The sequence below is a fragment of the Natrix helvetica genome, assembly GCF_964273705.1.
Source record: "Natrix helvetica genome assembly, chromosome: 4".
In the NCBI taxonomy this organism is placed as follows: Eukaryota; Metazoa; Chordata; class Lepidosauria; order Squamata; family Natricidae; genus Natrix; species Natrix helvetica.
This window is the reverse complement of record NC_138550.1, coordinates 27,544,273-27,651,223: the sequence shown is the minus strand read 5'-3', so window position 1 is coordinate 27,651,223 and position 106,951 is coordinate 27,544,273. Positions and strand designations below refer to the sequence as shown.

Genomic DNA, 106,951 nt, shown 5'->3' with positions numbered 1-106,951 from the left:
TCCTTTCAGGTTAAGAATGCTTATGTCAAGAGCATTCCTCATTCATTTATCCATCAGATTTATATTCTCATCCTTTATATTCTAATTAACCTTTTGTGTCAAGTTTTCCTGGCATGCTGCCTTCACTAGTTTTGAACATAAACATTAGCAATTTTGTTTTTATGCTCTCTCTGAATTTGTCTAGTTTTCTCCAAAACTTTTTAAAACTGCAGTGTCAGGAAGTGAATAGATTCCTTGAAGTGGGTTTTACAAAATGAAGGGGTGTACTGTTACTTCCTCTAAATTTGGAGACAATACTTTTGTTGATAGAGCTTAAAGCTGCAATTGCCTCTTTAGGAGCCAAATTTCACTGCTGACTCATATTAGTTTGCAATCAATCACTATTGTTTGCAGTGAGATCTGTGGCATTCAGCACTTTCTAATGACAAAAGCTATGTCGTGTTGCTTCAGTGCAAGCTTTGCCCTTTTCATGCATATGTATGATGTCATGTGTGTATAAAAGGAGTGGAGCTTATGCCACATTGGCAAAAGAGTGATTTAATTATTCCCTCCCCTCTTTGATCTCACCTCTTGCCAATTACTAAGCCAGGTATATCTTATTTGAATTGTTTCCTAAATAAAACAAAATTTGCATTTCTCCCTGTTAAATTTCATGTCATGGAAACCCAAATCTTGTGGCACACTAGATTGTATGGTTCCTTATTTCAGTTTGATGAATATTACTAATGAGTAGGATTTTGGGGTTAGCTGTGTAAAAGTAATCATGTAATCCAGTTCACGCTTAACCAATGTTGTGGGACATTTTTCAATTTTTTTGCAGAGATCGGGATCTAATATATTGACAGCATTTCCTCAACAAATTAAAGAAATTACCAATCAAAAAGCAAGGTTTGCCTAGCAAACTTATTCATGACAAATCTATGCTGAGATATAGTATATAATATATTGTTTTGTAGGCAGTTATGAACTAATCTGTTTATGATTGGCTCTGGAACAGTGGTGGGTTTCAAAATTTTTTAGAACCTCTTCTGTAGGTGTGGCCTGCTTTGTGGGAGTGGCTTGCCAGCCATGTGACTGGATGGGAGTGGCTTGCCAGCCATGTGAATGAGTGGGAGTGGCTTGGCAGTCATGTGACTGGGTGGGCATGGCCAACTTGTAAAATGTGAAACTCACTTAACAACGCTCTTGCTTAGCAACCAAAATATTGGCTCAGAAACTCGGGCATTTGAAGCACGCAAGTCTTAAAGCTGTCAAGTTACAAGACCCTTGCACCCCTAACCCTTTAGAAAAAAAACCAGGGGTGTTCAAACTTGACAGCTTTAAGACTTGTGGATTTCAACTCACAGAATTCCTCCTCCAGTCATGTTGGCTCAGGAACTCTGGAATTAAAGTGTGCAAGTCTTAAAGCTGTCAAGTTACAAGACCCTTGCACCCCTAACCCTTTAGAAAAAAAATCCAGGGGTGTTCAAACTTGACAGCTTGAAGACTTTAAGGTTTAGATAGACTCTTGGAGGCAGGTGGGGCGATTGGTGAGCCAGCCAATCAGTGAGCGGTGGGCAGGGCAAGCGTGGTGCAGACAGGCAGGGTTGGGAACTGGAACAGGTTCTAAACGCCATGGTAGATTTGTGGAACCTCTTCTATAGAAGAGGTTAGAACTGGCAGGAACCCACCCCTGCTCTAGAACCTTCCTGAGTATTAGTTGTAAACTAAGTGGTTTACAGTGCCTCGGATTCCCCTTTTTGAAAATAGTGACATTTGTCTTCCTGTGGTCTGGGACTTCATCTTTTTGTCTGGGATTTCTAGAAAAGAAGACCAGACCAGATGAGAGGCTACTTTTTCCAGTGTCTACAGATGAAATTAACATGGGCCTAGAGCTTTAACACAATGAAAGTAAATGGATATTCTCTGACCATGTTTAATATCAGCTGCTTCATACTAGTTTTCACAGTTTCCTGATAGAATATACATATTTTCTTATAGAAGGCATATCTTTTCTTTGTTATTCTTTGTATTTTTTTACCATTATTGAGCACCTGGTGTAGTTTTCATTTTAGTTGCCATTTATTTTGAGAGCCAGGAAACCACAGAGTAGTCTGGCTGCCAGCAGTTTAGTTCACACTGTCACACTACCCAGTGTGAAACTAATGAGGAGCTGAATTGGTTTCACATCCCTTCACATTTGTATTTTATTATGTTTTACTAATCTAAGTGAAATATTAATATACGTTGCTAGACCATGTATGATATACCATATGCTAAATAAATAAACCTGGTGTAGAGGTTCTTTTCAAGTTATTTTGAATATATCTAACAACCACTGTTCCCTCTAAGGTGCGCGCCTGTGCGGCCGCGCACGTCCCTGGAATACACCGGGCAGTAGTTTCTAAGTGCCGCGCAGCATCGCATATTTGCTGGACACGGACTACAGAGTGGCTAGGGAATCACAATCAAAACACCCTCCAGGCTCCCGCTAAACCTTTCCTACCCAGTACATTGCCACCTGATTTAAGGATTCTCCCTAATCATTGTGGTTTAAGGTTTCAAAACAAGCGCCCCTTTCTCCTTTTTCTTTTCGATCCACAATTATTAGGGAGAATCCTGAAGTCGGGCGGGGCCAAGAAGCGAGGAGGGACAAAAAGAGACGGAGGCTTTTTCTCCCTCCTCGCTTCTCGGCCCCGCCCAATTTCAGGATTCTCCCTAATCATTGTGGGTCAAAAAGAAAAAAGAGAAAGGGGCCCTTAAAGGTTCAAAACAGTAGAGCAAATGCTTCAGAGGCAACAGTTTTCACGGGGAAGTAGAACAGAGAGCCCTGGAGTTTCGCTGCCCACCCGGTCGGACCTCGCTTTCCGTGCATGATCGGTTAATTTGCTACTGCCCGGCTCCCCGGTTAGATTTTTGCTGGAGGGGAAACTCCTTGGCCTCCATCTCGTTTTCTCCCTCCTCGCTTCTCAATGGGCCTAGAGCAATGGGGGAGCAAGGCCCAGCACCAGGCTTTGGGCTAACAGAGGGGTCTGCAAAGTTGGCTGTTTTAAGACTGGTAGACTTCAACTCTCAGAATTCTGGAAGTTGAAGTCCACCAGTCTTAAAAGAGCCAACTTTGCAGACCCCTGGGCTAACATGATTGATGCCCTCGGAGTCAGAAAGAGGCGAGAGAGCCCGGTCACATGACATGACATCACGCTTTGTGACCACATTGCTGAGTAATAAAAATTCCAGTCCCACATTGTAATAAAGGAGTACCTATATTTGATAACTCATTGAGACTTTCAAAGTCATTGAGAATATTTTTGCTTTTAATCTAATTAAACTTATCTGTCAGTTTAAAATAGTGACTTCCATAGTTAAATCATTTGGAGCATACTAAAATCACTACTTTATAAACAAAAGGAAGGTGTTTTTTTCCTCTTATTTGTTATGGTAGAGCCATTTTAACAATCTATGTTTGCAAGTAGTATGGAGTTTAGAAATTTTTTAGAATTAAAACCTTAACTACAATATAAATACTTTAAAGTCATCCACACAGTTCACTGGGTTGTAGGAGGAGTAAGATTTGAAAAAAGTGTGGCTAAAATATTTTTCACTTCATTTTTTTAGAGTTTTGGATAATGCAATTTTCTATTCTGTTTAGCTATTCATTATTAGAATGTACTTTTTCCAATAGCAAGCAACTTCTGTGTGAGCAATCATGAAAAAAATAAGATTTTATAAGTCAAATTATTTTTTCATATTAAAAATAATAAAATTTAATGTTTTGCAATTAGTTTTGCAGTAGTAGTAGGTTACTGAAACCACCTGTATAGAGAGGAACAAATTTCCACAAATGTTGAAACAATCAGCAAGCATTGTTGAACATGCAGGCAATAAATCATTGAGTTTACAAATTAATGATGGAAGAAAACTGTTACACTTTATGTATGGGGATTTTAATAATTTTACTCATTTAAAATAGCAAATTGCACACAATACATTCACAGAAGCATACAGTGTATAGACAACTTTTGCAATTGAATGTGAAGTCATTAAAATGAAGTATATCAAGTGAAATTCATTAAAAGGGAGTATATCAAACATTTACTATTTTAATATTACTGGTATTAAGTGTCATTTATATATTCATTTCAAAGCTCTTTTTTATTTAATCCAAAATGAATTTGAAAAGATAATTGTAATAACCCTATAGGTACATCATCAGTCAGTGCTGATGTCGAAACGTAAAGCTGGAGTAAACATTGTTACCGTAAACACTATACAAGTATTTTAATATTGCAGACTTACAGTTATAAGTGATACTGATGTATAACACTTTTAATTAAACATGTATCTTGAATACATATAACTTTGAGTTTCAAATAACACTGATTTCGTTGTTGTCTTGGGTGACATCTGAAAAAAATTCAGGTGCTCAGGCATGAAAATGTGCCGCTCAAACACTATACTTTTCCGCCCACACTGAAAAAAATTAGAGGGAACATTGCTAACAACATCCTTTTTATTCATAACATTGTTCATCAACCTCAACCAATTGTGCGTTTTAGGTTTTTTGCAACAGTTTTATAGTTCCAGGCTTCCTATGTAGTACTATATTCCCTTCTCAGTTACCTACACTTCTTATCAACTTCTTATGTTTATTACTGATTATTTTCAGAATGTCTTTTGCTATCAAAATCACTAAGGTGGTTTCTCCCCCCCCCCCCCCCAAGTTATACTGACTGGGTAAGGTCTTAGTTCCAATGTATATAAAATTAATGCAATTCTAACTGCTTAAGAGTAAAAATAGTAAGCTGTGTGTTTCTGTGTAAGATAGAGGCAGTACTGTTTGTTGAGGTTTTTCAAACTAGCTGTAGCAAGTACTGCCTTTTATCCTACATGTTTAAAAATCCTTACTTTATTAAAGCTCCTGCCTCAGTATAGTTTTTGCAATTTTTGTTGAATAAAAACAAATAGTGACTTGATCTATCTGCAGATAAAACATGTTGATGGGAGGAAGAATTCCAACAAAATTCCAAATAAAAACTTCGATATGTAAATACATGCTTTAAAGGGCATTAAATTAAAGTACCTTTCCTTTAAAAATAAAAAGCAACATGTAGCAGTTTGCTACCACCTTGTGGTTTATCCATGCATTTTGCTGATACTGTCAAATCAAGAAGAATTGGATCTTCCCTTTCTCCTTTCATAAAATTGTTATATGTCACTTTTGTACATACATTATATTAAATCATATTCAAAGAATAACACTTTTAATTTTTAATCTGAATTCAGAAAATTGCGATCTATTACAAAGTCTGCTCAGCACTGTTAATAGCATTTCTTATTAAATAAACAACAAACATACAAAAAATATTAAAATTGTAGAAACTTCAGATAGTATTTTTAATTAACTCTCTCTAAACAGCATCAGCATATTTCCCCCCCAAAAAATATGAGTCCCCATTTTACCCACCTCGGAAGGATAGTAGGTTGAGTCAACATTGAGTTGGTGAGGATCAAACTGCTGGCAGTCACCAAAGTTAGTCTGCAACATTGCATTCTAACCACTATGCCACCCTGGCTCTTGAATAAACCACTGCATTCTTGCATAAAAGCAAAAGGTACACTTTGACTGCCACCACAAATATTTAGAAGTAATATGAAAAAGTTGTACATTATGCAAAATGCCTAACTTGCCAATTGTTTGAAATAAGTGTACTGCTATTGATTGTAACAAGATATGCAGCAGAAATCACTCTGGATGTACTTTTTATTTTGATTAGTTTCACAGCCAGACAGATGTTTAGATTGGATTGAGAATTCTCATCCACCCATTGAATACTTCTCAAGAATCTAGAAGATGTTGATATTTAATAGTGTTAAAGCTATCATTGCAGGATGTAGGCTGCAATGTAAAGCTGTCTTTTGCAATTGACTGATTGGTGATTTTGTCACTTTTATCCCACCATTATTACTTTATAAGTAACTCAACATGGAGAATATACCTAATATTCTTTCCTCCTCCTCCTATTTTCCTCACAGCAACCCTTGAGATGGGTGTTACTGATCCAAAGTCACCTAACTGGTTTTCATGCTTATGATAGGATTAAAATGCACAGTCTGCTGGTTTATAGACCAGCACCTTAATAGAATAGAATAGAATAGAATAGAATAGAATAGAATAGAATTGTTGCAATCATTAATTAGCCTGGTGCGTTGTGAAGGCTGATACTTCGGTTTACACAAAAGACTGACCCATATACTTCAAAGAAACACATTTCTCTCTGGCTGTCCTTGGGCAGAGAGGGAGTCTATTGCAGATAATATTTTGACATTCCTTTCTTGGCCGTAATGAAGGGGAGGTATTCATCTCTATCTCTGGCTGTGTAACTACTTTTTATAATCACGTGTAAAGTGTTGCTATGTATGAAATCATAATCTTCCCTATGATTCCATTGTTTGCCTTCTGTAACCGCCCATTTTGGTAACCAATAAAAGAGACGTGTAGGTAAAAATCTGTGCACTCCCATCACGAGAACACTGCGTGTTTCTCTTATTCGGCTGGCTTCATGGGAGGCCCTCCAGTGACTCTTACATAGAATAGAATAGAATAGAATAGAATAGAATAGAATAGAATAGGGCAGGGCAGGGCAGGGCAGGGCAGGGCAGGGCAGGATTGAATTGAATTGAATTGAAATCTTTATTGGCCAAGTGTGAATGGACACACAAGGAGTTTGTCTTTGGTGCATATGCTGTCTGTGTACATAAAAAGACAAGATACATTCATCAAGAATCATAAGATACAACATTTAATGATAATCATAGGGTACAAATAAGTAATCAGGAAACAATATCAATCGTAAGGATGCAAGCAACAAAGTTACAGTCCTGCAGTCATAAGTGGGAGGAGATGGGTGATAGGAATGATGAGAAGTTAAAGCTGCTTAATATCTAACATTAACAGGTCAGTGCTTAGTAGCAAGGATATTCATTTGGGGACTTTGTTCTAACTCAGCATAACTTTTATGAAAATGTTTTAAGAGGAATCATAGTATCACTTCAATGCAGCATATATTGATATATATTCAACATATACATTTGTAGCAGTATTATTGATATGCTCATATCATGAATAACGTAGTAAAAGAGATCATAGTATGATCTTGCTGCTAAATAATTGGTAAGAGGGTTGGTTAAATCTTACCAAACCACATGCATGATATTATAGGTCAAACACTAGGTGGTGCTAATGGATTTGAATAATGATTTCCAGTACTATTTGATATCAATTTGGAGAGAGAGTAAAACTGGAGAAGGAATTATAGTCAACAGAAGTACAAGGATCAGAAAATAAGCATTATTTAGAGACTTTAATTTTTCTTCCTAATTGAAACACTTATAGAAATATAAACATCTGGAGATTTGTGGAAGATAAATTGAGGAGGGAGAGTTCTAGTAATGTTGCTTTTTTCCCCGACACAAAATAGTTAGTGAATATTATAAAATATATACAAGAAAAAGAAAGTAGCAAAGATCCAAAAATGCATTTTCCATTAATTAAATTTTAAGCATTATCCTTGTGATTTAATAAGTGTAGTTACTTAGGCCAACTGTACCATCTTGAATAATTCTTCATTAAGTGACATTAAGCAAGGCTTCCTAGGATATACAATTGCAACCTCTGACTAGCAAACAGACATTAAGATAATGAACAGTTTGCATCAAATTATAATATTTTCATTGGTACATAGACAAAGCTTCAAAATTACCTTAAGCCAATTTTAAGGTTAGTTCATCCACAATTATGTACTAAATAGCTATTTAAACTCTTTACCTCTATTATTGTAGAAGTAATATTTCCTTTTGTTGTAAGTTTACAAGTGTAATTTTGTCATTTTATCATTCATAGTGTAATGTTTTGCAACTAATATCAGTTTAATCCAATAATATTGTTTTTAATCTATTTATCTTAGCAATTCTCCAAAGTAGAGAGAGAGGGACATGAGCATTTATAATCAAATGTTTATGCAAAATTTTCAGCTCATGGGTAAAGTTGATTAGAAGAGCTCACTTCCACAAAATGAAATTGAACAGAATTAAATATTGCATATTTAAATCACCACTGATCAAACATTAATTATTTTCTATATACCTACCTACATTTATATGCATTAACCAAAAAAAGAAAGATGTACTGTTTCTTAAACAGATTTAATTTCTTTGAACAGAGTCACCAAAACTTAGAAATGTGCAGTTTTATAAAGGACATTATGTCAGAATTAAATAGATAATGACTAGGTTCATATATCATAATCAGCTATATTCTGGTTTGTTCATTTTTGCTTAACATTTGTGTGAACCCAACCAGTTGTGTGTGAATCTAATCACTTGCTGAACTTCAGCAAATTGTGATTTAGCAGCATATATAAACATAGCCAGTGATATCCAGCATTAAAAAAATAAACTAAATAGGGACTAAACTAATTTAAAAGAATAGAAAGAAGCAATACAGAAAAGTTGTCTCTTAGACTTTTTGATCCTCTAGCATTCTTTAATAATACTTTGTACAACTTTACTGAATAGTAACTTAGAGAATTAGTGGCTACAATAGACCTCTTTCAATGCTTGCAGTCTATACATATATAAGGAATTTTCATGAAGAAACAGCAATGGCTATGAATTGGGCATATAGTAGCATAGATATATTGCATTAGGGCTACTAATTCTGGTTTGCAGTAAATCTCACTGCTACCATCTAATACACATATATTATCTATATAGTGCCCTTATGTTAACTATATTACAGTTTAGTACAGTGTGTTCATGCACTCCCCTCAATTCATCTGTAAATATCATCTCCTTTTCTTTGTGACAAGTTGTAGAGAATTCAAACATTTAGAAAACCTCATTTTTAAGAACTAGTGAAAATCATTCAAGCAAGGAGTTCAGAGGCTGAGAAAAATAGTTTAACTGGCTTTGAGTCTTTTGGCACTTTGTGAGGCTGATCTCTTTTGATTTCCAAAGAAGTTTCTAGGAAACTAGGAAAATAGAGGCAAACATTTCTTCTTTTGGACTAAATGAACAGCCTAAATCAGAAAGTGTTGCAATGATGCAATGAGCTTGAGGGGACTCACTGTAATTGAAAATAAAGCAAACATAATTATCTTTTAAAAATTGTTCTGATTAGCTCATTTACATTGATTATCTTGTTTTACAGAGGCACCTATATTGCTAATCATTGCACCTATATTGCAATGCTTAGCAGAAAATACAATACAATACAATACAATAGTAGAGTTGGAAGGGACCTTGGAGGTCTTCTAGTCCAACCCCCTGCCTAGGCAGGAAACCCTATACCGTTCCAGACAAATGGCTATCCAACATCTTCTTAAAGACTTCCAGTGTTGGGGCATTCACAACTTCTGGAGGCAAGCTGTTCCAGTGATTAATTGTTCTAACTGTCAGGAAGTTTCTCTTCAGTTCTAAGTTGCTTCTCTCCTTGATTAGTTTCCACCCATTGCTTCTTGTTCTGTCCTCAGGTGCCTTGGAGAATAGCTTGACTCCCTCTTCTTTGTGGCAACCCCTGAGATATTGGAACACTGCTATCATGTCTCCCCTAGTCCTTCTTTCTCTTAAGCTAGACATACCTAGTTCCTGCAACCGTTCTTCATATGTTTTAGTCTCCAGTCCCCTAATCATCTTTGTTGCTCTTCTCTGCACTCTTTCTAGAGTCTCCACATCTTTTTTACATCGTGGCGACCAGAACTGAATGCAGTATTCCAAGTGTGGCCTTACCAAGGCATTATAAAGTGGTATTAACACTTCACGTGATCTTGATTCTATCCCTCTGTTGATGCAGCCTAGAACTGTGTTGGCTTTTTTGGCAGCTGCTGCACACTGCTGGCTCATATTTAAATGATTGTCCACTAGAACTCCAAGATCCCTCTCACAGTTATTACTATTGAGCACGGTACCACCTATACTGTACCTGTGCATTCCGTTTTTGTTGCCTAAATGTAGAACCTTACTCTTTTCACCATTGAATTTCATTTTATTAGATAGTGCCCAATGTTCAAGTTTGTCAAGATCCTATGAGGACCTAAGTGCTTATGTGACTAACTAAACTATCCATAATATGCATTGTTCTTCTGTTTTTAAGCTACATTCAATAGGCCACCGACCTATGAGTTTTCAACAGAAACTATGCATTTATTGCTCTTTTAGCGCACGCTTTCTACAAAGAGCAAGAGCCACACAATTACACTGTTTGATTAGTAGACTAAGGAATTTAAGAAAACTTTATGGCTGAATGATTCAGCATCTCCATAGTTATAATTTGGTAACTTGAATCAAAATAGTCCATCTCAGGATAATCATCTTTGCAATGTTCATTTTATACTCTTCTGTTGATATATGAATCTCATCCCACATTCTCTTATCATGGGTAACAGTTAGGGCTAATTGAAAGAGATTGCACTGGATAAGAATTATTAGCTCTAATTAAGGACTCAGATAAAGACTAAGAAATATTTAACAGAAATAAAAAATAGTGACAGTTCTACAGTATATAGGGGGATGTTTTGATAAACTATCAACAAGCCATGTCTCAGAAAAAATAAAGTGAATACTGGATAAATTCAACAAAGATTTTTTTTTAGTATTTGGAGAAGAACTAGGCGTAGTAGACCACCTTGGCCAATGGATCTCAATGAAAGATGATACAATAAAGAAAACTGAATGGAATGTTAAATGTGGTTGGCAGACATTTGTCAAGCTAAGCATAATTTTCAAGAACAATCACTCACTGTGCCTGAAGTGAAAAGTTTTCAATCAGTGTGTGCTACCTGCTCTAACATATGCTGGTGAAATATGGACACTAACCTCACAACCGATACAAAAGCTAGGAGTGATGCAAAGAGCCATGGAAAGAAGTTACTTTCGGGTTGCCCGTAGGGCCATTTTTTGCCCTCCGAAGCCTTCAGGAGGCTTCCCTGAAGGCCCCAGAGTGTGAAAAATGGCCCAAAGTGCAAACCGGAAGTCCATTCCCGAATTTCTGGTTTGCGTGTTGGGTGGTTATTTTGCCTTCTGGAGGCTTAACTATGTTTTGAAGTGTAAGAGTCAGTGACTATGCCCAAATCAAACAAATCAAATTATTGTTTAGCCCAACATGTGAATGGAAGATACCCATTTTATACCAAACACTGTGTCAGCTAGTATATCTGTTTTAGATTCAGTGTGAATCGAGTCATTGTGTTTTGTTTATTAAAAAAATAAAAATTAAGCAATCATATCTTAGCATAAGGGACACGGTGGCTCAGTGGCTAAGACACTGAGCTTTTTGATCAGAAAGGTCGGCAGTTCGACAGTTAAAATCTCTAGTGTCACATAACGGGGTGAGCTCCCATTACTTGTCCCAGCTTCTGCCAACCTAACAGTTCGAAAGCACATAAAAAATGCAAGTAGAAAAATAGGGACCACCTTTGGTGAGAAGGTAACAGCGTTCTGTCTGCCTTCAGTGTTTAGTCATGCCGGCCACATGACCACGGAGATGTCTTCGGACAGCCCTGGCTCCTAAGCTTTGAAACGGAGATTCAAAGAGTCAGGAACTTAGAGTCAGGAACGACTAGCACATATGTGCAAGGGGAACCTTTACTTTTATCTTAGCATAAGGCATTCAATCTAGGATGGTGTATAGACTAGGACTGGGGAGGCCCAAGTCCAAGATCAGCCTTTGCCATAGAAACTCAGTACATGTTTTTGAGCCAGTCATTCAATCTCAATGCAGCCCACTTCACAGGGCTATGAAAATAAATGAAAGTATCATTCCCATGTAAATTACCTCGAGCTGCTAGAGAAAAAAATGATATAAATCCCAAGAACAGCAACAACCATGCAAACATGATTCATAAAATAATCTAAGTAAATTATATTGTGAATCTCTGTGTTAGATAAATCAAGCTACTCAATAATTGTTTTCTCTTACCTTTGCTACTGGTTCAGAACCAGGAGCATGCGCGTGGCACTTCTCTGCATGCATGTAGCACTTCTGTGCATGTGCAGAACCTTCTGCGCATGCGCAGAGCGTTCATGATGACATCTGGGCAGGTGAGCGGAGCCTCCTGTCATAGCCGCTACCGGTTCATCCGAACTGGGGGGAACTGGCGGAATATCACCTCTAAAGCTACTGAAACATTGTATTCAGAAAAGTCAAGGAAACATTCATCCAATGCTTATTGAAAATATTTGTGGTTGTGCTCTATTCATTTTTTACTTTTCGTTAATCTAACAAAATCTTTAATTTTGTGGCAGTGTGGATATATTTGTATACATTTTAGTTCACTCTTACCTCCAAGGTTTGTTGTTTCAGTTTCTTTCACATAACTTCTCTTCTTCAGTACTTTTACAAACTGGCAGGTTTACTTTAAAGTATGTGTATTCTAAATATTTAGAATGAAAGTGTTTTTAGACATTTCTCCAATGCCATTTTCAGAGACTAGCCTCACACCACTTCAGTGATTGATTACAACGTTTCCCATTTTAATTTACTTGTTTCAGTAGTAATGGGGGTACTATTTCCCCTCAAAACAGAAGTTGGAGTAAAAATTTATTAAGTTTAAGGTGAAGAATCCATCAGCAATACTTGCAGATTTAATTTAATTTAATTTTATTAAATTTATAGACCGCCCCCTCTCCCCAAAGGGACTGTCTCTGAAATAACCAAATAAGTCTTCATTTAGTACTCTGATATTATTTCAGTAGTTATTTTAATTAAATCTCCAAGTATTATATTGGTGTATACTCATATAATCCTGAATGGGGAAAATGAATAATTATGGTGCCTTTTATGAAAGAATCGGACAAAGTGACATTAGATTTCACTACTCCTATCCCAAATAGACAAAATTATAGTATCTGAAACGCTGAGTTTTCTCCTTAAAGGTCACATTTATAATAAAGAATGGGAGATTCTAGATACAATCAATTTTCCCCTAATAAGGAAATGCATAATTAGGGATTACTCTTATATGCAACGTACTTGCCAGCTGTAAAAAATTAGAGCTTAACACATTAAAAAGAATCTACTAATTGTTGGCAAAAAAGCTACATAAAATACTGTATTTTAGGAATAGACAAATTTTTTGACTATTTCTCAGTGGCAGGAGTTTTCTTTTGGGAATGACAGTAGCACCATTATTGAAAAAGTTCAAAACAATGAAAAACTCTTTGGAATTGGTGAAATTTGAGAAGTCACAAAGGTTGCAGATAATTCTAGGGTGAAAAAATGACAGATCAGTCTATATTTGTTGTAACTATATGAGTGCAAGATTATCATATTCCACCCACTAAACTATTTTTAAAGCAAAATTTCTTTCATTAAACTAATGAACTGTAGGGAGGAAATGTACATTTTTCTCTACATAGCACTATTTCAAGTGGTAACTCATGATTCTGCTCCATACTAAAAACTAGAAATCTGTCCATTTATGCCTGAGTAATTTAATAACTTAATACCATTAGTAATTCAATGCCATTATCGTAATGACTGCCATCTACCCCAGTGAGACCTGGAAATCTACAACAAGAAATTATTCATAAGATCAAATGTTCCAACAACGCTGTCTCAGAAGGATTCTTTATATCTCATATCAAGACCATGTCATAAATGGGGAAATTCTGCAAAGAAGCAATTCCTGAAAACTGTCTAAGATTGCAACAGAAAGAAGAATGTGTCCCACAGGAGTGAGAAATTGAATGACTGTAATTAATTGGATACCACCAAATGGTTGGAGAAAAAGAGGAAGACCAAAGAAAACCTGGTACCAAACATTCAGGAAGATATGAAAAACGTCAACCTTAACTGGAAGGATGCAGAAATTATAGCTATGGACTGAGAACGATGCAGTAGCTCAATATACTTGGTGCAGGATGTGATGATATGACTGAACATAATGTTATCTCTCTCTCCCCCTCCTTCCCTTCCTCTCTCCACACAACCTAAGCTATAGTTTGCTTAAATTATGAAATTAACCATTCTAGCTGAATTAAAAAATCCATCATGCCATAATTTACTAAATTTCATTTTAAATTTTAGTAGAAATTTACTAAATTTCTACTAAAACAAAACCAAATAAAGCATATTAATAGATTAATAAACTATACTTTGTGCAATGAATTTGCCAAGTTATTACACAGTTGTTATGAATTATTACAAAGCACTTAGCCATGGTTTGTCCTTTCCTTCAGACAGCAAAGCATCTTAAGCCAGCTCTAATGTTCTATGTTTTTAGAAGAATAACATTTTAAGTTAGACAATTCAAGGTGCACCTTTTCTAAGATGGCATTCTGCTTTTAGCAGTTATCTTTTTTGAAAGAAAAAGAGGTGTTAAAATAAAATAATGCATTGCTTGTTTAAATAGGTATGACCTTTCAGTCAAGTGACTGAATGTTTACTTCATTTACTAAATGTTTCCATCCCTACTTTTAATGTTTAATTTATAAATATTGAATTATTGTCTCTGAACATCTTGCTTTTTCTCAGGAGTGGTATATATGTGTATACAAACACACGTACATACAGACACACATACAGACACACTGTCCTCCTGATGTCTACCATCATCAACGACAACCACAAAATCTCTGTGAAAAACTCAGTGTTGACAAAGTCTTCCCAGAGCTTTCATCAGTGGATCTTTATTTCATAATAGCTTTTTCTGCAGCCTTTTTACATTTTGAGTTTCCTCAGTAAATTTAGTGCAGCTGGTAGGACAAAGAATTCAAGGGCTGTTAGAAAAATCTATGCAGAGACTGGGAGATTTTTTTTTTCCTGCATCATGAATAAAACTTGTGAAGCAGTATTAGTCGAGAATGCTTGATTCTCTGAAAGATGAGAATGTCATTTACCCATTTAAAAAGTTGGAGCATATTTTCCTTGGACATCAAAATGTTGGAAGAAATGTCCTTCTGGGTTCGGCTCCAAGTGGGGAAAAAGACACTGGAGACATGGAGGCTGCTTGGAAAGATGGTTTTAATGGTGGACAGGACCGCATGGCTTGAACAGAAAAGGTGATCACATGCTTCAATGTTGGTGGAGAAGAAGAGAAGGGAAAGGAAGGGCTGAAGAAGGGCTTGCAGGGATTTTTATAATCTGTTCTGCCCCACCTATCTGTTTCCTGTTCCTGTGTAAGAAATGTATTCTGATTGGTTGCCAGACTCCCATGGGCCCGTGCAAGGGCAACCCTCTAGGCTGAGTTTGAATTCAGGTTTGATTGAGTTCAGCTGCCATGTGGTCAGTTGAATAAAGGCTTATATTATCCTGCCTTCATTGTCACTGCCAGAACTCTACACCCATCCCCCTGGAGCTGAAGGGGAGAACTCTTTATTATGTAAAGTGGACTAGCTTGGTCTTCTTAATGGCCCATTGACAAAGTGGGGATGGGCCGGAAGCTGCAGGAATTTACTTTGTGTTTAAAATGTGTTTCTCCCTTTTTCACATCCAGGAAATATAATATTCTGCCTTTTCAATATTTCCTAGGATATTTCATTTTTCTGGGAGAGGGCTAGGTGATAACTTCCTACAAAAAAAATTAAAGAAAAGGTGATAATTTTAAAAAGAACATCCAATGTTCCAATGTTTGGGCTTCTGCTCAAATAGTTCAATATTGAATACCTGGTCAGTCACTAAACACTGAAGTCAAACTGATGAGTTGTTTTTCCTGGCACCCCTTATGTCTCCACTCTATATCATGACTTTTTTTTTAAAAAAAAGCAATTTCCCATGTTAAATCAGCCAAGGGCTATTCTGTTCTTTCATTTGTCTCAAGCGCCCAGAGTCACTTCAATAGTGAGATGAGTGACATATACATTTAATAAATTAATAAATAAAGCTAGCTTTGCAAGTCTTGCTCAGAGTAGCTGGGATAAAAAACTAACAAACAAAAACTGATGTGAAGTATTTTGTCCAATTTTCCCATTTATTTAGTAGGGATGAAATAGATACTATACTTTTATGTGGGAGGGGGCATATAGTTTTGTCTCCTTTGTGTTTTTCTTTTGTGCTGCACAACCTATAATGGTTTAAGGCAACATGGGCAAAATAAACAAAACCATTTCAGAAATAAATAGCAACTGAAAACAATAATGTTAATTAAACCCACAGATAGATTGATTTGAACTGAAAAGGCTGGAACTCATCCAACAATTGCTACTTTCTGCTTTCAAATGAATATATGCCAAAACCTCCCAGCATTTTGAAAAACCAGAACACCATACAAGGTGTCCTTTAATGATCCTAACAGAGGATCTTGGGATTAAGCCAAATTTTAAACTCTTAAGACTTTAACCAGGATGGGGACCATTACAAATCTTGGGGACTGGTGTTGAGTCTGCTGCATTGATACTGTATTCTACTGAGTTTCATAAGGTCTCATAACTTATTTTATTTGGTAAGTCCTATTCTGTGGATATGAATGTTTCTCAATCTAGCACATATGGCTCAGTTAATCAAGTGCCAATCTAATCCATACTTACTAAGGACTAAAGATATTTTGCACTAATAAAAGGAGTTACATCTAACTTCTATATCTATCCTTCATATAAATGAGTGGTGTTTTGGGTCCATGGTAATCTACCCCAAGAAAACACATACAGGAGTATGTTGTATGGTTACTAATACAATATGTCAGAGCATCTCACTATTAGTTCTTTATCTATCTGATAATGGACCAAATTTGATTGTGAAAGTATTGTTGTACTAGTTGTAATATTTCTCTGCAGACTTGACAATCATTCTTTGTTGTTTGTAAATTATCATTAGATTGATGCAGCTATTGTTTTTGAACCTTAGGTCAGATTTGGTCATTCACTTTGATTTTGTTAAGTTAGAATCAAGGACACTAAAAGCTTTACAATGTCATTGGCAAATAAGATAAATGGCACTGTTCTAGACAATTCAAACCACTGGGATCTGACAGATTACATTCCAGAGTTCTGAAGAAGCTGGCAGATGTGATCTCGAAACTATTGTACCATATCTTTACTGAGGACTAGAAAAATATGGTTCCCATTTTCAAAAAAAGCGGGGGAGACCAGATCTAGGAAACTACAGACAAATCAGCCTGACATCAATATCTGGGAAGATCCTGGAAAAGATAATCAAGCAACAGATCTGTGAACACCTAGAAGCAAGCAAAGTTAACACCAGAAGCCAGGAGATCTGTTTGTAAAAAACAGATCATGCCAAATAAATCTTATTTCATTCTTTCACAAATTATTGGACCAATGAAATGCAGTGGACAGTGTACTTTGATTTCAGTAAGGCATTTGACAAAGTAGACCACAACATACTTTCTGATAAGCTAAAAAAATGTGGGATAGACATCACCACCAGATGGATTTGTAACAGGCTGACAAACCACACTCAATCTGTAATCCTTAGAAACTACATGAAGGGAAATAAGCAGTGAGGTACCCCAAGTTCCATTTTAGGTCCAGTACTCTTCAACATCTTTACAAATGATTTAGATGATGTAATAGAAAGGGAACTCATCAAATTTGCAGATGATGGCAGCAATATCATCATCCCAGAAGATACCCTCAAGATCCAGATGGATCTTGACATACTTGAACACAGGTCCCTATCTAACAAAATATAGAAAATGTAATTCAATGTAGACAAAAATAAAGTTTTACAAATGTAAATAAGTAGAGATTAGGTGAAATCTGGTTCAATAGCAGCAACTGTGATAGGGATTTGGGGGTCCTAGTGGACAATCACTTAAATATGAGCCAACAGTCTGCTGCAGCAGTCATAAAAGCCAAACAGTTCTAGGCTGCATAAACAGAGGGATAGATTCAAGATCATGTGATGTGTTAATACCACTTTATAAAACATTAAATAGTAAGATCACACTAAGAATACTGCAGTTTTGGTCACCATATTATAAAAAATATGTTGAGACTTTGAAAAGAGTGCAGAAAGGAGAAACAAATATGACTAGGGGCCTGGAGACTAACATGGTTCAGAACGGTTGCAGGAATTGGGTATGTCTAGTCTATTGAAAAGAAGAACTAGGGGTGACATGATAATAGTGTTCCAATATTTGAGGGGCTGCCACAAAGAAGAGGAAGTCAACCTATTTTCCACAGTACCAGAAAGCAAATCATGAAACATTGGATGGAAACTAATCAAGGAGAGAAGCAATCTAGAACTAAGAACAATTGCCCTGATAGTGAGAACAATTAATCAGTGCAATGACTTGCCTTCAGAAGTTGTGGGTGCTTCATCTCTGGAGGCTTTTAAGAAGCCATTTGTCTTGGTATGGTATAGGGCAGTGAGGATGAACCTTTTTTTCCTTGGGTGCCACTCCAACACCCATAATGCAATGCCCCCTGCAGGACTCCATGTGCATGCGTGTATGTCCCCTCCACACCCTGTTTTTGGTCCCAGGAGGCTTCAGGGAGGATTGCTAGTACAAAAATGGGGATGGGGGTATGCCCCCCATGCATGTGTGTGAACCCCCGCCCCTCCATGCATGCCCGCATGTCTCCAAGCGGAGACCTGAAAATTAGCTGGGCAACGGCTCACATGCCTGCAGAGATGGCTCCATGTGCCACCTGTGGCACGCGTGCCATAGATTCGCCATCACGGGTATAGGGTCTCCTGCTTGAGCAGGGCGTTGGACTACTAGAAGAACTCCAAGGTCCCTTCCAACTCTGTTATTATTTTATTCTGTTAAGATAAGCAAGGGAAGCCTGGAAGAGCTACGTTTGTGACATCCTTCCCCCCCACACTATGGTGACATTTACCAGATCTCTCTAGAAGAACATTTATTTCCATTAAGATACACAAGATACATTTTGAAAGACGTCAAAGTGACTCAGGGCTTTAGAATTTACAAACACACATCAGCACAAATAGCTCACATCTACTATTGTTAAACTTTAAAAGAATGTATGAGACATACGGTATCACTATTTTGAGAAGCAACTACCGTATTCATCAATGCAGTCTGAATGAAACTCTGGTTCATTGAAGACAATCCACCTAAAAATTATGCAGGTCCCATTAAAATGAGCAAGAGTTAACAAAGATGCTGCTGTGGTTTGGTACAACTCTATTGTTTGCATATTAATATAAATTTGCTTAATTTTCCATCTTCCCGATTTGTACCATACGGTGAGCTACTAACTAATCAAACAGATCAGGTCCGTATAACTGGTACAAAACCAAACACAGTTTAATACCAGCAGGCTGGGTGAATCCTAGATTTGTAATTGATCCGAATTAGACATATTGTTCCCACAATCCAAGTGTTCTGACCATGATTTCACCTTGATTTGCCAAAGATCAAACATGTCTCTGTTCATATGCTAAGTGTGGGCTGTGCCTTTCAATAATGCTTCTACTATCTGTATAGTTTATATGTTCCGGTTTCAGGATGATGAAAAGACGGGATTCTGTGGTTGTGACCTGAAATGCTTGTGATATGTTGTGTTCTTGTCCAAAACAATTTGGCATGCTGTGTATTTGCAGCAAATGTAAATTGTGGTTAGCCTTGAAGAAAAACCAAAATCAAAGGAGAGGAGCAAAGTGTGGCCATGGTGCAGCTGATGAGAGAGGGTAGGATTTATCAGATCAAAGAAAGAATGCTCCATAACAGAAACCAACAACGAAAACAATTCTCTATAAGGAAGTGAATCAGACAATAAAGCTATGATAGATGGGAGTAATAGCCAGAAGCAAGAAACCTAGAATGTTATATCATACACTACCCAGAGTCTCTCTTTGAAGGAGATGGGCAGTTCAGAAATATGAAAAAGAAAAGTCTTCAAGCACTTGAACCTAAGACTTATCAAAAAGGGCAATGTAAAGGTTTCCCCTGTCCAGTTGTGTCCAATTCTAGGGGGTAGTGCTCATGTCAGTTTCTTAGCCAAGGAAGTCAGTGTTGTCCGAAGACACTTTTGCTGTAATGTGGCCAGCATGACTATATACTGAAGTACATAGAATGCTGTTACCTTCCTACTGAAGTGGTACCTATTAATTTACTCGCATTTACATGCTTTCAAACTGCTAGGTGGGCAGCAGCTGAGGCAAGAAACAAGTCACCCTGTTGCACAGCCTCAAGTCTTGAATCTGGGTTGTGAGTTTCCAGCTGACAAATTCAGCGTCTTTAACCGCTGAGCTATCGTGCCCCCGTAAGAGTTATCAAATCCACTATTATTTATTTCTTCTTTTTATCCATGTGTTACAGGGAACGTAAAAGGCATTATATGTATCATAATATTAATATGGATATGACACAATTACATATTACAGTATACATCAATTACATCATAGTGCAACTAAAGCAAATTACATAATTTGCATTATTTGTATGACAATGTTATCAAGGCACACCAGATGTTTTTTAAAATAATTTTATTGAAGAGCTCAATAGATTTAAAAATAGTACAAATGTTGAATTGAAGAAGAATATAACAAAGTAACAAGAGAAAAGGAAATACATGAAAAGAAATATAAATGGGGGGAAAAGATTCTAAAGCAGCTTGCAATCTTCTTGATTGCAGTGATAGATATATTTATATTTTATCCTCTTTCTCTAAGGTTACATCATTTTTTTCTTTCCATAAGCCCTTTCTAATCTTCAAACCCATAAATCGTATGTTCACTTTTCAGCAAAAAGTCCATAACAGGATTCCAGTCACAAATAAATGTAGTGATTGATCCTTCTCTAATCAAACAAGTTAATTTTGCCACGTCTGCTAATTCTGTCATTTTCACCAACCTTGTACCAGATGTTTATGCAGATTTGGATAAATAACTCTGCAAAAAACAGATACAATTGTATTCCTGAGACCCTCTGTATTTATTATATTTCTTCTCTTATCCATACTTTGATAGAAAAGGAAAAAAGCATTACAAATAAATGATTGGCTTCCAAAATGGTATTAACAGGAGATATTTGTTTTGTAGGACCATGACCTCAGTTAATTAGGTGATGTACTAGTGTCATAGTACATCATATTATATACATAGTAAATAGTATCTCACAAGTACTAGTAAAAATGTGTTTGGCCAAAGCATGGTGAGTTGTCAGGAGGACATTAAACTTCAACTTGTGGTATTTGATAGTCAAATTCTTGAAATTATTATCTTAGTTAAGGACTTGCTATTATAGAGTACATAAAAATATTGGAATAATAATTAGACAGAATTAATAGCTAATAGATTTCACCATCTTTGCCTATGTCTGCACTAAAGCTCAGAATATAATAAGAGCTTAAGTTCATAATACAGGAAGGTAAACACGATTTATTAGGTATAATAAATAGGCCTGCTAATAATGGAGGTCCAGGTAGAATAACTCCCATGATTAGAATAGAACAATCAAATCTACAGTTTGAGCTATTCAGCTGCATTTTGCTAAGAATCTATCTTCATATCCTGCTAGCTTTAACACAAAGATGCCCCACGAACTGTTTTTGGTAGCTTTGTATATTTAAGTATTCATTTTAAACTAACATACAAAAGTCTTGCTGTATGAATCATCTCTCAACTTGTTAATACTGGTGACAATGAAGACGTATATTGCCCAGTGTTCGGAACTTTGGTCATTATCACCATTTTTTACATCATTAACTATTGTAGGCTCACTTGTTCTCAACAATAAGTTATATAGATAGTTCATGTTTAGCTACTACAACTGGGAGCAGCAGCTCAGTTATTAAGAAAAGTGGTTGCTAAGTGAAACTGTGACAAACAGTTATAACCTTACTTCAAATTTCCTTTGCTTTACAGACCAGTGAAAGTCATAAATGTGAGGAAAATTTATTTTTTATCACTATCTGGATTTGGCAACATTATGTTCAGAAAGTAATGAAGGCTGGATGACATGAAAATTAAGTTTAGATAAGGACTATTTGACAATCACACTGAAGAAATGCTAATCAATGGTATTGTATGAAACCAGAATGAAATATCAAGTGGGGTGCTAACAAAATCCAACCAGACCCTGTACTTACACTATGTATTAATGATTTAGGGTAAGAGGTCAGGGCATTCTTATCAAATGGGCGAAACTGGATAAGATAGCTAATATTCTAGAAGAGCAAAGTGAAATACCAAATAATCTTTATAGGTCAGAGTAATTAACTGAAAACAGCAGTATGAAATTTAGAGATCAGTGCAAATTTACACAGATATAAGATGGATTTTACTGGAAGGCCATTTGGGTCATCTGGTTGACTGCAATTGGATGAGTCAGCAGTGAGATGCAAAAAAGGAAAATGCCACACTAATAATTGTAAATGACATAAAACAAATGGCTTTACTACTTCAATTTTCTTTGGTTGGATCCCACTTCAGGTAATGTATCTATTTTTGAACACTGCACTTCAGGAAGAATTTTAAAAACATTGGAACAGGGTTAGAAAAAGCAGCAAGGACCATCAGGCAATTAGAAATTAAGCTTCATGAAGAGTGTCTATGGAGAGAGGTACATTTAAATTTGGCAATATTGAAGGATTCAATAACAGTTTTCAGATACCTAATAGAATGTCAAACAGAAAAAAGGATTCCCTTTTATTCTAGAGCAAAGTAGTTACAATAATGGATTTAAGTTAGGCAGATTCTGAGTAGTGTAATTCCTCATATAACAACAATTTGACAGTGGAACCAATTACAGTACTTGGGGAAGATTCCTCACACTGCATATGTTCAAGCAGATGTTTGTGGAAATGCTTCCATTTGGTGGAATGATTCCTATATACACCAAATGATTCCTATGTAGAACAAGAGGCACCATTCAATGCATAAATCACCCTTCCAAATTGAATTTGCTATTTGAGGAAACATCCTAGCCTACCCACTCCTCCAGTTGGGTGACAGAAAGGATATTTAGGCTGATTTGCAGTATCCAAGCATTAGTCTCAATACACTAAATTTCCAATATACAGGTGAAACTTGAAAAATTAGAATATCGTGCAAAAGTTCATTTATTTCAGTAATGCAACTTAAAAGGTGAAACTAATATATGAGATAAGACTCATTACATGCAAAGCAAGATAGTTCAAGCTGTGATTTGCCATAATTGTGATGATTATGGCGTATAGCTCATGAAAACCTCAAATCCACCATCTCAGAAAATTAGAATATTACATGCAATCAATAAAACAAGGATTGTACATAGAACAATATCGGACCTCTGAAAGGTGGTCCAAAGTCCTCTTTTCTGGTGAGAGCAACTTTTGCATCTCATTTGGAAACCAAGGACCCAGAGTATGGTGGAAGAATGGAGAGGCCAATCAAGCACAGTAATTCCACGGTCATTGAAGCAGTTTTTGGTGCTTATGGCAAAAGTTGCTCTCATCAGAAAAGAGGACTTTGGACCAAGGAGCAACAGGACTTTGGACCACTGTGCTTCATTAAGATCAGGGTCAATGCAGCCGTCTGCCAGGAGATTTTGGAGCACTTCATGCTTCCTTCCACAGATGAGCTTTATGGGGATGCTGACTTCATTTTCCAGCTGCCTACACTGCCAAAAGCACCAAAACCTGGTTCAATGACTGTGGGATTACTGTGCTTGATTGGCCAGCAAACTCTCCTGACCTGAATCCCATAGAGAACCTATGGGGCATTGCCAAGAGAAAGATGAGAGATATGAGACCGAACAATGCAGAAGAGCTGAAGGCCGCTATTGAAGCATCCTGGTCTTCCATAACACCTCAGCAGTGCCACAGGCTGATAGCTTCCATGCCACGCCGCATTGAGGCAGTAATTGCTGCAAAAGGGGCTCAAACCAAGTACTGAGTACATATGCATGCTTATACTTTTCAGAGGTCCGATATTGTTCTATGTACAATCCTTGTTTTATTGATTGCATGTAATATTCTAATTTTCTGAGATGGTGGATTTGGGATTTTCATAAGATGTACGCCATAATCATCACAATTATAACAAATCACGGCTTGAACTATCTTGCTTTGCATGTAATGAGTCTTATCTCATATATTAGTTTCACCTTTTAAGTTGCATTACTTTTGCACGATATTCTAATTTTTCGAGTTTCACCTGTACACTCACAAAAAAAAAACCCACTTTAAAAGTTTCTGAATCCCATTTTGAAATGAGGGGGTCGAAATGGGATTCAATGGAGTCTTGAAAGGCCAAGAGTCAGAAGGGAAAAGAACGACGCGAGGATTGATGTTTTCTTAAAATTCTTGGTCTGAGCAGGAAAAACGACACTCGTCTGCCCGCCTGGACCACTATACTGCACCTGTGTCCCCTTAGAAGGTTTTCCAGGTAAAGGGTTTGACAAGTGCTCGTTGCCCAACCTCCTACAGGTCTTACTTGTTGGCTGCCTACACTGTTCATAGCCTTCGCTTAGCTTGCAGTACAGGCAATCTTATAGATTAACAGAGTTGGAAGGGACCTTGTAGGTCATCTAGTCCAACCCCCACCTCAAGCAGGAGACCCTACACCATTTCTGACAAATGGCAGTCCAATCTCTATCATCACAACATAAAGTCATTCTCCTCTCTAGTCTTTGGGGTTTTACAGATTAACAGAGTTGGAAGGGACCTTGAAGGTCATCTAGTCCAACACCCACTCACCCCCGCTCAAGCAGGAGACCCTACACCATTTCTGACAAACGGCAGTCCAATCTCTATCGTTATAAAATAAAGTCATTATCCTCTGTAGTCTTTGGGGTCAGGCAAAGAAACTCCCGTCGTCCTTATTACCCTTCCTTTGTTGCCGCCTCCGCCTCCCTGGACAGAGGGGTCTTCAGAGGTGCACAGCCGCGCGCTCCCGAGGCAGCCAGACTCCGTCAGTCAGTCAGTCAGACCGCCAAGCCACTCAGAAGGGATTCCTGGCTGAGTTCCAGGTCGGCGCACTAATACAAGCTGCTAGGCTCCCGCCTGACTGACGCCTCGCTCACTCGCTCGATCCCTGGCTGGCTGGCGGGCTGGCTGCTGCTCTCGCTCTGGCCTCTGCCGCCGAGTTCCTGCAGCCGCGTCCCTTCGCACGTTAGGAGGAGGGGGTAGTGTGAGCCACTCGCTCCAAAGAAGTTGGCGCAGTCCCGGGAAGGCGACGGCTGGGCATCCGGCGGGAAGGGCAGGCGGCTGAGGCGTTCAACCTACGGGCAGGTACCAAGCTTTTGTTTGAACTCATTTATATGCTGATTTATTTTCCTCGGGCAAGAAATGTCAGTTCCGCTCCGAGACTTTTGCCTGGTCACCGGCCGGGCTGCCTCGTTTTGCTTGGTTTTCTGGGCGGCAGCTTGGCTCGGGGTAGCCCTTTCGCAGACTTCAGTCCGTTCCCCTCGCTCCTCTCTCTGTTTACATTGCCTGCATTGCAGGCGTCAATTTCCTCGACCAACGGCTACGTGGTGCCCTGCCCTGCCCTGCCCTTCGGCGGGTAAGGCACTCTAAGCCTGAACCAGGCTCTCGAGGGGACTTTTGACAGCCGTCAGTTTCCTTTTGGCTGTTCTCATGTCCGGGTGTTTTCATTTCCCCCTTAAACAAGATCTTCGGCTACGATAGGTGTCTGTGAGCGCGCGCGCGCGCAGCTTATTTTAGGAAAAACTCTTAACGCTGGGTCGCCTGTGGCACTGTGAGAAGTCTGCATGTTTTACTTCAGAAAGAAACCAGAATGGCCTTTACTTTAGACTAGTAACCTGTGTGAAACTCCCGCTGTTAGGCGAGGCTGGCGGAATCCCCCCCAAAAACAAAAGAAAACCGGGGGGGGGGTAGGCTCCAAGCGATCGAGGCTATTCATTCATAAAAATAGAAGAATGGAGTTGACCGTGCAATGACATCTTTTTAACTTGCTCTTATTCTTAGTGGTCGACATTGTTTTCGGAATATTTCCCCTGATAAACGAGGGCTTGTCCTTCTTTCGGCGTTCTTAGAAACGCGCCACATCCATGCAGAAAGGAAGGAATGGGGAGGGGGGGGGGAAAGGATTGATATAGGAGACAAACTGACGCCAGTATTGTGGTCGGAAGGAGGGGCTCAACGCGAAACGTTTTTTATAGCTAGTTAACCGCTGTCAAGCGCTCTTCAGCCTCTATTTTGATTTCTTTCTCTGCTTTCTAAATTGAGACAGAAAGCTTAAAGGTTCATGCCGGAAAATAATTCCTTAGGCTGTTCTAGAGGTTACCTGTCTATAAAATCAAGTCGTTAGGAAGACAAATTATATTTAAAAACAAACGTCAGGAGTCTTGAGTCACCATAAATGCTGGTTACTTTTATAATAATATTAATAGGGCTAGAAGACCATTTTCAGTTTGCTGTTAAAGACTTTGAGTAGTAAGGTCCAGAATTCTTCAATTTCTGTTATAAATAACATCATCTGAACCAAAGTTTAACATCTTAGTTGTGATAATTGTTTCTAAGCCAAAGTCATGCATGGCCAGAAGGGAGATAAGGATCTGTCTGAAAAACAGAACAATATATTTTTCATTCTTAATAGAAACCACCAGAGTGTTTCCATTTCGCTTACATTTAAAATGCTTAAAATTAAGAAATGTGGGGAAAACTCAGGCATTATTCTGGTTTAAAGGGGCCATGGGCTTTGAATTGACAGTGAAAACAGTAGTGGACTGAGTGTATATTCAGGAACACTCCTACAATTGGCTCCCCAAAGTTCTGGTTAAAAGGCAGACTATATTCTACAAAACTGAAATTATGGGAGTTTGTCATTGATACCCTTGACTGGATGAAACCACAGAATTTCTTTGATTTTGGAAGACTTTAGTAATAGGTAACCTCTTAACCTCTGCAAAGTTTCAGGGTCTTTTTCCCCACATTCCTCATATGAAAGGAAGCAAAACATTTGGGCATTTCAGCAATTCTATGCTGATTCCCTTTACTAATATCTGAAACATTAAGTCTTTATTTTAAAAGAAATTACTTGAACTGTTACAGAAGTTCTATGACTAAAATCTTTTGTGAGTAGAAAAGCAATGTTTGAGTCTATAATCAGGTTGACATTTACATTCTGTAGACAAATTACATTTTCAACAAAGAGAACAAATTACAAACCTGCAATTCTCTCTCAATGAATGAATTATCTTATGGCCCAGAGACATAGGAAATAATATACAGGTTCTTGAAATGTAGCCAAGTTTGCAGTTGTCCAGGAAGGACACTGCAGATAAGAAAAATATTTTTGCTATTTTGTTACTAAGAATTACGAAAATCAGTGATTCAGAAAAGAGTTTTAGAGTAAAGGATATAGTGGAGCAATAATTTAGACAATAAGTTTTTAGAGAAGTGGAAAACGATTATAGTTCAAATAAATTATAATTTAATCTATCCAGATTCATAAATTGCTGTGGCAACTCTTAAATAATATAACGTTATATATATTCAACTTTTAAAATGGAATTGGTTTAAGTCAAATGACAGAGTGAATCAACGACAATAGTACCTATGTAAATATTGCAAAACCCTTAAGAGAATGTATCTAAAAGCAATTTTAGATGCTAGCTAATCTCATTCCTATTTAATCAAGACTTTGTATACAACCCATGTCTTGGTCATTTGGCAAGATGATATTCTGTATTACCACTGCAACACAGACTATTTCATTATAATTAAAAACCACTTCAAAGCAGCTGCAATACATCCATTCTTTGTGGTATTAAATATATTGTATGATCATAAAACTGATACTAGTTTGAGTAACATGACATTGCAGTTTGCAATGTTTCTCACAAACAAAGCATTCCAAAGGATTTTCATCTTTATAGTTGAAATCTTATCAATCTAGTGTAAAGAAAATTTCATTTCCCAATTGGGAGCAGGAGACCTTAATTCCAAAATGGATATATGACAATAGGAATTTAAACAACTCAGTGACAGGGTTAAAAAATAGAATGAAGTGATTTATGTGATTTATTCGGCTTCATGTGTGTGAACTTGCCACTGTGGTTTATGCTTGCTCATGATATGAACCAGTTTTGTTCAATATAATTTTTTTGTTCAATAAAACCATTACAATGGTACTGGCTCTCAGCTATGTGTGATCGTAACTTGCTTTTAGTCTAACCCATGGGTGTCAAATCTGTTGCGTCATACCGTCACGTAATGTATCACAAAGTTTTCTCCCTTCGCGGAGCTGGGGTGGGCATGGCCTATGTGTGACGCATCCAGCCCATGTGTCAGTTTAACACCCCTGGTCTAAGCACTTTCTACTGGAAAACCAGAGTTATGTAAATAACACATAATGAATTGGAAATATTGTGAAAATGTTACTACCTTACTACAGTGTGGTAAATTTTTAAAATCTTTACTGCCATTGGGGATAGAGTGTTATAACAAATGTGAAATAGTAATAATAAATAAATAATAATTGGACCAAAAAACAAGAAAACTGATGACTATTCACTACACATTACATCCCCATGATATTGATAGATTATACCTTCCCTTCAGAAATGGAAACAGACGTTTACTTCAGGTCAAACTGTCAAAGAAGAAAAATATGCATTGGCTATTATATAAAAGACAGCAAAGAAAAAGCATTGATGCAATTAAAAATTGGAACTTACTGAGTGTACAGGAAGCAAAATGTGTATATCAAAATAATATAATGAAAATGAAAACAGAATACTGGCAAGAAAAACATATCACGGTCATTTTTTACAAAAAAGATTGAGGGGAAAGTGGATAAAGATAAAACCTTGAAATGATTTAGAACTGGAACATTAAAACATTACAAAAAACACTGAGGACTGGCCATAAGGCCAAGTTATTCAAACTAATACAATAAAAAGCTGGAATTAAAAAATTATCAAATGATTCACAATATGGCAAAATTAGTAACCAGGGAAATGCCATGGATATAATTTAAGTCAGGCCTCTGATAAAGTAGACCACAACCTACTACTTGATAAGATAGAAAAAAATGTAGGTTAACAGCATAATCACCAGATGGATTCGTAGCTGGCTGACCAACCACACTCAACACGTAGTCTTTAATGCAATTACATCTACATGGAGGGAAGTATGCAGAGGGGTACCCCAAGGCTCTGTCTTAGGCCCATTACTCTTCAATATTTTTATCAATAGTTTAGACAAAGGTGATAGAAGGGAAAACTCATCACAAGCTATCAGGAATAGCCAACACTCCAGATAAGCTCAAGATAAAGAAGCATTTCTACAGACTTGAACAATGGGGCTTATCTAACAAAATGAAATTCAATGTTTAGAAAAGTAAGGTTCTATATAGGCAAGAAAAAACCAAATGCACAGATACAGAATAGGTGGTATCTGGCGCAATAATAGTAACTGCAAGTGGGATCTTGGGAGTCCTAGTGAACAATCACTTAAATATGAGACAACAGTGTGCTGCAGCTGCCAAAAAAGCCAACACAGTCCTAGGCTGCATTGACAGATATAATCAAGATTGCATAAAGTTTTAGTACCACTTTATAATGCCTTGGTAAGACCAAACTTGCAATATTGTATCCAATTTTGGTCACCAAGAAATAAAAAAGACCTTCAGCCTCTAGAAAGAATGCAGAAAAGAGCAAACAAGATGATGATGATGATGATGATGATGATACCCCTCTGAAGGATATTGACATAATTTTGGGGCTTGTGTGCTCTGGGAAAGAAGAGAGCTATTCCAATCATATAGAACTGATTTCAATCTGAGAACCCAGATAGTATATCTCCCATAAACAATACGGTGAGATGTAATTTACAGAAACCCTTAAAGGATCAGTCATCACCTAGGTAAACAAGGAGTATGCTAGGTATTAGAGTTCCTGGACATCTAGTGACAAATAGGCTGTAGAGCTCCGGACTGTTGACTGAGCAACCAGGGCCAGCAGCTGTAGGATTACTGGAAAAACAGTTGTTGATCTGTTGCAAGTATACAAAGATTGGAAAAAAAGATGATTTGTTACACAATTCAAGTCTGATGAAAAGAGGATATCTGAAAAAAATGTACCAGTTCTGGAAATAATAACATCCAGAATCTGAAATTACAGAACAATGGTTATCAGATCAACATTAATTTATAATATAAAATAAAATATTCGCAGAAGCAGAATTGAAGAATTGCAAAATCTACCCAAGACAAAGAAATCTGAGCCTTGCCAGAAGTAATTCAGATGTAAGAGCAAACTAGGAGGAATCAACAATCAAAGAAGCCAGCATAGTTATTGAGTGGTTTTTGTTCCTAAACCTAGAAACATCTCCTCTGCTTAGAAGAAAAATCTCTTAACTAAAACAGAAGAATTAAATAAACAATTTAGAATAGCACAAAAACAAAGAATAAGGTTGCCTGCATTGAAGCTCCTTACAAAGAATCAGCTGGCACCAGTATTAAAAGATGCCAATACTGTATTATGATTATGGTTGCTGCTATACATATTAAACTGGGAAAGTTTAATATCAATCTTTCAAGGATGCTCACTCTCCCCACTGCTCTTTGTCATTACACTAATTCATCTGCCACCAAGGCTGAACAAGTCAGGCAATGGCTATCAAATATCAGCAACAAATGCCAGGCTATCCCACTTTCTTTACATAGACTATCTCAGGGGTGTCCAAAGTTGGCAACTTTAAGACTTGTGGACTTCAACTCCCAGCTCTGCTGGCTGGGGAATTCTGGGAGTTGAAGTCCACAAGTCTTAAAGTTGCCAACTTTGGACACCCCTGGACTATCTGAACCTGTATGTAAAAACACCATCTGAAATAGAATTGCTGATCAATACTGTTAAAAGTGCCACCTTCACTCAGGAAAAAATAGTAAACACTGAAGGAATCAAGATATCTTATGGAAATAATATCAAGAGTCTGGATGGAGAAGATTACTAGAAATGCCTGGGCATCCTTCAAGCAACATCAGGTACACTGATATGAAAAAGAAAGTTAGAAATGAATATGCCACGAGAGTAAAGAAAACCTTAGAAGTCCAAATTCAGTGGAAGATACCATCTAGGCCTGTGATGGCGAACCTATGGCACCCGTGCCACAGGCGGCACGAGGAGCCATATCTGATGGCACGCAAAGCATTGACCCGTGTCACCTCCAGTGTGCATGTGCGCCTTGGCCAGCTGATTTTCGGGCTTCTGGAGGGTGGAGGGAGGCCGTTTTCAGGCTTCAGGAAAGCCTCCGGAGCCTGTGGATGACGAAAAACAGGCCCAACAGAAGTTTGGAAATGAGCCTTTTCTGGCCTCCGGAGGGCCTCTGGGCGTCCATTTCCCCAGGCTTCAGGAAAGCCATGCACCCATGCGTGCAGGGAAGCAGGTGGGGTCACACACGCATGCGCAGGTAGGCACAACAGGGGAGCATTTATGGATGTGGACACGTGTGCTTGCACTTTTGGCACCTGAGGGGAAAAAGTTTCGCCATCACTGATCTAGGCAAGTAATACCTATGCAATTCCAGTCATTAAATACATAGCTGGAATATTGCACTGGACCTAAGCAGAACTAAAAGCTTTGATAAGAAGACCAGCAAAATAATGACAATAAATCATATCCTTCATCAATGCAGCAATGTTGACAGACTACTTATGAAAGCATTGGAAGAATCATTTGAAAGACAGGGAAGAGGATGCACTGAAGTAAGCCAGGAAGATTTATTGAGTACCGGAGACCAGACTGGCCTACAAGAAAGACCAAATCAAAAACGGAAAAGAGGCATGGGAAAGCAAAGCATTACATGGTCAGTATATTTAAAAAATAAGCAAAGCAGACAATAACAAGACTAAGACTTAAGAGCAATGGTTCACTGTCTAAAAGCAAGTAAGTTAAATAAGAGACAGACAGAGCAGCTATTTCTGGCTACACAAGACCAAATGCATACAAAGGCAAAATTGAGAAGAAAGCAGCAGAAAGAAAACAGTGCCTCTGCAAGAAAGCTGAACCAGTAGACCACCTAGTTAGCTGCTGCCAGAATATCACACGACTGACAACAAATAAAGGTGTGACATTGTAGCAACTATAGTACATTGAATTATCTTCAAGAAATAATATTTGTCTACAAGCAAGAACTGGTGGAATCACAAACTAAACAAAGTAATAGAAAATGAAGACGTTAAAGTTTTCTGGGACTTTACAATTCAAATAAACAAGCACCTGCCACGTAATACCCCCAAATTCAATAATAAAGACAAAATATCTAGATAATGGATGTTGCAATTGATGGAGCCAGCAGACGAAAACTGGCAAAAATCACATAATGCAAAGGCCTGCAAATAGAAGTAGAATGACTGGCAAAAATAGCAAAGATGGTACCAATAGTAATAGCTTCCTTTGATGCAATTCCAAAACATGGGGGAAACCAGTTGAACACTATTGGCATTGACAAAGTTAGCGTGGCAGTTGCAAAAGGCAGTTTTACTTTGAACATCTTAGATTCTGTGACAGAATCTTTAATAGTGTTAAACAACAACAGATGCTTATCCCAGGTCCTTGGGAAGGACTTAATAGGTAGACAAAAATGCTAAGTCCAGTCTAAACATCAGGCTGACTGTGCAACCAAACATAATAATGGGTTGGGCTTCTTTAGACTGAAATAAATGAGTCCCAGCTTTGCTTTAAGGAAGACAATTCTTAGTCTCAATTTAGATTTCCTCATATAATTCCCTCCAGATATATTGGTCTTGAGGTCTCAGGATTACCATAAGATGTGATGGCTGAGAATGCTAGAAAATGCAACCATGCACCATTTAAAGAATGTCAACATGGAAACAAGGTCATTCTTAGAAATAAAGATGAAACCAAAGACTGGTAGTTTGTCTTGCAGCATGCCGACTCTTCATTTCATGTTATTTTAATCAAAATAATATATTAATATCTTAAAATATATAATAATATTTAAAAGTCAGAGAAGAGCCGAGAAAGGGTTCTGCAACTATTGGTTTCCACAGGCACTAGGTCAGGGGTGTCCAAACTTGGGAACTTTAAGACTTGTGGACTTCAACTCCCAGAATTCCCCATGCTGGCTGGGGAATTCTGGGAGTTGAAGTCCACAAGTCTTAAAGTTCCCAAGTTTGGACACCCCTGCACTAGGTTGTCCACCCCTTTTGTAAAGCAAAGTTGCAACATTCAAGAACAATTTTCTTTGTTAAACTTCTTTCATGTTTGCAATATTTTCTAATCACTTCTGTAACTTTAGAAAATTGCATAGAACTGTAGAAAGCAGTTGCAATTAAGAATTGGGAGTGAAACAGTTAGACAGTCATTTTATGAATCTCCTTTTCCAACTATATTTTATACTGTTCAATATTATTTGATGGGAAATTAGCCCAGTATGGTATTAATGAATAACATCAGTTCTTTTGATAGCTTCCTTCATTGGCACAATTTATTTATTAAAATGTGTGCTTCACCCAATTTCCTAGATTTTGGGCATCTAAATGCCCCCCCCCCCATGCAGATTTATGACTGTGATCAAACTTCAAGCAAAATCGTGGTTTATTTAACTATAGTTTTAATCAAGCCATTGTTGCCTGGATTGCCAAGTGATATAATCATGCATTACAAACCACGGTGGATTGCTTCCCACATTCTGATAACCCAAAATCAGTTTTATTTATTTATTGCTTAGCATAATGGTTGAACCTCTGTGGAAATCTGTTCTGGTTTGCCCTGAAGAGTGAACACTAAAAAAAGTGCATTTCTCAAATAGACAAGTTGTGTGTTTGGGGTTTTTGGACAAGGACTGTAGCTGTCTTCAGGCAAAAAAATAATAATCTGCAGGTACTATGAATTATGTATAAAGTATTTTTTCTTCCTGAGTATCTTGCAGTTTTGTTACATAACTACAGACTCCATGATCTTGGTGGGAAAATGTATGCATGGCATATACAATTTGCAGCTGTGAACAAGCTTGTGTGGCTTTCATTGTATCTCATAGGAACATAGCAGTCTACCTGATACAGAGTATTGGTCCATCTAGTCTAATTGTATACTGGTTGGCAGGTTGTTTTGTGGTTACTTGGATATGCTGATTACATGGAAATTCCTACATGCCAACTACATGTTTTGTCTTTATAGTATGCTTTCTACTCTACGTCATTCTCAAAGTATAAAGTAGCCAGCTGAAAAGATCCAGCTGAAAAGATTCTGGTCTTGAGGCACAAAGACACCAAGCTATTGAAATTTTATCTTTCTTTTTCAGTTAATGTTTCTTCTAAAAGAAAAGGAGGAGCAATCAAAATGCTGAATATGGCTTAGTGTGTGTGTGTGTGTGTGTGTGTGTGTGTGTGTGTGTGTGTGTGATTAATTAATTAATTGTGGGTTTCTCCATGACTGATTCAAATAGTAGTGTTTAGTTTTGAATATAAATAATTGTGTAATTTATTTATTTGGTCTAGGTAGTGATAAAGGTATAATGCAAGAAAACATTGTGTTCATAGCAAGCTTAAATTATTTCTAGTTATTTTGTGATTTAATCACTTTTTAAAGGATTGAATTGTATTTAAAATATTCATAACCCCTCTCCTTAAAAAGTAGTTTTTGATAGGGCAATGACCCCACCCCTTGTTTACATTGGTGTGTGAAGCTATTCACCTTTTTCTCATAATGCCATTGAGCATAGAGCAGTGGGCGGGGATGCAGACTGTCTGATGCAATGCAGTACAGAGGAAAAAAGTATATTATATATTCTGCAGACAGAAGACAGTATTTTTTAGGAGTTCCATTTGTGTCAAAGCATTTCTTCAGTATATGATAACAGTATACGATAACAGAAATTCCACCAACTGTCCAGGTCCAAAAAGGCACAGAATACGTCTCTTGCAAATAAGCCAGAATTGATGAATTATTTTTTTCATGCACATTTTTAAAAGTACCCTACAATTTTATTCCTACTTTCTACTGAAATCAATGAAGTCTATACATGTAAAACATTTCAGAGCAACACTAAAAGCCTTAATCAAGAGGACCAAGAATCAACACCATGCAGCTTTTTAGTTTACAGCATTTTCAAATGGAGAAGGTACCCCACTATGTTTCTTGGCAGAATAATGATGCTCAGGGGAGCTTTGAAAGCAGTTGGTAAATACAATATTGGAAGACCATTGTTGAAATTTTTAAAAGCTCCCTGGGAAACCAGAATTCACATGAGCTTCCTTCTAAAAAGCTTTTTGGGTACATTGGTTAAATATATTTGATTCTCCAAGAAGATGATTACTAGCAAATAAGTATTCTGATGTAGGGGTGTCAAACTGGCGGCCTGCAGGCCAGATGCGTCACAAGCAGGCCATGCCCACCCCAGCTGCTACAGGGGAAAAATGTTACAACACATCACATGATGGCAATGTGATGCCACAAGTTTAACACCCGTGATCTACAGCGTTCAGGCGTATATTTTTTCTAGGTAAAATTTGATATTTGTCTAAGAATATTTTTAAATACTTCTATTTACAATAAAAACAGCAAGGATGTATATTATCCACAAGAAGTACGTAAGAGAGGACATTGGATATTATTTTGTTCACTCACTTAAGAAATCTCTAAAATATGGAGTTTTTTCTGCTCTGACAGTATAGTTATACTAAAATTGCTTACTTTTCATCCTTACCAATTATTACACTGACAACTAGGAATGCTACATTAACTAAAACAAAAGAGGAAATTGGAGGCTCTAGGACAACATTTAACAATATGGATAACTTCTCTAACTATAGATTTCAAGTTCCAGAATTCAGGAAATAAAAATTCTGGAGATGAAATCCATACATCTGGAAATTGCCTAAGTTGCAAATCATTGCTTAGAGCTACACTTAATTCTTATATTCAGGTACCTCCAGGACCCTATTCCAATTTTTTTTTAATCATTTTGATATGGTATGTACATGAAAACTCTAGGGCAGTGGTTCTCAACCTTCCCAATGCCGCGACCCTTTAATAAAGTTCCTCATGTTATGGCGACCCCCAACCATCAAATTGATATCTCGGTTCCTAAGACCATCAAAAATATGTGTTTTCCGATGGTCTTATGTGACCCCTGTGAAAAGGTCGTTCGACCCCCAAAGGGGTCCCGACCTACAGGTTGAGAACCGCTGCTCTAGGGTAAATCTTCACATAACTAAAAAACAAACTCCATCAAATCCCCATTAATGTCCCACTAGTATCCGAAAAAAATTACTTGTGTGCATGACGTAGTACCATCAATTTGGCATCAAGACCTGCTGAAAGAGGTGGACTCCAACCTTGTCAGCACTAGGGACTGGTTCCATGGAGAAAGGTTTTTCCACAAACTGGGGGAAGGGGAGTTGCATGCTGCCTGCATCCCACTGATGGGGCTTTGCTTGTTTTTGCAGCCAGTTGCTGGCACGTAGCAGACCAGTCCCTGTACCCCGACTGGGTGTTGGGGACCCCTGCTTTAAAGGCAGCCCTTTATCAACAAAACTAATGTTGGTGTGGCTCTCTTGAAAACAAGCAAATTTATTTCCTAGATGAAAAGAATAAGTCCTTTACAATTATTTACAATTTTAACTATTTATTTTTAGGATTACATATAATAAATACAAGTGATCTAATACAATTATAATAGGAAGTAGTTGTGTGGCAAGTAAGTCCAATATTTAATAATTTTTCTCAGGTATCTGTTTTCCTTCATTACCTGGAGGAATGTGAATATACTGTATGTTTTCCTTGAAACATTTTTTCATTTTATAACACTGGTTCTTTGAAAAGAGCCAATCCTTATTTTGGTTTGGTTTTACTCTGTTTTTGTTAGCTTTTAGATATAAATAATTCTTACGCAAACCAGAACTGAAGTCAAAGAAACCAGTATTGTGAAATGAAAGAATGGGAATAATTCCATGGAGCTGGGCATCATCCTGTAAAGTTCAATTTTTAAAATTTGGTTCTCCTGGGGACCATCAGTTGAGACAGTTTTATTATTAGCATTTCTCTGTTGTCTCAACTGGAGTATAGTGTTTAAATTCAGCATTAATTTTAAATGTTCAACAAAACACACAACAAATATTTAATTGCTTGTTAATTGTGTTCCTAGGTCTCAAAACATTAAAAAAACTAAACTTCAGAATTAATTGACGTTTCCCTGAAGGGCTTCTAAGAAACACATAAAAGAGATAACAGACTGACAAGTGACCAGGTAGATTTCACTGGAGAATGAAAATCCCATTGCAGGGTACTATTACCCAGAATAAATATTCTCTCTTACTGCAACCCACTAGACTTTTCTGGTAGAACTCAGCCTTCTACCAGAATGTTTGTTTATTTGTTTTGTTTTACTGGACATATGGAGCTCTCTCTACTCTTCTATCATTGCATTTAGTCTAGAATTCCATTCCAACTCTTTTGCTTACTAGCTGGATTTCCTAACCCCTTATTTTTGCTACAGAACTTGTGCTTTTGAATGGACTGTCCTGAAGCCTATTATATTAAAATGTTGAGTTAAATGCAACAGTTTGTAGCAATGAACAAACACACTACTTTGTTACACTCGTGAAACAGCTGTAGCAGTCCATTGGCTCAATAAAGAAGAATATAATCTGCCGTTTTACCATTCTATGCATAGAAATGTAAATATATACTCTAGTGTATACCAAGGGTGTCAAACACAAGGCCCGTGGGCTGGATCTGGCCTGCAATGTAGTTGGATCTGGCCTGCGAGACTGTTCTGGAGAATGTAAGGAGCCAACCCTCGTGTCTTTGGCCCAGTCTACCCAGTGCGAAGAGGAAACATGCTAAAGTTTGGGGAGTGGCGTCAAGCTGGCCACACACACCCAGTTGAATAAATCTCCCCGGCCCTCCAACGTCAACCACAGCCCTGATGCGGCCCTCAATGAAATTGAGTTTGACACCCCTGGTGTATACTAAGACAAACATTTAAGTAATTGATGCTAAATAACTGTTCCAACTTACCCACAAATTTGACTTAAATTTAGGAATGCATCTTGCTTATACTGTATATTGGGGACTTCCTGTATTTAAAAAGACCAAAGATGAACCCATTCCGTAGTCTTACATTAATAGAAATTAACTTGGTATTAAAATGCTTCCATAAGTTTTAGATGTAAGCTATTCCTGATATTTTTATTTGTCGGTCTATTTTTTCTGTTCAGATAAGTGGCCTAAGCATTTCAGAGACAAAATGCATTGTCAATAACTTTCAAAAGAAAACTAAATGTCCATATATTTTTTTGCAAACAAGAAGGGAATATTAAGATGTATGCCAAATTCAGTTGGACCACCAACCTTAGTGGAGATGTAAGCAAACAGTGACACTCCAGATGTTGCTGAACTATAACTTCCAGAATATTTCACTGTTGGACATGATGAGGGGAACTGATAATAATTATGTATCTGAGCAATATCTGGAACGCTATTGAGCACAATAGCTCTGGGAATGTTTTTCCAATTCTGTCTGCATGGAAGATTTCTGAAGTATTTAGGGGCAGATTTAGAAAGGTGGGTAACATGGTTAAAAAGCATTTGTTATATTGGGTTGTCTCAGAATTAGAAAGCAGGCATAACTAATTTGGTTATGTTTTGAATTTCTTTGTGGTGCATGTAATAGAATTACAGAAGGATTGCCAGTGTGACCACACAGGCATTATTCCTTTTCAGTTTTTGAAATGATCTAAATTGTCATCCTTTAGAATAAATATATAATATAAGTGCCACTATTTTATCTTCTAACAGTACATAGGGTTTTAGCATGACTTCTGTCTAGACAATTCTCTCTTGAGTCTTTAGATTGATTTTGGCACTTTCAGTAACACTAAAACCGATGACATAATCTAGAAGCCTCTTTAAATATTAGTATCAAGACCCTATATTGCACAGTTGCAAATCAAATGTAAAAAAATAAAACAGTATTCAATAACGAAAAAAACTCTTCTCTGGGCCTTAACAAAGGACTGAAGATTTTTTAAAAAATATATTACATTTCATGCAGCTTCCAGACTTTATCTGTTATTAAATCCGCAATTGTGTGCACTCTTTGGCAACATATTAATCATCAAATCATCAAAGCCATTGATGGTTGCTTCTACACTTATTCTTATCTCTCCTGCTTGGTTTCATCACATATTTTGTTGTGTGTCATTATTATCTTTATAATTTGATAGCTATAGGCAAGTAGAAATTGATTGCAAGCATGTACACTGAATTCCACATAGAGAAATCAGCAGACTGACAGAGTATTGAGGAAGAACTCTCAAAATCATTTGATAGCTAAAAAATATTCAACCGCTTTATCTCTCTTCTTTTGTGACTGGTTTTTTTAAAAAATATCTCAATTGGCAAAAGACAGGTTTCTCATTTCCACAGTGGCATAAAGATTTGCATTTTTTGTTACTGAGTAACAAAAGGAATTAGATCAGTTATCAAAGGCCATTGTGAAAAATCAAGGTTTACTGAAGATAACCAATCAGTAATGCATCTTGCAAAAACCTGCCAATAATGTATACATGTTTCAGAATGCTGAATGTGTGCTTACAATTACGTATTTAGTATTAGTTCAAACATTTTTCTAATTGACATTTTCCTCATAGTCCTGAGATTTTGCAATTCCTCTTAAGAATATTTTCTGCATATTTTTATATGCATAACAATATGGTATGATACCAGAAGATTCGACAAAATCCAGAGCATGCAGCCAAACAGGTTTTTTTTAGTAATGTCTCTTTTAGTTGTCTCTCTCCTGTTCCTTGCTTTATGCAACCCAAAATAACATTTATTTGCAAATATTAAGTGGCAATTGAAAATCATAAGGTTTATTATGGAATAAGATAAGTAAATAAAAGCCCGCTTTATGAGGTACAGAAGAATTGTGATCAATTGGCAATGTTTGTAGGTGAATCTGCATACACATATTTAAGGTTGAAATTAATATCCCCTGAGTGTATAAACCTGTTTTCTATGAATGATTTACATACAGTCCGTTATATTTCTCCTAATATTCATACTGGGAAAAAAGCATTCTTTAAGTATGACATTGCTGTGAATGAGATGAATGAAAAAGCACAAAGGGGTGATGTAAGAAACTACACTTTATTTTTAAGAGTACTGTATGTGCTTGAAAAGGTACATGAGAAGGCCAGAGTTACAGATCTGGAGAGAGAAGTGAATTTCTTGACTGATGCTGGTAAGCCTCTACTTATGACCACAATTAACCCAAAGTTTATGTTGCTAAGCCAGACAGTTAAGTGAATTTTGCCCCTATTTATTTGTTTGTTTATTTATTTATTTATTTATTTATTTATTTATTTATTTATTTATTTATTTATTTACTTATTTACTTATTTACTTACTTATTTACTTACTTATTGATTTATAAGTTAATTAAACAATACCCACCTACCCACCCCCATCCCGGCGACAACACATATTCATACAAGCCATTTAATGGGCCCCATACTGCTCTGGTTTCCCCAGGCCCACTGGCAGAACCAGGTTTTCAGCACCTTCCGGATGAGTGTTAGAATGGGGACCAATCTAATCTCTGGGGAAGCAATGTTCCAGAGAGAGGGAGCCACCACAGAGAAGGCCCTTCTTCTGGGTCCCACCAAATTTATCTCTCTAGGATATGGGACCAGTGACATCTACCCACTTTAGTAGATTGGGTAGAAACTTTTACAACCTTTCTTGCCACAGTTGTTAAGGGAATCGCTACAGTTGTTAAGTTGTGAAACACTTGTTAAAATAATCTGCCTTCCCCATTGATTTTGCTTGTCAGAAGATTGCAAAAGGCAATCACATGATCTTGGGAACCTCCAACCATCATAAATATGAGTCAATTGCCAAGCACCTGAATTTTGACTATGGGGATGTTGCAATGGTTTTAAGTATGAAAACAGCCATAAGTCACTATTTTTGGTGCTGTTGTAACTTCAAATGGTAACTAAATGAACTATTGTTAAATCAATGACTACCTGTAGATTATTTATTTTTTTAGAAGTGTGTCTGGATGATTCTCAGTCATCCAGGTCATGGTTGTCCCCAAAATGCTTTTTTCTGGAGGCAACTGGACTTTCTTGTTTTTTATTTTTATTTTTTAGAATTACCCTAATTCAAGTATTACAGCAAGCTATCATTGAATTGGAAGATGTCTGGTCCAGTCAGGGCAGAAATCCAAATTAAAGCTTCTCCACAAATGACTGTCTACTTTCTATTTAATTTCACCCAGTGAAGAGAAGCCCACCACCTGGCACTATCAAACCTATTACAATAATAGGAAGGGTTTTATTTTCTTACCACTTAATTGGAATAAGTTTCCTGTAATTTGAATTCATTATTACATATCGTGCATTCTTGTATGAACAGGGAATAGATGTAATGTCCTTTTCAGCTACTTGAAGAATGTCTCAATATCCTTACACAGTCATTTTTTCCTAGGGCTAAACATACCCAGTTCATGCAATAATTCTTAATATGTCTTAATTTGTAGTCCCTTGTTCTTTTTCTGTGCACAGAACTAGACATTGTACTAAAGATGGAGTCTGATCAAAGTATAATAAAGTGGAGGGATTAATTCTGTTAAAGCAGCCCAAAATCGCATGGGTGTGTTGTTTTTATTACAACCATCTTGTACTGAAGTCCCATTTAAATCCTTTTACTCTGTCCATCTGAGGAGTTCAGTCCATTGTTCCCTTCTGCCCGTCTTTATTTTCTTTGCTCAAAGCCAAGAAACACAAAATGTAAGATGTAAAAGAGGTAACTATACAAACATAGGATTGTCGATGAGGAAGAATTGAGGGTGTTTTGTTGTTGGTTTGTGAAACACTTCCTTCAAACATGTCCAAACATGGAAAGGGATAGTTGTTTTTTTAAAAAATGCAGATGTAGAAGGGTAAAACAAAACAAAATGAACAAAAAACTTTCCAAAGACAGCAACCACAAACTGTAAAATTGTGAATCTGATTCTAATGTTAATTTTATGGATTATATTGTATACTACCCAGAGCCCCTCTCTGGGTAGTATACAATATACTACCCAGGTTGGGAGGTGGTTAAGAAATAAACAAACACAAATCTGCAATAGTTGTTGATCTGTTGAATAAAATCTTAGACTTCAAAGTGTGCGCAGATTTTTTCCAGAGATTATGGTTTGAGAGCCACCATTGAGAGATGGTTTTAGTTTCCTAGTTATGACCCAGCATAATTTCATTTATGGGAATTTGAGACCAGTAAAAGCCAGCTTCATAATAGTAGAGGATAATTGTTGTCTTATTTAGGAGTGTGATGCAGAGGTGGTATTCTACCGGTTCAGACTGGTTCACCCAAACTGATAGCGGAAATCGCCGGTGGCTCTGCCCACCTATCCTGGCTCTACGGCATCCCATTTAGGCCCTTTTTTTACCAAAAGCACATGCATGGGGAATGCTGTGCGCATGCGCTGAGATGGCGCATGTTCACTCACATTTGCAAACTGGTAGGAAAGGTAAGTGAATACTACCCCTGGTGTGATGCCTTCATTCCTGCTGTAATTTAGCTTTTCCAACAAATCAGAAAATAACCTAGCAATTGGATCCACCTTCTTAAAGAAGAGGGGAAGGGTGAAATGATTATGTATGTTATTAGAATGATGGTATTACATAAATAATGGCATTGTGTTGACCATGACAATGAAACTGCAATTCTAGTGTCCAAGTAACAAAATGTCTTGAGATGTGCAGAAGCTCTTAAAGAGCTCTGGAAAGTAACAAAAGTAACACGCACAAGGAAAACAATCACTGTTGGACTGTAAGATATTGAACATCACAACTATTCCAGAAGTGATGATTGTAGATAAAAGAAGAAGAAGAAAAATAAGGGCACATAGCAATAGAGAGGTTTTGCATGAAGTGGACAAGGTTCTGGTAAGTGTCAAGTTAGGTAGGTTATATGAATGGACTTGGAAGTTCTACTTCCCTGGTCTGCAATACAATCATGATTTTTAATGGTTATCCCAGCTCTTGTTTTCACATGCAAGGGATTGAGTCTGGATGAGTACAGCAAAAACTTAATTCTGATTGACTAGCAAGTGATTACCTGAAACTCCGCCTCCAAAGGCAGACTCACTCTTAAGGGTATACAAGCTAGATCTTTTATACCATTAGGATTTGAGGTTGCCGTAATGTCCGTCTGTTCCTCTCCCCCATTGACTGATTCATGCAAATATTCTCTATAACAGAATAACAGAATTGGAAGGGACCTTGGGAGTTTTCTAATGATAATCCAACTCCTTGCTCAAGCAGGAGATCATCTTAGTCATATAGAATATGGTGGCTGTTACTTTTTATTTTTTGACACTCCTGATAGTTTTCTAAGGTAATTTAGTTTAAACTTAAATCTATCAGCTCCCCTTATTTGATCATCAGATCATTCTACACTTCATGTTTAATACTGTTTGTTACAACCTATGTTTCTTCATAAAGCCTGAACCAGTATATAGTAGCAGCATTTTGGCATGCAACCTGTATTGCAGTAATACAATACAACACAACACAACACAATACAATACAATACAATAGCAGAGTTGGAAGGGACCTTGGAGGTCTTCTAGTCCAACCCCCTGCCTAGGCAGGAAACCCTATACCGTTTCAGACAAATGGCTACCCAACATCTTCTTAAAGACTTCCAGTGTTGGGGCATTCACAACTTCTGGAGGCAAGCTGTTCCACTGATTAATTGTTCTAACCGTCAGGAAATTTCTCCTTAGTTCTAAGTTGCTTCTCTCCTTGATTAGTTTCCACCCATTGCTTCTTGTTCTGTCCTCAGGTGCCTTGGAAAATAGTTTGACTCCCTCTTCTTTGTGGCAGCCCCTGAGATATTGGAACACTGCTATTATGTCTTCCGTAGTCCTTCTTTCTATTAAACTAGACATACCCAGTTCCTGCAACCGTTCTTCATATGTTTTAGTTTCCAGTCCCCTAATCATCTTTGTTGCTCTTCTCTGCACTCTTTCTAGAGTCTCCACATCTTTTCTACATCGTGGTGACCAAAACTGAATGCAGTATTCCAAGTGTGGCCTTACCAAAGCATTATAAAGTGGTATTAACACTTCATGTGATCTTGATTCTATCCCTCTGTTGATGCAGCCTAGAACTGTGTTGGCTTTTTTGGCAGCTGCTGCACATTGCTGGCTCATATTTAAATGGTTGTCCACTAGGACTCCAAGATCCCTTTCACAATTACTACTGTTGAGCAAGGTACCACCTATACCAGTGATGGCGAACCTATGGCACACGTGCTACAAGTGGCACGCAGAGCCATTTGTCAGGGCACGCGAGGTGCTGCCCTGACAGCTGGCCAGCGCGCGCATGCGCGCGCTGGCCAGCTGAGTTCACCCTTTTCTAAAGCCATTTTTTGCCCTCCCCAGGCTCCTATAAAGCCTCTGGAGCCTGGGGATGGCAAAAAAAGCATGTAAAAATGGGGGGGAGCGCCTGTAGTGTGCACATGCACACTGGGGGGTCATGCATTGCATTATGGGTGCGGCACACCCGCACATGACCTCCCTGCTCTCCCCCCACTTATGGCACGCGAGCCAAAAAAGGTTCTCCATCGCTGACCTATACTGTACCTGTGCATTTCGTTTTTGTTGCCTAAATGTAGAACCTTACTCTTTTTACCACTGAATTTCATTTTGTTAGATAGTGCCCAATGTTCAAGTTTGTCAAGATCCTTCTGTATCTTTAGCCTATCTTCTGGAGTGTTGGCTATTTCTGCCAGCTTGGTGTCATCTGCAAATTTGATGAGTTCCCCATTTATTCCCTCATCCAAATCATTGATGAAGATGTTGAAGAGTACTGGGCCCAAAACAGAGCCTTGGGGTACTCCACTGCATACCTCCCTCCATGTAGATTCAGTTCCATTGAGGACTACATGTTGAGTGCGGTTGGTCAGCCAGTTACGAATCCATCTGGTGGTGATGCTGTCCAACCCACATTCTTCTACTTTATGTAGTAGTAGGTTATGGTCCACCTTATCAAATGCCTTACTGAAATCCAAGTAAACTATATCGACGGCATTCCTCTGGTCCACTAATTTTGTCACTTTGTCAAAGAATGCAATAAGATTAGTCTGGCATGATCTGTTTTTGACAAACCCATGTTAGCTTTTGGCTATTACTTTGTCGGCTTCTAGGTGTTCGCTAATTCGTTGCTTGATTATCTTTTCCAGAATCTTTCCTGGTATTGAGGTCAGGCTGATAGGTCTGTAGTTTCCTGGATCTGTTTTTTCCCCTTTTTTGAAGATGGGAACCACATCAGCTCTTTTCCAGTCCTCTGGTAGTTCCCCGGTGCTCCAGGATCTCTGAAAGATATAGTTCAGTGGTTCTGAGATCTCATCTGCCAGTTCCTTCAGAACCCTGGGGTGTAATCCATCCGGTCCTGGTGATTTGAACTCGTCTAGGGTAGACAGGTGCTCACTTACCATTTTCTTCCCTATTTCAACTTGTGTTCCTAATCTGATTTTTGTGGTGCTGTTTTTGATTTGTTGTTGGTCTGTTTTATCCCTTTTTGTAAAAACATGAGTTAAATAGTTCTGCTTTCTCCCTGTTGCTTGTCACCTTCTTGCCACTTTCTCCCAGCAATGGACCAATTGTTTCCTTAACTCTTTTCTTGTTTTTAACATGTTGGAAGAAACTTTTTTTTGTTATTTTTTACTTTTGTGGCAAGCCTTTCTTCATTGTGAGCCTTAGCTTTCGTCACTTCATCTTTATATGCTTTATACTTTATATGCTTATCAAAATGGCTTATCAAAATAGCTCTTTATCTAATCAGAATACTAGCATTCCTTAAGGGTGGTTACAAATGCAAATTTAGCCTGCACACCTAACAACTGTGTATCTAATATATATGATACATCAGACATATAAATCTCTGCACAGTTTTGGATACAGATTAACTGACTGTGTGTTCTATGCATTAGTGAATCGAATTTCTTTTTATCTGTGTAATAAATAATATTCTGTATCATGGTTGTGTTTGAATTCCAAGGCATGATGAAGCAAAACTATTTATTCTTCATTCACAATAGTTTGCTAATTTTTCATTTCTGTTTGCCAAAATTTAATTCCCACTGGTGCTCTTATGTAGATGGTACACTTCATTGTAATTGCACATTGCATCCTGGATGATAAGGAGCACTTTTATAATAGAGTTAAGACCTCATTTTAATGCCAGTGACTTCTCTTAATGATCTTCAGAATTTGCGCAGCTCTAAAGCATTGTGCATTACATTTAATAGATATTTCACTTTTTATATCACATAAGAAATGCAGGTTTGGTCATTTCAAAATAAAAAAGCAAATCCACAGGGATATACCAAATTGCACTATGTTACTTTAAAAATACTACCCAAATCTTCCTTTTTTTCTGGCCATACCACCACACATTTACATTTTTATTTTTTATTTATTACCCTGGGATGCCAACTTCCTTCCAAATAGCCCATAATAATCTTAAAGAAGCAATTTTATTTTAACAGGCTTTTAAGGTATCTCTTTCCAACCTTGTAGCTCCAGGATGTGTTGGAACTGAAACTCTTCAGTATTTCCAGTTTGTACCAGTTGCCAAGCTGTAGGTTGTAGAGAACTCTGCTGTAAAGCTGGAAAAAAAAGGGACTTTTTATCTCCTTCAGTATATTTCAGAACCAAACATTTGTATCTGGGAATGTCAGATCAAAATCAGCAATGCATGGAGCTGACTTTTACATTATTAACATTTAGAATAAGAGAAGCTCCTCCAGGAAATTGATTTTGACATTTTTGAGGTTTCTAATTGTGGTTATGGTTTAGATTAGAAAGGGGCAGCATAAAATCCACCAGGCCACCACTAAGGAGATAATGATGATGATGATGCAATCAAAACAATGTATAATGTACAGAACAATAATAAAAAGGGGTTATTTAAGGCTTACATAATAAAAGAAATAAAAGGATATCTCCTAATGATTGGACTTGCAATCTAAAAAGAGCTGAAACCCCATGTTCATCCATTTTGAATATTATCCAACCTTTTAAAATATTTCTTTTCATTTTAAAATTAAGAAAGGCAATTATCTTCAATTCCAACGTAGTATATTTCTTAGTTGCTTGCATTAATGCCTATATATTACATTTGTCTTCTGTATCTCCTGTTGCAACAATACAGGCAGTCCTCAACTTGAGCCCAACATTTCTGTTGCTAAGTAAGACATTTGTTAACTGAGTTTTGCCCCATTTTATGACTTTTCTTGCCCCGGTTGTTAAGCAAATCACTGCAGTTGCTAAGCTAGTAACACAGTTGTTAAGTGAACCTAACTTCCCCACTGATTTTGCTTGTCAGAATGTTGCAAAGAGTGATCACATGACCCCAGGTCAATGCAACTGTCATAAATATGAGTCAGTTGCCAAGCGCCTGAATTTCAGCATAATCTGAATTATGCTGCAATGGGTGAAAAATGGACATAAGTCATTTTTTTCCAGTACTATTGTAACTTTGAACGGTCACTAAATGAACTGTTGTAAGTCAAGGACTACCTGTATTACTAATTTTACAGATGTCATACCTGGATCTGAAGAGTTTTTTTAAAAAAATCTAGACTTTAAAAATTGTTGAAAATGGGAAGTGGAAAGACAGTACCCTCAAACACAAACATGTGGCTGATTATCTAAGAAGTTACTTTATTTTATCAGGAAGCTTGGAGTAAAATGTTAAGTCATTGTGTTGCTTCCTTTAAAGACGAAATCTAAGAACTAACTTCTGTCTTTTTTTTTTCACTGATGCTATAATTTTTAGTTTATTTTATCAATACATGGCACATTCTGCAATCAATTTTCCCTTCATTGTTTCTGCTAATTGTGTCTTTTATCCAACAACTCATTTGCACCTTTATTATTATAGGTTAGATTCTGTATATCAGTAGAATTTGTTTGTTTCCTCTTCAAATCTTCCTGTTGAACATATTTGCAAAGCTGGAAATATATACATTTTTGCATTCCCACCCCCATCCCCTTTACCCTGGGACAAAGGACGGGAAGGTAGGTATGTGAAAATTAATTCATACGTGATCTGTTCTCTGTATAAGAACAACTGGCTCTGGGTGGTTCATGCACAATTAGAAATGAGCATGTTTGGTTTGCATGTAAACAACAAGGCTGCTTTGGTCCAGAAACCAATTGTTCTAGGCAGAAAAGTTTTTTTAGGGAACAAGAGCAGGAAAAATTAAATGCTGACGGATTTCTTCAGTAATGACAGCTGAGGAGAGCAAGGCAAGGCAAGACATAGCATTAGGAAGATTTGGAGATTTGCAGGCCCGTGCAACATACTGTTCTGGGAGCTACCAAGAACATCCAGAAATAAGTATACTTGCTATGTAAAGGAAACAATAGCAACATTGGGTATCTTTTTTTCCGAGGTAAAGTAAGAAAGAGAGCAATTTGCAGCAGCCTTCCAGGACCTACTATCCCATAATATCACTCTGATGTTCATGTGGGCTTTTATTTTGCCTGAACTGCAGATGATCTCAATTATTCCTTTCTTCCTGCTTTTTTCTTTATGTTTTTATTTTTATTTTTATTTTTTGGAAATTTCACCAGTCAACTTAATGTAGACATCCACTCCAGTGGGCTCCAATAGCCAATTTTTATTTTGCTGATGATCACATTGTGCTGGCATTCTGGAAAACATTATGCATCCTCCACAAAGTCTTCTATCTAAGGAGTGAAAAATGGCGCCCACTGCAAAAATTTGAAAATAGTATTTACAGAAAGTTCTACTAAGTTTTCTTTATTTAGTATTTCCCAGGTAAGAAATACCTCAGGAAAAAGGAATTGCTCAACTTTATTGATAAATATTTCCTAACCTTTTAAAAAAAACATGTTTTGTGATGATGCACATTTATAATTTATTGTAATTTATATAATGGACACATATGCAATCTTATATAGCAACTATGATAATACTTTGGTTTTCAACAGTATGTGATATTGCTTAGAAACTAAAGTGACAAACTGTAAAAAAAAAAGACAAACAGAAATATGACAATATTTCCCTTCTGTTGTAGAATTGTTCTCTACTTGAAGATCCTGGTATTAAATATATCCAGCAAACCCCAGGGTATGTGGAGAAAAGGCTGATTTTGAAGGAGTATCTCTTCAAGTAGTGAGATTCTTCATTAAAGAAAAAGAAGTTGAATAATTGAAATTATACCAGTATTCTCGGATTCTTATGCACTCCAGCACCCCTATAAGTTCTCTGTTCTCCTTCACCAGCCCAGCTGTAAAGAGGCTATTGGGCTGGAAGCAAGGAGATGAAGAGGAAAAGTGGGCAGAAAAAGCTGTTGACTCCTTGGTAAAGAAGCTGAAGAAAAAAAAAGGTGCCATGGAGGAACTGGAGAGGGCACTTAGCTGTCCTGGGCAGCCCAGTAAGTGTGTGACAATCCCACGCTCTTTGGATGGAAGGCTGCAAGTATCTCATCGCAAAGGTTTGCCGCATGTCATTTACTGCAGAGTGTGGCGCTGGCCTGATCTACAGTCTCACCATGAGTTAAAACCTCTGGAATGCTGCGAATTCCCATTTGGCTCAAAGCAGAAAGACGTCTGCATTAATCCTTACCATTATCGAAGAGTGGAAACCCCAGGTAAATCAATCGTCTAAATGTTTAATGAAGGATAGCACGGCATCGATTGCATATTTCACAATTATTCTATCTGCAAAAAAGGAAAGCTGCATGCAAGCTGTGATTGGACAAAGTAGTTAGATCAAAGTAGGTCAAAGAGATGCAACCATTTAGTTAGGATTACATTGGAAGATCAAGATCCTGAAAAGAAAACATAAGGAGAATTCTGATGCTACATTTATTAATCTATTGGATGGAATGGCTGAAAATAGTGTAGCAATAATAGTAATAAGTGCATATATTAATAATAAAATTAGTGGCTTTTAGATGATTTACATTTAATCAGGTCGTTTAAAAAAGAATTTTAAAATTGCAGATCATTTTTAATGATACGAATATAAGAATTTGTTCAACAAATGCAGCTTAGCCTAGTAAATTCTACCATCATATTTAATCTGATTGTTTAGTTGTGTAAATTGGTCTGTCATTAATAACTTCTATACCAGTTAAAAAACAAAACAAAACTTTCTGTGCTTTTTAAAAGCTATTATAACATGACACTCTCGACTATAAGTGAAATATCAAAACAGATGCTTTTCATTTGCTTTTAAAAAAATACTTTAATTATGGGTACCTGGCGTGTTACTTTCCGTTTGTCTTGTTCTTGTCCAAGGTGCTGAAGTTGTAAAGTTCTTTTAGCTTCTAACTTAGGACTACACTAAATGTTATTTATACAGGAAATGTATCATTGTTGCATACATTTTCATTGGAAATCACTAAGAAAGAACTCTGTATTAGATAAGAGTACTAGCTGAGCACCGTTTAGTACTTAGTCTTTGTGTGATTTCAAGTCATTCTTGGTTTCAGGTGACAAGTCTCTCGAGATTCCTTTAAGTCTTTACCTTGTGAAGAACATCTTAAACATATACTATCATTGCAGGTCAAATGTGTATCTTATAAAATACAGAGGGAAAAGAAGGAGCCTATTATACAGTTTTGCTGCAACCCCACTAGAGCAGGAAGGAGGGGAACATTTTGGGTAGCTAACAAGACAATCTGTTACCACACAGATTGTCTTTCTAGACACCCCAAAATACCTTGGCTTTAGCTTCGTAATGGTGTGGCACCATGAAGTATCTTCAGTGTATTGGTAGGTTATCTTTTAACTAACCTAGCAGTGGAATTTTGTACTTGCTGCAGTTTTTAGCCTTAAAGCTGTGCCACAAATCTCTAGACTTCAGGTTCCAAATAATTACTATTTCTGTGTACACGCTTGTGATCAAGCAGCTCAGAAAGTAACCTAAAATGGATTATATTATATAATGTGACAAATGTGCCAGATCTTGGTTTTTAACTTTAGCAAAACTATAGTTTAGAACTAAAGCACCGTATTCCAGTCTCTGTAATATCTGAAAATTCTACAGATGGGCAATGAGATATTTCTGCCTAAGACTTGGAAGAATTTTTATTTTCAAAACATCTGTTTTGGTTTTTTTGCTGTAGTGTTACCTCCAGTGTTGGTTCCCAGACACAGTGAATTCAACCCACATCTTAGCCTCCTTGCCAAATTCCGGAACACGTCTCTTCACAGTGAGCCACTGATGCCTCACAATGCAACTTACCCTGATTCTTTCCAGCAGCCTCCCTGCACCCCTTTCCCAGCATCCCCCAATATGTACTCTCAGTCACCAAGCACTATGAGCTACCCAGACTCCCCAGGAAATTCTTCTGCACCGGGAAGTCCTTATGAGATCACAGGTATGCAAAATATTATTTTTGAACTCTAGTTGATAATGCTGAATTTACAGTAACTTCTTTTTAGGAACCAAAGTTTTGAAACATTTTTTCTTATTTTTATGACCCTGTTATCCCTTAATTCAGGGTAGAGTTAAGCTGACTGAATAGAGCTGAGTGTTTACTGGTTGGACGCCCTTCCTGATGCCTATATAGAGTTGGCAATTTTCTCTTTGCACCCTGAGAGAGAAACAAAATGTTGCCACTACCTAGGATTGAACTCTAGGCAAATGTCTTCTGCAAGCATACCATATCACTCTAGAGTTTTGCAAAAAAAAAAATCAGCTTTCAAGTGTACCTCGCTTTTACAAGTTCAAACAATTTTGGTAATAATAGCTGTATTACTCTGAGATTTTGAGTTGAAGAATGGCTTACTGATTGATTGATTTTACAGTTTTTATAATTCAACCAGCTCTAAAGTCTGTGTAGAGGTTGCAACTCATTAACATTATAAAAGCAACAATAGAAAAAAGATATGAAAACAGGCAGTAATAAGAAATAATTCTAGTAAAAATTACTAAAGAGACCCAACATAGGGTAGTGGTCAAGGTCTTAAACTAGGAGCAAGGAAATATAGTTATTTTGGCCACAGAAACTCCCTGATTGACTTTGAGCCACTTACTCAGCCCAATTTATTTTACAAGATATTGTGTGTATGTGTGTGTGTGTTAGGAAAAAATAGTACTTATGCATTCCTGAGCGCCTGTTTCAAAATGTGATAAATTGAATATGTTTGTTCAGATAGTCAAGAAACACTAATATGGAGTTCCAAGTATTCTTGGAAGTTGTAACAGAGAATCTGGACTCTTTGTGGTTTATGTGTGCATAAAATGAAATCATTAGTAAGCATCTGATTTAATCCAACATAATGCGTGTAATAAGTGTTTATGCTTCAGTCTCTGAAGCCTTTTCTTTGTATTTATAGGCAGGTCATGAAATACTAAGCCCAGCATTGTTTTCTTTTTCCTAGCTGATACACCTCCTCCACCTTATAATGCCCGAGAAACATCACGAAGCCACAATGGATGTCCTGTACATGCAGTTATAGAGAGTCCATTAGTGCTGTCACTGCCCAATGGAGGTAAATCTACTAATGGAGCGCCTGAAAGTAGTAAAGACTTGTATTTTTCTCCATAGCGGGAAGGACATGGCCATATCTGATTGGTAGCCCAGGAACTATTCAGTCTTCATCCAAAGGGATCCTTAACTAAATACTTCCTCTTGGCAGACTCAACCCAGAGTAGTCTATTGATTTGATTTGAATATTGGTGGCATTGTTGAAGATTTGAATGATTTTCCTCTTGAGTTGGTGGTGGGGGGAGCAGTTGTGATGGCAAAGAGCAATTTAAGAAAGTAAAGACTAGTGATGCATGAGTTTATTTTAATTTATTTATGCAACTTTTATCCCTCCTTCAATCTATTTTACTCTTAAGAGCTTGGGACAGGTTTACTCTTTAGTTTCTTACATAGTTAAATACACTAAAGATAGGAAATAATTTGATTTGCATAGTTTTTCAGAACAACGTACGATTGTTCTGCCCTATTTTTGCATTTTTTTAATCCACTTGCATTCTTCTAATACACAAATTTTATATGTATTTTTCCTAACAATAAAACCTTTCACAAATATTTCCCCCATCTATTTTTCTTTTACACATGTTAATTGAACTATATCACAATTCACAATGCTGCAAGTATTTTGTAGTAAAACTATGTTTTGGCTTGTGTATAGATTTTGAAAATGCAAATGTGAAAAGTCTATATTAAAAATTAAATTTTATTACTTTTGTCTGGTGTACCCTACTAGACATTGTAAGGTAACATTTTTAAGCAGTTTCTATGGTTTGCACAGTAATTAGGATACATACTTAGAATGAAAACAGAGAAAATAAGTTGCTAGAGCAGTGTTTCTCCACCTGCATGGATGACTTGCTGGAGAATTCTGGGAGTTGAAGTCTACCCATCCTCAGTTTTGTCAAAGTTGAAAAGGACAGTGTTAAAGGTCTCCTGAAAAAGGTATAAAGAACTCTGTTGAATCAAGTCAAGAATAATCATCATTGGTTCTGCAGCCAGTATGCAGCTTGTTCTCCATGAATTTGTTTAGCCACTTTTTAAACTTTCTGCTCTTGAATGTTACCCAGATTTCTGTGTGCTAGAGTGCTGTTTAATTTGATAACAACGCATTCCACCGTTTAATTATGCCTTGTACAAAAAACACATCTGTCATTCATTCCCGAATATCCCAGAATTTTATTTCAAGATATGACCCAGAGTTTCTAAAGTTGTGAATGGATAAAAAGCTACCCACATTTTGCACACCATCTATCATCTTATATAACGTAATAATATTTTGCCCTTGCTTGCCTTATTTTTGAACTTAAAACTTGAGTTTTTGAACTTACCATCTTTCATTGAAGAATAAACATGCAAGGCCACAATAGTTTCATTCTTTCCTTTACCTTTACAAGTTCAGTAATGTATTTTTATTTATTTATTTATTTATTTATTTAGATTTTGGTTTGTCAAGCATGTATGAGAAAACAAGTATAAGTATGAATATAACATATAAACATATGCATATAAGCAGGTATACATATATACATAAGAAATGAGTACAAATAAATGGGAGAAGTAGGACAGGGGTGGTAGGCATGCTGGTGCACTTACGCACGCCCCCTTGCAGACCTCTTAGGAATGGGGTGAGTTCCATGGTCGATGATACTGTAGATGATACAGATTTTAGATGATGCAGAGTTTAGTCCAGTGGTGGTGAAACTTTATGTCAAAAATTCATAAATGCCTAATTTGACTGCTGGCAGTGTCTCTCACACGCACACACATCAAAGAAAAGAGAAACAATTCTATACATATTCATTTAAAATAAAGTGCACTTCTCACGCAGAAAAATGCAAATGCTGATGTCACTCAATCACTGATAGTGTGCTCATTTTGGAGAGAAATCACAATGGTCTTCTGCACTTGTTTCTTGAAAATGAGCTTTACTGTGCAAACAACTACCCTGTGCAATGGTTAGAAGACAACTCTGCAACTGCTATGTTCCTATTGTATTTTGAAAGTTTGCATCTCTTTTATGTCACTTCCAGTTACAAATATGAAGATAACATAATGTGATGGTATGGATGATAAGAATACATTTTAAGGTTTGAGTGGTGCAGCTTGTATTTATGTTTGTTAACTTTGTTTCTTTGGCAACTCAGACCGGGAAAATAAGTGTTCTTAGGTGTTGGTGAATGCTGGTGTGTCACCAAAAACATGATAATGTGTCACTGGTTCACCATCATTGGTTTAGTACAGTGTTTCCCCAAAAATAAGACAGGGTCTTATTTTCTTTTGACCCCACCCCCAAATTTTGCTTCGGCCTTATTATCGGGAAGGGGGATTATTGGTTTGGAGTTGCCAGGTGGCTGCTTTCTTGTGAGCGGGCGCCCGAAGAGCTGGGCACAGCCTCAGGTGCAAATGGCTGTGTTGCGCTGTCGCAGCAGCACAACAAAGCCGCCATGAGGTGACCACACTCATGAGCAGCCACCCAGCAATGCCCCTTTCCAGCCGGGCAGAGCGCCACTCACCAACCCAGTAATATTCCAAAGGCGCTAAGCCGCGTGGCACTCTGCCTCACTGGAAAGAGAAGTTGCGTGAGAACAGCTGCCGGCAACCCCCCGCTCCAGCTGGGCACAGCACCACCCACCAACCTAGCGGTATCCCAAAGGCATTAAGCAATATGAGTGCCTTTGCCCCCTTCCCCCCGCCTCCTGCGGCTTTGCGCCTTCGATATATCACTTGGTTGGTGAGTGGTGCTCTGCCTGGCTGGAGGGGGAGGGTTGTCCAGAGGGCTTATTATTGGAGGAGGGCGTATATTTTTGCCCACAGGAAAAATATGGCACGGTCTTATTATCAGGACATGTTGTAATTTCGGGGAAACACGGTAACACTTTTTAAATATGAATGGCATTACATTAAAATGTATTGTTAGTCGTTTTCCTAACGTTTACTATGATGAAATTCATTTCCTTTCTTCCTTTTTTTTGGAAATATCACAGTGAATTAACATTTTAATTGTGCTGTTTGTCTTTATATCTCTTGCCTGTTGTACCTACAGTACCTGCTGTATCAATATACATAAGAGTATATTTGAAGTTCGGATATGTAACCATTTCATTGTTATTGTTATGCTTCTTTCTACATTTCTGTTGCATCTTTTTCATCTGTGAAATCTTCTTCCAGACTTCCGCCCTGTTTGCTATGAGGAACCACAGCACTGGTGTTCAGTTGCATACTATGAACTTAATAACAGAGTCGGAGAGACCTTTCAGGCCTCTTCTCGAAGTATACTAATAGATGGCTTTACAGATCCTTCAAACAATAAGAACAGATTCTGCCTTGGATTGTTATCTAACGTTAATAGGAACTCTACTATAGAAAACACCAGAAGGCACATAGGAAAAGGTAAAAGCACATTTCTTCTGCAGTAATAAGAAACACTGCTTGGAAGCAATTGGATTAAGAAAATTATTGAGTTCAAAACTGTTTTTCTAAAATGTATATACTGGTAGTCCTTGACTTACAACCAGAATGGAGCCCAAACTTCATGTTGTTAAGTGAGACATTTGTTAAGTGAGTTTTCCCCCATTTTATGATCTTACTTGCCACAATTGTTAAGTGAATCACGGGAGTTAAATTAGTAAAATGGTTGTTAAGTGAATCTGAATTCCTTGTTGGCTTTGTTCATCAGAAGCTTAGAAAAGGTTATCATTAGCCAAGAAAGACTAGATGCTGCCGGCTGTTATAGAACAGCATATAAGAAGTTTAAGTTATGGGCAGAATCATTAGCAAAATTCCATGGTGGACTCTTAAACTTGACTTACAACATAGGAAGCCCTTTCAAAAATTGTTACCTGATTATAATGTTTAATACAATTAAACAGGAAGATTAATACAATACAATACAATAGTAGAGTTGGAAGGGACCTTGGAGGTCTTCTAGTCCAACCCCCTGCCTAGGCAGGAAACCCTATACCGTTTCAGACAAATGGCTATCCAACATTTTCTTAAAGACTTCCAGTGTTGGGGCATTCACAACTTCTGGAGGCAAGCTGTTCCACTGATTAAGATTAGGATATGGGTCAAGGGTGGGTTCTGGCAGGCACTACTGCCGGTTTGCTCGTGTGCGTGGCTTGTACACGCACACTTGATGCGTGCTGTGCGCGCATGCACAGTGCAATTAAAAAGGTTCTGCACATGTGCAGAACTGAAAAATAAGATGGTGCCCCCTGGAGAACTGGTTCGGGGGCATGGCAGGCCTGGGTCACTGCCGGTTCCAGCGACCCAAGCCCCCAAACCACTACCGGTTCAGCCAAACCTGTAGGAACCCACCACTGATATAGGTACATAATTATCACATTAGCTATACTTAACAATTAATGTAATTTAATTCAATTTAATCAGTTACTCATCCTGATAATCACTCTTTTCTGCACTGCCTACTTTGTAGCATAGCATCTAACATATCACCCAATTAATGCCTAAGTTTGGACTCTACTACAAACAAAAATTTAGCTCTTTAGGAAGGTCACTCTGAACAGCTAACAACTTGATAAGAGGCTTTTTTTTTGTAGTGCAAAAAAAATCACTGAAATGTTTACTGTCCTTTTGTGCTTTTACTTAGGACATCACAACGCTAGCAAAGTAAGAACAGATTTATGTTCATGGAAGAGAGGATGAGGTAGTATACGAGCAGGAAAAATAATATTATAGTCACACTTGGGGAAGGCGACAGAGAGTGAAAGTGGTCTGGTGAGCAAGAGTTTTAACTAACCAGGATTTTTATTAAGCCTAATTTTTGTATAGGGTTTCATAGATAGAAATGGGTTCCGTGTAAAAAATATGCCAAGTAGGAGTCCTTTGCCATAGAAGGAATTCCTAAAAAGGCCATCACACAGCTAAAACGCCTTTTTTAGGATTCAGTTTTAAGATTGCTCATCCTGCCAGTTTATGTATGTATGTTCTATCCATTCCATAGCAATACCATACTGTTAGCATATCATAAAAAAAATAACACATGCATTTTAAAAGAGAGTTACAAGTCTGGCTTTAACCTATGTTGAAGATTAGATTAGATTTGGCTACCTCTTTTCTCTCAAAGGTGTTCATCTTTATTATGTTGGAGGAGAGGTATATGCAGAGTGTGTGAGCGACAGCAGCATTTTTGTACAGAGCCGCAACTGTAACTATCAGCATGGTTTCCACCCAGCCACTGTCTGCAAAATCCCCAGTGGATGCAGCTTGAAGATTTTCAATAACCAACTCTTTGCTCAGCTGCTTGCCCAGTCGGTTAACCATGGCTTCGAGGTGGTGTATGAGCTAACCAAGATGTGTACCATCCGGATGAGCTTTGTTAAAGTAAGAACATTCTTTGGTTTTGATTATGAAGTTAAAAAGGTTTTATACGCCTCTTTGTTGCAAGGACATTTTAAAAGACACAATGCCTGGAATGAATTAATGGTTGGGAAATGCTAAATTTCGTATTTTCATGATACTTCATCGTACACAAGAAAGGAGTGAAAAATTATCAGAACTATTTGTAATTTGTGACACTGTTTGATCACTAGGTGTAGTCTCTTCAGTTAGGATTCATCTCATTAGGATCACTAATTTACTTATACAAAAGATAATGGGAAATCTACTTGCATTGGCCTACTGCTCTGACCTGTGTTCAGGTTTCATTAACAATTATCACCAGGTCCTTTGATTCAGAATCAGGCAAAACTGAATTTTGCCTTTCCCAAGCCTTCTTCAAGAGGTTTCTTCTAGCTCCCTCATTTATGACCATGCTTCTTTGATGACATAACAAGGGTTTGAGTATATAGGGCCTTCTAACAGACCCAATGAAATATTACAAAGTTCTTGGGGTATTTTACTAAACTAGACTCCTTTGGTACAAAAATAAGGACCATTTTCTTTTGGGCTTACATGAATGACCCATTATTTCTTCCAGATTGTGTGGAAAATTAGAAAAGCCCCCAAACTAAAATTCATATACTATTGTATGTGATTCTCAGAATCTTTGGGTCATGGGATTATCAGAACTGGAGGCGTGCTAAAATAATTTAGAAAGGCTGCTATACATTCTTTCTTGGGAGTGAAGCCTGCTAAACACAGATTTTTTTCCCCAAATAATCAAGGTTAAAATACTGCTGATGATTTCATTGTTGTCATAAATAAAAAGCAAATGCCTCCTTTGATGCTTTTTCAGCTGATAGTATTTTTGATGTATTTATTCAATTTCAGTATTTAATTCAAAAAGAGAAGTGTTTCATTCTTTCAAAAATGTACTTTAACAGAGACAATGTTAATCACACTTATTTTACATTTTCGTTATATTTGCTCTGACCTTTGGACTCAGCAAAAATGTTATATGTATCACCCAGTCGAAGTTGTGCATTTTTGTGGTAACTGAAGGTTGGTGGTGTGTGTGTGTGTTTTGTTTTTGTTTTTTTTAGGATTGGCCTGCAAAATGCAATTAGGATATCCTTTAGCAGAGGCAAATTGATTTCTGCCTACTTAGTCTGAACTCTGAAAATTCTGGAAACACCATACATTTGCATTTAATGAATAAAACATTTTATACTTTGTAACCTGAAGCTGTTTTTTTGTTAGTAAACAAAAAGGGAAGGCAAGATACCTCCCTAAGAATATATGCAATTAAACTTTGATTACATTTTTTCCAAATGGATTTGTATATAATAGGTATGTTAATGCTAATTCCTTTGCACTTGCCTTCTTAGTTTCAGCAGCATAATTTTCTGATAGAGAAAGAGCTCTATATTTCTTCTAACTAACTTTATATCTGTACTGGAAGAGAAAGAGTGAGTGCAAAATTATTTCCTTTGACTAAAGCAAATACAATCCACAATTTCAGCCTCTAGAGACAGTTGTGTTCCTAAGGCAAGGTTCAAAATCAGCAAGGTGGCAGATGAAGCACAATTTTGATACACTGCTGATCTGAGAGATCTACAACTCTTGAGTCCAGAATTTTACAAGGAGAAAATTGAACTCAATCCACTCGCCCAAACTGAACTCTTAACTAGTCCTGACAAAGACTGCTTCTGTGTTTTTTACTCTACCCCTTTCATTTCATTTGATGGGAAGAGGGACTGGGGAAGAGTGCTTTCAAAACGTTATTTAAAAGAGAAGCAACACTGACCGAAACATCCATAGGTGGGCTTTGGGCATTCTGGCACATTTTTTTAATATTAGGTGGCAAGTGGATGTGGGTAAGCTTTCTGCTTCATAGCGCAATCTTCTCTCCAGAGGTATGCCCCCGACTGACCTCACATTTCATCTAAATCCAAAAGGGAGACACAATAAGAATCCCCAATCATTTTAGGTAAGAAAAAATGCAAAGTAATGAACATTTGGGTATATGTAGAACAGCCATATTCTTCACATTAGCATTAAATTAAGCTCAGATGTTACCAAAATTCTAAAGAATCATAAGGTTTGTTAAAACTCCCAGATCATTTTTGTAGGAGTAGAAAACTTTTGGGAAGCCACAGAAACAATTAGTTTTACGCAAAAGCATGTGTAGGAACCCTTCAGGGATGCAGTCCTTCACATTTGCATGTTTCTGAAGCCCCCTTTTTTACATTGTCATGTTGAAGCATAACAGCAAAGGGAATTATCAGTTGCTGTTACTATAATTTCTACAAAATAGCCTCATGTTTGTAACTCAGAAAATGTATACCTACTATCTTTTTACTACAAGTTGGCACATGCATCGTATTTGGGGAAAACATGTTTTTTATAATTATTCTCCTGTGATGCTATTACTGAAGACAAATGGGAAAGCTTCTTCTGGATTATATTGAATAATTGGGGGTTTATCTCACGTCTTTTAGAAGGTAAACATTTGAATTGCATTACAGAGATTTATTAAGAGAAAGATAGTCACATTTTTACATTAACACTCTCATATCAGATTTGTAGCTTTCCTAACTCCCTGGAGGCCAAATCTAATGATACTACAGTACACTTACTTGGACATACACAGGTATCTGGAAACAGGACTTTTCTGCTTTAGGGTGACTTTTTCATTCTACTGTCAATAAACACAAGCTTACCCTCTTCAGTAAAGATGGATCTTTATACCTATTCCTATGCTTTAAATGGCTCTACTTTCCTATTCCTGGGTTGTTGTTTTTTTCATGTCTACTCAACTAAATGGTTGCAAAAATCATTTTAAAAGAAACATATTAATGCACTCCTTCCTTCATGAAGCAAAGGATGAGTCTTTATTCATTGTCAGAATCACACAGCAAACATTTTATCAGGCTTTTCATTATTTATTGTATTCCTAATGCTGATATGTTAGAATAGAAATGTGTATCCTTTTTGAGCAGTTAAGGTCTTTATTAAATCTTAAAATAGCATGCATAGGCCAGACTATAAAGTGTGTAGAATCAGAACAGAACAATAAGCAAGGCTATAAAACAATTTAAATTAGATTTACATTACAGAGTTGTTTGGAATTGGATGGCATCAAATGAAGGTAATAATTTGATTTTGATGCCAGTTAATTAGTCATAATAGTTTTGATTAACAAAAAAACCAAACTAGCCATATTGGTTTTGCATGGTTCCCTCAGTTTTAACCTGGAAGAATAAGTTTACACTGAATTTGATTTCTGGAAGAAGTTGGCATATCTAATTAAAATGCCACAGGGGCAATTTACATCGGTCTCTCTATCATTAATGTCACTCACACTCTTTAGATTTAGGCTTCACTTTGAACCCATCATCAAAGTTTCAAACATTGAGAGATATTACATTATATAGACTTACAGTGATAACATTATATCTTCAGAAAGTGCTATAAATGGCAGTATTAGGTGGCTTTGTATAGAAAAAGAGCTATTGTGACATCAACCTAAAATGATTGTCAAGCCTCCACCAGAGGGAGATGGAAAACCATTTAATGAACCAAGAGTTTCACAGATGTAATTCCATATTAAAGTTTGATCCATAGTTCATATTTGCTGAAGGATGCAGTATAAATTGTTGGACTAATACTAATGCTGAGATTTGTTCCAAGTCCATATATTTTTATTAGGTGTATCTTTTATTTTCCCACTTACAAATAGAAGATAAAAAGTTAAAACATCCCATCATAAATAGTATCTAGACAATATAAAATAAGATAGTAATCTGCTTTTAAAACAGCAGTAACAATCATCTCAAGTATTTGTGTACATTTTCCCACATAGCCAAGGATATGTGATATTCTCTCATATGGATTTGATTTATTCACATGTGTGAATAGAATTAAAACTCATGGTTTTTTTTTTAGTAATTAGCTATCCAAAATTGCATTATTGATCATGACTTCCAAGCATAAAAGGGTGTGTGTGTGCTTTTTTTAGGAAAGTTTGAATAAAATCCTTTTAAGTAACAATTTATTTAATCATCCCAGTGTTATAATACAGCAGTGTTTCTCAACCTTGGTGACTTTAAGTCCTGTGCTGGCTAGGGGATTCTGGGAGTTGAAGTCCACAGAACTTAAAGTCTCCAAGGTTGAGAAACACTGAAATACAGTCTCTAAAAGATGTAAAAAAAAAAAAGGTCAAACACATATGCAGCCATTCTTTATATAGAAAACGATGAATGGTAAAAATGCAGCAGAAATTTTTCTGTGTATACAGTCTTGTATTAAATCAAATGAAGGATAAAATAACCATCTCTTTGATCCTTTGCCATTTATTTGTCTCTCTTGTAGGGCTGGGGAGCAGAATACCATCGCCAGGATGTTACAAGTACTCCATGTTGGATTGAGATCCATCTTCATGGACCTTTGCAGTGGCTAGATAAGGTGCTGACCCAAATGGGTTCCCCACATAACCCAATATCCTCTGTTTCGTAAGAATCATCTCCATACACACTAGAGGGCAAATGCTGCTTCTGGCCTTGGCTTGTAGAATTCTCCCTTAAATTTCTGTATATAGTTGTAAATATGATTGTAGATATATATAACACACTATTACTGTTTTTCATGCTGTATTACATGTTTTATTAGTTAATAAGATTGCAAAAAGTGCAGTACTTTGTCATTGTGTTCTGTCCAGTAGTGAAACCATAGAAATATGCCTAGCTGCCTATTTTTTTGTATGGAATGAAACCAGTATTGCTTGCACTTTGTATATATATATCAAAATTAAATTCTGAAAATAATAATGCTGATTTCAAATGGAGCAAGTGGTAGCTCTGTTCAGAGTGGCAGTTTATTGATAACATCAAGCAGGTGCTCCTGGAAACTTAGACTATTGTGATTATGGTTCTTCGTTTTGTTCCTGACATGTGGATTTCAACATAAAATTGTATTGTTTGTAATGACAAGGGTTACGTTTTGCAAAATTGAGTAACAATTATAAGCCTGCAATTGCAACCTTCTCTAAATACCATCTCTAATCATTGGTTTGAAAAGAAAGCTGAGACTGAATGAGACTCTGCTTCGTAACATAAAAAACATTATCCAATTCCAAGAATTATTAAAATATGTTGTTCGGTGATGATGAGGCAGGGTGGGAAGAGGCAATATTAAAGCTGCTATGATTAATTTTTTTAATTCTGTTCTTTGTAATATCTAGAATGATTTCTTCGCAGTTACCAGGGCACTGTAGTCCTTCACACTTTACAACTGCAATGGAAAGGAAGAAGTATGGAATACTTTAAGTATGGAAGACATTAATACTTGCCCAGAGGTTGTATTCAGCAGGTTCTGACCAGTTCTGGAGAACCGGTAGCGGAAATTTTGAGTAGTTCAGAGAACTGAAAACTACCACCTCTGACTGCCCCCTCCCCCATCTATTCTCTGCCTCTCGAGTCCCAGCTGATTGGGAGGGAATGGAGATTTTACAGTATCCTTCCCTTGCCACGCCCACTAAGCCATGCCAGGCCCTCCAAGCCATATCCACAGAACCTGTATTAACATTTTTTTAATCCCATTGCTCATATGTTATGGTAAAAGTGGTAAGATAGTAAAAGTGGACAGTTGACCAGTGGTAATTACAATTTGCTTAATACAAAACCTGGCTCTATCTTCAGATTCATAAGTTGCCAAGCTTCAAACTCCTCAAATTCATCATTTACAGAATAAATACTGTATAGCATTTCAGTAAAAATACTACTACCCTTCCTCCCACATGTCTTAATTATTGATAAGCATAATAAACTACAGCAATTGTTATCAACAATGAACCTGAGTGGAAGGTAATTAATAGATTGTGCTAGCTTTTGCTTCAGTTTATATATTACTTATTTGATCAGTTTCTTTGTATATAATATTGAATGATTAAAAAAAATACACTGGAATAGCCAAAAAGTAGTAGTTGCTGCAAAAGTGATCAAGTTTAATACAATTAAGTTTAATAACAAAGCTGAAAATACATTAGCCAGAAGAGAAAAATCATCTGATAAAGGTTTAAATATTTAAGTCTTACAACATCTGTACAATTTTGCTTATCTGAACATTAGTTTGGTTAAGTTTCTTGCCATTGAATATACTATTACCAAATTATTTTTTAAAAATTATTCTTGCTTTGGGCTCCCCCTGTCCCAATCCGATCCTTTGATAGATAAATACCTCCCCTTCATTGTTAACATGAAGCATGTGATTTAGAAAAAAATAGGTTCGTGACATCAGATTGTACAATCAAAACACCTGAAAGAATAAGAATGAGATTTAGGTTTCTTGTTTGTTTGGATTTCTGAAGGCTGTCTTTTGAAGAATTAAAGATTTGACAGGAGATAAGTTTTTGAAAATTGATAAAGACTGTAGTTTCTGTACTATCAGAAATTGTATTATTCAGTTGCATTGTTAAAATGTATTAAATATAATTGCACAAAAGGATAGCTTCATAGCACTGCCAAAGTGGGATCCTATAATAACCTGACAGGTAAATATAATTTGTGATTTATGAACTATAATCAGTTTTATTAGATATATAAAATATTTCTTTTTGCTTACAGATAAATACAGATTTAGATGCATCTTAAAAATTAAATTAAGTCCATAATAAAATTACGAGAAAGCTACGTACCAGGGGATGTTCTAATTCACTTTGCAAGAAAAATAACAAGGGATCAGGTTGTGTATTACCATTTTAAGTACAGGTTGAAAATGTAAAATATAGATATTATTATTTTGAAGGAAATTCCAGTCAGGATTTTTGATACCCTGAAGCAGAGAAAAAATTTATTCCTTTGGGATAGATTGGAAAGGGTGACGCTTGCCTACTGATTTAGACTGAATTCCATAGAGAAAGCTAAGGATTTTTTGATCAGATATAATTCCAGATCCTTGTGGAAAGTAGGTATGGAAAAGAAGTTAGTGGTTGAGTAAGACCCCCAAAAAGTGTTCAAGCAAGACCCTAAAGTTGGCATTGAAGAAAAAGACAGAGAGAAGAAAGAAAGAAGAAGATGCGGTACAGGAATCTATTATGGTGCTTAAAGATAGAGATTAAGTCTTATCACGTGGAATATTAAGCAAATGCTCCATCTAAGTATAAACAATTATTTCACTATTTGAGGAAACTTAATTTGGATATAGTCTGTCTTCAAGAAACACATATTAAGAAACAAGACAAGAAATATTTATAAATGAACAATTAGGAGAAGAATTTATATCAGCTGATGTAAAAAAGATTAATGGAGTTGTTTTATATATAAAACCACAATTCAAACCTAAACTACTTATAGTAGATGATCATGGTAGATTTATAAGCAATGGAAATAGAAATTAATTGTGTACGGGCCAAATGATAATAGAAGCAATTTTTTTGATCATCTTAATGGATCCGTTGCTGCCTTTTTTGTTTGGAAGGGATAAAACTGATTTAGAAAAACGGGGAAAATATATTTGTCATAAGCTGCCTTTGCATCACATACTGAACCACAAACTAGCCAGTAATATTTAGTGAATAATGCAAAGCTAGCACCTGTCCAATTTAATGAATTATGTAAATACAAGAAATTTGGTTGGGTAAACTATGGGTAACTTTACCTCAGTGTTTTGTGTGAACACAGTCATAAAGTAATCAGTGAGTAATATATGTTGGGATATGCATTCATAGTAGTTCCTTTATACATTTGTGAATAATACATTTCTAAACATATCAAACAGTGGTGTTTCAAATAAAAATCTCAGTGACATCTACTGCAGTGTGATATTTTCAACCAATGTGGGACAGTAGTTTAAATTCTTATTCATGTATGATTATTATGCCTACAAGCCTGGAGTGGTAGAATATGAATTAATAAAAAGGGGAGGAGGGCAATCGCTAAAATATCAGAATACAGCCTATGTAAAAGAACTGTCCTAGGAATTTGTAAATCTAGAGCGCTCTCAGCCCTGAAACATGGGTAAATGCAACACATACTGTACAGAAAAATATTGACAGTTAAATTGTATTTGGAAAAATAATCCTGATTACTTCTTTCAGAATTTAGCTAAGACCGCCTGCATAAAAGCGACCCCTTTGGATAGATATTTCTGTGTCCAAACGTTTTTGTACAACTATTAAAATTTGTAAATTTAAAACTAGTAAATGTGTTCATAATTATGCCATACTTTGAAATAGTCTACTGGAAAATTTAAGTCATTTGGCAGAAAAACCATTTATCATCAACTAAGTTTAGGGGGGGGGGCAACATTTTTTAAAACTGCTATATGTGTTGAGAATTCAAAACACATTCACAACCTTCTGGACAACAATCTGAAAGTAGTTGAGAAGCTGTATGATATTCAAGGCTGCTTCATAGAATACCAAATGGTCTGTTATTTATTACAATATATGCAGGCCAACTATTTCCTTATTAAGAAATGTATAGGAAAAAAATTGAGATCAATTTTTATTGCTTAAAAATTGAACCTTATTAATGATTCTGAAGCTTCTTTATAAACTGTTAATTCTCAGGCTTATTTTATATCAAAGCAGCTCTCAACATGAAGGAAATATTTGGTGCATTGTGTATGGGGAAACAATCCAATACTAGAGTTAAAAGAAATCGAAACTTATAAAAAGGCAGTTATAAATAAGGTAGTTGATGCTGCAATATAGTAGAGGATCAATACTGTCAAAGATTAAGATTGACTAGTTTTATTTAAAACCAGATGAAAAGAAAGATATCTTCTCCCACTTGTCTTATTTATTGGTGTGATTTCTTTCTGACTGGTTGCAGTAGAGCTGCGTAAATTCTCCCATCCAGGGAACAATTGATCAGGAACATTAAAAAGCACATGGATCCTACAGATCTAAACCATAACCCAATAACATTAGAATTGTAGCATTAAATAAACCACATAGTTTCTGCTGCAGCTTATAAGCAAGTTACCATTGTAATTCTACTTGGATTTTTTTGAAAGTGTGCTTCAGAGCACTGAATGATCACTGCAATGCTATATTGCAGCCTTAAAAAATCTGGTTAAGATTACACTTTTTCTCTGATTTATTTAAGTCTGGATACGTGATGACTATCTATACAACTATACATAACAGCTATCTCTATCAATAGGTTGGCCTGTTGAAAGAATAGTTAGGACTGTATTTGTATGTCCAAATAAAATGTGTGTGTAAAAGTAGGGAAGACCACAGACTCTCTTAAAACACATTAAAATTTGAAAACAAAGATTTCAACCTAGATTCATAAATTGAAATTTGAAAAGTAGAATATGAGAAATTAATAGTGATTTATTTGTATCATCACCTTTGAATGGATTGAATATTATATGTCATACTTTTCCTACAAAATTTCTAAGTACCAGCATATATATGTAAACATCCAAGTATCTGATTATAGCAATCAGTGATCTGATTAATAGGTGGTTTTTTCCCACATATTTTCAAGGATCCATGTCATGCAAAACCACATCAAGGATTTTGGACATCTAGATACGTTTTTGCCTTGAGGTTGTTGCAACATGGTCTTGTAGAGGAAATTAATATCAATCCATTGCTTTGGAAGCACAGAGTACTCTGTGATTGTTTCCAATCCGATGGATCATCTGCTCCTTTGTGGGAAGATAAGAGTCTATTCGATTGATATGTCCGCAGCAACTGATGGGTCTAATAGAAATCAACAAGGAGCTTGGCATTTTTCATGGGGACTAGATGGATAGGTCAAGCATGAGAAAGGGAGGACTTGGGTTATATTGCCAATATGTGACCTCTTCTAGTGCAGCAATCCTAGGATGTGCTGTGGATTGCTAAGAGCAAATGGATGAAGCACAAGAGAAGTTATGCCCTTACCTGGATCCTGAGGCCATGCACATGGTCATTTTGGGTTGGATTACTGCAACATGCTGTACATGGAGCTACCCTTGGAGAGTATTTGAAAGCTGCAACTGGTGAGAGCTTCTAGAGCTGTATACCTTTAGGGCTGCATTGGTTACCAGTCCGCTTTTGGTTCCAATTCAAGGTGTTGTCTGTTACCTTTAAAACACTACATCGCATGGATCCAGGATATCTGAGGAACCATCTCTCCCCAATGGGGTAAGAACATGGGGTAAATATTTGGGATGCTCTAATGAAAATAAGGGCAATGAAACATCAATATTCCTCTATTCCTATTGCATCTGCTGACAGTTGCTCAGCAGCTCTCTTTAGGGTGTGACCTGGTCCCTTTTTGCATCTATCTCAAGTAGTTTTTGAGTTAATGGGAGTATTTCATGAAAACCTGAGACCATCCAGCTCTTTAATTTCCTCTTGTATATTGGCTTCCTGGAAGCTCTTTTTTTGTAGCTTACAGGTAGCCCTCAACTTACAACTGGTCACTTAGCAACTTTTCAAAGATACGACATATCCGAATGCTTCTTACTAGATTCCAAAGTTCCAATAGCTGCCTGACACCCATAGTCATATGACTCTATGTCAGGCACTTGGCAACTAGCCCATTTACAGCATCCCATGGTCACATGATCAATTCTTACAATGGTTTTGCTGAAAACCAGCATTTCTTAGTTTTCAGCAAAACTGATTCAAGAGAACCATTGGTTTGCTCATTGACTGCAATGGTCACTTTACAATCACGACGTTCGCCGAGAAATGATAAAATCATGTTGACCAAGTAGGTTGACCTATTTTATAACTGTTATAATGGCAGTGATGGGCAGGCTCCATTATGATCATATGTCAACCTCTAATGGCTTGGTCTTGTTTCTTAAGTAATTTCAAATGATTGCGGCTAGGTGTTTTCACTTAGTAAAGGTGGTAAGCTAGTAGTGTAACAGAAGCCCTTCTCACTCTAGGCTTTGCTACACCAAAATGTACTCCATTATGGGTCATATCATGTTTACAGAAATGGGCAATGAAACAGAATGTTGAATATAAACTTATTTCAAACAGTATTGAAAAAAATTAACCAATAGTTTGTTAAAACATTTAATGCAACAGGGAAATAAAAAATCCACACTTTAAATCTGTGTTTCTTGACAGTTTATTTTTTTAATCCTGCATTTATTATTTATATAAGGCAGAGAATGTATCCAATACTCATTTCCTATTTCCCCCAAAACAGCAACACTGAGGTGAGTTGGGCTGAGAGAGAGAGTGACTGGCCTAAAGTCACCCACTAAGGTCTTTGCTGAGAAATACTAAGTAATGAGGATATGATAACGTAGAAGACAATATCAATTATACACAATGGCTTGGATTCAGACATATAGTTACAACAGAACTATGTAATGACTGAGCCCTTGGATTGATTCATTTTATTGATCTTAACACTGGAGTCAACCTAATTTGTACAATTACAAAATCCTTAAAAAATCTGATGTAAAAAATTAACTTAAATGACATTTTACAAAAAGTCTTTTTAAAAAACTGCATGTTCAGAAAGAGTTCAAAAATTACAAATATACAAAATGATGTTTTAAAATAGTCTTATATAAACTATGGGTGTTCCTTAGTACAAATAAGTCATTAAAATGCAACAATAATATAAATAAATTTAAATAAATGCCTCTTAATGAATCCTGGCAGTAATATACTGAAATACACTAAATAGTCAACCATGTGTACAAAATGTACATAACATTAATACAAACCTGGAACACATTATTTATAATGTAATATAAAATTATCAATTAGATTGCCTGGTAGACAAATCTAACAACAGTAATGGGACTGTGAGCCAAATCTTGCTACAGTCCCCCAGTTAGTAAAATAAACTCAGATGTGGCTTCCTGAACAAGAAGTTACTGGAGTGGCTCAAAGTTCATTGTTTAAAACTTCCATAGAAAGTAACTATTGTTTTCTTCAATGAATGTCATAAAATAATAACTTTATGCAAGGTTAGTTTGCATAAAATAAAAAGCAGCTTATTGTTTATCAGTTCACCTTTCCCAAAATCAACAATGTAACTTCCAAAATGAATCAATGGAAGTTTGTAATTGAAAGGAGAAGCTGCACAAAGCTCATAAAAATAATTTAAAACGTCAATTTCAAATAAAACCAAAGAAAAAAAAGCAAAAGGGCAGTACAGAAAATGAAGCCAACTACAACAGTTACAGAAATTCAGTAGACCCCATTATAATAGTGTTTACTTCTGCTATGAAACTGTTGCTGTTACATTGGTGCTCCTGAAAACTGTTGTCTTTGTTCCAATGCTTGTTGACTTAGCAGCTGTTGTCGTTTTTGCAGAAATTGTACAACTTCAGGACTTCTCAGAAGTGACTAGATAGAAACAAAAATGTAAGTTCCCCTATTCTAACCATGGAACTGCATTGAATACTGTACATGCAGAATCATCACATGGCCACATTAGACATATTGTATTCAGTGGGACAGACCAATTAAATAAAAAAAATATTTACCCATTAGTGAAGCTTTCTTTCTCATTTTACATTGTTTGCGCCTTTATATAGTACATCCCATATAGGGCTCCTGGGACACACTACGATCTATATTAGCTTTTCTCTACTTTACAGTTCAAGAGTTAACGATCCCTCATCTCTTCCAAGGTAGAAACAGTAATTTAAGACCCACAAAACTCTGGGACCTTGTTCTGCCTCAAAGGTTGTAGGCTTGCTCGGGGCATGCAGTTAACTCCACGCTTAGGAATCTTTTTCAGATCAAGTTTATTATCAGGCATTCTTAACACCAAACTTACAGTTCAGTGTTAAGATACTTCTGACTTTCCATGATCTGTCCCATCACGTAGTGTAAAAAGATGATGAATTTATCCCCATGCTGAGCAGAGATGTAGAACGCTACTATTCGGTTCACAAAAGCATTTAAACTGCCCGGATATAAACTTTGCATGTGGGCAAGATGCCCCAGTGGCCAATCATAAACAGAGATGTGATCACATGTCATGGAACTACATTTCCCATGAATTTCTTAGTAGTTTCTTAAAGGAGACACTTCTTAATTCCTGCACTAGCTATATACTGCTGGGGCAGCACAGGCCTCTTTAGAAGCGTAATCTCTACTGCCATTCTAATTTCCACCTTCCTCCATTTCCATGCTGGGGGAGGAGTTAGAGAAAGACAGAAACAGATTGTGTTTAAACTTCCCAAGACAGATTTTCACTGGTACCTATCCTGTTCACACCAGTTCCTTGCTTTTGAGAAGGAGGGACCGACCAACTGAGAGGATTATAAAAACAATGGGTAACAATCGTAAGTCATGCATTGGCTACTGCAGAAAAATGAGTCATTTTTGATTAGGAAAGAGATGACTGAGTCATTCATGTTTTGTAAATGGCCAACAACCACCTTAGAAACTGTTACTTGCCCTGCTATTCCTTTGCTTTTGAAGTTTCACCTTTTCCAATTTGAACAGAACACTTCCAGAATATATTGGGTTATTAACTGGCAGCAGTTGAGTATATACAGTTCAGCAGTATTTGGAAACCTGTAAGTTTCAGCAGCAATAACCTGCCTAGCCAACAATAAGTAACAAAGAAGGCTAAAAGTTACAGTGCAACAACACTCTGCAACTCAGTGTTTCTCAATGTTGGGCTGACAGCAAATCACAAATGTGTCTTGTTTTAAAAGTTCTTATGAAATAAATGTAGCACAACAGGTTTACCCTATTTTACTAGTATATTCATTTCCTAAAGCAGCTTTTTAGAAATTAATCATAATACTTACCAGCCTTTTCTGATTTAGCACCTGTTCCAAAAGTGTAGGTTTTGCAGGCCGATCTCCAATATTACCTGTTCTTTGCTTTGATACAGAAACGGAAGTTTCAGTGCAATCCTTAGCATATACACAAATACAAAAAAGAGGAAAAGTAAATTGTATTTGTTCCATCAGAAAAATTCATCTACATACTTTATAGGTAACCTATAAGTGAACCACTTATTATTTAACTATTTCATTTCTCTCTACAGTAAAACATATTTTGAAAATAGAACCTAATGATAAATAAGTTTTCTTTATCAAGAAAATAATGTATTTAACACAGAATAATAGGTACATGGTGTAACTTTAGCTATAGCCTAATTTCAGACTTTTAAAATAAATATTAGAAACTAATGGTTAAATCTCTAATGAAGATAAATATCAAAGGATTCTGAGTCTTCCACGGAATATATTTCATTTATACTTTAATCATGTGAAATCTATTTTAGTTTTAAAGTCAGAAATATTTCTGAGAAATTAGAAACATTTTAAATGTAAGAATCCTACAGAATTATTTTTGTAAATAGCTTTTGCTCTAGCAGTGAGGCTGTAACTGCACTGACCTACACATATTCCATTAAGAAACGATAGAAATTTGTTTTTAAAAATTCTTATACTGATATTCCTGGCCTATAACTTTACAAGTGGATGAAAGTTTTCCCAAGTCCTCAAAAATCAGCCAGCAGCTTCATTTAAAAATTAATCTGAAAGCAATTGGAAACTGCAAGTTTCAGCCAGAGCTGTTTTCTTGTTTATCCAAATGAGTGCTAAATGTTTCATCACATAATAGAATAATAGTTGTAAACTGCCCAGAATAGCCACACAGCAAAATATCCAGCAATAAATGTAACAAATAAATAGTAACATATTAGTAAACATGGTTCTAAGGCAAATGAATGCCAGAAAAAGTGGTGTGAGTTTTGGATATAATTAATAATTAAAGTAGCTATGTTGTTGAAAGCTAACATAGGCTATTGTACCAGTGGAACCAAAGTGGAATGACATTATGTACCTGAAGAGTAGTACAAACAACACAATCAACAAACCTAGTGGACTAGTTTGGGCCTGGATGGTAAAGAAGTAAATGATATTGTAGCAACAGCTTATAGGCTGCCATTTAGAAAAAGAGATGTACATGTTTTAAAATACAGGATTCCTTCCAGGAACTTCTGAACGTCACTACAGTGTTACATGGAAAAGACAGGAAGCAATATCTAAAAGATGTCTACAAATACAGAGTTATCATGGACACAAATTGTTTAAACTTCTACCCTCAAAACTACGCTATAGGGCACTGCACACCAGAACAACTAAGACACAAGGACAGTTTGTCCCAAATGCCATCACTGTCACTTAACTAATTCCCACAACACTGTCATTATCTACTAAGACTGTATTACTAATAATCTTCTCTTCCTTCCTTGTACCTCGCCATTTATGACTATAACCATGTTGCTTGTATCTTTAAAATGTATATTGTTTTGTTTCCTAGTATGATTTGGTTGCTTATTAGTAACCTATGACTATCACCAAGTGTTATATCTTATTATTCTTGATGAATGTAGTATATATATATGTGCACTGAGAGCATATGCACCAAAGACAAATTCCTTGTGTGTCCACTCATACTTAGCCAATAAAGAATTCTATTCTATTTACTGAACGAACTCACTTTCTGGTTTAGCCAGACTGGGTAATACATTGGAGATTTTATAGTATCCTTCCCCTGGAGTGGGGAGGGAATGGAGATTTTATAGTATCATTTCCCTGGAGTGGGGAGGGAATGGAAATTTTACAATATTCTTCCCTTGCCACGCCCACCAAGCCACAAGACAAATTCCTTGTGTGTCCGCTCATACTTGGCCAATAAAGAATTCTATTCTATTTACTGAACGAACTCACTTTCTAGTTTAGCCAGACTGGGCAATACATTGGAGATTTTATAGTATCCTTTCCCTGGAGTGGGGAGGGAATGGGGATTTTACAGTATTCTTCCCTTGCCACGCCCACCAAGCCACAAGACAAATTCCTTGTGTGTCCGCTCATACTTGGCCAATAAAGAATTCTATTCTATTTACTGAACGAACCCACTTTCTGGTTTAGAATTGGCATTCAGCAGGTTCTGACCACTTCTGGAGAATCGGTAAATACCATCTCTGACTGGCCCCGCCCCCTTCTATTCTCTCCCTCCTGAATCCCAGCTGATCGGGAGGAACAGGGGGATTTTACAGTATCCTTCTCCTGCCACCCCCACCATGCCATGCCACGCCCACAAACCCTGTAGTATTTTTTGTTTTGAATCTTGCCACGGCCTAACAGGGTAGGCTGCTTTATGCCTTTTATTCGTTTAAACCCAAGAACTGCAAGAAGAAACTCAGCCCGTGGCTGTCACAGCCCCTTCCCCTTACCTCAATTCGCCCACCGCTCCCCGAAAGGGCAGCTCCAGCCGCCGCTGCCGCCGCCGCCACAACCGCGGTAGCCGAGCAGGGGGCGTTTCCTCCTCCGCCAGCACCGCCTGTGCCGCCGCCTCCGAGGGCCTGGTCGCTCTTCTTGCGCTTGTACTTATCCTTGTACATCTTGTTGCGGTGCCTCTTGCACATCCACGGCTTGCGCTGCTTGGCCACCTGGGTGGTGGTCTCGTTGCAACCCTCGTAGGTGCAGTTTTTGCATCCGCCGCCTCCGCCTCCCCCCGACTGGGCGCCACTCTCGTCCTCGTCGTCCAGGTCATCCAGGCCGCCGGCAGGACTGCACGCCCCGTCCGCGCCCGTGGCCCCGGCGCCGCCTTCGCTGTCCCCTTCGGCGTCTCCTGTGGGGCCCAGCTCGTAGAAGAGCATGAGGCCGCCTTGGGCGGACGGCACCTTCGAGACAGCCTGCGCGGGCTGCACCACCTGAGGCTGCAGCATGGCGCCCACCGCCTCTCCGTCCCCGCCGCAGGGCTGCATCACCAGCAAGGTGAGCGACTGCGGCGGGGATGGAGAAGGGGAGGAGGAGGAGGAGAAAGCGGCCGAGCTGCCGCTGGTGTTTCCTGGGGCCTCCGTCCTGGCCGAATCGTCCCGCAGCCAGGCCACAAAGGCCACGGCTGCCACAGCAACGGCAAACTGAAGAGGCGAGCGCCGTGACAGCTCGCCGGCTAGTGCGCAGGCGCAAGAGCGCGCGGTGCGTCACCTCCGCTTCTCTATACCGGAAACTCGGGGGGAGGGGGGGAAAGGGGCGGCGCAAACTCAAAAGTCCGCGGGGGATAAGCTCGAGTCTGATTGTCGCGTTGGTGACTTGGGTTGATGGTGTGAGGCGTGTCAGATGCTACCGCGTGACTGCATGGGGCAGCGGTCCCCAAACTTGGCTTGTGGACTTCAACTCCCAGAATTCTCCAGCCAGCATAGCAGCTAGATTAGTGGTGACTAAATATTGGGGACGAAATTGGGATATTCAAAGAAATGAGGGGTTTAACGAAATTTGGAGTGTGGCAACAAATGATAAAATAACAGAAATTAAACTTCAAAGAAGGATGATTAAAATAAATAATTATAATGAAATATGGGTTTTTAAAAAATAAAATCAGTGTTGGTGGAAGATAAAGGGAACATTGTATTTAGTACTGTCATCTTAGGATCCTAAGGGAGAATTTGGATAATAAATAGTGGTAAACTATTGGAGTAAATAGTTTCTGTATCCATTCTCTGTGTTCATATATGATATGGAGAACACAGTACAAAACACTGTTTTGATATATACAGTAGTCAGGGTAAAAGACCACAAGGTACCGATTGTAAGTATCTATTTGTCATTGTCAATCAATACAATAATAATACAATAATACAATAGTAGAGTTGGAAGGGACCTTGGAGGTCTTCTAGTCCAACCCCCTGCCTAGGCAGGAAACCCTATACCGTTTCAGACAAATAGCTATCCAACATCTTCTTAAAGACTTCCAGTGTTGGGGCATTCACAACTTCTGGAGGCAAGCTGTTCCACTGATTAATTGTTCTCACTGTCAGGAAATTCCTCCTCAGTTCTAAATTGCTTCTCTCCTTGATTAGTTTCCACCCATTGCTTCTTGTTCTACCCTCAGGTGCTTTGGAGAATAGTTTGACTCCCTCTTCTTTGTGGCAACCTCTGAGATATTGGAATAATGCTATCATGTCTCCCCTAGTCCTTCTTTCTCTTAAGCTAAACATACCCAGTTCCTGCAACCGTTCTTCATATGTTTTAGACTCCAGGCCCCTAATCATCTTTGTTGCTCTTCTCTGCACTCTTTCTAGAGTCTCCAATTATGTTTTCTTCATAAAATATATAAATGATACTTTGTAATATGTGGACAATCATAACATGCAGGGGTGAAATTCAGCCAGTTCTGACAGATTCTGGAGAACCGGTAGAGGAAATTTTGAGTAGTTCAGAGAACCGGCAAATACCACCTCTGGCTGGCCCCAGGAGCGGGGAGGGGATGGAGATTTTTCAGTATCCTTCCTCTGCCACACCCACTAAGCCAGGCCCACAGACCAGTAGTAAAAAAAAAAATTGAATTTCACCACTGATAATATGCCTTAATTCAGACTTTGTTCAGATTTTATCACTTCTGCTTCCTTAAGTGTTAGCTAAAACAGTCTAATCAGAAATAAGAGAAAAGTGCAATCTGACATTATGCTACACATCTCTGTTGCTGTTTCATATGAACTGGTGGGCTCAATCACCTCTTGGGCACCTTTCATTTAAAAATTAAAAATAATTCTATACAATTAGATGGGGAGAAAAGGCAGAAAACTAGCATTTGTGGAAAAAAATGGTTGATAATTAGACGGCAATTGTTATTAAAACTGCTTCCATCTATTCCCTTTGGTGCTAACTGTAAAACTAGAACTTTGAATAATGATAGTTAATTATTTTCATTTTAAAGAAATAAAACATGCTGGTGGGCATACATGCACTAAAATTTGTATTATAACACTTGTCCAGTTAGACTAGTGCTTTAACTGATGAAATCTTCCCCATTTTTAGGATATATTGGAAAATGTGAGATAGTTAAAGGATGTTTCATAATATTTTACCTTGTACATTAGCTCATTTTGTTTAGTGTACGAAAACAATACGTACTACTGACTTCATTGGCTGAATTTCTCTTTTCTCTGTTAACATTTTCCATTTGTTTAAAGACAAGTTATCTGTACAGTTTTAGAAGTTTAATATGAAGCCATATGCAAATGTTTAACTTGTGGTGAAATAGTTTCTTCAGGGCCTACTTTATTGTCAAATTTTATCTTCAGTTGAGGAAAGTGTGTGTGTGTGTGTGTGTGTGTAATTTGACTATGGTAACATCACATGCACATTCCTAATATGGGTCTATTCACCATACCTAGGAATCCATACAAAGGATTTTCAAGGTGCCATCGCTTTCCTAGGACTGTGAAAGATGCACAATCACAAACCATCTTTCTATAGTTCTATGTGCATTTGATTTTTAAAAAATGAAATTCAGAAAGTTGTGAATAAATCCTACTCATTCCAGCCAGACGTATCACGAAATAAACATGAAAAGCTCTGACAATGAAAGTCAAGGAACACAGTAAAAAAATAATTATTTTTTAAAAATTACCAAAAAAAAAATTCGATGACAAGAGGGACAGCAACCGTCCTTAGAATTGACAATTAAGACCTTAATGTGATAGATAAATTCTGCTTTTTAGGGTTAACTATCCTGAACGGACAACCGAGAATACACCAGAGATTAGCACTTGATAGGATAGCAATGAAAGCCATGGGAAAGATATTGAGATGCCATGATGTGTCTATGCTTACAAAGATCAGAATCAATCAAAAAATGGTTTTCCTGTGGTGCTCTATGGAAGCAAAATTTGATTTTTGAAAGAAGCTACAGTATCGATGCTTTTAAACTATGGTGTTGTAGATAACTGCCGAGAATATAGATAGCCAAGACAACAAACAAATAAATTATATATATTAAAATTCTCAGTCAAAATTCCCTCAAATGGCTCACATTTTCATATTTTGGATACATTATGTTAAGATCCTGTTCCGTTCTGAAGACCATAATGCTGGAAAAGCAAGAGAAGAACATAACCAGCAGATGGTGAGTGTACTTAGTCACAACAGTGATGGGTCCATTATGGGCAGCTCCTTCTGGAGAAATCTGCCTTAAGGAGTTGCTAAAAGTCTAGACTGGCTTTACAGTCGATAAGCAGTCAAATATAAAGAGAAGATGAGACAGCACACTTGTGACTAGAAATTCCAGTTACGATTATGTTCTGCTCTGGGATGTTTATTCTCAAAATTATGTTTTGTTTTGTGATTATGTCCTTATATGAAAGGAGCTCTGGAATGCAGCTGCCACCAACAGAGGCTGTTCTTATGAATATTTCAATGATTGCTGATCTATGATGGCAGATCATAACCATTCACTCTTAGCTTTTCTTTTAAGTACCTAAGTATGATGATATGATTCTGCTGAGATTATTTGCAATATCATGGAAAATTAAACTTGTCCCCTTAAATATTCATCTCACTCACAGATGATAGTCTCTCATTTCATAGGCAAGGAAGTGCTTCTAAGCCAATGAAATACTTATCCCTCAGGGAACTTATTTTCTTCCAAAACCCTTTGCTGGATAAAACATTTCATTATCAAAAGCAGCTGTTTCACTGCCATTGAAGATGCCAAGATTCTGAACTAATATCACCGTTGAATCAAGTCAAATTATTTGCAGATTGGACACAGGTTGATAAATAGGGACTTAAAGGATTAGCTCAAGTTTTGTTTTTGTTTTTATTCTAGCAATTCAGAGATAAATGGATATACTAAAGGTGGCATGAGGCAAGTTACCGTCTAAATATGGGGAGAAGAAAGTAGCAACTGTTAATTTTTAAATAGAAGCACTTTTTCCCATTTGAGTTTAACATCAGATCTACATGGGAAAAGATACACAGATCTCTTCAATAAGTCTAAACCGGTAGTTCCTTTTTTTAAGTCTTGAAAAGCTGTGGGTACATGTGAATTTTTTTTAATGATTCCATCATATTCTCTGTTTAAACAATCTTTTATTTCTGCTTTACTTTGTTTTTAAATCAGGACTGCATTATATGCAGTTAAATAAAGTTCAGTATTACCAGCAGTATTACCAGTTGAACATGGGGTGGAGTTGGGCTGAAGACATTTTGTAGCTCTGAAATAGTAGAAAATGTTTGTAGCTCAGATTGTCGATTTTGACAGTGGTTTGGAGAACAAACTTGCTAAAATTTTATAGGAATCAAATCAGGGGTGAAATTCAGCAGGTTCGGACAGGCTCTGGAGAACCGGTAGCAGAAATTTTGAGTAATTTGAAGAACCGGCAAATACCACCTCTGGCTGGCCCCAGAGTGGGGTGGGAATGGAGATTTTGCAGTATCCTTCCCCTGCCACTCCCACCAAGCCATGCCCACAGAACCGGTAGTAAAAAAAATTTAATTTCACCACTGTACCAAATACTGGTTATTAAATTAAAAAGCCTGTAAGGTTTACTAAAAACAAAACAAGATTAACTTTAGATCTCTGTGTATATATATGCATGCATGAACTCTTAGAATTGGCTAAGGAATAAACCTTCCATCATAACCATAAGGCAATGCTGTAGAATTCAGTGATTAACAATCCCTTTTTAAAGTGTCAGCATGATGTCGGGTTGTGTTGTTGTTGAAGAGATAGAACAAGCATTCTTGGGCTTCTCAAAGTAGACGTGTTGTGGTATTTATTGTTTCATGGTCTATGTTAAGTAAGATTCAACTGCCAATCTAGTCAGCATCTTTACATGAACTGAAGAAGAAGAAGCACACTTTTATTATTTAGGCAACAAAATATTTATACCATTCTAGGATTCCTTTCGTGTATATCTAAAGCTCTCTTCTGTGTTGTTGGTGATAGTTTGATAGTATATTGATATTGTGAAAGTAAAATGAAGGGCATTCTCTAGGAAAGCTACCTTGAGCTCTGGGTGGAGAAAGAGATACAGCAATAGCAATAGCACTTATATACTGCTTCACAGTGCTTTACAGCCCTCTCTAAACGGTGTACTGCTTAAACAGCATATTGCCCTCAACAATTTGGATCCTCATTTTACCCACCTTGAAAGGATGGAAGGCTGAATCAACCTTCAGCCTGGTTAGATTTGAACTGCCAAATTGCAGTCAGCCGGCAGTCAGTAGAAGTAGCCTGCAGTCCTGCACTCTATATAATTCAAGGAAACATATTAACATGTCTTTTTAATGTTCCTTATGTTAAATAATAAACTTCCATAGGGATTCTTAATTCACTCTTTTATAATGGACATCTATTAAACTATTCTCCAAGGCACCTGAGGGTAGAACAAGAAGCAATGGGTGGAAACTAATCAAGGAGAGAAGCAACTTAGAACTGAGGAGAAACTTCCTGACAGTTAGAACAATTAATCAGTGGAACAGCTTGCCTCCAGAAGTTGTGAATGCCCCAACACTGGAAGTCTTTAAGAAGATGTTGGATAGCCATCTGTCTGAAATGGTATAGGGTTTCCTGCCTAGGCAGGGGGTTGGACTAGAAGACCTCCAAGGTCCCTTCCAACTCTACTATTGTATTGTATTGTATTGTTATTGGGGTATAATGTTATCAATACCCTGACATAAGGCTATCTTGAATAAGAATGTAATTAAATGCAAATAATATTAAAGGAAAGAGAAGTGGTTGAGCAGCAGCTCAAGTGGGTGGACTTATTTCAGTGTTTCTGGATGACCTCAAAGACCTGATTAGGGGCAGATTGTCATGGAGAGAATCTACAGGATCTAGAGGCCAGAATAATTGTTTTGTAGCACTAGTGACATTTTTTTTAGCTCTGCAGGAGAACAACTGTTATTTCAGCTTCACTAAATATAAATGAGAAGCAATGCATGAGGGAAATCATGACATTTGTAAATAGAGACAAAAACATTTGTATCTACTGCAGATTTTGATAGAATTTCATTTGCCATATGTTGCTTCCTCTGACAGGATTTGGGGGAGCTGACTAACCTTGCAGCAGTTGAAAATAAAAAAAAATTACAGAGTTTCACAGAAAAGAAGCAGAGCATACCCCTAGAGCAGCAGGAGTATGAAAAGACTCCTTTTCATACAGGCTTCATACTTTCCAAAGAACTGCTGAAAGCTAGTTTGATATAGGCACAGGCTAGAAACGAGGAAACTGAATTCTACCCCATTCTTAAGTAAAACACTAGCTAGATCCCTATCTAACACTGAGTGTTGTATCTTTTGATTTATGATGTGCTTTATGATTATGATCATGATTTATCACTTGTTGCTTATATTTACGCTGAGAGCTTATGCACCAGAGACAAATTTCTTGTGTGTTTAATCACACTTGGCCAATAAAGAATTATATTCTATTAGATGATGTTTGGCTCTTTCAGTCTCTTAAAAAGACAGTGGCAAACCACTTCTGAAAATTTTACTAAGAAAGCTGTAGTCTAAGCATTCATCAAGAGTCAACTCTGGTTCAAAGACACCAACACGCAGAAACCCTTGCTAGAATAGGAGTAACTCCTAAAGCACAGAACTAACAGTTTGGAATATAATAATGGTAGCACCTAGTCAGGGTAAGACACTTGTACAAGGTGTGATATAAATCAGGATTTATTTGATTGTCATCATATACTGAAAGGGCTTCAAAATATGTAAGCCAGAACATAGAATTCTTTGGGTTGGCTCAAGCGAAACTGGTAGGTTAGACATTAGTACCAGCACTGCCTTCTTCAAAGTGGAGGCATAGCTTTCAGTCCATTAGACCTGCTACTCTTCTTGTCCTTACTACCTGTTTGCCTCTTTTCTTCTCTAATCCAGACAGAGATTGTTTAAGAGTTACGAGAAAGATAAGGTTTGTTGGACTTAGAGAAAGAAATTCCATTTCAAGGAATTCAAACAAAAATCATTTAGAAATTCAAGGGAAGAAAAAAGTTCAAGAGAAAGGGCAAATTGAGGACAGTGAAATGGTATAAGGATAATCTCAAACTGTTCCAATGAAAAGTGAAAATGACAGTTAAACAAGTGCAGCTGCATCAACAGTTATCTGAGGAGTTACGTTGAGCCTAAAGGAAAGTATTTGTAGGCAATAGACACAGAGCTACATCACCAAGGTCAAGGCACAAAGTCATACAAAGTGAAAGAAAATAGTACAAGAATGTTAACAATTAACATGTTTACTCTTGCCCAAATAACAGGATAGAACCATCAGAGAAGCAAATCTATACTAAAATTTAGGAGTATCTGCCAACTAAGTAGTAAAACTTTTAGCACCAGAAAAGAATGTTTTTTTAAAATATTTCTGGTTTTGCAAAGCTATTAAATAGCATTTGTCATGATGTAGCATGCTGTCTTATGCAGAGAATTGGCAGTAGTTGGTCTTCAAGGTATTTTATAATTTTAAATTAAAATTGGTTAAACCAGGTTAACCTATTTGCTTTGTCCCTGTGAAAATTGGACTCAGAAGTAGAAAGATAGTGTAGGTCAGGGGTGTCAAACTGACAGCGTGCCAGCCAGATGCATCATGGGCAGGCCACGCCTACCCAGCTCCGCGGAGAGAAAAAAAGTCACGATATGTCATATGATGCAGCAAATTTGACACGCATGGTATAGGTAACAGTGGAAAGACAATTAACCAAAGGACTTCTTGGTCTTTGGGAGATGCGAATAGGAAGGCTTTTCTTATGGTCAATTATTTTATTTTATTTATTTTCTCAGTTTATTTACCTTTCCAAATGCTCCCATTTCAGAGCATTTCTCATCCTGATAGGAAGGTAAAAAATGTAGACAACATCACACAGTTAACATTCCACTCAGGGGTGGGTTCCTGCAGGCGCTACTGCTGGTTCTCTTGTGTGTATGCCGCACGCTATGAGCGCATGCACAGTGCAATGAAAATTGTTCTGTGTCACGATGTTAAAAAGTTTGCTAGACATGAACTGACTGGAAACTGACACTCAAGAGTTAAACTAAGAAAGCTTTATTGCGCAGGTCATAAATGTTATCTGAAAGTGATTTATTGCGCATGCTTCACACATTCCAGAACTATTCCTTTGTTCTTTTGTCCGGCTGCCAAGTTGGCAGACGGAGCTTTTATTATCAAAATGTAACAATTTAGTTAACTTTCTGTTTTATTTACTTTTATTATTTTCGTATTAAAGTTTGTTTATTAATTAGAATATACTTCTCAAAGATTTTTATTTTATTTTCTTAACACCTCAATGATATGCTGAAGGGAATCAGCCCGGTCCATAGACCTCAATTTTTCTCCAGGGTGTTGTTCCCCTGACATTCTGCACATGCGCAGAACCAAAAAACAAGATGGCGGTGCCTATGGCACCACCTGGAGAACCAGTTCGGGGGTGTGGCAGGCCTGGGTCGCTGCCAGTTCTAGCGACCCAGGCCACCAAACCACTACCGGTTTGGCCGAACCGGTCTGAACCAGTAGGAATCCACCATTGATTCCATTTCTACATCAAGGACAACAGTTAAAAATAAATACCATAAACCACAGAATGTATGTAAGAGCTAGGATCATACAGATCTCAGGATGACAAAGTTCCAAAGAAAGGGGCATTGATTAAAAAAACTGACTTCTGAAGTTCCTGATAACATCCTTTGATTTGACTGCAGGAACAATTTGGAGAAAAATGTTTGAAGATACTTCAAACGGTCTTGAGCTCTGCAAGGGTGTATGAGCCATGAAGGGTTAAATGCTTGCTCCTTTTCTCAGTCTCCTTTCTTTCCTTTATATTGCATTAGGAGGTACAATTATCCTCAATAAATGTTTTTTGTTTTCTTGTAAACAAATTAAGCAACATCTGCTGCTTTTGAGTTTTCCTAACAAGGAGTAGGGAACCAATTATAGGAAATTCAATCTTACTTTTAAATGCTACCAGTATTGTTCTTTTCATTGTTTAACTTCTCTCTATAATTTTCTTCCTCACAAATGAAACTGGCTGTTTCATTTTTGACCAAGAAAGTATTTTCAGTTCATGAAATTAAAAAAAAAACGTGGAAATCATTAACATATTGTTTATTTTTAATACATAAAATTTCAGTTGGAATATTTAAGAGACTGGAATTAATACATTCATTCTTAATGAAAAAAAAATTCTAATGAAATATCCCAAAGCATTTTGTATAGTGTTAGCATATAGCAGTGTCTGAAAGTAGGGTATAAATTAAGATACAAAAATAATTTTAAAATCTTTGAAGCATCTTCATTAGGATTTTCATCCGGATGGCAAGATTCTAAATGAGGTTCTCAAGTTATTGCTTTAATTTATATGGCTGGCCATGTCATATTAATGACTGGGTAGCTAACAATTAAAACAGAACAAAAACCAGTAAAAATAATTAAAGTGATAAGCAAATATAAATAGCATAAAATAGCAGCAGAGAACAGTTGTAACATTGCACACTCCAAATAACTACGAAATGGGCTCACCCATAGTATTAGAGCCCCAGGCTTGATGGCAATGATGGCAAAACCAAATTTTTAATGCCTTGCAAAAGGTCAGCAGGGCTAGGTCAAGTCTGATGGGGGGAGGTGGGGAAATGATGTTCCAATTAGTCCAATCTATGCTTAAATGTCTCAATATAAGAAATATGCTTTGCTCTTGGATAGCTCTTTTTATTAGGTACCGTAGCTTTTCTGAATGTTCAGCTACTTCAGCTAAGTCTGCTTCTCTGCAGGTTACATCCTGCTCACTGAAGCAATCCAACTTCTGCTCTGCTTGCAGAAGCAAAAAAGAACAGCGAGTTTCCATTTTTTTTATAGTCCTTCACATAAAGATATTTACAAGAACTTTCAGGCTTCTTTCTTCTTATTTTCTCCAATCAAATATACCCAGATTTTTCAATTGCTGCTCCAGGACTTCCTTACCATCCTTGCCACTCACCTTAGAATCATAGGCATCCAATATAAATTTTAATTAAAAAAGAAGAAGATGCAAACCTTGGCTTTTTAGACAGATACATCAACACTGAGTGCAAATACTTAAGTCATGGGAAGGGAGTGCTGTGATGTAACAAAAACACACTCCATAACTTGGCCAATTTTGAACCCAACCAGAAACACCTACGCTTAAGATATTGTCTAGTTCAACATTCCCAACTTGGGTGTCCTCCAGACCTGTAATTCTCAGAATTTCCCAGTCAGCATCATCTTTGCTGAGAATTCTGGGAAGTGCACATATTTGGGAAGTGGGCTCAGAAAACACACACGCAAACACACACACACACAAAGAAACCCCAGCTTGTCCTTAAGTCCATTTAGGAAGGTAAAATTGTACTTGGAGTAATAGTGAATAGATGTAAAATTAGGCTTTTGTCTTGGCCTATTCCAAAGCATATCCTTCATGACACCTCGTATATAACAAACACAAAGGAAGTTTGAAGTTTCAACAAAAAAATCTTTAATAAATAATAATTGCTCACAATCATTCATGATTTTTAGCCTGCCTACCTGTTTTTGGAAGTTGCATTTTTAAATTCTACATCAAATATATTTATTTATTGTGGCCAGGCATTTACATGGTGGGAGGGGGGGGGATTTAAAAAAGTCAAAATAGCCACAATCATGTTATCAAAGTCTTGCCCCTTTTAATGTACATTATGTATTTGGCAGTCTATAGGTAGTCCTTGATTTATGGCCATTCATTTAGCAACTGTTTAAAGTTGCAACGGCATTGAAAAAAAGTGACTTATGACCAGTATTCACACTTACAACTATTGTAGCACAATGATCAGAATTTGCAAACATTTGACAGTTGCAGTATCCCAGGTTCACTATTTGCATCCTTCCCAGCAAACTTTTGAAAAGCAAAGTCGATGGGGGAAGCTGGATACATTTAATGATTCACTTAAAACTGCAGTGGTTCAATTAACAATTGAGAAAAAGGTCATAAAATCAAGTGTAACTCACTTAACAACTGCCTTGCAGAGCAACAAATTCTGGTCCCAATTGTGGTCGTAAGTCAAGGACTACCAATACTGACATGGTATAGCCATCCTGTTCACTTTTTTTTAACATCTCTTTCTGCAGGACCGCTGTCTGGGATATTGTTGGAAATACCAGTTTCACATTAGGTTAGCTTCCCTTCCCTATCTTCTTTTTTCTTTCTTTCTTTTTTGAAAATAAAATTAAATAGATAATCACAGAACATATTGAAAAGGATATTACATTGAAGATTCATAATCTAGAAAAGTATGTAATTCTACAAATCCAACAAATGCAGTAAGTCTGAAGTGATTAGTACATACATTAATTATAATTGTTCCACTAAAATATAAAGATCAGGCAGTGTAGGGAAAATTACAGGAATATGACTATTAACTAAATTTTATACTAGCTTTCTTTCTTTGTTTCACATTTACAGGAAAATTGTCTTGCTTGCGTAGCAGAATGGTCTTGCTATGGAGTATAATTAAACATCCTAGAGCTTTGAGATCGGTAACCGAAGCAGGAAGCCAGATATTCCCATGTACAGTTTAAATAGCTGTATCTCCTTTAAAGCAGGTGGTAGCACCTTTAAAACATGGATAATCTTGAAATCCTAAATAGCATTTAACCTGGGTAGTACTTTGATGAGAGACCACCAAAGATCTCAGAATCATAAGCTGGGCTGGGAAGTCGAAAAGAAATCTTGGAACAAGGTCAAAGGCAAACAGTTTTTCTAATGTTATTGAGAAAATAACAGCTGCTTTCTTATAATCACTTAAGGAGCAGGTTGACTTGAGAAAGAATGTACTTTTCATTATCTTCAGATGGGGCTGGGAAAAACACTACAAAATTCCAAGACTATTAGAGGCATAACTCAATATGTGACCGTAAGCGGAAAAGTTAAGATACCATCTCTTCTCTGAAAAATCTTGCATGCCTTAGTCTTCCGACCACGTTGAAGACCTGGACTAAGATGCTATTCCATGCACAATAGATTTCCTTCCTTGGCTTCTTAGGATGAAAGGTTTGAAAAAGCTGATCTCTGGGAAGAAATGCTACAGACTTCTAAATTTGTAAAGGAACTGCCAGCATCACTGGTGTATTCTGGATAGGAGGAGCTAGAGGAGATGATGTTTTTCAATCTCTGAAGTGCAATAATTAACAGCAAAAGAAGGAATGCCAGGAGGCTAAGAAAGATTGAAACATAAACATAGACGTTTGACATTCGATTGGAAGGTGAATCCATGGATGTTGAGAGGGAGGTGGGGTACAGCTCCAAAAAAGTTCCATTTTCAATATTTGTTATCAATCCAGATGTGGAGTTGAGTTCTGACATTTTTTTAAAAAAGTATTAATTAAAATGTGTGTTTAGTGACACAATGGAAAAGACTTAATATAGTCAAAAAAAATTCTGTAAAACTTGTGCCATCTTGAACCATTTTAGTAGTGATTAAATCCTTCTAGCAGTTTTTAACAGCATCTTATGTCTTGGTGCTGTAAAGAGATAAAAATTGAAGGAGACAATGAAGCAATAGCATTTAAATATTAATTTCTGTTGACAGTTTCATTAAATATTATTTTGAAATGATCTATTGTTATATATACAATATATTTCATGTAGATTACAATGAAAAAAAAACAGGCATGGATGTTTTGAGTACATATTTTACATTTACAACCATGGAAGTAATTTAGTAGATAATAAAGACTGAGAACCTGAGTTGTGCATACTGCTGTATATCTTGCAATTAACCCATGATAAATTGATTTCTATAATGCTATTATTTAGTACTGATCTGGTAATTTTTTTTTGTTAAATATAAATATAGAACTACAAATCAATTAGCACATTTCTTTGAATTTTCTGAGATATTTGAGAATGGCTTTTTTGATCAATCAAATGCTAATTCAATGCATTGGTTTATGATTTTGAAGCTACATTATTTATTCTTGTTCCAAACATGATGTTGCTCTTCAAATCTTTGTCTACATCTCTCATCATCATATTAGAATGATAGAAATATTATCTCCGGTTGAGAGATACTTAAAGGAAACGGACAGACCCACTGACCACAAGGATTAACAGGACCTTATCAAATTAATATCACTTAGAAAACACCAAAAATAACTTTGAATGTCTTTTGCTTTAGTATAAACCCAAGTAAGAACTCATTGTTTTCATGGAGATAATCTGCATGGAAATTGATGGCTGATCTATAAGCACTAAATGCAGTATAGAACTTTTTGCTTTTATGTAGAGGGTGTCTTAATCCTCTAAGTGTAAACATTTTAATTTAAGCAAAGGTTTCATGTGTAATTGGTCTCTTGCTGCTAAAGTTGATTAAATGTTGGCTTTCTTTGTGGTCTTTTATAGTTAGGTTTGGGTTGGAGTTTTCAGAATGCTTTTCATTGTGTTTTTAATTACACTTCTCTTTGGATTCTTTAAGTACCCTGTACTGGTTTTTAAAAAATCATGTGATGCTTAACAAGAAATGATAATAATATGCCTAATTTTCATTGGACTAATTTTCATTGAAACATTCAATGCATTCAGAGAGACAAAAAAACATTCACTTAAAACCCTAATAGTTTCGTATATTTTGGGACCTGAGGAAAGTATAGCTATTGTAATCTGCTGCTCTTATAGGATAATTTACAATTGTTCCTCACTTAGCAACTATTTGAATTTATAATGGTGAGTGGTACTTATAACCAGTCCTCACACTTTCATCGGTTGCAGTGTCCCATGGTCATGAGATCACCATTTGTGACCTCCTTTGCCAGCTTCCTACAAGCAAAATCAGTGGGGAAGTTGGCAGAAATGATGACAACTTCATCATTGCTTAATGACAGCATGGCATTCACTTAACCATGGCAAATAGCACCAAAGGTTTTGTGACAAAGTGACACAATCACATGACATCATGCTTTATGTCCCTGTAACTTAGTAACAGAAATTCCGGTCTCAATTGTGTCATTAACAAGGGACCACTTGTACTGCTTTTCAGGGAAAAGAGAATATACTGCAAATGATTTTATTTAAGCACAAGTGTGCAAAACAGAAAAGAATAGTAAGCTACAAAGTAGAGAAATCTTACTGCAGGCAATGCAAAAGACATTTAAACATGGTATGCATACAATTGGGGAGCAAATGTGACATACCACTCCGTCATTATTCTGCCACTCTAAAATGCTGTTCTTAGTAAGGTGCTAGGTAAAATTATTCATCTTCATCCAGGCCTGTTACTATATTTACATGTTTATTTTAAGAATGCATATTTGCCTAGCAACTTTTTAATTTCTCTGGCTGCTGCTTTTATTATTTATTCAATAGTATTATTTTAATTACTGTATTAACGTTATTCAAACAAAGCAATATTTGATTTTAATGTAATGCAAGTTGAAAGATCTGGGCCTATTTCACACTGAAGAAACAATACTGAAAGAAGCTTATGATCTCTTCAAATACTGGAAGGATGTAAACACAAAAGAAAATTAAGACTTCAGAGTATAATATAGGGAATGATTTATTCTACAGATTGTAGCTGAATATTAGCGAAAACTTCCTAATAGCAAACAGTAGTTTGGGCTAAGTTTTAAAGGTTGTTGACTATCTAAAACATCAGGGGTGGGAAACATTGCATTTGGAAAGTAAGTATTGATATGGTATCAATGGTTTACCATATGGAATTCTGAATTAGCTGGATAATATCCCATTGCCCCTGTATCTGTTACTATGTGTTTATCCAATTTTCCAATCAACAATTGAAACAAAGCAATACAATAGTTCTCCTTGTGTTATACTATTTGATACTACTTCACATCTACTTGGTAATGTTTTGCTTTATTTTCTTTTTATACTACGTTGATAAATCTTATCCACGAAATATGAAATGAGTTGACAGTGCAATAAAAATAAAGCCTTATTTTGTTTTTAAGTGGCAGTTTTCTCTTTGCAATTACCTAGGAAGCTGAAACATTTATATGCAACCATTCTTTGAATTACATATATTTGAATATCTGTATATTAAGGCATAATTGAGGAAACATATTCAAAGAATGCAGGCAAAACTGAATTTTTCATTTAATATATCTAAAGAGAATAAATAGCATTTAAAAGTTAGATATGATCCAGATATGAGAATCTGAAATAAGGTTCTGATGGGATTACGTCACTCTTCTACTACTGCAATAAATTGGATGTTCATTCAGATAACCTTGTCTGCACAGTGACATAAATTATCTTACATTTTCGTGTAACTCATTCCTATCTGCATACTTCGATTCTCTCTATTTATCCACCTGTCTCTGTGAAAATACAACTTACTGATTTGCAAAGCATGTCCACAAATTGTGTACTGAAATTTTATTTATTTATTTATTTATTTATTTATTTATTTATTGGATTTCTAAACCGCCCCCTCTCCCAAAAAGGGACTCGGGGCGGTGTACAGTCAAATGCAGATAAAAATACAATAATATAAAACAGTTAAATACATTTGGGTGGAGGAGATAAGGCTGTACAAGAAATAAATATACCATAAAAACCCTAAAAACATCCCCAATTAAAATACCCAAACCCAATTAAAATATATCCCCAGGAGGTAAAACTAAGAGAGTGCCAGGCCAGCTGATTGAAATAGGTGAGTCTTTAATTTTTGACGGAAGGAACGGAGGTCGGTGGTAGTTCGAATATCAGGGGGGAGGTCATTCCAGAGGGTTGGGCCCATCACAGAGAAGGACCTACTCCTAGGTGTCGCCCGCTGGCATTGCCTAGCGGACGGCACCAGAAGGAGTCCCTCCCTGTGTGAGCGGATAGGTCGCAGGGACGTGTGTGGTAGGATGCGATCCTGCAGATAACTAGGTCCTATGCCATGGAGCGCTTTAAAGATGGTAATCAATACCTTGAAATACAGTACAAGTTAGCATTTTGCCTGGAAAAGAAGTTCTCAGTGCAAGTAATTTGCTATACTATCAAGTCTTGCCCTATCCCCTTCCAATCAGGATCAGACTAAAATCTGATGAATCTACTGGAGAATTCTATCAGCATTTCTCACATCTACAAAAGTATTCCAATACTTTTCATTCTTTTTTCTAACTGTTAAAACTGCTTAATTGCATTTTGTAGCAAATCTGCATTAATACCAAGTAACTTTGGTCCTCCAGGATATTTTTTTTAAAACAAACAAATAAACAAATTAAGTAGTGAATCTAGGAACATTCCAAGCTATATGATTTTGTACTGCATAAAATAAGTCTAGCAATCCCAGTGATGGCATTTCCTCTAAGAAGATTAGCATGTGCCAATTCAATGTCTGTAGAGATTTTCAGTCATCCAAGTCATGGTTGTCTCAAAGGTGCTTTTTCGGGAGGCAACTGGCCTTTACTTGTTTGTTTGTTTGTTTTTTCTTCAAAAGAAAAATGTCTTCAAAATAAAAGGAGTCCAGTTGCCTCCTGAAAAAGCACCTTTGGGTTGGCTTTTGCTGGCTAATGTCTAGTAGATCCCAAATTACATAGACCATCTTTAAATAGTTAATAACAGAACAGATTTTCCAATGAGGTGGTGGGATCTATTTCATTGGTTATATTTCAGAAAAATCTAGCCAGCCATCTGTTCTGGCATACAACCAAGAACTGAACATTAGTCTAAATGACTCCTTACAGTCCCTGGTTTTAAAATTACATGAAATAAAATTCCTTGGTTTCTTTCTAGCTTATTAAATTCAGAAAGGAACAGTGACTATTTGAGTTTTACATAAGTTTTTAACTTCTCTGTATAAGAAGCGCCAGCGGCCTGATTGACAATTGCAGAATTTGCACAACAGCTACTATAAATTTTTAATTAACTTTGGGAATTTAGCAAGACAGATGAAGGGAGTCTCTGCCTGAGTTTTGAACAATGTATATATTTATCATTCTAGCAATTTTCAAGTATTCAGTAAACAAAAGCTATAAATTCATGCATCTTTAATGAAAATTAAGGACAACTACTGATTTTACCGTAACGAGAACAAAAAGCAATATTCACAATAAAGGAAAATTGGTGATACGTATGAAGCACATACTCCAAAACTGCTTGATTGTGGATATCCATTAAGATATGGGAGATAATTTTTCAAGTCACATTGAAGTATAAATGTTACTAATGTCAATAATATAAACATTATTATAGCTTTACTGCAGAGTGCAAATCTCAATACTCCCAGGCAGACTGAAAAGTAAACAAGTTATCTGAGAATGATATGCTGAAGTTCAATATGAGTAAAGCAAAACAGATTCTTGACAGGTTTATAGGACTGGAAATTCTGTTGAAAAATCTAAGGCAGATCCTGGAGTGAGAGTTAGAGGTACTATGGACATCAACTAGTATTTTTCAACTTGGCAACTTTAAGATGTGTGGTTCTTGATGCTGGCTGTGGAATTCTGGAAATTGAATTCCACACACCTTAAATTTGCCAAGGTATAGGCATATCTTATATGAAATGACTATATTTGAGTGTAGGGAAGATCAACTCATAAATAAGCCTATAGATTTTTCTCCCAAATTTCCTGGTAGTATCTCTGTAAGCTGCAATGTTTTATGCTGTAAACATATTTAGAATCAGATAACAATTCTCTGGGGCTGGATTTGAATCCCTCATTATAACGCTTTTATCCCTTTTGTCTTGGAATCACTTAACCCTAAAATTGGCCCAAATGTAATAAAGAAAAATATCTGATGTAACAAGAGCTACTGCATAATACATCATTCATATCGAACTCTCTGGATAATTGCATTTATTAGTGCAGAGTACCATTCCAAAAAAATTAAAGATAATGGAACTCAACTACACCCTCTATTTTAGAACTGGAAACTGATGATACTTTCAAGTTTAATTATGGAAGCCTCACTTCATATAATAGAAAGCTACAATTCACCATGCACGCAATATACACGCAATCTATTCCCCAGATGCTTCAAATCATTTCCCAAACCACTTCCAGTTTTCACTTCATTGTTTCTATTTTCAACCAATGAAATTCACTAAGAATGAATGTGTGCATCATTGTCAATATATGAAACGAATATAAATTCTTCCCTTTTGCTTCTTTTCTTCTTCATGCCCTATAAGTCTCTTTAACAAATTCTTTTCACTGCATTTGAATATTTGTTTCCAACATTGCAAGCAGCATGGCAGTTTTCAATCACAGCTGAGACAACAATTGCCTGAATGATTACATGAGCTGGTCCTGGAATACAAAATGAAAAACAAAAACAAAACCATGCAGCAACATACTTTGGGATAAAAATCTGTTCATTCACTCTAGTTAAAATGAAATGTATAGAACTGTTTTAGCAGAAGACTATGAAAAGCAGTTGCATAATGTTGGAGAGCAAACCCAAATCAAAATTACTGAGAATACCGGAAACTACTTCCGGTCCCCGAAGGCGACGGACGTTCGCGTCCGCTGCTCGTCTTCTCGGTGGGTTCCCCTTAAGCTTGGGGGGAGCACAGGGAGCCTTGGAGGAGATCCCTGCCGTAGGGCGGCTTGTTGGGACCCCCTGGATTGGCGGCGGCCGCAGGGGGGTCTCCAGCTTCGCCCCAGGAGCCGGGAAGCATGGGGGGTGCGCAGCAGCGCTCCTTCGCCGAGCGGCGCCTGGAAGGAAATAACTAATTGGACGTTACAGCTGAAATGCGGTGAGGTGGGAAGTTTCCCTCAATCTCCTTTTTAACTACTCAATTGATGAACAGCAGCCTTTCTTAAACTCTGCTTTCAATCTTTGGAAGTGTTAAGACTGGAGGGGGGGTTTCACAAACCCCCTCGGAAAAGCGGCAATTGGAAAATCCCTCTCTCTCGGAAGAGAGAGAGTTAAAAGTTACTTTCTCTTCCTCTAAGCAATGGGAGGATGATTTCTTGCTACAATTGCAAAGGAGGACTGCTGAGTTGATTCTTTTAAACTATTTTATGGAAACTTTGGACGTTGCTTTCTGATCTTCTGTGAAGGCGGAGCCAAGATGGCCAACTTCCTCCTTCTTGCACTTATGAATGAAGCTTCCCTTTAGAAAGAATTTCTGGCTTTGTATTACATCACACCCTAGAGATCTCCAGGAGCCTCTCCTTGCACGTATCTCCCTTGGATTTGGATCACTTGATTTATATCACCTGGCTTGGAGCTGTTTAGAGACCAACGCTCTCCTCTGGATTTGCTTGCCTTTTGACTTTTCCCAGTTGTGTCTTTCCACAGACGCCATTTCTTTGTGCAGACTTATAGTTATCTCTGAACTTGATATGGGTCCTAAAAAATTACTGCCTGGCGAGCCATCTTCAGCCCCAACATCTTCTACGTCCAGCCCGGTCACCCAAAAGACACCACTGGCTTCATTTTTACAACCTAAAGCGACTGAAGAGAGCTCAAAGAGATTATCCGTTGAGCAAATGTTTCAAACTATTATAAAGGGACAGGACGAACTGAAAAAGCAACTGGCAGATTTAACTGATGAGCTCAGAGAAATGCAACAACAAACAACACAAAATAAACAGAGAATAGGTGTGCTGGAGGAGGGCGCGACTGGGCTGAGGGAAGAGGTTAAGATAACCCAGAAGGGGAATGTAGAATTTGAAAATCATATGATAAAGATGGAATTTGAGAGAATGTCTTTTTTTCTTAGATTTCAAAACTTGCCAGAAACAGAGAATAAAGATCTCAAGGAGATCATGACCACAATCTTAGCAGAATATATTAAAAGAGATAAACAACAGCTATGGTGGGATATTGATTTGATCTATAGAATTAACTCAGCATACGCTAGAACACACAACGTGCCAAGGGAAATACATGTCAAATTTCTTAGAAAGATTACAAGAGATGAGGTCTTAGGAGCTCAAAGGGTGGGACCACTAAAATATAAAGACAAAGAAATAACCATTCTTAAACAGATTCCAAAGAAGGTAAGAGATAAGAGGAAGAAATATTCCTCTTTAGCAAAGAAATTATATAATAATGGAATCTGGTTTAGATGGCTATTGCCAGAAGGAATGCTGATTTTCTGGGAGGGCAGTAGAATTAGAATTAACACAGTTGTGGAGGCGGAGGCCTTTATTAAGAAACACAGTGCCCTCCTAGATGAAACAGGGGACAGTACACAAGATATGAAGGAGGGAGGGGCCGCGGCTCTGCCAGCAGACAGGGGGGAGGTTGCAACACTCAGAAGACTCAGGTCACAAAGATGAGTTGAAACATTATTGCAATTGTTGTTATAATGTAATTTTTGGAAGTGATACAAAAGATGATTGAATATATTGATGATTGAATGTAAAAACAAAAAGCTGCCAATGTTTATTCACATTTTGATGTTTTCTTTTTCTTTTTTGTAAAAATTGTGAGATATGGGGGGATTTCTATCTTCCGCATGATGTAGCTGTCAAAATTTTCTATACCTGTTTACCTTTTTCCTCAAAACACTTGTAAAAAACCAATAAAATTTTACAATACAAAAAAAAATTACTGAGAATACCTACAAGTCATCAAAGGTTGGATAAGATACCTCTGACAGTCAATAGGGAGACTGGCAGGAAAGATTGCAAGTCAGAGTCCCGTGATGTCTCCTGAATGGCCACAGTGAGTCTCTTAACAAATGTGGCAAAAAAGGTCATGAAATCATGTGCTCACTTAGCAACCGGAAGCCAACAACACTTAACAACTTAACGTAAATCTCTTAACAAACACCCCACATCAAGAACTATCTGTAGTAAAGAATAAATGTAAATCTCTTTGGACCAGCAACACAAAAATGCATTTTATTTGGGAGTTAGTACACGTGAAAGGAAAGTTAGTACGCCTTCATGGTCCTTTCCAACTCAATGATTCTGTCTTATTGCAAGCATTGAAACTGTATCATTCTGAATGTTCAGACTGGCATGGAGTGGTTGCATATAATTTGACACGTGATGAAGCATTCGGATATCATATTCACCTGTGGCACAAAATGCATCATAAATAATTCTGGCAACTTCCTAACAGGGACTATAAATTTTTCTTCCTGCCGTATAAAATGCAGATATTTTGGATTTATCCAGAAGATTTCTGGGCTACTATATGACATTTAAGGCATTATAAAAATATTAAGGACTGCTAATGCAACTAATAATTCAATAATGTAACATTTGAAAAGATATATACAAAGGAAAAATATTTAACAAGCACAAAATGCACGTTTAATGAAGTTGAATGTTCAAATAAAAGTACATGTGTTTTAAGAAGGCAATAAAGAAGATGAAATGTCAGGGAAGCTCTTTTATTGAGTTAAACCATTCTTCCATCTAGTCCAGTTCCGATGACACAATGCCAGCAGCTCTGCATGATTTCAGAGATGCATTTCTCCAGGCTGCCTGGAGACATCAGAAGTTGAACCTTGGCATCAAATGAAGATCAGTTCATTTTCTCAGCTTGTTGAATTGTTTCAGCTTTCAGCTAGTTTTACTGTGTGATTTGTGTCTTTAGGCTGCACAGCAGAGTGCAGCCTAAAGACACAAATCACACAGTAAAACTAGCTGAAAGCTGAAACAATTCAACAAGCTGAGAAAATGAACTGATCTTCATTTGATGCCAAGAGAGAGGCATTTAAAGAGGACATTCGGTAGCTGGGACATTACTACTACGACAACAACAACTAGCTTCTCTCCTGCAATAGTGTCATATTCATTTGGTAAAAATACCCAGAAATAGCTTCTAAATCATGTGACGATTGGGGCCTGCATAGAAAGAAATTAATCTTACAGTTGTACTTGGAATGTAACCAAAATGTCAAAGTATAGTGCATTACAGTAACTTAAATGAGCATCAGAAAATGGATAGCTTAAGAAAAGTATTTCCTGCCCAGCTTACTATAGCCTAAGCTGAGAGTCTTAGTTCTACAGTGTAGAGACCACCTTTACCTTCAATGATACAGATGGATCAATGATTTCAAATCAACTCCATTGTTGGCCAAAGTCCCATAATGGGTTCCTCCTCTTGTAAAAAAGTTTAGATCATCAGACAGCAAAAGCTGGAGACCATAAATATGTTAACCACCATACTATTTAAATATCTGGAATGCTGAATGCACTATACCTGTAAAGTCCCAAGGGAAAATTGAAATAAGCGGTCTTGGCAGCTTCACAGACTGGGCCTACCTATCTCTATTATCTCTCAAGTCTGCTAGTCCGTCCATACCCCAAATTTCTCCTCCTTATAGCCACCAAGATTGATTCAGATTTTGTCACCTGTTTGTCAGGGCCTTTATGCCATGCTAAGTCATTATTTTCTTAATTATGATTCCCTGAAAGAAAACACAATAGCTGGCTTTTCATAACATGTTAATTCCACACCATACAAACATGAGTTACATGAAGCATTCATTCAACCATGAAGTGTCCATGCTCCAGCTCCAATACTCTGATTCCACCTCTAGAAATGCTCATGGGACCGTCATCCACCAGCAATTCAGTGCTGACTTTCCTTCCTGTGATTTCTATGCAACTAAAAATTACCCTTTAATCATTATACAAACAGCAGCGTGGTGGCTCAGTGGTTAAGACCCTGAGCTTGTTGACCTGAGAGCCGGCAGCCCAAGTTTGAGACCCAAGCACCATGCGATGGAGTGAGCTCCTGTCCTCACTCCAGCTCCTGCCAACCTAGCAGTTCAAAAGCATACAAACTTGAGCAGATAAATAGGTACACTTTTGGTGGGAAGGTAACAGTGCTCTGATGTCATGCTGGCCACATGACTGCCGAAATGTCTTCCGAGAGTGCTGACTCAATGGCCTTGAAATGGAAATGAACACAGCCCCCTGTAGTCAGCAACGACTAGCAGAGTAAAATCTGCAGGGACTCCTTTACCTTTATACAAATTCCCTTAACCATCTTGCTGCTAGCTGTTTTTGGAAAACTTTATGAAAATATTAGACAGCTCCTTTGAGAAATATGTGGCATTTTTGTCATGTTTTGGTTATTTGCATAGTAACTATGACTGAAAATGTTTACATTAATTTGCAAGTTAGCTTAGAATCAGAACAATGTATACTGATGAGAGAATTGCCTTGTATGGAAGCAGTTTTCCTACTAACAGCCATTTATTCTACGCCACTTTGTACAATAACAGCCAACAACTGTAAACTGCTTTTATTGCCTGCTATTACCTTTTGACCCTTTAAATCTCAAGAAATTATGGCAGACAAATGCTTTATAGAAAAAGGATAGATGCTTAATTAGACTAATTAGAGTTCTTTATCAAGATCTTATTATGAGGACAATCCTAAATGAGGTTTCAATAGACCAAATCAGCTGCGCCAGAATTGCTGGGAAGCTTTGCTTAGCCACTGTGCAATTCTGCTGAGTATACATAATATACTAAAAGCAGTCTGAGAAGTTATTTCTAGAAAACTGAAATATAAAGATTTTCCTTATACAGAATGAAAATGTCATGATCCTTCCTGTCACAATGCAAACACTAGGGTGATACATGTTCCATAAATTCTCTTATTGTTGTTAGAAAACAATAATGCAGTAATGCTTCTGGCATAATGCAATGAAAACATCTTAAATGACATTTCATTTTTTTACTTTTCTCTCCCTTTCTGCCAATTTTCTTCCAAAGTAGGTTGGAAATGCCAGCTGGATTAAGCTCCGAAGCTATATAAATATATTACAGAAGAAAAAGTGAGCAAGTAGCCAAAACAATTTTAATAATGCTAGATACTACCATATTAATGCAATGGGAAGTATTTTTAAATACTACTTAGTTGGTTCCTTTTTCTTTTTCAACATACATTTTTAATGTAGAAACAGAATCATTTGTGATGCAAAGGCCAGAATCTCCTAATTTATGATTGTCTTAAATCGATAAGATTCTAATTTAATAAGTTTAAGAAAATTAAAATACAAATACTGAAAATCTACAAAGAAATACTATATCAATAATGATGCATTAAAAAGTATATTTTTCAGTGCAGCACAAGGCTAATTTCAAATGTTTCCTAAAGTATTTTTGATCTTGCAATCTGTTATGCATTATAATTATAACAAGCCTGTCAGGTATTCACAGCCACTGGAAACCCATACTTATGTATCAACTACAATCTAATTAGTATTTGAGCTTAAAAACAAATATTGTTTAGGATAAAGCAAGGAGAATTTTAAGTACACCTTATAGTAAAGTTGCAAATATTACCTGATACTTTGTTTGGGGAAGATTTTTTATCTAATACTATTGTCAAAAATGCTGATAATAATTACTTAGAGAATGACAAAATCTGGCCTAAAAGCATAAATATCCAAATGCTTTTTACACTTTAAACAATATAACTTACGTTATGACCGGCGGTTAAAACAATTACCTGATTTATATAATGTAATATAATTTATATAACACTCTAACTAACATATTAGATCAATGTAAAAATACTGAAATAAAACAACTGTTCCATTCCGCTGCAACTTTTTTCAGAGTTCATGCTCTCCACTCCTTGTAAGTACATGAAGCATGTTTAAGAAACTTAAATGAGATTCGAGAAAATAAAAATAAATAAATAAAATAAAAATATTATTTTTAAATTCATCATATTCTTCTTTCTGAGTTCTTTTTAACTACCCACTCCTAATTACAGAATTGAAAATGAAAATGAAAAATCAATATTTTAATACTGATCTTTATGCTTTTACCTCTTTAACTAGGCTCCCTGTAAGAGATGTTCACACATCTATGTTCAACATTGGATCACTGCAGGATCGTGCTGTAGCACTGATAATGCTCATGTGTGAAACAACCTTCACAAGTGGAGGACGACCAAATTTATTTATGAATCACCTAACAAAATCTCCAGCAATTAAATATAAGGCAGCTCATGCTGCTACCAAATGAAGTTTTTTCTAATTTAATTTTATACACATCTGCTTTACAATAGGCGCAGCTAAGTGTAAGGATGCTAAATCTTAGGTATGAGATGGCAGGATTTCAGCGTAAGGACTGTTCATTCCAATACATTGTTTTAAATAGAAGAAATAGACATTTCCACCTAGATGAGCATAGGATGCTACTGCAAATGATGCATATCTCTCTCAACACGAGAGAAAACAACAGACTCCTAAAAGTAAACACTTCACTCATCTTTTTTTAAAAAAGTATGCTAATTAATGTAGAGTGGCTTCTGAGAAACCAAGACAGACCAGCTCTAAACTGCATCCTGAGCTTTGAAATGAAATGGCTATAATATTAACAGATACACTGCCCAAATCTGTTTAGCCACTGCAAGTAATTCATTTGGTGAGAAATTGGTCATGCTGTGGAAAACAATTCTGATGCTTTGGAATTGCTGGTACATGTGTGTGAGAGAGACAGATGGCAATGGAGAGTCGTCTGTATTTCCATGCCGCTCCCTAACATGTTGTGCATGTTGCAGTTGGTACAAAAATCCCTGGCAGAACTCTTTGCCCTCTAGACATCAGCCAGAGGGCAAATCGTATGGCTGCTGTCTCTGGAGCTTGGCTTTTTGGGACCCAGATGCTGTCTCCTGAACTAGAGGGACGGGTAACATCAAAATGACAACCTGGATCAATATGCTTAGATGGCTTTTGCAGGTGTGTGGAAAGATGGGCAATAGCGGGATTACAAATCCTATTAAATATGGCACAGCACAATGCTCTCCCACGTTGCTTTTATTAATTTTTTAAAAAAAAAACAGGAAAAAGAAAAGGATGGAGTCAAAAACGAAACGAAATAATTCACTTCCCATCTAAAAGCTGCACTTCTCTTCACACCGAATGAGGAATCGACTCTCGCCGAACATTCCGGAGCATTTTTATTTTATTTTATTTCATTTTGGCGAAGTAAGTATTACACAGCATCCAACGGCTCCTGGGATACATTTCCCATCCCGGTTGCACTTGAGAATAAGTTCCAAGGAAGAAATCGGCGAATTCTATCAGGGTCCCGCGCTGGGTGGAGAAATGCTTTGGAATTGCTAGCCGCCTTTCTCGGCCACCCCGGGAAGCGACGGCGATTGAGGGGGTGGTGGGGAGAGACGCTGCCGGAGGTCATTCGTTCCGAAGACCCTTTCCCCGAGCTCGCCCCGCAACGCCTGTTCAGGGAAAGGGATGGAAAGGGAGAAAAGGAAGGGAAGCCACCACTACCCACTGACCTGACGGCAGGGACCCTCTCGCGCTTCCTTCAAGGCAGGGCGCCGTCCAGGACGGAGCTCGCTTCCCGGAGAGCCACCAACACGCTCCGCGAGCTGAAGCTGCCAAAGCCGGCGGGGCGGGGCGGGTCAGAGCGGCGAGCCTTTTCCCTGGGTGGAGCCATACCGCCGCTTCCATCCAATCAGCCGCTTCCGCCAGCCTCGACTAGCTCGGGAATGGCGAGCCGAAGCCAGAGCTGCGGGGCGCCGATTGCTTCGCTTCCCACGTTTCCTTTAGGCTCCGCATAGGAATGTGACCCGGAGGCTTGGTTAGTGGTCAGCTTTGCACTGCTTGGGGTTTTGAACCCGGGTTTCAGACATGCTGCCCCCGACCGCCAACTTGTAGAAAATCCTCCCAGCCTTTGTTGATGAATTCAGAATATTCCTGGAGGATGACTGCGAGACTCACTTTTTTCACCCTAGACCTGAAGTTAACAGAAAAGTTAAAAGAAACGAAACGAGAAATGGTGTTGGTTCAATTCATGAGAAATGAGAAACGGGGGGGGGGGGGGGAATCTAGCAAGAAAATGTAAGATTTCAAACCTAAAAAGTAGATAATAATAATAATAATAATAATAATAATAATAATAATAATAATAATAATAATAATAATAATAATAATAATAATAATAATCCTAGGCCCCTGGGTGGGACCCGACTAGTAATCAATGCCAAATCCGGCGAATCAACTGGCCGCTGTGATACAATCATATAATAATAATAATAATAATAATAATAATAATAATAATAATAATAATAATAATAATAATAATAATAATAATAATAATAATAATAATAATAATAATATCCCTGGGTGGGGCCCGACTAGTAATCAATGCCAAATCCGGCGAAACAACTGGCCGCTGTGATACAATTCTGTTGATGCAATAATAATAATAATAATACAAGTGAAGCAAATAGTTGAAGAAGAAAAACATGCACTGGCTGATTATTTAAAAGAAAGTCAAGAACATCTATTAATCGAAGTAAAGAACAAAAATCTATTGAAGGCCCAACAGACGAAACAAGAATACAAAAAAGATATGATAAAATTAAGAATGGAGAGTTGGCAGAACAAAGCATTGCATGGCCAATTTCTGGAAAAAATAAAAGATAAAGTGGACAGTGAAAAAACTTGGTTATGGTTAACAACAGGTACATTAAAGAAAGAAACAGAGTCACTAATCCTGGCTGCGCAAGAACAAGCTAGCCGAACAAATGCCATTAAGGCCAAAATCGAAAAATCCTCTGATGATGCCAAATGCAGACTCTGCAAAGAAGTTGATGAAACTGTTGACCACATACTCAGCTGCTGTAAAAAAAATCGCGCAGACTGACTATAAAATGCGGCACAATTCAGTGGCACAAATGATCCACTGGAATTTGTGCAAAAATTATAATATTAAAACAGCAGCAAACTGGTGGGAACATAAGCCTGAAAAAGTCATCGAGAGTCAGATGGTCAAGATCTTGTGGGATTTTCGCATACAAACGGATAAAATACTGGCGCATAATACACCAGACATCACACTGGTTGAGAAAAATAAGGTTACAATCATAGACATCGCAATACCAGGTGATAGCAGGGTCACCAAGAAGGAATATGAAAAAATCGCGAAATACCAGGACTTAAAAATCGAAATCCAACGATTATGGCACAAACCAGCAGTGGTAATTCCAGTGGTAATCGGCACACTGGGTGCTATTCCAAAAGCACTGGAATTACATTTAAAACAGTTAAAAATTGACAAAATCACCATCAGTCAAATGCAAAAGGCTGCACTGCTTGGATCTGCACACATATTATGAAAATACGTTACGACGTCCTAAGCCCCTGGGTGGGGCCCGTCTAGTAATCAATGCCAAATCCGGCAAAACAACTGGCCGCTGTGATACACTTCTGTTGATGCAATAATAATAATAATAATAATAATAATAATAATAATAATAATAATAATAATAATAATAATAATTGGACAGTGAAAAAACTTGGTTATGGTTAACAGCAGGTACATTAAAGAAAGAAAGAGAGTCACTAATCCTGGCTGCGCAAGAACAAGCTATCCACACAAATGCCATTAAGACCTAAATCGAAAAATCCTCTGATGATGCTAAATGTAGAGTTTGCAAAGAAGCTGATGAAACTGTTGACCACATACTCAGCTGCTGTAAAAAAATCACGCAGACTGACTATAAAATGCAGCACAATTCAGTGGCACAAATGATCCACTGGAATTTGTGCAAAAATTATAACATTAAAACAGCAACAAACTGGTGGGAACATAAGCCTGAAAAAGTCGTCGAGGGTCAGATGGTCAAGATCTTGTGGGATTTTCGCATACAAATGGATAAAATACTGGCGCATAATACACCAGACATCACACTGCTTGAGAAAAATAACGTTACAATCATAGATATCGCAATACCAGGTGATAGCAGGGTCGCCAAGAAGGAATATGTAAAAATCGCAAAATACCAGGACTTAAAAATCGAAATCCAACGATTATGGCACAAACCAGCAGTGGTAGTTCCAGTGGTAATCGGCACACTGGGTGCTATTCCAAAAGCACTGGAATTACATTTAAAACAGTTAAAAATTGACAAAATCACCATCAGTCAAATGCAAAAGGCCGCACTGCTTGGATCCGCACACATATTACGAAAATACGTTACGACGTCCTAGGCCCCTGGGTGGGGCCCGACTAGTAATTAATGCCAAATCCGGCGAAACAACTGGCCGCTGTGATACAATTCTGTTGATGCAATAATAATAATATGAATTGAACCAACACCAGCTGAAGAACTGGCGGCTGTGATTTCACATCGTTGGGTATATTATAATTTATATGTAAGTCGTTTACGGAACTCCAGAAATGAGGGCCTCCCTTGAAAAGGCACTGATAATGGTTCCTGGTGATTTTGGTGAATCTTCAGGAGACGATTCTTTGTTTAGCAAACTGTGAATTGTGTTATATAAAACTTGTTTTGTATATAATCAGTCACCATAAAGCAAACTTTGGTTTATCATTGTGGGTGAATATTGTATATGATGTAAAATTGGCATAATTTATAATTTTTTTATTTTTTTATTTGATTTGTCAATTGTTTACAAGATAATAGGTATAAGAATCAAGATGAGTATGAATGAAATGGGGACAAATAAATGGGGACAGTAGGACAGGAACGGTAGGCACGATGGTGTGCTTATGCACGCCCCCTTTACGGGCCTCTTAGGAAAATGAACAGATTCATTTTCACTCTCAACCTTGGATTCCAGATGTGAAGGGTGAGCTATGGTAGGTAGTATGCCAGTGGTAATTCAATCTGATACTGTCAGAATGCAGTCAAATCCAGAACTTTAAAAAAGGTAGTATAATTTTTTTTAAGAAAATGCAAAAAAGGTCAATTAAAAAAATGGGCTGTGGAAATTTTACACCCGACAGCCCAGGGATTTGTAGATCAGACCAGAAGGCTGTAAATGCAAGGATCAAAGCTAGATTTGAACTTTGAATGGAAAGAAAATACAATCACATGGGGAAAGTGAATGAGGGCAATTCAGTGGTATCCACAGATATAGAATATATTAGTTTGAGGAGAGCCACACTAAATATTGGTACACTGAGGTGTACGTGTGACACCCTAATGGGTATTGATGGCAATGTGTTCCAAACAGACCCTCTGCCCCACTTTCCAAATTCTTTATGCAATGTGTCATTAGCTTATAGATTTCCTGCCACAAGATATGTTAGAATGATCACTAGTTTATCGTTTTAAAAGCAGATTAGAAATAAATCAAAAAGGTGGTTGTTTTTTCTAATAAAGGAAAATATTTGTGAGGGGGTACAAATGAGGAGTCCTTGATGCTCTCTGAGGTTGGTTATTTTCTTGCAAATGTTTCATTACATAATCTAAGTAACGTCATTAGTGCTAGTTTTTTTTAAAGTACAGATTATGTTTGTTTGTTTGTTTCTTTTATGTGCCATCACTCAGAGTATAGTAGAGTTTCTGACTAAATACACTAGTGCATATAGTAACAATACATACAACCTACATTTAAAATGGCCCTTTACGTAGTGTCAATTGCAAATCTTAACCAAATTCCCTTATGGAGAACCCCATAGTAAGAGTTTTTTCTAAAGATCAGGAATGATGGCACTGTTTACATTTCCAATAGGAGAGAAACCTTAGCATTCCTACTCAGGATGTGCATGCTGAATGGGGAGGTTTCATTTAAAGTTCATGATCTGCAGAATCCTGAGTTCCAGCCCATATTGGATTTTATAAGTCAAAACCAACTGCTCTGAGAAGCCTATTGATAACCAGTTTAGCTCTTGCATCACTACAGTTCTCGTCTAGTAATAAATGAGCTGCTGCATTTTGAACCAACTTAGCTTCCAAATAGGCTTAAAGACATCCTATAGTAGAGTGAATTACACTAATGTAATCAGAAAGTAGAACTAAACATACATCTGCTTCTTTCTAGCCAGACAGTGAGATTTTCAAAGCAGGCAAAGCATTGACAAACGTCTTGATCCAATAAGAGAAGAAAGTATGCATTACCACTCTTTTGCCATTGTGTAGATTCAGACATGAGCTCATACCTGCAATTGGACAAATGTATTTCTGATCTGTCTCCCTGTATCACTTCTGCTTCATTTCCTGGTAAACCAAAGGGAACCATAGAGGCCACTTTCATATTCCCGAGCTGAAGCAGGTATTCAGTGGACTGCTTTCCAGATGACTGGGAATGCCCCAAGAATCTGTTGGAACCAATTGCATCCATAAAGCACATAGGATAGACCAACTTAATGAACCCTCCTGGCTTGTGGGAAGTTGAGGCAATAATGGCTATTTATTTATTTATTTATTTGATTGCTTGTTTGTTTGTTTAGAAAATTATATGGCTGCCCACTCAATATCAGTGACTTTGGGTGGCTTACAAAAAATGAAAAAAAAAACCATATACACCTTTGAGTGGGCTACCCTCATTTATTTGCTCACAAGCTGTATTAACCAGTAGATAACAATGGAAAATTGTCAAGACTTTGTAGCAATCATGGCACAGTTCCCAAATCAATGCAGGTAGTTAATATATCTTTGTCAAATCTATCCTTTTTATGTAGAATAGTTATCTTTCAGAGCTTTTCAGCACAAGGTTCCATAGAATCATTGAGAAACAACATTAGAAGGGGTCATTTATTGCATTAAGCCCAACTTGTTGTTTGGTGTAGGAATCTAAATTAAAGCATTGGAGACAAATGTATTTATTTATATCCCACCTTTATTATTTTTACAAATAACTTAAATCAGTGCACATGCTAAATAAACCTTCCTCCTTCAATTTTCCCCACAACAACACCTATGCAGGGTGAGTTGGGCTAAGAGAGAGTACCTGGCCCAAGGTCACCCAACTGGTTTTCATGGCTAAGGTGGGACTAGAACTCACAGTCTCTGACTTAACCACTAGACCAAACTGGCTTTTTCAAATGACTGTCTAGTCTCCATTGAACACATCCAATGAAGTGAAGCCCCACCTGTCCAATTAATTAATAGGCTCCACAACAAAACTGCTTTTACATTTAGACAGTTTCTTCTTACATTGAATCTGCTACTTTCCTGCAATTTAAATTAATTACTGCACAACTATTTATTATGTAACATCCTTTCAGGTAGATGAATTATACTGAATTATTATATTTATTAAATCTCCCTTTGGACTTTTCTGAGAATTAAACAGTCCCTTAAATCTCTTCATAACATTTAGTTTATAGTTTTCTAATTATTATTTTTGCACTTACCTGCTACAATTTCAGTGATTTTTTAGAAATTAAAATGTGATATCTAGAACTGGATATACTTCTGTTGTATCTGATTGTATCAGCAAAAAATGGAATCATTAATTATCATGATTGGAAGACCATTCTTGGAAGGAAAATGCATCTGGTTCAATTCCAAGCCAGGAGAAAGGCACTGGAAATAAAATGGAGGCTGGAGGCTGATTGAAAAGAAGATCCATTTATTGGTGAACAGAACCACCAGGGTTTGTGGTTCTGGTGCAGCTGAACAAATGGTTGAATTACTGTTATTAGAAATATTTATTTTAATTGTTTTATTGTCTTTTAATGTTGTAAGCCCCTCGGTCATTAAGAGGTGAGATTGGCAGCAAACAAATGAAATCAATGAAATCAATGATTCAAATTCCACGGGTAAACTGTGCGATGATATGTGGGAGATTAAAAAGAGAGGAGGGGATAAATATTTTGAGTCTTGCAAGTTTGATGTTAGCCCCTTGAAGTA

The 106,951-nt window shown here is 37.1% G+C and overlaps 3 protein-coding genes across 5 annotated transcripts; 1 reads left to right on the top strand and 2 right to left on the bottom strand.

The window, feature by feature from the left end:
• Positions 1-24,652: 24,652 nt before the first annotated feature.
• Positions 24,653-62,918, top strand: SMAD9 (SMAD family member 9). Of its 2 annotated transcripts, none has more exons than XM_081951248.1 (7): positions 24,653-25,116; positions 48,945-49,520; positions 51,003-51,257; positions 52,264-52,374; positions 55,536-55,757; positions 57,454-57,710; positions 62,082-62,918. In XM_081951248.1, the coding sequence occupies exons 2-7, from the start codon at positions 49,109-49,111 to the stop codon at positions 62,223-62,225; spliced, it is 1,401 nt and encodes a 466-aa protein (XP_081807374.1). In that variant the 5' UTR covers positions 24,653-25,116; positions 48,945-49,108; the 3' UTR covers positions 62,226-62,918. The 2 variants fall into 2 exon arrangements, with proteins under 2 accessions (XP_081807374.1, XP_081807375.1); XM_081951249.1 differs by lacking the exon at positions 62,082-62,918 and adding an exon at positions 58,811-59,333.
• Positions 62,919-67,776: 4,858 nt separating this feature from the next.
• Positions 67,777-74,604, bottom strand: RFXAP (regulatory factor X associated protein). 2 transcript variants are annotated; one of them, XM_081953106.1, is made up of 3 exons: positions 73,895-74,579; positions 71,454-71,528; positions 67,777-70,032 (listed from the first exon to the last, which is right to left on the bottom strand). In XM_081953106.1, exons 1-3 carry the CDS (start codon positions 74,426-74,428, stop codon positions 69,925-69,927), a joined length of 717 nt encoding a protein of 238 aa, XP_081809232.1. In that variant the 5' UTR covers positions 74,429-74,579; the 3' UTR covers positions 67,777-69,924. The 2 variants fall into 2 exon arrangements, with proteins under 2 accessions (XP_081809232.1, XP_081809233.1); XM_081953107.1 differs by having other exon boundaries at positions 67,778-70,032; positions 71,454-71,561; positions 73,895-74,604.
• Positions 74,605-83,610: 9,006 nt separating this feature from the next.
• Positions 83,611-100,716, bottom strand: SERTM1 (serine rich and transmembrane domain containing 1). The gene is made up of 2 exons (XM_081952837.1): positions 100,619-100,716; positions 83,611-86,956 (listed from the first exon to the last, which is right to left on the bottom strand). Exon 2 carries the CDS (start codon positions 86,796-86,798, stop codon positions 86,475-86,477), a length of 324 nt encoding a protein of 107 aa, XP_081808963.1. The 5' UTR covers positions 86,799-86,956; positions 100,619-100,716; the 3' UTR covers positions 83,611-86,474.
• Positions 100,717-106,951: the final 6,235 nt, after the last annotated feature.

Bases quoted from the DNA above. Each gene is read 5' to 3' on its own strand.
- SMAD9 (XM_081951248.1), top strand. From the start codon at position 49,109: ATGCACTCCAGCACCCCTATAAGTTCTCTGTTCTCCTTCACCAGCCCA. The intron at 51,258-52,263 runs GTATGCAAAATA...TCTTTTTCCTAG, and splicing joins AAGTCCTTATGAGATCACAG to CTGATACACCTCCTCCACCT. The intron at 57,711-62,081 runs GTAAGAACATTC...TCTCTCTTGTAG, and splicing joins TCCGGATGAGCTTTGTTAAA to GGCTGGGGAGCAGAATACCA.
- RFXAP (XM_081953107.1), bottom strand. From the start codon at position 74,428: ATGCAGCCCTGCGGCGGGGACGGAGAGGCGGTGGGCGCCATGCTGCAG. The intron at 71,562-73,894 runs GTAAGGGGAAGG...GTATATGCTAAG, and splicing joins GGAGCGGTGGGCGAATTGAG to GATTGCACTGAAACTTCCGT. The intron at 70,033-71,453 runs GTAAGTATTATG...GTTTCTATCTAG, and splicing joins TGCTAAATCAGAAAAGGCTG to TCACTTCTGAGAAGTCCTGA.
- SERTM1 (XM_081952837.1), bottom strand. From the start codon at position 86,798: ATGTCAGAACTCAACTCCACATCTGGATTGATAACAAATATTGAAAAT.